Source organism: Pristiophorus japonicus, unplaced genomic scaffold (assembly GCF_044704955.1).
Source record: "Pristiophorus japonicus isolate sPriJap1 unplaced genomic scaffold, sPriJap1.hap1 HAP1_SCAFFOLD_452, whole genome shotgun sequence".
Taxonomy (NCBI): Eukaryota; Metazoa; Chordata; class Chondrichthyes; family Pristiophoridae; genus Pristiophorus; species Pristiophorus japonicus.
The window spans coordinates 94,904-216,680 of record NW_027254355.1 but is presented as its reverse complement, the minus strand read 5'-3'; the positions used below and the strand labels follow the sequence as shown (position 1 = coordinate 216,680).

Below are 121,777 nucleotides of genomic sequence, written 5' to 3'. Positions count from 1 at the left end.
GTTATTCACTTTGGTGGCAAAAACACGAAGGCAAAATATTATCTGAATGGTGACAGAGTAGGAAAAGGGGAGGTGCAACGAGACCTGGGTGTCATAGAAACATAGAAAATAGGTGCAAGAGTATGCCATTCGGCCCTTCTAGCCTGCACCACCATTCAATGAGTTCATGGCTGAACATGCAACTTCAGTACCCCATTCCTGCTTTCTCACCATACCCCTTGATCCCCTTAGTAGTAAGAACTACATCTAACTCTTTTTTGAATATATTTAGTGAATTGGCCTCAACAACAGGTTCACCAATCTCTGGGTGAAGAAGTTCCTCCTCATCTCGGTCATGGTCCATCAGTCATTGAAATTTGGCATGCAGGTACAGCAGGCGGTGTAGAGGCAAATGGCATGTTGGCCAGCATAGCGAGAGGAATTGAGTATAGGAGCAGGGAGGTCTTACTGCAGTTGTACAGGGCCTTGTTGAGGCCACACCTTGAATATTGAGTAGAGTTTTGGTCTCCTAATCTGAGAAAGGACATTCTTGCTATTGAGGAAGAGCAGCGAAGGTTCAATAGACTGATTCCCGGGATAGCAGGACTGACATATGAAGAAAGACTGGATCAACTAGGCTTATATTCACTGGAATTTAGAAGAATGAGAGGGGATCTCATAGAAACATATACAATTCTGACTGGATTGGACAGGTTAGATGCAGGGAGAATGTTCCCGATGTTGGGGAAGTCCAGAACCAGGGGTCACAGTCTAAGGATAAAGGGTAAGCCATTTGGGACCGAGATGAGGAGAAACTTCTTCACTCAGAGAATTGTGAACCTGCGGAATTTTCTACCACAGAAAGTTGTTGATGCCAGTTCGGTAGATATATTCAAAAGAGAGTTAATTGTGGCCCTTACGGCTAAAGGGATCAAGGGGTATGGAGAGAAAGCAGGAATGGGATACTGAAGTTGCATGATCAACCATGATCATATTTAATGTTGGTGCAGGCTCGAAGAGCTGAATGGCCTATACCTGCACATATTTTCTATGTTTCTATGTTTACCTGATCTGTTAAAAGGATAAATAGGGTGTGAAAACTGGACGTTAAACTAACAAATGTGGTGGGGGAGGGCTCAGTCATAAACAACAGAAAAATTATAATTATCGATAGAAACGGTAAAAGCAGATTTCAGGAGACGATACTGATACTCCAGGTGAAGGAAATACAAAAATAATTAAAGTAGTTACAGCAAGAGTGCCAAATAAGAAACGTGTTGAGTTAAGCAGTGTGGGAAATACAGCATCAGAACAGAAGGGCAGGTTAGGGCATCTTCCCCAAATAAGAGTTTTATATACTAACATTGGTATCAGTAATACATTGTGTCAGGCGTGACTCAGTCTCGCCTCTGAGTCAGACGGTTATGGGTTAAAGTCCCTCTCCAGAGACTTAAGCACACAAAATGTAAGCTGACACCTCAGTTCATTGCTGAGGCAGCGCTGCAGTGTCGAAGGTGCCGTCTTTCAGGTGAGAGGTTGAACAGGTTGACGTAAAAGCTCTACTTCGAAGAAGAACATTGTAGTTATTCCTTGGACAATATTTATCGCTCTATCAACTTAATAAAAAAAATATCTGGTCATTATCACATTGCTGATTGTGGGACCTTATTGTGTGCAATTGATTGCGAGCTTCCCACATTACAACAGTGACTACACTTCAAAGGTACTTCATTGGGTGTAAAACGCTCAGGAATGTCCCGAGTTCGTAAAATGCACTATATAAATGTAAGCCTTCCTTTTTAAGTTGAGTTAGTTAGAGAATCAAATACAGCAAAAGGTGTACAATGGTGACCATTACTGAGACATGCTGCAGCTGAACATGATTAGGAGTTAAATATTCCATGTTGTACCTTTTTGATAATTTGCGGCCATTTGATGTGTGGCTGATGAATGGTATACGAGGCTCGATAGACACTGTAGAATTATACGGAATTATGTTTGTGTAATCTGAGGAGAGTTCAAGGGTTGACTGCTCTTCTTTACACAGAGCACTCAAGTATTTCAGTCTTGCTCTTAATGTAATGTTTGGGTCCAAGACATATCTCGCTGGGAATTCTTATACAGGAACTTCTGCTCTTTGCTGGTCTTGCTTTTTTGACCAGCGCCCTATCTTCAATTGCTGTGCAATATTTTTCTTCTGGACTATCTCTAGTTCCTCACTAACCCACTGTGTTAGGACACAGGCATTAATGACGTCAAAAAAGCTTTGGGGTTGATCTGTTTTCTATGTCCAGTTGTTCACCATTTGTCCAATGAATGTCAGGAAAGCTAAACTCCCCAGTAATGCAGACATTTCCCAATCCAATGTCCCTCGAGTCTGTTAAAAACAGCAGGAAATCACCAATCAGACCACAGAGCCTGTTGCATAGGAACAGGAGGAATCCATGCAGCCAAATACTCCCCTCCAAGACACATAACCGATCATTCAGCCTCTCAAACCTGTTACATAGGAACAGATGTAGGCCATTCATCCCTTTGAATCTGTTCCATAGGAACTGGAGTAAGACACTAAGACACTCGAGTCAGTTACCAAGAAGTGGGATTAGGCCATTGAGCCTCTCGGTTCAGTGACATAGGAGAAGGCGTAGGCAGTTAAGCCACTCGAGACTCTTACAAAGGAACAGGAGAATGCCATTGAGACCCTCGTGTCTGTTACATAGAAACAAAGTCAGACAATGCAGTGTCTCTAGCCAGTTACATAAGAACAGCAACAAGCCATTCATCGTTTAGAGCCTGCTGCATATGAACGGGAGTGGGCCAGTCATCCCTCGAGTCTGTCACAAAGGAAGAGGAAAGAGGCATTCAGACACTCGAATCTGATATATAGGTACAACATTAGTCCATTTGGCCCCTCTAGCTCTGTCTCTCTGTTTTTACCACCAAAGTGGATAACCTCACATTTATCCACATTATACTTCATCTGCCATGCATTTGCCCACTCACCTAACCTATCCAAGTCGCTCTGCAGCCTCATAACATCCTCCTCGCAGCTCACACTGCCACCTAACTTAGTGTCATCCGCAAATTTGGAGATACTACATTTAATCCCCTCGTCTAAATCATTAATGTACAGTGTAAACAGCTGGGGCCCCAGCACAGAACTTTGCGGTACCCCACTAGTCACCGCCTGCCATTCTGAAAAGTACCCATTTACTCCTACTCTTTGCTTCCTGTCTGACAACCAGTTCTCAATCCATGTCAGCACACTACCCCCAATCCCATGTGCTTTAACTTTGCACATTAATCTCTTGTGTGGGACCTTGTCGAAAGCCTTCTGAAAGTCCAAATATACCACATCAACTGGTTCTCCCTTGTCCACTCTACTGGAAACATCCTCAAAAAATTCCAGAAGATTTGTCAAGCATGATTTGCCTTTCACAAATCCATGCTGACTTGGACCTATCATGTCACCTCTTTCCAAATGCGCTGCTATGACATCCTTAATAATTGATTCCATCATTTTACCCACTACTGAGGTCAGGCTGACCGGTCTATAATTCCCTCCACTCGATAGGAACTGATCCAGAGTCGATGGAATGTTGGAAAATGATTGTCAATGCATCCGCTATTTCCAAGGCCACCTCCTTAAGTACTCTGGGATGCAGTCCATCAGGCCCTGGGGATTTATCGGCCTTCAATCCCATCAATTTCCCCAACACAATATCCCAACTAATAAGGATTTCCCTCAGTTCCTCCTCCTTACTAGACCCTCTGACCCCTCTTATATCCGGAAGGTTGTTAGTGTCCTCCTTAGTGAATACCGAACCAAAGTACTTGTTCAATTGGTCTGCCATTTCTTTGTTCCCCGTTATGACTTCCCCTGATTCTGACTGCAGGGGACCTACATTTGTCTTTACTAACCTTTTTCTCTTTACATATCTATAGAAACTTTTGCAATCCGTCTTAATGTTCCCTGCAAGCTTCTTCTCATACTCCATTTTCGCTGCCCTAATCAAACCCTTTGTCCTCCTCTGCTGAGTTCTAAATTTCTCCCAATCTCCGGGTTCGCTGCTATTTCTGGCCAATTTGTATGCCACTTCCTTGGCTTTAATACTATCCCTGATTTCCCTTGATAGCCACAGTTGAGCCACCTTCGCTTTTGTATTTTTACGCCAGACAGGAATGTACAATTGTTGTAGTTCATCCATGCGGTCTCTAAATGTCTGCCATTGCCCATCCACAGTCAACCCCTTAAGTATCATTCGACGATCAATCCTAGCCAATTCACACCTCATACCTTCAAAGTTACCCTTCTTTAAGTTCTGGACCATGGTCTCTGAAGTAACTGTTTCATTCTTCATCCTAATGCAGAATTCCACCATATTATGGTCACTCTTCCCCAGGGGGCCTCGCACAACGAGATTGCTAATTAATCCTCTCTCAATACACAACACCCAGTCTAAGATGGCCTCCCCCCTAGTTGGTTCCTCGACATATTGGTCTAGAAAACCATCCCTTATGCACTCCAGGAAATCCTCCTCCACCGTATTGCTTCCAGTTTGGTTAGCCCAATCTATGTGCATATTAAAGTCACCCATTATAATTGCTGCACCCTTATTGCATGCACCCCTAATTTTCTGTTTGATGCCCTCCCCAACATCACTACTACTGTTTGGAGGTCTGTACACAATTCCCACTAACGTTTTTTGCCCTTTGGTGTTCTGCAGCTCTATCCATATAGATTCCACATCATCCAAGCTAATGTCCTTCCTAACTATTGCATTAATTTCCTCTTTAACCAGCAATGCTACCCCACCTCCTTTTCCTTTTATTCTATCCTTCCTGAATGTTGAATACCCCTGGATGTTGAGTTCCCAGCCCTGATCATCCTGGAGCCACGTCTCCATAATCCCAATCACATCATATTTGTTAACATCTATTTGCACAGTTAATTCATCCACCTTATTACGGATACTCCTTGCATTAAGACACAAAGCCTTCAGGCTTGTTTTTTTAACACCCTTTGTCCTTTTAGAATTTTGCTGTACAGTGGCCCTTTTTGTTCTTTGTCTTGGGTTTCTCTGCCCTCCACTTTTACTCATCTCCTTTCTGTCTTTTGCTTTTGTCTCCTTTTTGTTTCCCTCTGTCTCCCTGCATTGGTTCCCATCCCCTTGCCATATTAGTTTAACTCCTTCCCAACAGCACTCGCAAACACTCCCCCTAGGACATTGGTTCCGGTCCTGCCCAGGTGCAGACCGTCCGGTTTGTACTGGTCCCACCTCCCCCAGAACCGGTTCCAATGCCCCAGGAATTTGTATCCCTCCCTGTTGCACCACTGCTCAAGCCATGTATTCATCTGCGCTATCCTGCGATTCCTACTCTGACTAGCACATGGCACTGGTAGCAATTCCGAGATTACTACTTTTGAGGTCCTACTTTTTAATTTAGCTCCTAGCTCCTTAAATTCGTTTCGTAGCACCTCATCCCTTTTTTTACCTATGTCGTTGGTACCAATGTGCACCACGACAACTGGCTGTTCTCCCTCCCTTTTTAGAATGTCCTGCACCCGCTCTGAGACATCCTTGACCCTTATACCAGGGAGGCAACATACCATCCTGGAGTTTCGGTTGCAGCCGCAGAAACACCTATCTATTCCCCTTACAATTGAATCCCCTATTACTGTCGCTCTCCCACTCTTTTTCCTGCCCTCCTGTGCAGCAGAGCCAGCCACGGTGCCATGAACTTGGCTGCTGCTGCCCTCCCCTGATGAGTCATCCCCCCAGCAGTACTCAAAGCAGGGGGATGACCACAGGGCACCTCTGCACTACCTTCCTTGCACTGCTCTTCCTGCTGGTCTTCCATTCCCTAACTGGCTGTGGATCCTTCTCCTGCGGTACGACCAACTCACTACACATGCTACTCACGTCATTCTCAGCATCGTGGATGCTCCAGAGTGAATCCACCCTCAGCTCCAACTTCGCAACGCGGTCCGTCAGGAGCTGGAGGCGGATACACTTCCCGCACACGTAGTTGTCAGGGACACTGGAGTCATCCGAGTTCCCACATGGTACAGGAGGAGCATAACATGTGACCGAGCTGTCCTGCCATGATTTAACCCTTAGATAGGCAACAACAATGCTTAAGTTTACTCACTGTTATAGAAGAGAAAAAAGAAAAACTACTCACCAATCACCAGCCAATCACTTACCCCCTTGGCTGTGACGTCACCTTTTTGTTTCTTTCTCCTTCTTTTTTGCCTTCTCCCTGCAGCTGCACAAGTACGCCTTTTATAGGCCGCTCCGACACCATGCACTCCCGCCTCTCGGACTGCCGCCGCCTCACGCTGCCGCTGGGCCTTTTATAGGCCGCTCCGACACCACGCACTCCCGCCTCTCGGACTGCCGCCGCCTCTCGCTGCCGCTGGGCCTTTTATACGCCGTTCCGACACCACGCACTCCCGCCTCTCGGACTGCCGTCGCCTCTCGCTTCCGCTGGGCCTTTTATAGGCTGCTCCGACACCACGCACTCCCGCCTCTCGGACTGCCACCGCCTCTCGCTGTCGCTGGGCCTTTTATAGGCCGCTCCGACACCACGCACTCCTGCCTCTCGGACTGCCGCCGTCCCACTGCTGCCGCTGGGCCTTTTATAGGCTGCTCCGACACCATGCACTCCCGCCTCTCGGACTGCCACCACCTCTCGCTGTCGCTGGGCCTTTTATAGGCTGCTCCGACACCAAGCACTCCTGCCTCTTGGACTGCCGCCGCCTCTTGCTGCCGCTGGGCCTTTTATAGGCCGCTCCGACACCACGCACTCCCGCCTCTCGGACTGCCACCGCCTCTCGCTGTCGCTGGGCCTTTTATAGGCTGCTCCGACACCAAGCACTCCCACCTCTCGGACAGCCGAGTCTAGCAAAAAGGAGGAACTGAAGGAAATCCTTATTAGTCAGGAAATTGTGGTTGGGAAATTGATGGGATTGAAGGCCGATAAATCTCAAGGGGCTGATAGGCTGCATCCCAGAGTACTTAAGGCCCGAAAAATAGTGGATGCATTGGTGATCATTTCCCAACATTCTATTGTCTCTGGATCAGTTCCTATGGACTGGAGGGTAGCTAAGTAACACCACTTTTTAAAAAAGGAGGGAGAGAGAAAACAGGGAATTATAGACTGGTTAGCCTTACATCGGTGGTGGGGAAAATGTTGGAATCAATTATTAAAAATGAAATAGCAGCGCATTTGGAAAGCAGTGATAGGATCAGTCCAAGTCAGCATGGATTTATGAAAGAGAAATCATGCTTGACAAATCTTCTAGAATTTTTTGAGGATGTAACAAGTAAAGTGGACACAGTGGATGTGGTGTATTTGGACTTTCAAAAGGCTTTTGCCAAGGTCCCACACAAGAGATTAGTGTGCAAAATTAAAGCACATGGTATTGTGTTTAATGTATTGACGTGGATAGAGAACTCATTGGCAGACAGGAAGCAGAGAGTTGGAATAAACGGGTCCTTTTCAGAATGGCAGACAGTGCCTAGTGGAGTGCCGCAGGGCTCAGTGCTGGAACCCCAGCTATTTACAATATACATCAATGATTTAGATGAGGGAATTGTGTATAATATTGCCAAGTTTGCAGATGACACTAAGCTGGGTGGTGGTGTGAGCTGTGAGGAGGATGCTAAGAGACTGCAGGGTGACTTGGACAGGTTAGGTGAGTGGGCAAATGCATGGGAGATGCAGTATAATGTGGATAAATGTGAGGTTATCCACTTTGGTGGCAAAAACAGGAAGGCGGAATATTATTTGAATGGTGACAGATTAGGAAAAGGGGAGGTGCAATGAGAAATGGGTGTCATGGTACATCAGTCATTGAAGTTTGACATAGGTACATAGAAACATAGAAAATAGGTGCAGGAGCAGGCCATTCAGCCCTTCTAGCCTGCACCGCCATTCAATGAGTTCATGTCTGAACATGAAACTTCAGTACCCCCTTCCTGCTTTCTCGCCATAACCCTTGATCCCCCGAGTAGTAAGGATTTCATCTAACTCCCTTTTGAATATATTTAGTGAATTGGCCACAACCACTTTCTGTGGTAGAGAATTCCACAGGTTCACCACTCTCAGGGTGAAGAAGTTTCTCCTCATCTCGGTCCTAAATGGCTTACCCCTTATCCTCAGACTGTGACCCCTGGTTCTGGACTTCCCCAACATTGGGAACATTCTTTCTGCATCTAACCTGTCTAAACCCGTCAGAATTTTAAACGTTTCTATGAGGTCCCCTCTCATTCTTCTGAACTCCAGTGAATACAAGCCCAGTTGATCCAATCTTTCTTGATAGGTCAGTCCCGCCATCCCGGGAATCAGTCTGGTGAACCTTCGCTGCACTCCCTCAATAGCAAGAATGTCCTTCCTCAAGTTAGGAGACCAAAACTGTACACAATACTCCAGGTGTGGCCTCACCAAGGCCCTGTACAACTGTAGCAACACCTCCCTGCCCCTGTATTCAAATCCCCTCGCTATGAAGGCCAACATGCCATTTGCTTTCTTAACCGCCTGCTGTACCTGCATGCTAACCTTCAATGACTGATGTACCATGACACCCAGGTCTCGTTGCACCTTCCCTTTTCCTAATCTGTCACCATTCAGATAATAGTCTGTCTCTCTGTTTTTACCACCAAAGTGGATAACCTCACATTTATCCACATTATACTTCATCTGCCATGCATTTGCCCACTCACCTAACCAAGTCACTCTGCAGCCTAATAGCATCCTCCTCGCAGCTCACACTGCCACCCAACTTAGTATCATCCGCAAATTTGGAGATACTGCATTTAATCCCCTCGTCTAAATCATTAATGTACAATGTAAACAGCTGGGGCCCCAGCACAGAACCTTGCGGCACTCCACTAGTCACTGCCTGCCATTCTGAAAAGTACCCGTTTACTCCTACTCTTTGCTTCCTGTCTGACAATCAGTTCTCAATCCACGTCAGCACACTACCCCCAATCCCATGTGCTTTAACTTTGCACATTAATCTCTTGTGTGGGACCTTGTCGAAAGCCTTCTGAAAGTCCAAATATACCACATCAACTGGTTCTCCTTTGTCCACTTTACTGGAAACATCTTCAAAAAATTCCAGAAGATTTGTCAAGCATGATTTGCCTTTCACAAATCCATGCTGACTTGGACCTATCATGTCACCATTTTCCAGATGCACTGCTATGACATCCTTAATAATTGATTCCATAATTTTACCCACTACTGAGTTCAGGCTGACCGGTCTATAATTCCCTGTTTTCTCTCTCCCTCCTTTTTTAAAAAGTGGGGTTACATTGGCTACCCTCCACTCCATAGGAACTGATCCAGAGTCAATGGAATGTTGGAAAATGACTGTCAATGCATCCGCTATTTCCAAGGCCACCTCCTTAAGTACTCTAGGATGCAGTCCATCAGGCCCTGGGGATTTATCGGCCTTCAATCCCATCAATTTCCCCAACACAATTTCCCGACTAATAAAGATTTCCCTCAGTTCCCCCTCCTTACTAGACCCTCTGACCCCTTTTATATCTGGAAGGTTGTTTGTATCCTCCTTAGTGACTACCGAACCAAAGTACTTGTTCAATTGGTCTGCCATTTCTTTGTTCCCCGTTATGACTTCCCCTGATTCTGACTGCAGGGGACCTACGTTTGTCTTCACCAACCTTTTTCTCTTTACATACCTATAGAAACTTTTGCAATCCGCCTTAATGTTCCCTGCAAGCTTCTTTTCGTACTCCATTTTCCCTGCCCTAATCAAACCCTTTGTCCTCCTCTGCTGAGTTCTAAATTTCTCCCAGTCCCCAGGTTCGCTGCTATTTCTGGCCAATTTGTATGCCACTTCCTTGGCTTTAATACTATCCCTGATTTCCCTAGATAGCCACGGTTGAGCCACCTTCCCTTTTTTATTTTTACGCCAGACAGGAATGTACAATTGTTGTAATTCATCCATGCGGTCTCTAAATGTCTGCCATTGCCCATCCACAGTCAACCCCCTAAGTATCATTCGCCAATCTATCCTAGCCAATTCACGCCTCATACCTTCAAAGTTACCCTTCTTTAAGTTCTGGACCATGGTCTCTGAAATTACTGTTTCATTCTCCATCCTAATGCAGAATTCCACCATATTATGGTCACTCTTCCCCAAGGGGCCTCGCACAATGAGATTGCTAATTAATCCTCTCTCATTACACAACACCCAGTCTAAGATGGCCTCCCCCCTAGTTGGTTCCTCGACATATTGGTCGAGAAAACCATCCCTTATGCACTCCAGAAAATCCTCCTCCACCGTATTGCTTCCAGTTTGGCTAGCCCAATCTATGTGCATATTAAAGTCATCCATTATAACTGCTACACCTTTATTGCATGCACCCCTAATTTCCTGTTTGATGCCCTCCCCAACATCCCTATTACTGTTTGGAGGTCTGTACACAACTCCTACTAACGTTTTTTGCCCTTTGGTGTTCTGCAGCTCTACCCATATAGATTCCACATCATCCAAGCTAATGTCTTTCCTAACTATTGCATTAATCTCCTCTTTAACCAGCAATGCTACCCCACCTCCTTTTCCTTTTATTCTATCCTTCCTGAATGTTGAATACCCCTGAATGTTGAGTTCCCAGCCCTGATCATCCTGGAGCCACGTCTCCGTAATCCCAATCACATCATATTTGTTAACATCTATTTGCACAATTAATTCATCCACCGTTTTACAGCAGGCGGTGAAGGCGGCAAATGGCATGTTGGCCTTCATAGCTAGAGGATTTGAGTATCGGAGCAGGGAGGTCTTACTGCAGTTGTACAGGGCCTTGCTGAGGCCACACCTGGAATATTGTGTTAGTTTTAGTCTCCAAATCTGAGGAAGGACGTTCTTGCTATTGACGGAGTGCAGCGAAGGTTCACCATCACCAAGAGCAAGTCTGCAGGCTGTGTCATTTCCACCCCGGTGGTGGGCAATGGTAGCCAACTGAGAGCAATGGCGCATTTCTCTGCCTGGTCTGTGGTGGGTTACATAGTTGTATGCAGCCAGCGTGAGCGCCCATGTTTGGATGCGGGCAGAGGCATTGGTATTAATCCCTTTGCTCTCTGAGAATAGCGATATGAGCGGCTTATGGTCAGTTTGCAGCTCAAACCTGAGACCAAACATGAGATATTGATGCATTTTTTTCACCCCGTAAACGCATGCCAGAGCTTCTTTTTCAATCATGCTATAGGCCCTTTTGGCCTTGGACAAGCTCCTGGACGCATCGGCGACTGGTCACAATGTTTCCGATTTGTTAGCTTGTTGTAACACACACCCGATCCCGTATGAAGACACATCGCAAGCTAGCACTAAACGTTTACATGGGTTATACAAGACAAGCAGTTTGTTGGAAAATAACAAATTTCTGGCTTTCTCAAAAGCAGCCTCTTGTGATTTCCCCCATATCCAGTCGTCTCCCTTGCGTAGCACATGTAGGGGTTCTAGCAAGGTGCTTAAACCGGGTAGGAAATGACCAAAATAGTTGAGGAGTCCCCGGAACGACCTCAGCTCCATCACATTCTGTGGTCTCGGCGCGTTCTTGATGGTTTCTGTCTTGGTGTCGGTTGGTCTGATGCCGTCTGCCGCGGTTCTTCTCCCTAAGAACTCGACCTCTGGTGCCAGGAAAACACACTTTGCGCATTTCAACCTGAGTCCCTCGCGATCTAGTTGACTTAGAACCTCTTCCAGGTTCTGCAAGTGTTCGATGGTGTCCCGACCTGTGACCAGTATTTTGTCCTGAAAAACAACGGTGTGCAGAACCGACTGTGGCAGACTCTCCATGTTCCTTTGGAAAATTGTCTCGGCCGATCGAATCCCAAACGGGCACCTATTGTAGGTGAAGAGACCTTTGTGCGTGTTGATGCAGGTGAGGCCTTTTGAAGATTCCACCAGCTCCTGCATCATGTAAGCCAGGTTCAACTTGGTGAATGTCTTTCCTCCAGCCAGAGTCGCAAATAGGTCGTCTGCCTTAGGTAGTGGGTACTGGTCCTGTAGCGAAAAACAGTTAATCATTACTTTATAGTACCCACAAATTCTGACCGTGCTGTGGAACAATAGGACTGGCCCACTCATTGAACTCCATTGGCACGATGATGCCTTCTCACTGCAGCCTGTCCAGCTCAATTTCCACTTTCTCTCGCATCAAATATGGTACCGCACATGGCTTGTGTGTACCAGAAACCAAGTGGATCTGTACCTGTGACCCCGAGAAACTGCTGATGCCTGGCTGAAACAATGATGGGAACTTGCTCAGAACCTGGGCACGAGGTGTTGTCGATGGACGAGAATGCTCGGATACTGTCCCAATTCCAACAGATTTTTCCCAGCCAGCTTCTGCCGAACAGTGTGAGGCTATCTCCTGGTACAATCCATACTGGGAGTCCGTGCACTGCTCCATCATAGGAGACTTTTACTGCTGCGCTGTCAATTACAGGGAATGAGCTCTTTAGTGTAAGTTTTTACCTTGGTATGAACGGAGCTAAGCTTGGGCCTGTGTGCCTTGTTGCACCACAGCCTGTCGAAGGCCTTTTTGCTCTTGATAGACTGTCTCGCATCCTTGTCCAGTTCCATGGACACTGGAATTCGATCCAGTTAAACTTTTAGCATGATCGGTGGTGAAGGTGTGTACCCTTACACTTCTGCCTCCTCGGATCGAGTCTCTAGTTCAGTCTGATCGGCCATGGATCTGTTCTCCACTGCAACGTGGTGGTTTACAGGATTTACAGCTCATCTGCACATTCGCTGGAGGTGTCCCATTGTTCCACAGCACACATAGTGTTTGAAGCGGCATTGATGGGCTCGATGATTACCTCCACAGCACCAACAAGGTGTTAACTGCCTCGAATTAATGGTTGATGGTGGACTCTGGGTCATCTGAGGTCGTGCAGCTGCCGGCGTTTACGTTCTGTCATATGCATTTCTGCCTGAAAACGATGTTACTTTGTGTACAGTACTTGCCGAAACCTCTTCATGCTGTGAAATATGTTTGGTGTTATCGCTGGTGGACATAAATGCCTGGGCTATCATAGAAACATAGAAAATAGGTGCAGGAGTAGGCCATTCGGCCGTTCGAGCCTGCACCACCATTCAATAAGATCATGGCTGATCATTCCCTCGGTACCCCTTTCCTGCTTTCTCTCCATACCCCTTGATCCCTTTAGCCGTAGGGTCATATCTAACTCCCTCTTGAATATATCCAATGCACAGGCATCAACAACTCTCCGTAGTAGGGAATTCCACAGGTTAACAACTCTGAGTGAAGAAGTTTCTCCTCATCTCAGTCCTAAATGGCCTGCCCCTTATCCTTAGACTGTGTCCCCTGGTTCTGGACTTCCCCAACATCGGAGTGAGTGAGTGATGAGTGGGAGAGTGAGTGAGTGGGTGATTTGGTGAGTGTGAGTGAGTGAGTGAGTGGGTGGGTGAGTGTGTGGAGTGAGTGGGTGGGTGAGTGAGTGGGTCGGTGAGTGAGTGAGTGAGTGAGTGGGAGTGAGTAGGTGAGTGAGTGGCTTTGCTCAGATTCGGTGTTTCAACAGTCAACAGTTTGCGAAGGATAACCTCATGGCCAATGTCAAGCACAAAAAAGTCTCTTAGCATTTGCTCAAGGAATCCATCGAATTTGCAATGTCCTGCAAGGCGCCTTAGTTCGGTGACGTAGCTCGTCACTTCCTGGCCTTCAGACTGCTGACACGTGTAGAATCGATACCTTGCCATCAGAACGCTATCCTTCAGATTTAGGTGCTTTCGGACCAGTGTACATAGTTCTTCATAGGATTTGGTTGTTGGTTCCATCGGAGCGAGAAGATTCTTCATGAGGCCACATAGGTTGTTGCCCCACAGACGGTGAGGAGGATCGCCCTTCGTTTGGCAGTGTTCTTATCCCCTTCCAGCTCGTTGACTACAAAGCATTGGTCCATTCGCTCTACGAAGGCCTCCCAATCGTCCCCTTCTGAGAATTTCTCCAGGATACCAACAGTTCTCTTCATTTAAGCGTGGTTGTCCGTTATCTCATCGCCAATTGTTATGCTCATAATAAAGTAATGCAACTGAGTACTGTAGACAATGAGTAAGTGTGACCTTAGCTCCTTTATGCAGACTCCATCCAGAATGCTGGTACAGCGTGGAGGCCTGCTTATATACAGTGCTCCCAAGGGATGCTGGGATCCCTTGGGACTCCAACAGGTAAGCCCTCTGGTGGCAGAATTATACAGGTTGCCTGGGGTTGCATACATGACATAGAAAATAGGTGGAGTAGTAGGCCATTCGGCCCTTCGAGCCTGCACCGCCATTCAACGAGTTCATGGCTGAACATGCAACTTCAATACCCCATTCCTGCTATAGAAACATAGAAAATAGGTGCAGGAGTAGGCCATGACAAGTGGGCCAAGGCAGCAGCATGTTCTGCAACCAATCAAGGTGCTTGAGGGTTGGAGCCTGAGTCGGGCTGTCAGGTGAGTCAGTGTGAAGCCCTCTTAAAGAATTTATCTTTTAACAGTTAAATCGAGGTTTGTTTTCTCAACATAACAGTTTAACATTTGTCAATATCTTGTTTCCCTAGAGTTCCTATTATGAGTTCCAGACACTTCAGTGCCAAGTGGAATAGATGTTGAAAAGATCATTCATTTCCCTCTTACCATGTCACTGTTACTTAAAGGGACAGAGATTGATTTCCCCTCATTATGCAGTCGTAGTAGTTAAAGTAACATCCTTCCTATTAGTAATGAGTCACATTCTGTGCTGGAGGAATAGCTGGCGGCTTCAGCCTTTAAAATACTCCTCCACTTGTTGAAATCCCTCCAAAGTCTCATGCCTGCCTATCTCTGTAACCTCCTCCAGCCCAGCAACCTTCTTAATAGGTTGGGTTTGTTTTCTTAGGAACAGAGGAGGCTGAGGGGAGACCCTATTGAGGTGTATAAAATTGAGAAGGGCCTACATAGAGTGCATAGGAAGGATCTATTTCCGTTCGCAGAGGGGTCAACAACCAGGGGGCATAGATTTAAAGTAATTGTTAGGAGGATTAGAGGTGGTTTGAGGGGAAATTTCATCACCTAGAGGATGGTGTGTGGTCTGGTATTCACTGCCTGAAAGGTTGGTAGAGGCAGAAACCTTCACATTTAAAAAATACTTGGATGTGTACTTGAAGTACTATAACCTACATGGCTACGGACTAAGAGCTGGAAAGTGGGATAGGCTGGATAGCTCTCTGTCGGCCTGCGCAGACACGAGGGCCTAAATGATCTCCTTCCGTGCTGTAAATTTCTATGCTTCTATAATGAGAAACAATTTACAGTGTCAGGGGTCCATGTTGCTGTTAGTTAAAGGTACAGAGATTGATTTACCCTCATTATGCATCTTTAGTCGTTAAACAAAAATCTTTCCTGTTAGCAGTGAGTCACATTCTGCACTGGGAGAGACAGCTGGTGGCCTCAACCTTTAAAATACTTCTCTTGTCCAAATCCCACCAAGGCCTCGCCCCTCACTATCTCTGTAACCTCCTCCAGCCCACTAACTCTCTTAATAAGGAGAAACAATTTTCAGTGTCAGAAGGCTCGGTAACCAAAGGACACCCATTTAAGGTGATTGGCAAATGAACCAGATGCTACACGAGGGGGAAAAATTAAGCAGCCAGATGTTATGGCCTGGAATGCACTGCCTGTAAGGGTGATGGAAGCAGATTCACGTTACTTTCAAAAGAGATAAATATTTGAGTTGGAAAGATTTGCAGGGTTATGAGGCAAGAGCAGCGGAGTGGCTTGCATCCTCGTGTCTTAAGAGAAGTAGCGGCAGGGATAGTGGATGCACTGGTTGTAATTTACCAAAATTCCCTGGATTCTGGGTAGGTCCCAGCAGATTGGAAAACTGAAAATGTAACGCCCCTATTTAAAAAAGGAGGCAGACAAAAAGCGGGAAACTAGTTAGCCTAACATCTGTGGTTGGGAAAATGTTGGAGTCCATTATTAAAGAAGCAGTAGCAGGACATTTGGAAAAACAAAATTCGGTCAAGCAGTCAGCATCGATTTATGAAGGGGAAGTCATGTTTGACAAATTTGATGGAATTCTTTGAGGATGTAATGAATAGGGTGGATAAAAAGGAATCAGTGGATCAGGTTATTTCGACTTCCTGAAGGCATTTGACAAGGTGGCACATAAAAGGTTACTGTACAAGGTAAAAGTTCACAGGGTTGGGGGTAATCTATCAGCATGGATAGAGGATTGGCTAATTAACAGAGTCAGGATAAATGGGTCATTGGTTGGCAATCAGTAACTAGTGTGGTGCCGCAGGGATCAGTGCTGGGGCCTCAACTATTTACAATTTCTATTAGTTACTTGGATGAAGGGACCGAATGTAACGTAGCCAAATTTGCTGATGATACAAAGATAGGTGAGAAAGCAACTTGGAAGGAGGACACAAATAATCTACAAAGGGATATAGATAGGCTCAATGAGCTGGCAAACATCTGGTAGATGGACTATAATGTGGTAAAATGTCAGGTTATCCCCTTTGGTAGCAATAATAAAAAAGCAAATTATTATTTAAATGCGGACTATTACAAAATGCTGTGGTGCAGAGGGATCTGGGGGTTCTTGTACACGAAACTCAGTAAGTTTGCATGCAGGTACAGCAAGTAATCAGGAAGGCAAATGGAATGCTGCCCTTTATTGCAAGGGGGTTAGAGTATAAAAGTAGGGAAGTCCTGCTACAGCTGTACAGGGCGTTGGTAAGACCACACCTGGAGTACTGCACGCAGTTTTGGTCTGGATTGTCTCCATTCCCGTGCCGAGGGGATTGCTGCACCAGACGGGAGGGGCAACATTTAGGGACACAGATTCCCCACTAATTCCCATTTCCCTTCTTTCTGGTGGATAATGGAGGGGCCACTGTGTGTAATGTGCAAGTCAGTAAGAATTGTCAGCAAGCTCTTTCTATTTGGAGATTTTATTCAGTAGAAACTTTCACACACTATTGTAGATTTTGTACCAAAGATCAGTTTAGAATTAAAGTAAAAGTTCATAATTTTATTCCAAACTGAATTTCTGTTGAGAGTCGCTGAATTAAGGGGAAAGCTAACACACAGTGTCTCTTAACTGGAAACTGCAGCCCCGAGAACACAATCAGCAATATATCCAGAATACCAAAGTCCAGCCCAGTTATCGGGTTATTATCAGCAGAAACAAACCCCAACTGTCAGAATGAACATGGTTCAGTCAGGATGTGATTAACAACAGCAATAACAGCAGATTCCAACCCCTGCAGTCACTTATGAACTCGCTGGTGTCTCAGCAGGTTGGATGACTGACTGAATCTCTTCCCACACTCAAAGCAGGTGAACGGCTTCTCCCCAGTGTGAACTCGCTGGTGTTTCAGCAGGGTGGATGATGTAGTGAATCCCTTCCCACACTCAGAGCAGGTGAACGGCCTCTCCCCAGTGTGAACTCGTTGGTGTCTCAGCAGGTGGGATGAATGAGTGAATCCCTTCCCACACTCAGAGCAGGTGAACGGCCTCTCCCCGGTGTGAACTCGCTGGTGTCTCCGCAAGGTGGATGAATCAGTGAATCCCTTCCCACACTCAAAGCAGGTGAACGGCCTCTCCCCAGTCTGAACTCGCTGGTGTGACTGTAGGTGGGATAACTGAGTGAATCCCTTCCCACACTCAGAGCAGGTGAATGGCCTCTCCCCAGTGTGAACTCGCTGGTGTGTCAGCAGGGTGGATGATGTAGTGAATCCATTCCCACACTCTGAGCAGGTGAACGGCCTCTCCCCAGTGTGAACTCGCTGATGTATTAGCAGGTGGGATGAATCAGTGAAACCCTTCCCACACACTGAGCAGGTGAACGGCCTCTCCCCAGTGTGATCTCGCTGGTGAGCTACAAGGTTGGATGACCGAGTGAATCCCTTCCCACACACGGAGCAGGTGAATGGCCTCTCCCCGGTGTGAACTCGCTGGTGAACTACAAGGTTGGATGACTGAGTGAATCCCTTTCCACACACGGAGCAGGTGAATGGCCTCTCTCCGGTGTGAACTCGCTGGTGTGTCAGCAGGTCGGATGACCCAGTGAATCCCTTCCCACACACGGGGCAGGTGAACGGCCTCTCCCCAGTGTGATTGCGTCGATGAATTTCCAGCTCAGACGGTGATCTGAATACCTTCCCACAGTCACCACATTTCCACGGTTTCTCCATGGTGTGGGTGTCCTTGTGACTCTCCATGGTTGGATGATCAGTTGAAGCCTCGCCCACGCACACAACACGTTTACAGTTTCTCCGCGCTGTGAATGGTGCGATGTTTTTTTAGGTTGTGTAACTAGCTAAAGCTCTTTCCATAGGCAGTGGAACACTCACGCGGGTGTGTGTGTCTCGGTGCTTTTCCAGTCACACTGATGTTTGAAATCTTTTCCCACAAACAGAACAGGCAAACATTTCTCCTTCCACTTTCAAAGGCCGATGATATTCAGGTCCTGAAGAATCGATTGACTCCGTCAGATCTTGACGTGATGCTTGGTTTGTGCTTCCTATCTGAAAATCTCTCCTAATATTCTGTAAAAGGAGATAATAAAACTCATCACTGGCAGTACAAGACAGAAATTCAGAAGAGACACATCCAGGGGCCAAGTTTCGACATGAGTTGCTCCTATTTTTTTGGAACAACTAGTTTTTTTTTTAGCATTTTAGAAATCGCAATTCTCCCCATTTAGTTTGCTCCAGTTTCAGTCGGTTAGTTCAGTTTTTTTTTAGTTCAGTTTCTTTTTAGTTCAGTTTTTTTTTCCAAAAGGGGCGTTTCCAGCCACTTACGCCTGTTTTGGCCATTTAAGTAAGTTTAGACAGCGAAAAGTTACTCCAAACTAACTTAGGCCTGAGTCAATGTCCACTTTGATATGCTCAGAAAAACCTTGCGGACACTTTAGCAATCAGGCGCAGGTAGCCAGAGTTAAGGGGAGGGGGAAGTGAAGTTAGAGGATTTTCCAAAGCATTAAACACTTCACTTTTAAAAATAAAGAACCATCATCAATAATAAATGATCAATAAATCAATCAATAAATAAATCAATAAATTTAAAAAATCAATAAATCAATAAAAAAAAATTATAAGTTCCTACCTCACCTACTGCAGCACCTATGCGTTGGGGAGCACCGGGAGCCCTCCAGCAGCACATGGCCCACACTCAGCCCTGCCTGCCTGCCTGATTACATTTTCAAGGGGAAGAGCTCGGGTGTGCCCCGCCGCCAAGGAGGTGGTCCGGTGGGGCCCGCTGCCGAGGAGGTGGTCGGGCGGCCCCATCGCGGAGGAGGTGTTTAGGCGGGCCGGCGAGGAGGCCTTGAGGTAAGAGCAGTGGTGGCGAGGTGAGGCCCGAGGTTGGGCAGCGGCGAGAAGAGGGACAGTGAGGCGAGGTCCGAGGTTGGGCAGCAGCGAGGTGAGGGACGGTGAGGCAGGCAGGTCACTCGGCCAGGGATAGGGTCACCCGGAGCCACGATGCACTGGGAGGGCCAGGAACTACTGCACATGTGCACAGACTCCACTGAGCACGCGCGCAGCTGCCAGCACTTTTTTCGGCGAAGGGCTGTAGCTCCGCCCCCCACTGCTTCTGCTGTGCTGCACCCAGTCCCAAGCAGGCCTGATCATCGTGGAGAATCCCAAGGTAAGTATTAGGTGCGCTTTTCCTTCTAGAAAGTCGGCGGACCTCTCGGAGGTGCACCATTCTACGGGTCGGTCGAAACTTGGCCCCCGAGTTTCCATGGAATATACTTTCCTCTCTTGTTCTTCCAAAGCTGTAAATCCCTGTCCCACACATTGTCCCTCCTGCTGTGCTGAAATCCAAAACCATCGCACATTTCTCGACTGTTTCTCCTCCACTCCTAGTTTTCACCACCAATACTGGCTGGGTTCAGAAATACACTCACTGGTTCCCCTCCCTCTCCCTCCCCTGAAGGTGCTGACTCTGGCTGGATTCAGTTCGACACTCACTGGTTCCCCTCCCTCTCCTCCCCTGAAGGTGCTGACTCTGGCTGGGTTCAGTTCGACACTCACTGGTTCCCCTCCCTCTCCTCCCCTGAAGGTGCTGACTCTGGCTGGGTTCAGTTCTACACTCACCAGTTTCTCTCCGAGCCTGACATCGGTCGTGGCGAAGATGTTGGAATCAATTATTAAAGATGTAATAGCAGCGCATTTGGAAAGCAGTGACAGGATCGGTCCAAGTCAGCATGGGAAATCAAAGTCAAAGGGAAATCATGCTTGACAAAGCGAGAGTTTTTTGAGGATGCAACTGGTAAAGTGGACAAGGGAGAACCAGTGGATGTGGTGTATTTGGACTTTCAAGAGGTTTTTGACAAGGTCCCACAAAAGAAATTGGTGTACAAAATTAAAGCACGTGGTATTGGGGGTAATGCACTGACGTGGAGAGAACTGGTTGGCAGACAGGAAGCAGAGAGTCGGGATAAACGGGTCGTTTTCAGAATGGCAGGCAGTGAATAGTGGAGTGCTGCAGGGCTCAGTGCTGGGACCCCAGCTATTTACAATATACATTAATGATTTAGACGAAGGAATTGAATGTAATATCTCCAAGTCTGCAGATGACACTAAGCTGGGTGGCAGTGCGAGCTGCGAGGAGGATGCTAAGAAGCTGCTGGGTGACTTGGACAGGTTAGGTGAGTGGGCAAATGCAGTATAATGTGGATAAGTGTGAGGTTATCCACTTTGGTGGCAAAAACAGGAAGGCAGATTATCTGAATGGTGACAGATTAGTAAAAGGGGAGGTGCAACGAGACCTGGGTGTCATGGTACATCAGTCATTGAGGTAGGCATGCAGGTACAGCAGGCAGTAAAGAAAGCAAATGGCATGCTGGCCTTCATAGCGAGGGGATTTGAGTATAGGAGCAGGGAGGTCTTGCTGCAGTTATACAGGGCCTTGCTGAGACCACACCTTGAGTATTGTGTGCAGTTTTGGTCTCCTAATCTGAGGAAGAACATGCTTGCTATTGAGGGAGTGCAGCGAAGGTTCACCAGACTGATTCCCGGGATGGCAGGACTGACATATGAGGAAAGACTGAATCGGCTAGGCTTATACTCACTGGAATTTAGAAGAATGAGAGGGGATCTCATAGAAACGTATAAAATTCTGACGGGATTGGACAGGTTAGATGCAGGATAAATGTTCCCGATGTTGGGGAAGTCCAGAACCAGGGGTCACAGTCTCAGGATATAAGACCAAGATGAGGAGAAACCTTTTCACCCAGAGAGTTGTGAACCTGTGGAATTCTCTGCCACAGAAAGTTGTCGAGTCCAGTTCGTTGGACATATTCAAAAGGGAGTTCGATGTGGCCCTTACGGTTAAAGGGATCAGGGTGCATGGAGAGAAAGCAGGAATGGGGTACTGAAGTTGCATGATCAGCCATGATCATATTGAATGGTGGTGCAGGCTCGAAGGGCCAAATGGCCTGCTCCTGCACCTATTTTCTATGTTTCTATGAGTTCTCAGGTGACTGAAGAGTCCAATGCAGGAATTACAGTCTGTCACAGGTGAGGTAGAAGGTAGTTGAAGGAACGGGTGGATGGGGAGCCTGGGTTGTCGTGCGCTCCTTCCGCTGTCGGTGCTTGGCTTCGGTTTGCTCCCGGCGAAGAGACTCGAGCTGTTCAGCACCTTCCCGGATGCTTTCCTTCACTTAGGGTGGTCTTAAGCCAGGAATTCCCAGGTGTCGGTGGGGATGTTGCACTTTTTCAAGGCGGCTTTGAGGGTGTCACTGCCTGTTTAAAGGTGCAGTGTCTCTGTCCCTGTTTAAAGGTGCAGTGTCCCTATGCCTGTTTAAAGGTGCAGTGTCTCTGTCCCTGTTTAAAGGTGCAGTGTCCCTGTGCCTGTTTAAAGGTGCAGAGTCTCTGTGCCTGTTTAAATTTGCAGTGTCCCTGTGCCTGTTTAAAGGTGCAGTGACCCTGTGCCTGTTTAAAGGTGCAGTGTCCCTGTGCCTGTTTAAAGGTGCAGTGTCTCTGTGTATGTTTAAAGGGAGAGGGAGTGAAATTTTGCTACTTTACATCTCGCGTTCCTGCCCCCAGCTCACGAAATGGGGTGCAAGAGAGTTTGCGACTGGGCGCGGTGAGAACATTGCTTTCCGCTAAAGTTGGCGGGAGTTTTGCAGTGACTCTGCTGCACTCCGTGATGCTGAAGTAATAACCATGCACAGCGCCCCGGACCAAAAATTGTCCCTCGCCCCCTGGTCCTGTGCCTGGCACTGACAACCACAGCTTCAGCAGTCGGGTTTCAGTCGGATGTCGGCTGGTGGAGCGCTACTTACAGGCAACGTAGTAATTCCCGCCTCCTGTATGGCTCAGAGACGTGGACCATGTACAGTAGACACCTCAAGTCGCTGGAGAAATACCACCCACGATGTCTCGCAAGATCCTACAAATCCCCTGGGAGGACAGACTCACCAACATTAGCGTCCTCGTCCAGGCCAACATCCCCAGCATTGAAGCACTGACCACACTCAATCAGCTCCGCTGGGCAGGCCACATAGTTCACATGCCAGACAGGGGACTCCCAAAGCAAGCACTCTACTCGGAACTTGCCCACGGCAAACGAGCCAAAGGTGGACAGGAGAAACGTTACAAGGACACCCTCAAAGCCTCCCTGATAAAGTGTGACATCCCCACTGACACCTGGGAGTCCCTGGCCAAAGACCGCCCAAAGTGGAGGAAGAGCATGCGGAAGGGCGCTGAGCTCCTCAGTCTCGTCGCCGAAAGCATGCAGACATCAAGTGCAGGCAGCGGAAAGAGCGTGCAGCAAACCAGACTCCCCACCCACCCTTTCCTTCAACCACTGTCTGTCCCACCTGTGACAGAGACTGTGGTTCTCATATTCGACTGTACAGCCAACTAAAAACTCCTGCTCAGAGTGGAAGCAAGTCTTCCTCGATTCCTCGATGACTTAAGGCGCCAGCATCTGGTTTACTTTGTCGGCTAATAATGCTTCCTTCTTAGTTTCACATTGTCTCTGTGCCTGTTTAAAGGGAGAGTCTCTGTGCCCATTTAAAAGGACAGTTTCTTTGGATTCTCTGATTACTTCAAACAGGTATGCCCCACTTTGTGATTTGGAGAACACAACAGGCAGTGATGTTAGCAGCAGTGACACCGAACCTCAATGCTCATATCACCATCTTGGAAAAGATAAGAGGAAGGCTGCAAAGTCCAAAAGGACGATGTTTGAACAGCCAAGGAAGAGCAAGAGGCAATGGGAAATCCTCATAGGGGACTCCATCATCAGGCTCACAGACAGCACCCTATGTGGAGGTGAGGCTCTGTCAAGAGCAGACTTCTGTTTTCCAGGAGCCAAGGCAACTGATCTCCGGGATCGTGTGGATGAACTAATGAAAGGTGAGTGTCAGGATTCTGCAGTAGGTTTACATATTGGAACTAACGATATCATGGATAGAAGTCCATTTGTTTTGCAGGATTCCGACAAAAGCCTCATAGATGTCCTTCAGCAAAGGGGTGCAAGGTTAGTAGTCTCCGGGCTATTACCATCATGTCCAGATCGATGGAGAGGAACAGGCAAATCCGTGGGATTCAACATTGTCTTCAGGACCTCTGCAAGAAGAAGCTTCACTTCATCGATAATCGGGAGGTGTTCAGCAAGGGGATAGTGTAGATAAGTTCAAAGTTAGCCTTACTGCACGTGATAATTACATAGCCGCAAAGCATGAAGATAAATCAGTTAGGGAGCAAATAAGAATTAATAGATGTGAGACCTTTTAAATTGCTTTCATGTAAATGCAAAGGAATGTTAGAAGCAAATTGTTAGAATTGCAATCCTGTGCTGTGTTGAAGAATTTAGACATTGTGTATTTCTCAGACATGACTCGATGACAATGATGGCACAGACATTCACCGAAAGGGCTACAAGGGTTTCAGAAAGGTTAGTGTAGGCCAAAGGGAAGGTGGGGTTGCTATTTTTACCTGTGAGAATCTAACAGCTCGAGAGAGAGACTTGATATTGCCTCATTAGGCACAGCTGAAGCTGTCTGCGTTCAAGTGGACCAAGCTCACGGGCAGGGATTAATTATCGCTAATTGCCTGTATTTTTAATTGCTCACTGCACTCTGGAATGGTTCCTACAGATTGGAAGGAGTCCCCATTTTTAAAAAAGGTGACAATGCAGACCCAGGTAGCTATAGGCCCATCAGTTTGACATCAGTAATAGGTAAAACCACAGACACCATGAAGTCTCAAGGCTTCAGGTCAAGCATGGATAAGGAAACCTGCTGATTACCACCTACTGCCCTCCATCAGCTGATGAATCAGTACTCCCCCATGTTGAACACCACTTGGAAGAAGTACTGAGAGTAGCAAGGACACAGAATGTACTCTGGGTGGGGGACTTCAATGTCCATCATCAAGAGTGGCTCGGTAGCACCACAACTGACCGAGCTGGCCCAGTCCTGAAGGACATAGCTGCCAGACTGGGCCTGCAGCAGGTGGTGAAAGAACCAACATGAGGGAAAAACCTATTTGACCTCGTCCTCACCAATCTACCTGTCGCAGATGCATCTGTCCATGACAGCATTGGTAGCAGCGACCATCGCACAGTCATTCTGGAGATGAACTCCCGTCTTCACACGGAGGACACCCTCCATTGTGTTGTGTGGCACTACCACCGTGCTAAATGGGATATATTCAGAACAAATCTAGCAGCTCAAAACTAGGCATCCATGATGCACTGTGGGCCATCAGCAGCAGCAGAATTGTATTCCACCACAATCTGTAACCTCATGGCCCGGCATATCCCTCACTCTACCATAACCATCAAACCAGGGGACCAACCCTGGTTCAATGAAGAGTGTAGAAGAGTATGCCAGGAGCAGCACCAGGCGTACCTGAAAATGAGGTGCCAACCTGGGGAAGTTGCAACACAGGACGACACGCATGTTAAAAAGCGGAAGCAGCATGTCATAGACAGGGCTAAGCGATCCCACAACCAACGGATCAGATTAAAGCTCTAGTCCTGCCACATCCAGTGGTGAATGGTGGTGGACCAGGAAACAATTAACGGGAGGAGAAGGCTCCATGAATATCCCCATCCTCAATCATGGCAGAGCCCAGCACGTGACTGCAATAGAAAGGGCTGAAGTGTTTACAACCATCTTCAGCCAGAAGTGTCGAGTGGATGATCCATATCGGCCTCCTCCTGAGGTCCCCACCATCACAGAAGCCAGTCTTCAGCCAATTCGATTCACTCCACGTGATAGCAAGAAAGGGCTGAATGCACTGGATACAGCAAAGGCTATGGGCCCCGACAACATCCCGGCTGTTGTGCTGAAGACTTGTGCTCCAGAACAAGCCGCACCTCTAGCCAAGCTGTTCCAGTACAGCTACAGCACTGGCACCTACCCAACAATATAGAAAACTGCCCAGGTGTGCCCTGTCCACAAAAAGTAGGACAAATCCAATCCGGCCAATTACCGCTCCATCAGTCTACTCTCAATCATCAGCAAAGTGATGGAAGGTGTCGTCCACAGTGCTATCAAGCGGTACTTGCTCACCAATAACCTGCTCACCGATACCCAGTTTGGGTTCCCCCAGGACCACTCGGTTCCAGACCTCATTACAGCCTTGGTCCAAACATGGACAAAAGAGCTGTATTCCAGAGGTGAGGTGAGAATGACTGCCCTTGACATCAAGGCAGCATTTGACCGAGTGTAGCATCAAGGAGCCCTAGTAAAACTGAAGTCAATGGGAATCAGGGGGAAAACTCTCCACTGGCTGGAGTCATACCTAGCACAAAGGAAGATGGTTATGGTGGTTGGAGGTCAATCATCACATCCCCAGGAGTTCCTCAGGGCAGTGGCCTGGGCCCAACCATCTTCAGTTGTTTTATCAATGACCTTCCTTCCAGAAGTGGGGATGTTCGCTGATGACTGCACAGTGTTCAGTTCCATTTGCAACTCCTCAGATAATGGAGCAGTCCATACCCATATACAGCAAGACCTGGACAACATTCAGGCTTGGGCTGATAAGTGGCAAGTAACATTCATGACACAAAAGTGCCAGGCAATGACTATCTCCAACAAGCGAGACACCACTTCCCCATAACATTCAATGGCATTACCATCGCCGAATCCCCTACCATCAACATCCTCGGGGTTACCATTGACCAGAAACTTAACTGGACCAGCCACATAAATACTGTGGCAACAAGAGCAGGTCAGAGGCTGGGTATTCTACGGCCAGTGTCTCACCTCCTGACTCCCCAAAGCCTTTTCACCATCTACAAGGCACAAGTCAGGAGTGTAATGGAATACTCTCCACTTGTCTGGATGAGTGCAACTGCGACAACACAAGAAGCTCGATACCATCCAGGACAAAGCAGCCCACTTTATTGGCACCCCATCCAACACCTTAAACATTCACTCCCTCCATCATCGACGTACCGTGGCTGCAGTGTTTACCATGTTCAAGATGTACTGCAGCAACACGCCAAGGCTTCTTCGGCAGCACCACCTGAACCCACGACCTCTACCACCTTGAAGGACAAGGGCAGCAGGCGCATGGGAACACCACCACCTCCATATTCCCCTTCAAGTCACACACCATCCTGATTTGGAAGCATATCGCCATTCCTTCATTGCCGCTGAGTCAAAATCCTGGAACTCCTTCCCTAACAGTACTGTAGGAGTACCATCACCACACGGACTGCAGCGGTTCAAGAAGGTGGCTCCCCACCATCTTCTCAAGGGCAATTATGGATGGGCAATAAATACATAGAACCATAGAAAAAAGGTGCAGGAGAAGGCCATTCGGCCCTTCGAGCCTGCACCACCATTCAATATGATCATGGCTGATCATGCAACTTCAGTAACTCATTCCTGCTTTCTCTCCATACCCCTTGATCCCTTTAGCTGTAAGGGCCACATCTAACTCCCTTTTGAATATATCGAACGAACTGGCCTCAACAACTTTCTGTGGTAGAGAATTCCACAGGTTCACAATTCTCTGAGTGAAGAAGTTTCTTCTCATCTCGGTCCTAAATGGCTTACCCCTTATCCTTAGACTGTGACCCCTGGTTCTGGACTTCCCCAACATCGGGAACATTCTTCCTGCATTTAATCTGTCCAATCCTGTCAGAATTTTATGTTTCTATGAGATCCCCTCTCATTCTTCTAAATTCCAGTGAATATAAGCCGAGTCGATCCAGTCTTTCTTCATCTGTCAGTCCTACCATCCCGGAATCAGTCTGGTGAACCTTCGCTGCACTCCCTCAATAGCAAGGATGTCCTTCCTCAGATTAGGAAACCAAAACTGTACACAATATTCAAGGTGTTACCTCACCAAGGCTCTGTACAACTGCAGTAAGCCCTCCCTGCTCCTGTGCTCAAATCCTCTCGCTATGAAGGCCAACATGCCGTTTCCACTGCCTGCTGTACCTGCAGACCAACAGACTGATGTACCATGACATCCAGGTCTTGCTGCACCTCCCCTTTTCCCAATCTGTCACCATTCAGATAATATTCTGCCTTCCTGTTTTTGCCACCAAAGTGGATAACCTCACATTTATCTACATTATACTGCATCTGCCATGCATTTGCCCACTCACCCTGCAGCCTCTGAGCATCGTCCTCACAGCTCACACTGCCACCCAGCTTGGTGTCGTCTGCAAACTTGGCAATATTACATTCAATTCCTTCGTCTAAATCATTAATGTATATTGTTAATAGCTGGGATCCCAGCACTGAAACTTACGATACCCCACTAGTCACGGCCTGCCATTCTGAAAAAAAAAAGTTTATTTCTAATCTTTGCCTCCAGTCTGCCAACCAGTTCTCTATCCACGTCAATACATTACCCCCAATACCATGTGCTTTAATTTTGTACACTAATCTCGTGTGGGACCTTGTCAAAAGCCTTTTGAAAGTCCAAATACACCACATCCACTGGTTCTCCCTTGTCCACTCTGCTAGTTACATCTTCAACATTTTTGAGAAGATTTGTCAAGCATGATTTCCCTTTCATAAATCCATGCCGACTTGGACCGAGCCATTCACTGCTTTCCAAAGCTATTACATCTTTAATAATTGATTCCAACATTTTCCCCACTACCGATGTCAGGCTAACCGGTCTATCATTCCCTGTTTTCTCACTCCCTCATTTTTTGAAAAAGTGGTTTTACATTCACTACCTTCCAATCCATAGGAACTGATCCAGAGTCTATAGAATGTTGGAAAATGACCACCAATGCATCCACTATTTCTAGGGCCACTTCCTTAAGTATTCTGTGATGCAGACTATCAGGCCCTGGGGATTTATCGTCCTTCAATCCCATCAATTTCCCGAACACAATTTCCTGACTAATAAGGATTTTCTTCAGTTCCCCCTTCTCGCTAGACCCTCGGTCCCCTAGAATTTCCGGAAAGTTATTTGTGTCTTCCTTAGTTTAGACAGAACCAAAGTATTTGTTCAATTGGTCTGCCATTTATTTGTTCCCCATTATAAATTCACCTGATTCTGACTGCAAGGGACTATATTTGTCTTCGCTAATCTTTTTCTCTTCACATATCTATGGAAGCTTTTGCAGTCAGTTTTTATGTTCCCGGCAAGCTTCCTCTCATACTCTATTTTCTCCCTCCTAATTAAACGCTTTGTCCTCTGCTGAATTCTAAATTTCTCCCAGTCCTCAGGTTTGCTGCTTTTTCTGGCCAATTTATATGCCTCTTGCTTGGATTTAACACGATCCCCTAATTTCCCTCATTAGCCACGGTTGAGCCAACTTCCCCGTTTTATTTTTACGCAAGACAGGGATGTACAATTGTTGAAGTTCATCCATGTGACCTTTAAATGTCTACCATTGCCTATCCACCATCAACCCTTTAAGTATCATTCGCTAGTCTATCCTAGCCAATTCACGAGTTGGTTCCTTGACATAATGGTCTAGAAAACCATCCCTTAGACACTCCAGGCAATCCTCCTCCACCGTATTGCGACCAGTTTGGTTAACCCAATCTATATGTAGATTAAAGTCACCCATGATAACTGCTCTACCTTTATTGTACGCATCCCTAATTTCCTGTGTGATGCCAACCGCAACCTCACTACTACTGTTTGGTGGTCAGTGCACAACGCCCACTAGCGTTTTCTGCAGCTCTACCCATACAGATTCCACATCATCTTTCCTTACTATTGTGTTAATCTCCTCTATAACCAGCAACGCTGGACTTACCAGCGATGCCTCCATCCCTTGAACAAATAAAAAAACGAATCAGACCCATCTGACCTCTCAAGTGGGTGTAAAAGATTCCATGACGTTATTTTGAAGAAAAAATATCTCTCCGGTGTCCTGGTCAACATTTATCCCTCAACCAACATCACTAAAACAGAGGCTGTGAAAAGCATTTTATACATACAAGTCTTCCTTTAACAAAAGAGAAAAAGCTTAAAAATGGAACAGTCGATAACAGGACATCAATTAGCCTCCCCATGGAGAAATCAAGGAATCGATTCACTGTATGTAGGAAACAAAGCTAATTTATTTGACAGTTGTTTGACAGAGGGAGCAGAAAAGATTTACAAGAATGATTAAGAAACATAGAAAATGAGTGTAGGAGTAGGCCATTCCGCACTTCGAGCCTGCACCACCATCCAATAAGATCATGGCTGATCATTCCCTCAGTACCTCTTTCCTGCTCTCTCCATACCCCTTGATCCCTTTAGCCATAAGGGCCATATCTAACTCCCTCTTGAATATATCCAATGAACTGGCATCATCAACTCTCTGTGGTAGGGAATTCCATAGGTTAACAACTCTCTGAGTGAAGAAGTTTCTCCTCATCTCAGTACTAAAAGGCCTACCCCTTATCCAAAGACTGTGTTCCCTGGTTCTGGACTTTTCCATCATCGGGAACATTCTTCCCGCATCCAACCTGTCCAGTCCCGTCAGAATCTTGTAAGTTTCTGTGAGATTCCTTCTCATCCTTCTAAACTTCAGTGTATAAAGGCCCAGTTGATCCAGTCTCTCCTCATATGTCAGTCCCACCATCCTGTCTGGTGAACCTTCGCTGCACTCCCTCAATAGCAAGAACGTCCTTCCTCAGATTAGGAGACCAAAATTGAACACAATAATCCAGGTGAGGCCTCACCAAGGCCCTGTACAACTGCAGTAAGACCTCCCTGCTCCTATATTCAAATCCCCTAGCTATGAAGGCCAACATACCATTTGCTGCCTTCACCGCCTGCTGTACTTGCATGCCAACTTTCAATGACTGATGAACCATGACACCCAGGTCTCGTTGTACATCCCCCTTTCCTAATCTGCTGCCATTCAGATAATATTCTGCCTCTGTGTTTTTGCCCCCAAAGTGGATAAACTTACATGTATCCACATTATACTGCATCTGCCATGCATTTGCCCACTCACGTAACCTGTCTAAGTCACCCTACCGCCTCTTAGCATCCTCCTCACAGCTCACACCGCCACCCAGTTTAGTGTCATCTGCAAACTTGGAGATAGTACATTCAATTCCTTCATCCAAATCATTGATGTATATTGTAAATAGCTGGGGTCCCAGCACTGAACCCTGCGGCACCCCACTATTCACTGCCTACCATTCTGAAAAGGACACATTTATTTCCACTCTTTGCTTCCTGTCTGCCAACCAGTTCTCTATCCACGTCAGTACATTACCCCCAATACCATGTGCCTTAATTTTGCACACCAATCTCTTGTGTGGGACCTTGTCAAAAGCCTTTTGAAAGTCCAAATACACCACATCGACTGGTTCTTCCTTGTCCACTCCACTAGTTTTGTCCACATCCTCAAAAACTTCCAGAAGATTTGTCAAGCATGATTTCCATTTCATAAATCCATGCTGACTTGGAACGATCCTGTCACTGTTTTCCAAATGCGCTGCTATTTCATCTTTAATAATTGATTCCAACATTTTCCCCACTACTGATGTCAGGCTAACCGGTCTATAATTACCCGTTTTCTTTCTCCCTCCTTTTTTAAACAGTGGTGTTACATTAGCTACCCTCAAGTCCATAGGAACCGATCCAGAGTCGATAGACTGTTGGAAAATGACCACCAATGCATCCACTATTTCTATGGCCACTTCCTTAAGTACTCTGGGATGCAGACTATCAGGCCCTGGGGATTTATCGGCCTTCAATCCCATCAATTTCCCGAACACAATTTCCCGCTTTATAAGGATATCCTTCAGTTCCTCCTTCTTACTAGACCCTCGGTCCCCTTGTATTTCCGGAAGGTTATTTGTGTCTTCCTTCGTGAAAACAGAACCAAAGTATTTGTTTAACTGGTCTGCCATTTCTTGTTCCACATTATAAATTCACCCGAATCTGACTGCAAGGGACTTACGTTTGTTTTCACTAATCTTTGTCTCTTCACACATCTATAGAAGCTTTTGCAGTCAGTTTTTAATGTTCCGAGCAAGCTTCCTCGCATACTCTATTTTCCCCCTCCTAACTAAACCCTTTGTCCTCCTCTGCTGTATTGCAAAATTCTCCCACTCCTCAGGTTTGCTGCTTTTTCTGGCCAATTTATATGCCTCTTCCTTGGATTTAACACTATCCTTAATTTCCCTTGTTAGCCACGGTTGAGCCACCTTCCCCGTTTTATTTTTACTCCAGACAGGGATGTACAATTGTTGAAGTTCATCCACGTGATCTTTAAATGTTTGCCATTGCCTATCCACCGTCAACCTTTTCAGTATCACTCACCAGTCTATTCTAGCCAATTCACGTCTCATACCATCGAAGTTGCCTTTCCCCAAGTTCAGGATCCGAGTCTATGAATTAACTGTGTCACTCTCCATCTTAATAAAGAATTCTACCATATTATGGTCACTCTTTCCCAAGGGGCCTCGCACAACAAGATTTGCGGGATGAGGGACTTCAGTTACATGGATAGACTGGAAAACCTGGGGGTGGTCTTAGAACAGAGAAGGTTGAGAGGAGATTTGATAAAATCACGAGGGGTCTGGACAGAGTAGAGAGAAAATATTCCCATTGGCGGAAGGGTCGAGAACCAGAGGACACAGATTCAAGGTGATCGGCAAAAGAACCAAAGGCAACACGAGAAAAAACTTTTTTTTACGCAGCGAGTGGTTAGGATCTGGAATGCACGGCCTGAAAGGCTGGTGGAGGCAGATTCAATCTTGGCTTTCAAAAAGTGAATTGGATAAGTACCGGAAATAAAGCATTTGCAGGGCTACGGGGAAAGGGCAGGGAGTGGGACTAGCTGAAGTGCTCTTACAGAGAGCCGGTACGGGCTCGACGGTCCGAAAGGCCTCCTTCTGTGCTGTAACCATTCTATGATATCCAGAAAATTAAACTCCAGCCCAGTTGCAGGGATTAATTACACCAGCGGCAACAAACCCCAACTGTCCGAGTGAACATGGTTCAGTCCGGGATGTGATTAACGGCAACAATAACAGCAGAGTCCAACCCCTGCAGTCCCCTGTGAATTCGCTGGTGTGTCAGCAGGTCACATGTTCGAGTGAATCCCTTCCCACATTCAGAGCAGATGAACGGTCTCTCCCCAGTGTGAATGCGTTGGTGTGTCAGCAGGGTGGATGAATCAGTGAATCCCTTCCCACACTCGGAGCAGGTGAACGGCTTCTCCCCAGTGTGAACTTGCTGGTGTGCCAGCAGCTGGGATGATCGAACGAAACCCTTTCCACATTCAGAGCAGATGAACGGTCTCTCCCCAGTGTGAATGCGTTGGTGTGTCAGCAAGTTGGATAAACAAGTAAAGCCCTTCCCACACTCGGAGCAGGTGAATGGCCTCTCCCCAGTGTGAGTGCACAGGTGTGCCCGTAGGCTGGATGACTGAGTGAAGCCCTTCCCACACATGGGACAGGTAAATGGCCTCTCCCCAGTGTGAATACGTTGGTGTGCTAGCAGGTGGGATGAACGAGTGAATCTCATCTCACACACCGAGCAGGTGAACGGCCTCTCCCCAGTGTGAACTCGCTGGTGTGCTCGCAGGTGGGATGAACGAGTGAATCCCTTCCCGCACACAGGACAGATGAATGGCCTCTCCCCAGTGTGAACTCGCTGGTGTACCAACAGAGCGGATGACCGAGTGAATCCCTTCCCACACACGAGGCAGGTGAACGGCCTCTCTCCGGTGTGACTGCGTCGATGAGTTTCCAGCTCAGATGGGTAATTGAATCCCTTCCCACAATCTCCACATTTCCACGGTTTCTCCATGGTGCAGGTGTCCTTGTGTCTCTCCAGGTTGGACGATCAGTTGAAGCCTCGTCCACACACACAATACATGTACGGTTTCTCCCCGCTGTGAATAGTGCGATGTTTTTTCAGGCTGTGTAACTGGTTAAAGCTCTTTCCACAGTCAGTGCACTGGAACACTCTCACTCGGGTGTGTGTGTCTCGGTGCTTTTCCAGTCACACTAATGTTGAAAATCTTTTCCCACAGACAGAACAGACAAATGTTTCTCCTTCCACATTCAAAGGCCGATGATATACAGGTGAATCGAGTGACTCTGTCAGATCTCGATATGATTGGTTGGAGTTTCCCATCTGCAAATCCTCCTTTTCTAATATCCTGTAAAAGGAGTTTACAAAAGTCAGCACTGGAAGTGCAGGATAGAAATGGAGGACAGACAATCCTAGTTTCTACAGAACATTCTTTCCTCTCTTGTTCCCCCAAAGCTGTAAATTCCCGTCCCACACACTCTCCTTCCTCCTGCTGCTGAAATCCAAAGTCATCGCACCATCTCCATCATTTCTTTCTTCCATCTGCTGTTTTCTCACTCCCTCTTCTCTGGTTGAGTTCAGTTCTACATTCCTAGTGTGCAGACTGAGAATAAATGAGGAATGATTTTCTCTCCTGGTCACTGGGACTCTAAAGCCCCGCCCACCCTCTGCTCCTGTAGCAAGATAGCCGCGCAGGCACCCTGATCCTGTCCAAGAATTTGGCTAGTTACCCCAAGCAGTCGGGTCTATCACCGCGGGTCAAACATGGGGCCTGCGGGCTCGTATTCGGGGCCTGAGGCCTACACCAGGTATTTATGAAGCTGCCCAGCCCACCCAGGGGTCCAATTCCTCCGCTGAGCCCACAAGCTCCTACCGACTCGCAGAACGTCTCTTCCGCCTCTGACCACCTCCACCACTGGCACTGCACCTGCTCAGAGCACAGCCCGGTCCCGCGTCTGGGCTCCTGTTGTCATTGATAGAGCACTTTACCCCTGCGCGGGGGATTCTGGCTACAGAAGTAAACGTTGCAACATTTGGTAGTGAAATGGGTTGATTCAGGACAGACAGCAGAGATTATTGCAGGAAATAACACAGTGCAGTGAGAAAGGAAATGCAGGGGATGTTGTGTAGATGGATTGTCAAAAGGTGTTTGATAAGGTGCCGGACAGGAGGCTTATTGATCAAATTAAGGCTCACGGTATTAAAGGGAGTGGGGCCGTGTGGAGAGGAAGTTGGGTAAAGGCCAGAAAACAGAGAGTAGTGGTTAATGGATGTTCTTCAGACTGGAGGGATGTAAACAGTGGTGTCCCCAGGGTCAGTGTTGGGACCATTGCTCTTAATATAGAGAAATGATCTGGGCTAAGGTATAAACACATAAAAATTAGAAGCAGGAGTAGGCCATTTGTCTCCTCGACCCTGCTCTGCCATTCAAGACCATACTGATTCATCAATTGATCCACCGCTACGAAAATCAATAATAAGGATAAAATCGGACGGACCACCCGGCATCAACCTCCGCCCCGGTTACGGACATAACAACGGTGCACCCAGCCCAGTCTTTCCCACCAACATCTGGGGACCTGTGCCAAAATTGGGAGAGATGTCCCAGACTAGTCAAGCAACAGCCTGACATCGTCATACTCACAGAATCATACCTTTCAGCCAATGTCCCAGACTCCTCCATCACCATCCCTGGGTATGTCCTGTCCCACCGTCAGGACAGATCCACCAGGGGTGGCAGCACAGTAGTATACAGTTGGGAGGGTGTGGCCCTGGGAGTCCTCAACATTGACTCCGGACCCCATGAAGTCTCGTGGCTCGAGGTCAAGCATGGGCAAGGAAACCTCCTGCTGATTACCACCCACCGCCCTCCCTCAGCTGATGAATCAGTGCTCCTCCATGTTGAACACCACTTGGAAGAAGCACTGAGAGTAGCAAGGTGCACAGAATGTACTCTGGGTGGGGGACTTCAATGTCCATCAAGACTGGCTCGGCAGCACCACTACTGACCGAGTCCTGAAGGACATAGCTGCCAGACTGGGCCTGCAGCAGGTGGTGAGAGAACCAACACGAGGAGGAAAACCTACTTGCGTCCATCCCTTCGGAAAGGGCCCGAGAGTGGGAGCAGCGGTAAGCCTACAAAGGGCGTGAGTCAGCCGAGCAGCGGGACTTCGGAAAGGGCCCGAGAGTGGGAGCAGCAGTAAGCCTACAAAGGGCGTGAGTCAGCCGAGCAGTGGGACTTCGGAAAGGGCCCGAGAGTGGGAGCAGCAGTAAGCCTACAAAGGGCGTGAGTCAGCCGAGCAGTGGGACTTCGGAAAGGGCACAGAGTGGGAGCAGCGGTAATCCTACAAAGGGCGTGAGTCAGCCGAGCAGCGGGACTTCGGAAAGGGCACAGAGTGGGAGCAGCGGTAAGCCTACAAAGGGCGTGAGTCAGCCGAGCAGACAGCCGAAACAGCACCAAGTGACCTGGGAGGATAAGAAGTAAAAAGATTCAAAGTGTGATGTCACAGGAAAGCAGGGAAGTGATTGGTTGGTCAGTTTTTCTCTCTTTTCTTGGCCATTGGTTTAAATTAAGAGCTGGGATTAAAAATCTAAACTTTCAAAACGTGAAAACTTAATTAAATCCATTCCAGATGGCAGGGCAGGCGATGTGTTACTGCTGCTACATGTGGGAGCTGGTTGACCCCATTGAGGTCCACGGCGACCACATCTGCAGTAAGTGTTGGCTGCTCGAGGAACTTCGGCTCCGCGTTGATGAGCTGGAGTCCGAGTTGCAGACACTGCGACACATCAGGGAGGGGGAGACTTACCTGGACCCTGTGTTCCAGGAGGCAGTCACACCCCTTAGATTAATTCATTCAAATTTGGTCCGTGGTCAGGGACAGGAGGGTGTGACTATGAGCGAGGCAGCTGTGGGGACCCAGGAGGTAGTGATGGAGGAGCCTCAGCCCTTGCAATTGTCCAACAGGTACGAGATTCTTGTTCCCTGTTTGGACGAGGGCTGGGACTGCAGGGAGGATGAGCAAACCTGACCACAGCGCCGTGGTACAGGAGGCCATTCAATGGGGGGAGTAAAAATAAATGCTGTAGTGGTAGGAAAGAGTATAGTTCGGGGGATAGATACTGTTCTCTGCAGCCGAGAGCGGGAGTCCCGAAGGTTGTGTTGTCTGCCCGGTGCCAAGGTTAAGGACATCTCCTCCGGGCTGGAGAGTGGGAGGGGGGAGATCCAGTTGTCGTGGTCCACGTAGGGACCAATGACATAGACAGAACAAAGAAAGAGGTTCTGCTGAGGGATTTTGAGCAGCTAGGGGCTAAATTAAAAAGCAGAACCACAAAGGCAATAATCTCTGGATTACTACCCGTGCCACAAGCAAATTTGCATAGGGTAAATAAGATCAGAGAGATGGACACGTGGCTCAAAGACTGGTGTGGGAGAAATGGGTTTCGGTTCATGGGGCACTGGCACCAGTACTGGGGGGGGTGGGGGGGAAAGAGGGTTCAGGCTAGCAGAAATTTGAAAAGTCAAAGAGCAAGGAGAAGGCAATAGAGCAGGGTAGCAGTGGGGGAAATGATAACCAGACTGTGACAGGAAGGGACAGAATGTATAAAATAAGAGTGTAACAGAAAGTAGGGTCAAAGCAGGGGAAAATGGTAAAAAGACAAAATTAAAAGCTCTTTATCTGAATGCACGAAACATTTGTAACAAGATAGATGAGTTGACAAGACAAATAGATACAAGTGGGTATGATCTGACAGCCATTACAGAAACGTGGTTGCAAGGTGACCAAGGCTGGGAACTGAATATTCAGGGGTATTTAACAATTCAGAAGGATAGACAGAAAGGAAAAGGTGAGGTAGTTCTGTCAATAAAGGATGAGATCAGTGCAGTAGTGAGAAATGATATTGGCTCAGAAGATCAAGATGTAGAATCAGTTTGAGTGGAGATAAGAAATAATAAGGGGAAGAAGTCACTGGTGGGCGTAGTCCATAGGCCCCCTAACAGTAGCTACACTGTTGGACGGAGTATAAATCAAGAAATAATGGAGACTTGTAAGAAAGGTACGGCAATAATCATGAGTGACTTTAATCTTCATGTTGATTAGACAAATCAAGTTGGCCAAGGTCGACTTGAGGAAGAGTTTATAAGAGTGTATCCGGGATGGTTTCCTTGAAGAGTAAGTTGAAGAAACCAATCAGGGAGCAGGCTATCTTAGATCTGGTACCGTGTAATGAGACAAGATTAATAAATTATCTCATAGTAAAAGATCCTCTCAGAAAAAGTGAACATAACATGGTTGAATTTCAAATTCAGTTGGAGGGTGAGAAAGTCAGACCTCAAACCTGATTCTAAATAAAGGCGACTATAAGGTATGAAAGCAGAACTGGGGATGTTCGCTGATAACTGCACAGTATTCAGTTCCATTTGCAACTCCTCAGATAATGGAGCAGTCCATGCCCGCTTGCAGCAAGACCTGGACAACATTCAGACTTAGGCAAGTGACATTCGCGCCACTCAAGTGCCTGACAATGACTATATCCAACAAGTGAGAGTCTAACCACCGCCCCTTAACATTCAATGGCATTACCATCGCCGAATCCCCTACCATCAACATCCTGGGGTCACCATTGACCAGAAACTTAACTGGACCTGCCAAATAAATACTGTGGCAACACGAGCAGGTCAGAGGCTGGGTATTCTGCGGTGAGTGTGTCATCTCCTGACTCCCCAAAGCCTTTCCATCATCTACAAGGCACAAGCCAGGAGTGTGATGGGATACTCTCCACTTGCCTGGATGAGTGCAGCTCCAACAACACTCAAGAAGCTCGACACAATCCAGGACAAAGCAGCCCGCTTGATTGGCACCCCATCCACCACCTTAAACATCCACTCCCTCCACCACCGGCGTACCGTGGCTGCAGTGTGTACCATCTACAAGATGCACTGCAGCAACTCGCCAAGGCTTCTTCAGCATCACCTCCCAAACCCGCGACCTCCAACATCGAGAAGGACAAGGGCAGCAAGCGCATGGGAACACCACCACCTGCACATTCCCCACCATGTCATACACCATCCTGACTTGAAAGCATATCGCCATTCCTTCATCGTCGCGAGGTCAAATTCCTGGAACTCCCTCCCTAACAGCACTGTGGCACTACCATCACCACACGGACTGCAGCAGTTCATGAAGGTGGCTTACCACCATCTTCTCAAGGGCAATTAGGGATGGGCAATAAATGCTGGCCTTGCCAGCGACGCCCACATCCCATGAACGTATTAAAAAAAAAAAGTTGGCTTAAGTCAACTGGGAAAATAGATTAAAGTGTAAGACAGTTGAGAAGCAGTGACAGACAATAAAGGAGATATTTCATAACTCAACAAAAATATATTTCAGTGAGAAGGAAAGACTTTAAGCGAAGGGAGAATCACCCGTGGCTAACGAAGGAAGTAAAGGATGGTATCAATTTGAAAACAATGTCATACAAAGTGGCCAAGATCAGTGGGAGGCCGGAGCATTGGCAAATATTTTAAAAACAGCAAATGATGACTAAAGAAATAATAGAGAGGGAAGATAGATTATGAGAGTAAACCTGCAAGCAATATAAAAAAGATCGTATGAGCTTCTACAGGTATGTAAAAAGGATAGGGTAACTAAAGTAAACGTTGGTCCCTTGGAGAATGAGACTGGGGAATTAATAATGGAGAACAGGGAAATGGCAGAGACTTTGAACAAATAATTTGTGTCAGGCTTCACGGTAGAAGATACTACAAACATCCCAATAATAGATAATCAAGGGGCTATAGCGAGGGAGGAACTTAAAGCAATCACTATCACAAAAAAAGGGCTCAGTAAAATAATGGGACGAAAGATGGAAAAGTCCCCTGGACGTGATGGCTTGCAACCTTGGGTCTTAATGGCCCCACTTCACTGTCCCATCAAATACTCCAAGGGCCCACACAGCACGGGTTAGATACAAAGTAAAGCTCCCTCTATACTGTCCTATCAAACACTCCCAGGGGAGGTACAGTACGGGTTAGATACAAAGTAAAGCTCCCTCTATACTGTCCCATCAAACACTCCCAGGGGAGGTACAGTACAGGTTAGATACAGAGTAAAGTTTCCTCTATACTGTCCCATCAAACACTCCCAGGGGAGGTACAGCACAGGTTAGATACAGAGTAAACCTACCTCTACACTACCCCAAACACTCCCAGAGCAGGTACAGCATGGGTCAGATACAGAGTAAAGCCCTGTGTACACTATCCCACCAGGGCAGGTACAACACGGATTAGATAGCGTAAACCTCTCTCTACACTGTCCCATCAGACACTCCCAGGACAGGGACAGTACTGGTTAGATACAGAGTAAATCTCCTTCTACACTGTTCCATCAAACACTCCCAGGACAGGTACAGCCTGGATTAAATATAGAGGAAAGCTCCCTTTTCATTGTCCCATCAAACACTCCAAGGGTAGGTATAGAACATAAGAAATAGATGCAGGAGTTGGCCATTTGGCCCCTCGAGCCTGCTCCGACATTCAATAAGATCATGGTTGATCTGATCCTGGCCTCAACTCCACTTCCCCACCCGCTCCCATAACCCTGGACTCGCTTATCATTCAAAAATCTGTCTATCTCCACCTTAAATACATTCAATGACCCAGCCTCCACAGCTCTCTGAGGTAGAGAATTACAAAGATTCACGTCCCTCAGATAAGAAATTCCTCCATTTCAGTTTTAAATGAGCTACCTCTTATTCTGAAACTATGCTCCCTAGTTCTAGATTCCTCCACGAGGGGAAACATCCTCTCTGTATCAACCCTGTCAAGCCCCCTCAGAATCTTATATGTTTCAATAAGATCACCTCTAAGTCTTCTAAACTCCAAAGAGTACAGGCCCCACCTGCTTTACCTTTCTTCTTATGACAACTCCTTCATCTCAGTCATCAACCTCGGGAACCTTCTCTGAACTGCTTCCAGTGCAAGTATACCCCTCCTTAAATAAGGAGACCAAACTGTATGCAGTACTCCAGGTGTAGTCTCACCAATGCCCTGTACAGTTGCAGAAGGACTTTCTTACTTTTATACTCCATCCCCCTTGCAATAAAGGACAACATTCCATTTGTGTTCCTAATTAATTGCTGTAACTGCACACTAACTTTTTGTGTTTAATGTACAAGCACCCCCAGATCCCTCTGTACTATTGCATTTTGTAATCTCGCCCCATTTAAATAATAATTTGCTGTTTTATTTCTCCGACCAAAGTGGATAACCACACATTTTCCCACATTATACTCCATCTACCAAGATTTTGCCCACTCACTTAGCCTCTCTATATCCCTTTGTAGATTCTTTGCGTCCTCCTCACAACTTGTTAAGTTAGCACAGGTTAGATACAGAGTAAATCTCCATCTACATTATCCATCAAACACTCGCAGAGCAGGTACAACACGGGTTAGATACAAAGTAAAGCTCCCTCTACATTGTCCCATCAAATACTCTCAGGGCAGGTACAGCATGGGTTAGGTACCGATTAAAGCTCCCTCTAACTGTCCCCTCAAACACTGCTATAGCAGGTACAGCACGGGTCAGAAACAGAATAAAGCTCCGTCTACACTGTCCCATCAAACACTTGCAGGGCAGTTTCAGCATAGATTAGATAGAGTAAACCTCCCTCTACACTGTCCCATCAAACACTCCCAGGACAGGTACAGCTTGGATTAGATACAGAGTAAGCCTCCCTCTACACTGTCCCATCAGACACAACGAGGGCAGGTAGAGTATGGGTTAGATATAGAGGAAAGCTTCCCCTACACCAACCCATCAAAGCTCACAGGGCAGGTAGAGCATGGGTTAGATACAGAGCAAAGCTCCCTCTGAAGTGTCCCATCAATCACTCACAAGACAGGTACAGCACGGGTTATGTGGAGAGTAAAGCTCTCTCTACACTCTGGGGGGAGAGTTGAACAGCCAGAGGTTATGGTTCACATCGGTACCAATGCCATGGGTAGGAAGAGGGATCAGGTCCTGCAGGCAGAGTTTAGGGAGTGAGGAGAGAAATTAAAAAGCAGGACCTCAAAAGGTAGTAATCTCTGGATTACTCCCGGTGCCACGAGCTAGTGAGTACAGATGGCTGGAGAGATGGTGCAGGCGGGAGGGCTTTAGCTTCCTGAGGCATTGGGACTGCTTCTGGGGGAGGCGGGACCTGTACAAGCCGGACGGGTTGCACCTCAACATAGCAAGGACCAATATCCTTGCGGGTGGGTTTGCTAGTGCTGTTGGGGAGGATTTAAACTAGCTTGGCAGGGGGATGGGAACCTGAAAAAGATTCAATAGGGAGAGGAGTAAAGCTGGAATTAGAAAGCAAAAATAAAGAAAGTGAATTTGAAGGAGAGAGGATACAAGCAGGAAAAAAAGGTAAAAAAAAACAAACTTAAAGGCACTGTGTCTAAATGCACGTAGCATTTGTAACAAAATAGATAAGTTGACGGCACAAATTGAGACAAATGGATATGATCTGACAGCCATTAGAGAGATGTGGTTGCAAGGTGACCAGGACTGGGAATTAAATATTCAGGGGTACTTGACAATCCGGAAGGACAGACAGAAAGGAAAAGGAGGTGGGGTAGCTCTATTGATAAAGAATGGAATCACTGCAAAAGTGAGAGATGATATTGGCTCAAATGATAAGGGTGTGGAGACAGTTTGGGTGGAGATAAGGAATAATAAGGGGAAAAAGTCACTGGTGTGCATAGTCTATAGGCCCCCGAACAGTAGAAGCTCTGTTGGCCGGAGTATAAACCAGGAAATAGTGGGGGCTTGTAAAAAGAGAACAGCAATAATCATAGGTGATATTAACTTCCATATTGATTGGACAAATCAAATTGGTCAGGGCAGCCTTGAGGAGTTGTTCATGGAGTGCATAAGGGACGGGTTCCTCGAGCAGTATGTAACAGAACCAACCAGGAGGCAGGCTATCTTAGATCTGATCCTGTGTAATGAGACAGGATTAATAAACAGTCTCCTAGTAAAGGATCACCTCGGAATGAGTGATCATAACATGATTGAATTTCAAATTCAGATGGAGGGTGAGCAAGTTGGATCTCAAACCAGCGTAGTAAGCTTAAATAAAGGAGACTATGAAGGTATGAGGGCAGAGTTGGATAAAGTGGACTGGGAAAATAGATTAAAGTGTAAGACGGTTGATGAACTGTGGTGTACATTGAAGGAGATATTTCACAACTCTCAAGAAAAATATATTCCAGTGATGAGGAAAGGGTGCAAGAGAAAAGATAGCCATCGATGGCTAACTAAAGAAATAAAGGACGGTATCTAACTAAAAACAAGGGCATACAAAGTGACCAAAACTAGTGGGAGGACAGAAGACTTGGAAGCTTTTAAAAGTCAGCAAAGAATGACTGAAAAAAATGATGAAGGGAAGATAGACTATGAAAGTAAACTAGCACAAAATATAAAAACAGATAGCAAGAGTTTCTATAGGTATATAAAAAGGAAAAGAGTGGCTAAAGAAAATGTTGGTCCCTTGGATAACGAGACCAGGGAATTAGTAATGGGGAACATGGAGATGGCAGAAACTCTGAACAAATATTTTGTATCAGTCTTTACGTTAGAGGACACTAACAATATTCCAACAGTGGATAGACAAGGGGCTATGGGGGGGGGGGGGGGGGGGGGGAGGAACTTAACACAATCATAATCACTAAGGAGGTGGTACTCAGTAAGATAATGGGACTAAAGGCAGATATATCCCCTGAACCTGATGGCTTGCATCCTAGGGTCTTAAGAGAAGTAGCGGCAGGGATTGTATATGCATTGGTTGTAATTTACCAAAATTCCCTGGATTCTGGAGAGGTCCCAGCAGATTGGAAAACTGCAAATGTAACGTCCCTATTTAAAAAAGGAGGCAGACAAAAAACAGGAAACTACAGACCAGTTAGCCTAACATCTGTGGTTGGGAAAATGTTGCCAGAGTCCATTATTAAAGAAGCAGTAGCAGGACATTTGGATAAGCAAAATTCGGTCAGGAGAGTCAGCATGGATTTATGAAGGGGAAGTCATGTTTGACAAACTTACTGGAGTTCTTTGAGGATGTAACGAACAGGGTGGATAAAGTGGAACCAGTGGATATGGTGTATTTGGACTTCCAGAATGCATTTGACAAGGTGCCACATAAAAGGTTGCTGCACAAGATAAAAGTTCACAGAGTTGGGGGTAATATATTTAGCATGGATAGAGGATTGGCTAACTAATAGAGAACAGAGAGTCGGGATAAATGGTTCATTCTCTGGTTGGCAACCAGTAACTAGTAGGGTGCCGCAGAGATCAGTGTTGGGTCCCCAACTATTTACAATCTATATTAACGACTTGGAAGAAGGGACTGAATGTAACGTAGCCAAGTTTGCTGACAATACAAAGATGGGAGGAAAAGCAATGTGTGAGCAGGACACAACAAATCTGCAGAAGGACATAGACAGGCTCAGTGAGTGGGCAAAAATTTGGCAGTTGGAGTATAATGTTGGAAAGTGTGAGGTCATGCACTTTGGCAGAAAAAAAATCAAAGAGCAAGTTATTATTTAAATGGAGAAAGATTGCAAAGCGCCACAGTACAGCGGGACCTGGGGGTACTTGTGCATGAAACACAAAAGGATAGTATACAGATACAGCAAGTGATCAGGAAGGCTAATGGTATCTTGGCCTTTATTGCAAAGGGGTTGGAGTATAAAAGCAGGGAAGTCTTGCTGCAGCTATACATAGTGTTGGTGAGGCCACACCTGGAATACTGCGTGCAGTTTTGGTTTCCATATTTGCGAAAGGATATAGTTGCTTTGGAGGCAGTTCAGAGAAGGTTCACTCGGTTGATTCTGGGGATGAGAGGGTTGACTTATGAGGAAAGGTTGAGTAGGTTGGGCCTCTACTCACTGGAGTTCAGAAGAATGAGAGGCGATCTTATCGAAACATCTAAATTTATGAGGGGGCTCGACAAGGTGGATACAGAGAGGATGTTTCCACTGATGGGGGAGACTAGAACTCGAGGGCATGATCTTAGAATAAGGGGCCGCCCATTTAAAACAGAGATGAGGAGAAATTTCTTCTCTCACAGGGTTCGAAATCTATGGAATTCGCTGCCTCAGAAAGCTGTAGAAGCTGTGACATTGAATAAATTTAAGACAGAAATAGACAGTTTCTTAAACAATAAGGGGATAAGGGTTATGTCCTCTTCACAACTTGCTAGGTTAGCACAGGTTTGGCACACAGTAAATCTCCATCTACACTGTCCCATCAAACACTCCCAGGGCAGGTACAGTATGGGTTAGATTCAGAGAAAAGCTCCCACCACACTGTCCCATCAAATACTCCCAAGGCAGTTACAGTATGGGTTAGATAGAGAGAAAAGCTTCCTCTAAACTGTCCCGTCAAACTCTGCCAGATCAGGTACAACATGGGTTAGATACAGCGCAAAGCTCCCTTTACATTATCCTGTCAAAAACTCCCAGGGCAGGTACAGCACAGGGTTTGATTCAGAGTAAAACTCTCTCTATACTATCCCATCAAACAGTCCCGGGACATGTACAACATGGGTTAGATACAGAGTAAAGCTCCCTCTACACTGTCCCAGCAAACAATCCCAGGGCAGGTACAGCACGGGTTAGATACAGGGTAACTCTCCCTTACTACAACAGTGACTACAATCCAAAAGTACTTCATTGGCTGTAAAGTGCTTTGAGGGGTCCTTTGGTCGTGAAAGGCGCCAAATAAATCCAAGTCTTTCTCCCTCTTCACTGTCCCATCAGAAACTGCTAGCCCATAATGAGCAGGGCTCAGAGAGGTTGGTTGCTAGGCACTGCAGTGTTATCATAAAGCAGGGCCATTCAGCCCAGTGGGTCCTCTCCATGTCCCTTCAAAGGTGGAGAGCTGGGACAGCCTGTCTCAACACACATCCCCCTGTTCATACTGAGAATCCCGGGGGAAGGCCCAAGGCCCAGAGTGTGGAACACAACCAAGGGGGAAAGTGGAGGAGAGACGGTGCAGTGTGGGAGAGGAGGGAGGAGTCTGCTCATTCCCAGGGGCAGATCAGACAAAGTGCTTTGAGTGGTGGGTCCAGCAGTGAAGCTGAAAACAAACCAAAGGGAATAAATAAAGATCCAATCCAAGGGAACAAGCAACGGGTCATTGGGCAGACATCACAACCGGCCCAGAATTATTCAATGGGCGAGCATCGATTGCTTATTGTGGGAAGTTCCACACTTCAACCATCCATTGAGTGAAGAAGTGTATCCTAACATCTCTCCTGAATGGCCTGGCTCGGATTTTAAGTTTATGTCCCCTCGTCCTAGACACCCCAAGCAGCAGAATAAATTTCTCTCTATCTACCCTAGCAGTTGCTTTCAAATTCACACTAAATTCCCACAGACTAGGGGGCGTATGGGTTAGATACAGAGTAAAATTCCCCCTACCCTGCCGCAGGGCACACTTCGGTGTCCGTCCCGACCGCACTGCTGGCAGCTTATCAATTAAAATTCAGCAGCAGTACGATCTGCCACTGCACTGAAAACTTTCCACCCGCAGCTCCTGATCAGTTTCAGGTTAAAGCTCCCTCTAAACTGTCCCATCATGCACTCTCAGGGAAGGGACAGCACAAATTAGGTACACAGTAAATCTGTGTCAGAGGAAACTGTACCCCAGAGAGAGTCAGTGCCAGAGGAAACTGTACCCCAGTGAGAGTCAGGGCCAGAGGAAACTGCACCCCAGTGAGAGTCCGTTCCAGGGGAAACTGTACCCCAGTGAGAGGCCGTGCCAGAGGAAACTGTACCCCAGTGAGAGTTCGTGCCAGAGGAAACTGTACCCCAGTGAGTCAGTGCCAGAGGAAACTGTACCCCAGTGAGAGTCAGTGTCAGAGGAAACTGTACCCCAGTGAGTGTCAGTGCCAGAGGAAACTGTACCCCAGTGAGAGTCAGTGCTACAGGAAACTGTATCCCAGTGAGAGTCAGTGACACAGGAAACTGTATCCCAGTGAGAGTCAGTGCCAGAGGAAACTGTATTCCAGTGAGAATCAGTGCTACAGGAAACTGTATTCCAGAGAGAATCGGTGACACAGGAAATTGTACTCCAGTGAGAGTCAGTGCCAGAGGAAACTGTACCCCAGTGAGAGACTGTGCCAGAGGAAACTGTATCCTAGTAAGAGTCAGTGCCAGAGGAAACTGTATCCCAGTGAGAGTCAGTGCCAGAGGAAACATGCAGCAGAGCCTGGTCTCCAGTCATCTTCGATCCCTTGCCATTGGACTAAGACCTTGCTCTGCCAAGCCCGTGTGGTAGCTAATATGCAAGGGCCACCTCACATTAAAAGAATGCACGCTATTAGCAATACATAAAAATCCTCTTCCTCTGCAGTTATCAATCTATTGCAATTCCCCATGCATGTAATTTCGTTATATTACAATTCGAAATATCTTCAGTTATCAGCAACAAATTGCATTTATATCGTGCCTTAAATGCAGTAAAATGTTCCAAGGCACTTCACAGGACTGTTAGCAAACAAAATTTGACACCCAGTCACGTAAGGAAATATTAGCACAGGTGACTGAAAGCTGGTCCAAAAGGCTAGGTATTAAGGAGCATTTTAAAGGTGGAGAGGTTTAGGGAGGAATTCCAGAGCTTTTGGCCTCAGCAGCTGAAGGTACGGCCACCAATATTGCTGAAAATTGGGGCTGCTCAAGAGGCCAGAATTGGAGGAATGCAAAGATCTGAGGATTGTCACGCTGGAGGAGGTCACAGCAATAGGGAGGGGCAAGGTCCTGGACGGATTTCAAAACAAGGATGAGAATTTTGAAAGTGAGGCACTGATGGACCAGGAGCCAATGTAGTTCAGCGAGCACAGGGGTGATGGGTGAACGGAAATTGGTACAAGTTGGGATGAGAGGGCTGAGGACAGATTGAGTAGAATAGGCCTATATTCTCTGGAGTTCAGAAGAACAGAAGGTGATATCATTGAAACATATAAAATTCTGAGAGGAATTGACAAGGGCTTGATCGTCTAGAGTTAGGGTTCCTATGTATTAGGATAAGAGATCGGTCATTTAAGACTATGTGGAGGAGCTATTTCTTCACTCAGAGTTGTGAATCTTTAAAATTCTCTATCGAATAGAGATCTTACTGAATGGCGGAGTAGATGGGAGGGGCCGTATGGCCAACACCTGCTGCTACTTCTTGTGTTCTTGAGTAAGGATACGGGCAGAAGTGTTGAAGAAACATAGAAATTTACAGCACAGAAGGAGGCCATTTCAGACCATCGTGTCCGCGCCGGCCGACAAAGAGCCGCACGGCCCTCGGTCAACAGCCCTGAAGGTTACAGATAAACCTATGAAGAATGAACAATGGTGGAAAGGTAAATAGCACCCAGCCCAACCAGCCCGCCTCATAGAACTGCGACACCCCTTGCACCGAAACATTCTACACTCCACCCCAACCAGAACCATGTGATGTCCTGGGAGAGGCAAAAAAACAGGTAAAAACCCAGGCCAATTTAGGGAAAGAAAATGTGGGAAAATTTCTCTCCCACCCATCCAGGTGATCGAAACTAGTCCAGATCACCCTGGCCATATTCGATTCCCTGCAGCACTTACCATTATATCTGTGCCAGCCAACAAGAAGTGATCTAGTCTAATCCCAATTACCAGCTCTCGGTCTGTAACCCTGCAGGTTACGGCACTTTAAGTGCCCATCCAACCATCTCTTAAAAGTGGTGAGGGTTTCTGTATCCACCACTCTTCCAGGCAGTGAGTTCCAGATCCCCAAAACCCTCTGCATAAAGAAGCCCACCCCCACTCAAATCCCCTCTAAGCCTTCCAAGAACCACCTTAAAACTATGCCCCCAAAGTTTAAGCTTAAGTTTACGGAGAGTGTGAGGTATGAGGCCAATCAGAGGCATGGATGAGGGTTTGAGCAGATGAACTGAGGAAGGGGCAGAGACCGGCGATGTTATGGAGGTGGAAGTAAGCGGACTTGGTGATTGAGAGAATATGGGTTCGGAAGTTCATCTCGGGGTCAAGTACGATGCCAATCAATAAATTGCAACTCCCCATATCTTTGTTTCAGTATATTAGAATACTATGTATCTCCAGTGATCAATGCTTCAATATTAGTAATTATCAATATAAAGTCATTATCAATATATTTTCTTATCATTCTAAATGTTCATGAATGAATAATTGATTCTGTGGGCGATAGGCCGTGCTGGTCTTTCAGATGGGTCTGTGCACCGTGATCAGTGAATTGACGATGTGCTTCCGGTTCAATCTTTCCATTGGCTTTCTCACCAGATGGGAAATATTTGAACATTGAGATCTGATGGTGTCGGTGAGAGTTCAGCCGCACCTAATGTACAGAGACCGGTCCATCTGCTGGGCTCTGCCTCAAACTGGAGTCACCTCTTAGATCAAAGCCCTTTACTCTAAAACACACACAAGATTCACTGTGACTGTGTTTAGAGACAGAAACTGATCTCACTGCACATCCCATTGCACGGCCTCATGCTGGATAATTGTACTCGGTGGTTAGTCTCCCCCGGTCTCATTTCCTGTCTTACCTTGTAACCTGTGTGTACTGTCTACAGGACCGGTGTGTATCTGAGTAAATGGCACTTTCTCTTACCTTTCTCCCCAGTCGATCTATTGAAGCGCTTTCAATCGGAAGGGGCTCACTGGTTGGTGCTCTCACAATCCTGTGCTGGTTCACCTGCTGTTGTTCCTCAGTCCACAATCCCTGTTTCCTTCCAGCTGTGGAACTTTCTCAATCACTCCGTGATTCACCGGGATCTAATTATCACAGGGCATAAAATTAGAAGATTAATGTTGTGAAGTGGAATGTAATGTAAAGTGTTTTTCCAAAGTTTCAGAAAAGTATATGTCCAGTATTTCTGTTTGATTTTATCCTTTTCCTCAGATCTCTGTCCCGCCCGTCTGGACTTAGAGAAAATCACCAGAATTCTCCCCGGGTTACACACTGTCTGATCTCACTGGGCCCCCGGGTTACACACTGTCTGATCTCACTGGGCCCCCGGGTTACACACTGTCTGATCTCACTGGGCTCCCGGGTTACACACTGTCTGATCTCACTGGGCCCCCGGGTTACACACTGTCTGATCTCACTGGGCCCCCGGGTTACACACTGTCTGATCTCACTGGGCCCCCGGGTTACACACTGTCTGATCTCACTGGGCCCCCGGGTTACACACTGTCTGATCTCACTGGGCCCCCGGGTTACACACTGTCTGATCTCACTGGGCCCCCGGGTTACACACTGTCTGATCTCACTGGGCCCCCGGGTTACACACTGTCTGATCTCACTGGGCCCCCGGGTTAAACACCGTCTGATCTCACTGGGCCCCCGGGTTACACGCTGTCTGATCTCACTGGGCCCCCGGGTTAAACACCGTCTGATCTCACTGGGCCCCCGGGTTAAACACCGTCTGATCTCACTGGGTCCCCGGGTTACACACTATCTGATCTCACTGGGTCCCCGGGTTACACTCTGTCTGATCTCACTGGGCCCCCGGGTTACACTCTGTCTGATCTCACTGGGCCCCGGTGACGAGAAGCCGAGGGGAGGGGGAGGAAAGGGGATGGGAGAGGGAGAGGAGTGGGGGACAATTACAGGAGTCCGTCAGCTTTCCCAGGAACCCCCACCACTCTCACACCCGGTCTGTCTCCTCCCTCCCCAGTCATTCTGGGGGTGTGCCTCCTGTGTCAGTCTGTGCGCCCGTGTCTCTTTTGCCCTCCTCCCCTCCCCACCCCACCCGCCTGGTACACTCTCCCTCCCCCCCGGGACACTCTCCCTCGGCCCCCCCCCCGGTTCCGCTCAGCTCCGCTCACTTTCAGCCATTTTGTTTACCTTCACCAAAGGCCAGCCTGCGGGGATCCCGCACATGCGCAGTGCAGCCTCACAGCGCGCTCAGGGAGGCGTTGTCCGCCCCTGCAATTGGCTGATTGACCTGATTGACAGGCCGCCCACCAATCGCGACCCTGTTTCTGCCATTTACCCCGCCCACTCCCACAGTCGGAGGCGGCTTGCTGCGTGGCTGCGATTCGAACCCGCGCCGCCACTCACTCAGCGCCAATGACGTCACCAATTCGGTAGCATGAGCTGCGTGACATCACAACTTGGCAAGAAGGGGTGTGTGACGTCAAACCCCAGCAACGCGAGCTGTGTGACACAGTAACCTGGCAACGCAGTCTCTATGATGTCATGTCGGGGAGGGCACCCACCCCACAGGATGGGCGTACACCGAGCCTGACACCACGGGAGGGCACCGACCCCACAGGATGGTGTATACCGAGCCTGGCACCAGGGGAGGGCACCCACCCCACAGGATGGCATATACCGAGCCTGGAACCAAGGGAGGGCACCGACCCCACAGGATGGGTGTATACCGCGGTAGCCTGGCACTAGGGGAGGGCACAAACCCTACAAGATGGCCATATACCGAGCCTAGCACAAGGGGAGGGCACCGACCCCACAGGATGGGCGTATACCGAGCCTGGCACCAGGGGAGGGCACCGACCCCACAGGATGGCCGTGTATCTAGCCTGGCACCAGGGGAGGGCACAAATCCCACAGAATGGCCGAGTATTGAGCCTGGCACCAGGGGAGGGCACACACCCCACAGGATGGCCGAGTATTGAGCCTGGCAACAGTGGTGGGGGGTGGCGGACGCGGGGAGTGCACCAACACCACAGAATGGCCATGTATTGAGCCTGGCACCAGGTGCGTGGAGGGCAGCAGGAAAACCATTGGCCCATTGGTTGTCACGTGTGTGTCCAGCGGGGCGGGAGCTGCGGGTTTTACCATCAGTGACAGGCCCAGATTACCCAGGTGTATCGGCGCTGCATGACCCACGGGACAGGAACAAGAAGGAGAGAATGTTCTGAAGTTCTATCCTGTACTTACAGTGATGACTTTTGTAAACTCCTTTTACAGGGTATTAGAAGGAGAAGATTAGCACACGGGAAGCTCAAACCCAAAGATCACATCCCGATCTGCCACAGTCAGTCGATTCATCAAGGGCTGATTATCATCGGCCTTTTACATAAGAACATAAGAAATAGGAGCAGGAGTAGGCCATAAGGCCGCTGGAGCCTGCTCCGCCATTTAATACAATCATGGCTGATCTGATTATAGACTCAGGTCCACTTTCCTGCCCGCTCCCCATAACCCCTTAATCCCTCATCGGTTAAGAAACTGTCTACCGCTGTCTTAAATTTATTTAATGTCCCAGCTTCCACAGCTCTCTGAGGCAGCGAATTCCACAGATTTACACCCCTCTGAAAGAAGAAATTTATCCTCATCTCAGTTTTAAATGGGCGGCCCCTTATTCTAAGGTTATGCCCCCTAGTTCCAGTCTCCCCTATCAGTGGAAACATCCTCTCTGCATCCACCTTGTCAAGCCCCCTCATAATCTTATACGTTTCGATAAGATCACCTCTCATTCTTCTGAATTCCAATGAGTAGAGGCCCATTCTACTCAACCTTTCCTTGTAAGTCAATCCCCTCATCTCCGGAATCAACCTAGTGAACCTTCTCTGAACTGCCTCCAAAGCAAGTACATCCTTTCGTAAATATGGAAACCAAGGCAGTATTCCAGGTGTGGCCTCACCAATACCCTGTAATTGTAGGAAGACTTCCCTGCTTTTATACTCCATCCCCTTTGCAGTAAAGGCCAAGATACCATTGGCCTTCCTGATCACTTGCTGTACCTGAATACTAACCTTTTGTGTTTCATGCACAAATATCCCCAGGTCCCATTGAACTGCAGCACTTTGCAATTTTTCTCCATTTAAATAATAACTTGCTCTTTGATTTTTTTTTTGCCAAAGTGCATGACCTCACACTTTCCAACATTATGCCAAATTTTTGCCCACTCACTTAGCCTGTCTATGTCGTTTTGCAGGTATTTTGTGTCCTCCTCACACATTGCTTTTTATCCCATCTTTGCATCGTCAGCAAACTTGGCTACGTTACACTCGGTCCTTTCTTCCAAGTTGTTAATATAGATTGTAAATAGTTGGGGTCCCAGCGGCACCCCACTAGTTACTGATTGCCAATCCGAGAATGAACCATTTATCCCGACTCTCTGTTTTCTGTTAGCCAATCCTCTATCCATGCTAATCTATTACCCCCAACCCCGTGAACTTTTATCTTGCGCAGTAACCTTTTATGTGGCACCTTGTCAAATGCCTTCTGGAGGTCCAAATATACATCCACTGGTTCCCCTTTATCCACCATGTTTGTTACATCCTCAAAGAATTCCAGCAAATTTGTCAAACATGACTTCCCCTTCATAAATCCACGCTGACTCTGCCTGACCGAATTATGCTTTTCCAAATATCCTGCGACTGTTTCTTTAATAATGTACTCCAACATTTTCCCAACCACAGATGTTAGGCTAACTGGCCTAGTTTCCTGCTTTTTGTCTGCCTCCTTTTTTAAATAGGGGCGTTACATTTGTAGTTTTCCAATCTGCTGAGACCTCCCAGAGTCCAGGGAATTTTGGTAAATTGTAACCAATGCATCCACTATCCCTGCCGTTACTTCTCTTAAGACCGTAGGATGCAAGTCATCAGGTCCAGGGAATGTATCCGCCTTTAGTCCCATTATCTTACTTTTTAGTGATTATGATAAGTTCTTTCCCCCACCCCCCCGAAAACCCCTTGACTATCCACTGTTGGAATATTGCTTGTGTCCTTTACCTTAAAGACTGATACAAAATATTTGTTTAGAGTTTCTGCTATCTCTTTGTTCCCCATCACTAATTCCCGTTCTCGTCCTCTGAGGGACCAACATTTACTTTAGCCACTGTTTTCCTTTTTATATACCTATAGAAACTCTTGCTGTCTGTTTTTATATTTTGTGCTAGTTTACTTTCATAGTCTATCTTCCCTTTCTTAATGATTTTTTTAGTCATTCTTTGCTGACTTTTAAAAGCTTCCCAATCTTCTGTTCACTCACTAGTTTTGGCCACTTTGTATGCCTTTGTTTTTAATTGGATACCGTCCTTTATTTCTTTAGTTAGCCACGGATGGCTATCTTTTCTTTTACACCCTCAATGGAACTGGAACTGGATTGCAGTGGGACTTTCAGGAGAATATTAAAGTTGGGCACCAGAGAAATAATTACAATCTGAGCGTCAATATCAGGGCAACTTATTCCCGGGGCATTCATTCATCGCGGGCCACCCCGACCTGCGAGAGGACACCACCGCAGGTCGGGAGGATAAAAGAGCAGCATGGGTCCTGGGACATCGTGGGTCACCATGACCTGCGAGAGGACATATTCTCATCCGTTCCGTGTACTGCTTTCATCTGCATAGTGCTACATGTAACGTGATTCGTGATCGGTATTGAAATGTATCCCGGAATGTAATGTAAACCTGTTATTATCTTCTCCATGTAATACCCTTATTTGCACAGTAGTACATGTAACGTGATTTACGGATTGTACTAAACTGTACCTTGAAATGAAATGCACGCTGGTGCATCGTATGGAACTGCTGTCAGCATCCAAACGAATTGTATGGAATTGCTGACCGCAAGGTACTGAACTATTTTCCAATGTACTGTGAAAATTTTATATAAATAAAGTATATTTTTGAAGGAAAAAAAAGACTATCGTGGGTCAGGAGGATAAAAGAGCATACCACTGCAGCTTCCAGAGTGAGCTGCTACAAGTGTGCGACGGCTTCGAGGTGGGCGACTGGATGACATCATCAAAATCCAGGTCACAGTTTGGAGCGTGGGCAGGAACATCGGCGGGGTCCAGGTACAGCGGAGGAGCGGGAAGGTCGGGGCGGATGAGCGGCGAGAGATCGTGGCGGAGGAGCGGTGAGAGATCGTGGCGGAGGAACGGTGAGAGATCGTGGCGGAGGAACGGTGCGAGATCGGGACAGAGGAGCGGTGAGAGATCGGGACGGAGGAGCGGCGAGGGATCGTGGCGGATGAGCGGCGAGAGATCGTGGCGGAGGAGCGGTGAGAGATCGTGGCAGAGGAACGGTGAGAGATCGTGGCGGAGGAACGATGAGAGATCGTGGCGGAGGTACGGTGAGAGATCGTGGCGGAGGAATGGTGAGAGATCGTGGCGGAGGAATGGTGAGAGATCGTGGCGGAGGAGCGGGAAGGTCGGGGCGGAGGAACGGTGAGAGATCGTGGCGGAGGTACGGTGAGAGATCGTGGCGGAGGTACGGTGAGAGATCGTGGCGGAGGAATGGTGAGAGATCGTGGCGGAGGAGCGGTGAGAGATCGTGGCGGAGGAATGGTGAGAGATCGTGGCGGAGGAATGGTGAGAGATCGTGGCGGAGGAATGGTGAGAGATCGTGGCGGAGGAACGGTGAGAGATCGTGGCGGAGGTACGGTGAGAGATCGTGGCGGAGGAGCGGGAAGGTCGGGGCGGAGGAACGGTGAGAGATCGTGGCGGAGGAGCGGTGAGAGATCGTGGCGGACGAGCGGGAAGGTCGGGGCGGAGGAACGGTGAGAGATCGTGGCGGAGGAACGGTGAGAGATCGTGGCGGAGGAGCGGGAAGGTCAGGGCGGAGGAACGGTGAGAGATCGTGGCGGAGGAACGGTGAGAGATCGTGGCGGAGGAGCGGGAAGGTCGGGGCGGAGGAACGGTGAGAGATCGTGGCGGAGGAACGGTGGGAGATCGTGGCGGAGGAGCGGGAAGGTCGGGGCGGAGGAACGGTGAGAGATCGTGGCAGAGGTACGGTGAGAGATCGTGGCGGAGGAACGGCGAGAGATCGTGGCGGAGGTACGGTGAGAGATCGTGGCGGAGGTACGGTGAGAGATCGTGGCGGAGGAATGGTGAGAGATCGTGGCGGAGGAGCGGTGAGAGATCGTGGCGGAGGAGCGGGAAGGTCGGGGCGGAGGAACGGTGAGAGATCGTGGCGGAGGAACGGTGAGAGATCGTGGCGGAGGAACGGTGCGAGATCGGGACAGAGGAGCGGCGAGAGATCGTGGCGGAGGAGCGGGAAGGTCGGGGCGGAGGAACGGTGAGAGATCGTGGCGGAGGAACGGTGAGAGATCGTGGCGGAGGTACGGTGAGAGATCGTGGCGGAGGAGCGGGAAGGTCGGGGTGGAGGTACGGTGAGAGATCGTGGCGGAGGTACGGTGAGAGATCGTGGCGGAGGAGCGGGAAGGTCGGGGCGGAGGAACGGTGAGAGATCATGGCGGAGGAACGGTGAGAGATCGTGGCGGAGGAACGGTGAGAGATCGTGGCGGAGGAACGGTGAGAGATCGTGGCGGAGGTACGGTGAGAGATCGTGGCGGAGGTACGGTGAGAGATCGTGGCGGAGGTACGGTGAGAGATCGTGGCGGAGGAACGGTGAGAGATCGTGGCGGAGGAGCGGGAAGGTCGGGGCGGAGGAACGGTGAGAGATCGTGGCGGAGGAACGGTGAGAGATCGTGGCGGAGGTACGGTGAGAGATCGTGGCGTAGGAACGGTGAGAGATTGTGGCGGAGGAACGGTGAGAGATCGTGGCGGAGGTACGGTGAGAGACCGTGGCGGAGGTGCGGTGAGAGATCGTGGTGGAGGAACGGTGAGAGATCGTGGCGGTGGAACGGTGAGAGATCGTGGCGGAGGTGCGGTGAGAGATCGTGGTGGAGGAACGGTGAGAGATCGTGGCGGAGGAACAGTGAGAGATCATGGCGGAGGAACGGTGAAAAATCGTGGCGCAGGTGTGATGAATGAGGGTACGGGGTCCAGAAGAGCCGAGAGCCCAGGGGCAGCACGGACCTGCCCACACTGCGATATGTGTGCGCACTAGGTCCTTGCAGCAAAGCAGATCTCCTGCCGTCCTGGTTAACCCTTGCCACTGGATAAAGGCCGAGCTCTGTCAATCCTGTGTGGTGGCTGGTGTGAGACGGTCACCACACGTTAAAACAATCCAGGCACAGGCATCTTCCACCCTTCAATTGGAGTTCAGGACTGGAATATCGGCTCCTTCATTGAAACATCTGCGAACCCATGTGGAAGCAAGTCATCCTGGTTCCAGGGACCGCCGATGATGATGAAGACTATTCTCGGGGAGGTTGCGGGTATTCCCGGGATTCTGTAGATATTGTGGGAGGCAGATTAGTTCGGTGACAATCGCAGATCTGCCCCGGAATAGACAAAACAATCTGTGACCCTCCTGTGAAGCGCCAGAGGACGTTTTACTGCGTTAAAGGCGCTATATAAAGGCAAGTTGTTGTTGTTGTTGTCCCGCCAATCCCTCTTTTTTTTCATAGGCAGTCCCTCGGAATCGAGGAAGGCTTGCTTCCACTCCTAAAATATGAGATCTTTGGTGGTTGAACAGTCCAATATGAGAGCCACAGACCCTGTCACATGTGGAACAGATATTCGTCGGAGGAAGTGGTGGGTGGCACTGAATTATCACACATTCCTTCCGCTGCCTGTGCCTGACCACTTCACGCTCGCGGTGTTGAGATTCGTAGAGCTCAACAACCTCCCGATGCACTTCCTCCACTTAGGGCGGTCTTTGGCCAGGGTCACCCAGGTGTCAGTGGGGATGTTGCACTTCATCAGGGAGGCTTTGAGGGTGTCCTTGTAACGTTTCCTCTGCCCACCTTTGGCTCGTTTGCCGTGACGGAGCTCCGCGTAGAGCGCTTGCTTTGGGAGTCCCGTGTCTGGCATGCGGACAATGTGGCCTGCCCAGCGGAGCTGGTCGAGTGTGGTCAGTGCTTCAATGCTGGAGATGTTGGTCTGGTCGAGGACGCTAACGTTGGTGCGTCTGTCCTCCCAGGGGATTTGCAGGATCTTGCGGAGACATCGTTGGTGGTATTTCTCCAGCGACTTGAGCTGTCTGCTGTACATGGTCCATGTCTCTGAGCCATACAGGAGGGCGGCTATTACTACAGCCCTGTAGACCATGAGCTCGGTGGTAGGTTTGAGGGCCTGGTCTTCAAACACTCTTTTCCTCAGGCGGCCAAAGGCTGCACTGGTGCACTGGAGGCGGTGTTGGATCTGGTGGTCAATGCCTGCCCTTGTTGATAAGAGACTCCCGAGGTTTGGGGAATGGTCCCCGGTGTCCAGGGCCGCGCCGTGGACCTTGCTGACTGGGGGGCAGTGCTGTGCGGCGGGGACAGGCTGCTGGAGGACCTTTGTCTGACGGATGTTTAGTGTCAGGCCCGAGCTCTCGGCCGCCTCAGTAAATACGTCACAATGTCCTGGAGTGGAACACAGGGGCAAAGGTCACCGCCCGTTAAACATTCAAATATTTCAACCCAACCGCCAAGCTCCGAGCGCGAGCCTCGCTCAACCCAAATCATGGCCGCAAACCCCGCCTCCCGGCGGCGCTGATTGGCCAGGGGCGGCCCGGTGAGGATCTCCAGGGGGAAGCGGATTGGCCGGAGCGCCTGCCACTCAGAGTGAGGGAGGCGGGTTCCCGGGGCGGGGATGTCCTCGGGGAAGCGGATTGGCCGGAGCGCCTGTCACTCAGAGTGAGGGAGGCGGGCCTGGGCTTCAGTGGGACTCGGAGCTCGGGCAGTGTGTTTGGGCCGGGCGCCAGTGACGCGGCGCTGGGTCCTTGTGTCGGTGAGTTGGAGCCGGTGGGAGCGGCTGCCTGGTTTTATACCCGGGGGGTGAGGGCTGGGATGAGGGGAGGGGGGATTGAGGAGGAGGGGGATGTGTTTGCTCCAGTCTGTACTATATATAATGTGTTGAATGTTGTTGTGGATTGTTACAGAGGGGAAACACATTGAAATAGTGTTTGCAATGACAGGGTCTGCTGCCCAGTGAGTGAGCCACAGGCCTGGCTGCTGGGTACAGGATGTGCTGCAGAGGGCACAGATCAAATGTTTCATCTATTGGAAGGTAATGCACCTAATTCCGGACCTGCCAAGTCTGTTATTTGGAGTGGGCACCATATAGCGGATCATTTTTAAATTCACAAACCGCAGCCGTGCCTTCAGCTGCCTGGGCCCTGAGCTCTGGATTCTCTCCCTAAACCTCTCCGCCTCTCTACCCCTCTCCTTTAAAGTGCTCCTTAAAACCTCCCTCTTTTACCAGCTTTTGGTCACCTGTCTTAATATCTCCTCACGTGGCTCAGTGTTGACACCGATTTAAGAAGCGGGGCGAAATGAAACTTTGTTTTTTAAACACAGCGAGTTGTTGTGATCTGGAACTACTTTTGAAGTGTACTTGTGGTTGTAATGTCGGAAACGTGGCCGTCAATCTGCACACGGCAAGCTCCCACCAGCAGCAATGTGTTAGCGACCAAATAATATGTTTTTGTTGATGTTGGTTGAGGGATAAATATCGGCCAGGGACATTGTGGATAACTTCCCCTGCTCTTCAAAATAGTGCCGTGAGATCTTTTACATCCACCTGAGGGGGTAGACGGGGGGCTCGGTTTAAGATTTCATCCGAAAGACGGCACCTCCGACAGTGCAGCGCTCCCTCAGCACTGCATTGGTGTGTCAGCCTAGATTTTGTGCTCAAGGTTCTGGAGCAGGACTTAAATCCATAACCTTCTGAGTCTAAAAAAAACCAAATTGGTAATACAGAAAAATAGACAGGAGGAGTTGGGGTCAGGTCTTGATTCAATTATCTCCCTCCTGTCACTATATGAAGGCACAGTTTTAAGAGGATGACTTCTTTACCCAGAGAGTGTTGAGAATGTGGGATTCGCTGCTGCATGGAGTTGTTGAGGAGAATAGCATAGATGCAATTAAGGGGAAACTAGGTTCTTTATTATTCTTTATTGTCATCCTTTATTATCAGGGTCCCCCCCCCCCTTTACCATTCGAGCCTGCTCCCCCATTCAATAAGATCTTGGTTAATCTTCGACCTTAACTCTACTTTCCTGCCCAATCCCCATATCTGTTGATTCCCCAAGAGTCCAAAAATCTATCGGTCTCAGCCTTAAATATACTCAGAGACTCAGCATCCACAGCCCTTTGGGTTAGAGAATTCCAAAGATTCACATCCCTCTCAGTGAAGAAATTCCTCCTCATCTCGGTCTTATATGGCCGACCCCTTATCCTGAGACGATGTCCCCTAGTTCTAGACTCTCCAGACAGGGGAAACAACCTCTCATCATCTATCCTGTCAGTCCCCCTCAGAATCTTGTGTTTCAATGAGAACACCTCTCTTTCTTCTTAACTCGAGAGATTATGGGCCCAATGTGCATTGGGGAGGGGGGGATAGGATGAGGATGGGGGAGAGGAAGGGGGATGGGATGAGGATGGGGATGGGGAGGGGGATGGGATGAGGAGTGGGAATGGTGAGGCAGAGGAAGGATGCAAATAATCCCTATAATATAATGGTGGGTAATCTTAGTCATGGGTTAAAGACGATCTGTGCATGGGATCTTCTGTTTTTTTGAGGGGGCTGTCCTCTATTGTAAGGTGTGTATGTGTGTGTAAATTAGACTTGTAGTGTGAAGAATCTGCTCATAACTGGAGTATGGGTAAGAAATGATTGAATCAGCAACGACAGGAAATGATGCTGTATCAGGACTATCTCAGTCACACACTGTCGCTGACTTGTGTCTGACAGTTTCTAGCAGAGGACATGTCATGCTGCAATAATGGTGTGTGTTAATCCCGTAGAAAGAAAGACTATATCGTGTTTTTCACAAGCTCAGGACATCCCAAAGTGCTTTACAGCCAATGGAGTACTTTTGAAGCGTAGTCAGTGTTGCAAAGTAGGAAACGCAGCAGCCAATTTGCGCACAGCAAGATCCCACGAACAGCAATGTGACAATGACCAGCTCATCTGTTTTAGTGATGTTGGTTGAAGGATAAATATTGACCCAGGACACTGAGGTGAACTCCCCTGCTCTTCTTCCCAATAGGAAACATGGTGTTGCCTGACTTTACATTTTATTTACATTTCAGGATATCTTGTGAGCTGGAGGAGGGCAGGAATCTTACTGTGAATCTAATGTTGTTGAAGTTTCAAAAGCTCAGTACTTCTGTTCATAGTTCAGCTGATTCTGCATGTCTTAACTCAGTATGTCCCGGCTCAGTGTGATTGGGACAGTCATGCCGCATACTCTGTGTTGATGCAAAGCAGTTTGAGATTGATGGCGAGGGGAGATGTGCAGAGTAACTCTGAAGACCAATAGTTTCCATTGACCATAGGCCAGGAGAGAGTTTGACTCCACTTCAGCTTTGCACCAGCTGCAACCATTATGAAGTGAAGTTAAAACAGTTGGTCCAGCTAAGAATTTATTTTAAAATTCACATTTAATCTTTCTAATTTTAACAGAGCCCCGACTCTAGAATCATAGAAACACACAGCACGGGAGGAGGCCATTCGGCCCATCGTGCCTGTGTTGGCTCTTTGAAAGAGCTGTCCCATTAGTCTCACTCCCTTGCTCTTACCCCAGAGCCCTGTGAATGTCTCCTAGTCAACTATTTATCCAATTCTCTATTGAATCTGCTTCCACCACCCTTTCAGGCAGGGCACTCCAGATCACCATAACTCACTGTGTAAAAATGTATCCGCTCATTTATCCCCTGGATTTTTTTTTTGCCATTTGCCAATTATCTCGAGATCTCTGAGTTTCAATCTCAGGAAAAAATGAAGACAATCCTACATTCTCTGAGGAAGAAGAAAACCTTTTTAAGATTTTAAGTTTAAGCTCGAAGAGAGCATCTCCGAAATGAAGGTGAATTCTCAGTGGGCCGATATGGGCTGTGCCTGTACGGGTAGCGTGTTATGCACCCCATGCCCGGCTAACAGAACTCTATCCCTGTGCATTTTCGGCAGCTTGGCTTGGTGTTTATTAAGCATTACGGCTAAAGAGATCAAGGGGTATGGAGAGAAACCAGGAATGGGATACTGAAGTTGCATGATCAGCCATGATCATATTGAATGGTGGTGCAGGCTCAAAGGGCCGAATGGCCTACTCTTGCATCTACGTTTCTATGTGCTGGTGACCTGCGATAGTTTTGCTTCCTTTTTTAACAAACTCTTTTTGTCTTCACAGGAACAGTCGAATCAGTCGCAGAACCTCATCGACTCTGAATTTTCGACATTGCGCAATATTTTGGATGAAAAGGAACAGAATTTGATCGAAGAACTGAATGAGGAAAAGATGATATTTTATTCGGAATGGAGATAAATCTGCGAGAAATCCGAGACCATTCACGATAAGCTTTCCTTGTTGTATATAAATAACCTGAACTTGGGGATAGAAAGTACAATTTTGAAGTTTGCAGGTGATACAAAACTTGGCAACGTAGTGAATAGTGAGCAGGATAGTAGCAGACTTCAGGAGGACATAGACAGACTGGAGAAATGGGCAGATACAGTTTAATGCGGATGAGTGTGAAGTGATGCACTTTGGGGCAAACAACATGGAGAGGCATTGTAATCTAAATAGTGCTATTTTGTGGGTTGTGAAAGAACAGAAGGAACTGGGGTAAATGTTCACAAACCTTTGAAGGTGGCAGGGCAAGTTGATAAGACAGTGAAGAAAGCTTGTGGGATACTTGGCTTTGTAAACGGGGGCATTGAATTCAATACAAGGAAGTCATGCTGAACCTTTACACATCACTGGTTAGGCCTCAGGGCAGTGGAAGCAGATTCCATCGGGACGTTCAAAGGGCAATTGGACATGTAGTTGGAGAGAACTAATTTTCAGGGTTATGGGGAAAGGATTGGGTGTGGGAATAAATTGGACAGCTCTTTCACAGGATCAACAGCTTTAATCTCCTCGGTGTCTTTGACATCCAGGTCCACATCACATTCCTGCTGTCTACTCTGCTGTGCCTGAATATATGTTTTTCCTTTAATTTACTTTTTTTTTTAAATTCATTTCACTGAGTTGTGGAAATCTGGAAGTCCCTCCCTTAAAAGACTGAATGCGAGGATCAAACCATTCACCATTTTCCAGACTGAGATGGGTAGATTGTTGTTGGTGAAGGGCATCAAGGGATTATGGAGCAGAAGTGGGTAAATGCAGTTGAGGTACAGATCGAACTGAATGGTGGAACAGGCTCCTCCTGTCCCTGTGCACCATCCTCTGCAGTCAGCCATGTTTATAATATTCCCACAACACTGGAGTTCCTGAGTGCTGCAGTAACCTCGTGTTTTGGAATTGCTGATTCCGAATGCATTCAGCATTCACGTCTATACAGCTTACTGTAGATGTTCCATCTTTTGGCCCCTAGTTTACCCTTGTTAATGTTACCTGGTTCTTGTATATCACCCACCTGCTGTCTAGATTCCACTCTGTAATCAATGTCATGTGGATCACCTTTCCTCCTGGCCTTCTCCCTCCTCCAATGTAAATGCTTCTTGCAGCTACTTCAACGTTCCTGACCAGTTCCATTGTTTTTATTTGGTTATATCTCTCCCATTTTTTCTCAGAAGAACACCACCATTTACTTTTCGAAGTCCCAGTATTATTTTAGCCGCAGGTTGACAGTTATTCATATTTGAAATATTCTTTGCAAACATCTTTTTCACCAAAAACTGTTAGTATAACAAAGGAAATTGCCTTGATTTTTCGAAGCCATTCTTGCATGGGAAGCTTGAGTCCTTACAGGATTTCTTACACTGTCATTTAGCCCTTCCTGCTGTTCCTCCAGTACCTTTTGTCATATATCTTCAATATGCACAGACCTATCTCTCGGTAACCAATTCATCATCATTACCACACTCATCACCCACCTCCCTACAGCCAGAATCTCCCTGCACCTCACCAACTGCATCTTTGTCCTAACAATGTTCTCTGGCTTCTGAACTACTTCCTCCATGACTTGGTCTTCTGCATTAGCAGTTAGTGCTTGATCTATTTGAACGGAGAGCCTTTCCTGTTTTCTTACATAACCCGTAAAATGTAGAAATTGTGTTTTTGATTCCAAAGTCTAAATGGTTAATGTGAACAGCAGTGGTCCCAGCCCTAATCCTTGTGGAAGACCATTATTCATTATTATACTTTTTGTTTCTAGACATTCTATTTTCTCCTTTAGTAGGGATTCCATTATTTTTCCTGCCACCGATGTGAAGCTAACTAGTCTGTAATTACCTAGACATGTTCTATTCTCCTCCTTAAATATAGGTACTCCGTTAGCTGTTCGCCAGTCCTCTGGCAATACACCTTTTTCTGAAGAATTTTTAAATATGTGCAGTAATGCCTCTGATATCTCTTAGATTCTTTTAAAATATGTGGATGCAGAGGTTTTATCCTGAGTTTGATTAGTTTATTTAATGTATCCCCTTTCTTTATTTTAAATGCACTTCTCATTACTCATGTCATGTCCACCTGTTCTATCTAAATACCGAAGCGAAATAATGATTTAATATTTCTGCCATCTCGCTATCGTTACTCGTGGCATTGCCTGTCTATCCTTTAATGGCCCTATTCCCATCCCAACCTTCCTTTTCCTATTATCTTCCTGTAAAATATTTAATTTTGTTTTATGTTCCTTGATAATTTCATTTCATATTTCCTCTTTGCCTTCCTAATTTTTTTTTTTTACTTCTCTCCTGATCCCTTTGTATTCTCCCTTATCATGCCCTACCCTGTTGTTTATCTACTTAATGTATGCCTCTTTCCTTACCCTCAATTGGTCAAATCACTTTCAATCACCTGACACCCCAAATCCTTTCCACCATCCACAAGGTACAAGTCAGGAATGTGATGGAATACTCTCCACATGCCTGGATGAGTGCAGCTCCAGCACCACTCAAGATGCTCGACACCATTCAGGACAAAGCAGCCGCTTGATTGGTACCCCACCCACCACCTTCATCATTCACTCCCTTCACCACTTTCGCACTGTGGCTGCTATAGGGAGGGAGGAACTATCACTAAAGTAGTAGTACTCGGTAAAATAATGGGACTAAAGGCGGACAAGTCTCTTGGACCTGATGGCTTGCAGTGTGGGGTCCTAAAAGAAGTGGCTACAGAGATAGTGCATGCATTGGTTGTAATCTACCAAAATTGCCTGGATTCTGGGGAGGTCCCAACGGATTGGAAAACCACAAATCTAACATCCTTATTTAAAAAAGGAGACAGACAAAAAGCAGGAAATATAGACCAGTTAGCCTAACATCTGTCGTTGGGAAAATGTTGGAGTCCATTATTAAGCAAGCAGTAGCAGGACATTTGGAAAAGCATAAATTCAATCAAGCAGAGTCAGCATGGGTTTATGAAAGGGAAATCATGTTTGACAAATTTGCTGGTGTTCTTTGAGGATGTAACGAGCAGGGTGGATAAGGGGGAACCAGTGGATGTGGTGTATTTGGATTTCCAGAAAGCATTTGATAACGTGTCACATAAAAGGTTACTGCACAAGATAGAAGTTCCCGGGGTTATCATGGATTGAGGATTGGCTAACGAACAGAAAACAGAGAGTCGGAATAAACGGGTCATTTTCCGGTTGGCAAACGGTAATTAGTGGGGTGCTGCAGGGATCGGTGCTGGGGCCTCAACTATTTATAATCTATATTAATGACTTGGATGAAGGGACCGAATGCAATGTGGCCAATTTGCTGATGATACAAAGAAGGATGGGAGAGCAAATTGTGAAGAGGACACAAGAAATCTACAAAGGGATATAGACAGGCTGAGTGAGTGGGCAAAAATTTTGCAGATGGAATACAATGTGGCACAATGTGAGGTTGTCCAATGTGAGGCAGAAAAAATAGAAAAGCAATTACAATTTAAATGGAGAAAAATTGCAGAGTGCTGCAGTACAGAGGGACCTGGGGGTCCTTGTGCATGAAACACAAAGTTACTATGCAGGTACAGCAAGTAATCAGGAAGGCAAATGAAATGTTGGTCTTTATTGCCATGGGGACAGAGTATAAAAGCAGAGAAGTCCTGCTACAACTGTACAGGGTATTGATGAGGCCACACCTGGAGTACTGCATACAGTTTTGGTCTCTGTATTTAAGGATATACTTGCATTGGAGGCTGTTCAGAGAAGGTTCACTAGGTTGATTCTGGAGATGGCGGGGTTGACTTATGAAGGTAGGTTGGGCCTATACCCATTGGAGTTTAGAAGAATGAGAGGTGATCTTATCGAAACATATGATATGAAGGGGGCTCGACAAGGTGGATGCAGAGAGGATATTTCCACTCATAGGGGAAACTAAAACTAGGGGACATAGTCTTAGAATAAGGGGCCGCCCATTTAAAACTGAGATGAGGAAGAATTTCTTCTGAGGGTTGTAAATCTGTGGAATTCTACGTCCCAGAGAGCTGTAGAGACTGGGTCATTGAATATATTTAAGGCCCTGAACAAGGGACTGCACAAAGTCGCGTGCTGCGGCTCAGACAATCAATGGTGCAAGTCCCGCCCCTCGGGCTCCCTGATTGTTGGTTGGAGGACCCGCCGGATCACTGCTCCAGGCCGCCCCACTCACTCCCCATTGGTCGGAAGCTCCCGTCAATGAGGCCATGGGCCCGTGTCACGTGTCCTGCGAGCGCGTTCCGCCAAACTGGTGGAAACTGGTCTCGGGACCCGGATGTGCGTACTCTCAGGTTTGGATTTCCCTTTATTCTCTCCCTATCTCCCTCCTCCCTCCTCCCTCCTCCCCCCCCCCCGCGCAATTCTCTACCCAATCGGAGCGGAGAAAACTCCGATTGCGGCTCTTAAACGGACACAAATGCCTTTCCCCGGAAGGCCCCATGCCGACTCCGTGCCACAGGATCCGAGTGCGCAGGCGCAGCTCCGAGTGTGGGGGGAGGGGGCGGTTGGTGTCCTCTGGGCATGCGCAGTTATTACCATTGCGACCGAGAGGGAGGCGCTGTGCCGGACACGTTTCCCGGGGCGCAGGCATGGACTCTGGGCTGTCAATCACCCATCAGGCAGTGCGACTGCTGGTGAGACCTGTGACGACATAGAATCCCAGACATTTACAGCACAGGAGGAGGCCATTCGGCCCATCGTGTCCCTGCCAGCCGGCACAGAGCTCTCTGGCCTAATCCCACTTTACAGCTCTTGGTCTGTAGCCCTGTAGGTAACGGCACAAAAAAGAAAGACTTACATTTATACAGCGCCTTTCACGACGATTGGCATCTCAAAGTTCTTTACAGAGAACGAAGTACTGTTGGAGCATAGTCACTGTTGCAATGTGGGAAACGCGGTGGCTAATTTGAGCACAGCAAGCTGCCACAAACAGCAATGTGATAATGACCAGATAAACTATTTTTGTTATGTTGATTGAGGGATAAATATTGGCCAGGACACCAGGGATAACTCCCCTGCTCTTCTTTGAAATAGTGCCAATGGATCTTTTACGTCCACCAGAGAGAGAGCAGACGGGGCCTCGGTTTAATGTCTCATCCGAAAGTCGGCTCCTCTCCCTCAGCACGACACTGGTGTGTCAGCCTAGATTTTTTTTTTGTGCTCAAGTCTCTGGAGTGGGACTTGAACTCACAACCTTCTGTCTCAGATGAGAGTGCTACCCACTGAGCCACAGCTGATCCCTCTGCTAAGGGACATAGGTTCTTGCTATCCACTCTATCCAGGCCCTCATAATTTTATACACCTCATTTAGGTCTCCCCTCTAATCCTTCTACCAATTACTTTAATTCTCTGCCCCCTGAGTTATTGACCATTCTGCTAAAGCAAACAGGTCCTTCCTATCCACTCTATCTTGGCCCCTCAAGTGCACATCCAGGTACTTTTAAATGCTATGAGGGTTTCTGCCTCTACCACCCTTTCAGGCAGTGAGTTCCAGACTCCCACCATCCTCTGGGTGAAAAAAACTTCTCAAATCCCATCTACACCTTCGACCAATTACTTTAAATCTATGCCCCCCAGTTATTGACCCTGCTACTAAGAGAAATAGGTCCTTCCTATCCACTCTATCTTGGCCCCTCATAATTTTATGCACCTCAATGAGGTCTCCCCTCTGTTCCAAAGAAAACAACCCCAGCCTATCCAATCTGTCCTCATAGATAAAATTCTCCAGTCCAGGCAACATCCAAGTAAATCTTTGTACCCTCTCTGGTGCAATCACATCTTTCCTGTAATGTGGTGACCAGAACTGCACACAGTACTCTAGCTGTGGCCTAACTAGAACCCAGCCAGTCAGCACCTTCAGGGGAGGAGAGGGAGGGGAACCAGTGAGTGCAGAACTGAACCCAGCCAGAGTCAGCACCTTCAGGGTCAGAGAGGGAGGGGAACCAGTGAGTGTAGAACTGAACCCAGCCAGAGTCAGCACCTTCAGCAAGAAGGAAAAAATGTTGGAGATGATGTAATGGGTTTGGATTTCAGCATGGGGAGTAGGGATAGTGTGTGTGACGGGGATTTACAGCTGTGGAGACACCAGAGAGGAATGTGTGTACCATAGAAACTAGAATTGACTGTTCTGAATTTCTATCCTGTCCTTAGTGATGACTCTTGTAAACTCCTTTTACAGGGGATTAGAAAGGGAAGATTTGTAGATGGGAAACTCACACCAAACATCACCATGATCTGACAGTCACTCGATCCACCGCAACATGAATATCATCGGCCTCTGAATGTGGAAAGAGAAATGTTTGTCTGTTCTGTCTGCGGGAAAAGATTTCAAACATCAGTGTGATTGGAAAAGTACCGAGACACACACACCTGAGTGAGTGTTCCTGTGCAGACTGTGGAAAGAGCTTTAACCAGTTACAGCCTGAAAAAACATCGCACCATTCACAGCGGGGAGAAACTGTACATGTATTCTGTGGGGACCAGGCTTCAACTGATCGTTCAATCTGGAGAGACACAAGGACACCCGCACCATGGAGAATCCGTGGAAATGTAGGGACTGTGGAAAGGGATTCCGTTCCCCGACCCTGCTGGAAATTCATCGACGCAGTCACACTGGGGAGAGGTCGTACACCTGCTGTGTGTGTGGGAAGGGATTTACTATTTCATCCAACCTCATTGAACACCAGCGAGTTCACACCGGGGAGAGGCCATTCACCTGCTCAGAGTGTGGGAAGAAATTCACTTGTTCATCTCACCTCACTCATCACAAGCGAATTCACACTGGAGAGAGACCGTTCGTCTGCTGTGTGTGTGGGAAAGGATTCATGAAATCATCTCACCACCTGAGACACCTGCGTTTTCACACTGACGAGAGACCGTTTACCTGCTCCCTGTGTGGGAAGGGATTCACAAATTCATCCAACCTTCTGGCTCACCAGCGTATCCACACTGGGGAGAGGCCGTTTACCTGCTCTGAGTGTGGGAAGGGATTCAGTCAGTCATCCAGTCTGCTGAGACACCAGCGAGTTCACACTGGGGAGAGGCCGTTTACCTGCTGTGTGTGTGGGAAGGGATTCACTCAGTCATGCAATCTCACTGCACACCAAGTTGTTCACACCAATAGGAGACCATTTAAATGTTATGACTGTGAGAAGAGCTTTAAAAGCAGAAGTGATCTGAGGAAACACCAACATATCCACACTGGGGAGAGGCCGTTCACCTGCTCTGAGTGTGGGAAGGGATTCACTGCCCCATCCCACCTGCTGAAACACCAGCGAGTTCACAAGTGACTGCAGGGATTGGATTCTGCTGTGAATCACATCGGGACTGAACAGTGTTCATTCTGACAGTTGGGCTGTGTTTCTCCTGTAACTGGGCTGGAATTTTATTTTCTGGATATCTGACACATAAATCAGCTTTGGTTCCAACACAGTGTGTCGATTCCTTGATTTCTCCAATATAAGAGGAGACTAATTGATATCCTGTTACCCACTGTTCCTTTTTTGGAACTTTTCTCCATTTAACAAAGACCTGTCCTTATGTAGCACCTTACCTGACCTCAGGGTGTCCCAAAGTGCCAATGAGGTACAACAACATCAAAGTACATTTGAAGTGCATTCACTGTTGCAATGTAGGAAATGCGGCAGACAATTTGCACACAGCAAGCTCCCACGAACAGCAATGTGATACTGGTCAGATAATCTGTTTTAGTGATATTGATTGAAGGCTGATGGGGCCTCGGTTCAGCGATTCATCCGAAAGATGGGAACACTGACAGGGCAGCACTCCCTCAGTACTGCATTGGAATGTCAGCCTAGATTTTGTGCTCAAGTCTCTACAGGTGGACTTGAACCCACAACCTACTGACTCAGAGACAAAACTGCTACCGCTGAGCCACGACTGAACCCGATCATTACTCGATTATTTTAATTCTCATACCTTCAGTTACTCTCATGGACAAACCGCAGCTCGCCATACCTTCCAGAGTGCCTCTCCTAGCCTTGGTATCCAGAGAAGGTATTGGTAACATGTCCATGTACCTGCCTGGAAGTGTTTGATGGGACAATGTAGAGGGAGCTTTATCTAACCCGTGCTGTACCTGACTGGAGAGTGTTTATGGCGGACACTAGGTGCTCAGAATACCCCATTCCCTCCACAGACATCCATCACCTCGATGAGAACATCAGTTAACCCAAAGATAAGAGAAACCCATCAGTTCCTTCCCCGGACACAGATCCGGAGGGACAGTGAGTGTCCCGAACATTGTTGTACAGTGTGCTCGATAGTTCCTCCCGTGGTCTGAGCCTTTTGGTGATGATTTGAATTTGATACCCTCGAATTACTGACTCATCGACTGGTGGAAATAGTTTATCCTCATTTACCTGATCAAACTTTGAACACCTCCCTCAGATCTCCAATTACCCTTTGTTCTAATGAAAAGAGCCCCAGTTTCTCCAATCTCCCCTGATAACTAAAGCCTCTCTTCCCTGGTATCATCTCAGTGAATCTCTCTGCACTCTCTCCATGGCCTCGACATCCTTCCTGGTGTAAGATCCCCAAAACCTGACACAATATTCAAACTGCAGCCTAACCAATGATTTGTGCAGGTTTACATGCCCTCTGCCCTTTTGTACTCCACACCCCTATTTATAAAATCTAGGACCCCATGTGCTGTTTAACCACTTTATCAACATAAAATGGCTAAAATACATTGACTTTAACTTAAATGTGCATCATGGGAAAGAAAAGTTTAGTCTGAGTTAGAAACTCAAACAATCGATTCACTGCAGACAGGTCACCATGGCAACACTGATCAGACATTCCATTCACTGAACCCACTGTTGCAATCTGTAATCAGATCAGGGGAAAGAAGAGAGTTTGTCTGTCAGTAACCACAATGTAAGCTCAAACCAGAGTGAGTAACACAATAGATTCAATTATAATGTGTGATGTTGATACCTATAATTGTGGAACTATAAGAAATAACAACTAACAGCAGGCAGGGGAGTTTAGGGATATTGAGAAAATTACTGAAGAAAAGTAACTGCTGGGAACCAGGGAAAGTGACCTTGTAAATCACAAATGAGAGAAGTTCCAGCTGTCTTTTCCTCGCTTCCTGCCAAAACCCAGCTGGGAAGGCAAAGAAGAGTCCGGTGCCAGAGGTGGATCAGTGCAGGGTATGAGTGAGGGGAGACTGATGTAAGGGGGCAGTCGGGACTGGAGACACCGGAGATCAAGCTCAGGGCATCCAGCGGGCTGACCTGGTGTCAGTTACTGTGGACACGCAGGACTTGCATCTTTACTCTGATGTGGTAGAGCACAGAGGATCTGCTCAAATTATATTTCTTATGTTAAAGTTGCTAATAATAATTGAATATATTTAAGGTGGAGATAGACAGAGTTTTGAAAGATAAGGGAGTGAAGGGTTATGGGGAGCAGGCAGGGAAGTGGAGTTGAGGCCAGGATCAGATCAGCCATGATCTTATTGAATGGCAGAGCGGACTCGAGGGGCCAGATGGCCTACTCCTGCTCCTATTTCTTGTGTTCTAACACTAGACTCTCGATCCTTAATAAGACAAGGAATTAGCTAGAATCTTACAACCCTAAATCTCTCTGCTCCTCTACTCCATTGAAAGTTTTACCATTTAATGTACATTTCCTCTCTTTTTTTCTTCCTCCCAAAATCTATCGCAGCACATTTCTCTGCATTAAATTTCATTTCACATTTACCCGCTCCAATTACTAACCTGTGTATTGACAATGAAGGCACTTAAAGTCCGCTTCAGTTGGCCATGGGTCCTTTTTGGCATTAACTGGAGATTTTGATCATATGCCCCATATACCTAAGCCCAGATCATTTCTCTACATCGAGCAGAGCAATGGTCCCAACACTGACCCTGGGAGACTCCACTGTTTACGCCCTCCAATTCTGACGGGATTGGACAGGTTCGATGCAGGAAGAATGTTCCCGATGTTGGGGAAGTCCAGAACCAGGGTTCACAGTCTAAGGATAAGGGGTAAGCCATTTAGCACCGAGATGAGGAGAAACTTCTTCACTGAGAATTGTGAACCTGTGGAATTCTCTACCACAGAAAGTTGTTGAGACCAATTCGTTAGATACATTAAAAAGGCAGTTAGATGTGGCCCTTACAGCTAAAGGGATGGAGGGATATGGAGAGAAAGCAGGAATGGGGTACTGAAGTTGCATCATCAGCCATGATCATATTGAATGGTGGTGCAGGCTCAAAGGGCTGAATGGCCTACTCCTGCACCTACTTTCTATGAAGAACCTCCATTAACCGCTACTCTGTTTTCTGCCCTAAATCCAACTTCCTATCCAGCTGTCCCACTCCCTTTAATACTCTGAGCCTTAATTTGATCAACAAGCCTCCTGTCCGGCACCTTATCAAACACCTTTTGACAATCCATCTACACAACATCCCCTGCATTTCCTGAAACCCTGCTGTCTGTCCTGAATGAATACATTTCACAAACAAATGTTGGAATGTTTGCTCCGCACCACAGCATTTCATCTGTTTAAAGCCACAACAGAAAGATCCCGTTTTCTCAAGATAAATCAACTTTAAAAATGATGCAGTGTTTCAGCCAATGAGGGAGATCCGGGCTCAGCCCCGCCCACTGAGTGGCACAAGCCCTGCCCCTCACACTGATTGGTTGGAGGACCATCTGACGACTAGCTCCGGCCCCGCCCCGCTCTTCCTAACCCCTGGGGGGGGTTTCCACACACCGAGTGCGGGCCCAGGCCCGAGAGACAAACTCCGCATTATCCGCCTCCCCACAACTACCCGCCAGTTTCAGACACAAACCCCGAGACAACCAGCAAATGCCGGGAAATCCCCATCGAGTCAGGGAGCGTCTGTAAATGGAGGAGAAATGGGGACTGGTCAGGGAGCGTCTGTAAATGGAGGAGAAATGGGGAGTGGTCAGGGAGTGTCTGTAAATGGAGGAGAAATTACTATTTTTAGTTAACAAATGTATCAGTGATTTTAATGGGACTCTTCCCGTGTCCCAGCTCCTGTAAATACTGGCTGTAAAGGGACCGGATTCTCAGGAGTCTCCACACTACTGGCTGCTTGTGTGTCAGTGATCTCCCATCACATTAATGTGCTTCTGCTGTGTGTGTTTAATAAAGTGCCAGGTGCACTTCACAAAAAGTGGGGAATCAGTGAGTGTGGGACTGAACCCAGCCAGAGTCAGCACCTTCAGGGGAGGGGAACCAGTGAGTGTAGAACTGAACCCAGCCAGAGTCAGCACCTTCAGGGGAGGGGAACCAGTGAGTGTCGAACTGAACCCAGCCAGAGTCAGCACCTTCAGGGGAGGGGAACCAGTGAGTGTCGAACTGAACCCAGCCAGAGTCAGCACCTTCAGGGGAGGGGAACCAGTGAGTGTAGAACTGAACCCAGCCAGAGTCAGCACCTTCAGGGGAGGAAAGGGAGGGGAACCAAAAATTGAGGAGCACGCCCTTCAGGTAACTATACAAGGACTGCAACCTCTCACATTGAATATATACATGGGCCATGGACTCTTCTAGGCTGCAAAAAACAAACCCAGCCTTGGAATCTGGAAGGGTGTTAAGAACGGCTCTCTTGTTGCTGAAACCCTCATTCTTGCCTTTGTTACTTCTAGACTTGACTACTCCAACTCACTCTTGGCTGGCCTCCCACATTCTACACTACGTAAACTTGAGGTCAGCCAAAACTCAGCAGCCCATGTCCTAACTCGCACCAAGTCACGATCACCCACCACCCCTGTGCTTTCTGACCTACACTGGCTCCCGGTTAAACAAGGCCTTGATTTCAAAATTCTCATCCTTGTTTACAAATCGCTCCATGGCCTTGCCCCTCCCTGTCTTTTTCAGCCTCACAACCCCACAAGACCTCTGCACTCCTCAAATTCTGCCCTCTTGAACATCCCTCATTGTAACTGCTCAACCATTGGTGGCCGTGCCTTCAGCTGTTTGGGCCCTAAGCTCTGGAACTCCCTCCCTAAACCTCTCCGCCTCTCTGCCTTTCTTTCCTTCTTTAAGATGCTCCTTAAGACCTATCTCTTTAACAAAGCTTTTGGTCATCTGCCTTAATTTCTTTTATGGCTCAGTGTCAAATGTATCTGTTGTGTCTTGTTACACTGCTGTGAAGCTCCTTGGGCTGTTTTACTATGTTAGAGCCGCCCTATAAATAAAAGTTATTAATAATAATAAAAACTGTTGTACACGACTGCTCCGTGCAACACTCTCCACCCCAGATCCCCAATGGTGCAGGGAATGACCCCTGCATAGAGAGCCCTCCATTGGGGACCCCAGCCTCCGCTGGACAGTAAGATGACCCACCATTGCGACTGAGACTGAGCAATGAACAAAATTCATCAATCAATGTCACAGAAACCCGAGTGCCCGGGGCCAAGTACGCTGGCCGCCACTTTTCCATCACTAACTCACACCTTAGACCCGGCCCAGTCTGGCTCAGTCACTAAATGCTTTCTAACTGGGATTCTAACTCTGATGGAAAGCTATGAGGCCTCATTGTATTGTGACCCCTATCAGAGAGGCTTTTAATGGCTTTAATAAACTGGCAATAAGATTTTTATTTTAAAAATTGGAACGTGGTGAAAAACGCCACGAGCGCTGCCACAAAACTGACTGAGAAATCAGCGCCCCTGCCACAGGACTCAATATCCACCCCCTCCACCTCTGGTGCACTGTGTCTGCAGTATGTACCCTCTTACAAAATGACCATGGTCAGGTCGTGTGGAGTCAAAGGTCAGGTAACAGAATGGATGGAAATATGGCAACAAACTGCCCTCAACTTCAACAAATGATTTCTGTTTTGCAGCCATCTTTCCATCCATTCTGCTGCCTGGCCCTTCACTCCACACGGCCTGACTTGGTCATCTTGTAGATCTCACATACTGTTGTGGATAGCAAGCTGGTTACAAAACAGGAAACAGAGTAGGGATTAAGAGTAGCTACTCGGAGACTGGCAATAGGCGGGAGATGGTGTTCCACAGGGATCGGTGCTGGGACCACTGTTCTGGCAATAGGTGGGAGGTGGTGTTCCACAGGGATCGGTGCTGGGACCACTGTTCTGGCAATAGGTGGGAGATGGTGTTCCACAGGGATCGGTGCTGGGACCACTGTTCTGGCAATAGGTGGGAGGTAGTGTTCCACAGGGATCGGTGCTGGGACCACTGTTCTGGCAATAGGTGGGAGGTGGTGTTCCACAGGGATCGGTGCTGAGAGCACAGTTCTGGCAATAGGTGGGCACTGGCGTTCCACAGAGATCGGTGCTGGGAACATTGTTGTTCACCATTTACATAAAGGATTTGGACTCGGGAATCAGAAGTACAATTTCCACATTTTTAGATGACACAAATTGGAAAGTAGATTTAATACTGAGGAAGACTGTGACAAAATGCAAGACATTAATAAGTTTCAGAATGCGTGTGTAATTGGGAAATGAATTTCAGTACAGATCAGTGAGAGGTGGTGTGTTTTGGTAGGAAGAATAAGGAGGCCACATTCTATTTGGAAAATAGGAGTCGAAATGGGGCAGAGGAGCAAAGGGATCGAGGGGTACAGATACACAAATCACTGAAAGTAGCGACGCGGGTTAATACGGCCATTTAAAACAGCAAACAAGTACTGGGGTTCATTTCTAAAGGAGCCTTCTGTTCCGTGCCCAGGAGCTCTGAACCATGGAAGAGAGCGGCTGTGACTCATTTCTTACACACCTCAAGATTAACCCGCACGGTGACTTTGTGGTCAGTGCAGAGAGACGAGGAAAACCAAAGTGCCGTTTTCCCCTCTTAGTGTGGCCCTGAAGAATTGTGTCCAGGCTGAGGTTCTGTTCCCGCTGTACGATCCTCTGTCAGAATGAACATGGTTCAGTCCTGCTTGTAATTAAGAGCAGCAAAAACAGCAGAATCCATCCCCTGCAGTCACTTGTGAATTCGCTGTTGTGCCAGCAGGCTGGATGAACGAGTAAATCCCTTCCCACACTCAGAGCAGGTGAACGGCCTCTCCCCAGTGTGAACTCGCTGGTGTGTCAGCAGGTTGCATGACTGAGTGAATCCCTTCCCACACACGGAGCAGGTGAATGGCCTCTCCCCAGTGTGAACTCGTTGGTGTCTCAGAAAGTCGGATGACTGAGTGAATCTTTTCCCACACACTGAGCAGGTGAACGGTCTCTCCCCACTGTGAACATGTTGATGGCAGCTCAGTTCCCCGGAACTTTTATAGCATTTCCTGCAGTCCGGGCATTTAAAAGGTCTCTCCCCAGTGTGAACTCGTTGGTGTATCAGAAGGTTGCTTGACTGAGTGAATCTTTTCCCACACACGGAGCAGGTGAACGGCCTCTCCCCAGTGTGAGTACGCTGGTGTACAGTGAGTTCAGATGATCGACTGAACCCAGTCCCGCAGTGAGAGCACCTGAACGGTCTCTCCCCACTGTGAACACGTTGATGGCAGCTCAGTTCCCCAGAACTTTTATAGCTCTTCCCACAGTCCGGGCATTTAAAAGGTCTCTCATCAGAGTGAACTCGCTGATGATTCAGCAGGCTAGATGACGAAGTGAATCCCTTCCCACACACGGAGCAGGTGAACGGTCTCTCCCCAGTGTGAACTCGCTGGTGATTCAGAAGGTCGGATGACTGAGTAAATCCCTTCCCACACTCGGAGCAGGTGAACGGCCTCTCCCCAGTGTGATTGCGCTTGTGCCTTGATACGCCAGAGATTCGGCTGAAGCCACGTCCACACACACAACACGTGTACACTTTCTCCCCACCGTCTACGGTGCTTTTTGCTTCCATATTGAGAGGCCGATGATATTCAGGTCCCGATGAATCGAGTGACTGTCAGATCTTGATGCAGTGTGCGATCTGAGCTTCCCGTCTGCAAATCCGCCCCTTCTAATACCCTGTAAAATTAATTTAAAACAGGAAAAAGGGAGTGAGAGAGAGAACCCACAAAGAGGCAGGTTAGAAAATTGAACAATGAATCTGCTAATTTGTTGGGCCGGCACTCGAACAAAGTGACCATGAAAACGGCCGGATTGTCGTAAAAACCCAACTGGTTCACTAATGTCTGACTCTGGCTGGGTTCAGTTCTACACTCCCTGGTTCCCCTCTCTCTCCTTCTCCATCCTACAGCCCAGTCATTGATAATCCCCTTCCCCACCCTGCAGCCCAATCATTGATAATCCCCTTCCCCACCCTACAGCCCAGTCATTGATAATCCCCTTCCCCACCCTACAGCCCAATCATTGATAATCCCCTTCCCCACCCTACAGCCCAATCATTGATAATCCCCTTCCCCACCCTGCAGCCCAGTCATTGATAATCCCCTTCCCCACCCTACAGCCCAATCATTGATAATCCCCTTCGCCACCTTACAGCCCAATCATTGATAATCCCCTTCCCCACCCGACAGCCCAATCATTGATAATCACCTTCCCCACCCTACAGCCCAATCATTGATAATCCCCTTCCCCACCCTACAGCCCAATCATTGATAATCCCCTTCCCCACCCTACAGCCCAATCATTGATAATCCCCTTCCCCATCCTACAGCCCAATCATTGATAATCCCCTTCCCCATCCTACAGCCCAATCATTGATAATCCCCTTCCTCACCCTACAGCCCAATCATTGATAATCCCCTTCCCCACCCTACAGCCCAATCATTGATAATCCCCTTCCCCACCCTGCAGCCCAGTCATTGATAATCCCCTTCCCCACCCTACAGCCCAATCATTGATAATCCCCTTCCCCACCCTACAGCCCAATCATTGATAATTCCCTTCCCCATCCTACAGCCCAATCATTGATAATCCCCTTACCCACCCCACTACCCAAAACACGGTAACAACATCCCCCCCAGTGCCCAAAACACAGTAACACACACACACACCCCCCATGTGCCCAATGTCCGTGTGTGAACCTCGACAGTGAGTGTCGACAGCTATTATTAGGAGCATAGGAACAGGAATAGGCCATTCAGCCCTTTGAGCCTGTTCCGCCATTCAATTAGATCAGTATTTTAACTCCGTCTACCTGCCTTGGTTCCATCGCCATTAATACCCTTGCCTAAGGAAATCTATCTATCTCAGTTTTGGAATTTTCAATTGGCCCCCAGCCTCCATTTTATGGGGAACAGAGTTCCGGATTTCCACTAGGCTTTAAGAGCATAAGAAATAGGAGCAGGAGTGGGTTAAACAGCCCCTCGAGCCTGCTCCACCATTCAATAAGATCATGGCTGACGGGATGGCAGGACTGACATATGAAGAAAGACTGGATTGACTGGGCTTATATTCACTGGAATTTCGAAGAATGAGGGGGGATCTCATAGAAACATATAAAATTCTGACGGGACTGGACAGGTCAAATGCAGGAAGAATGTTCCCGATGTTGGGGAAGTCCAGAACCAGGGTTCACAGTCTAAGGATAAGGGGTAAGCCTATAGGACCGAGATGAGGAGAAACTTCTTCACTGAGAATTGTGAACCTGTGGAATTCTCCACCACAGAAAGTTGTTGAGGCCAGTTCGTTAGATATATTCAAAAGGGAGTTAGATGTGGCTCTTACAGCTAAAGGGATTGAGGGTTATGGAGAGAAAGCAGGAATGGGATACTGAAGTTGCATGATCAGCCATGATCATATTGAATGGTGGTGCAGACTCAAAGGGCCGAATGGCGACTCCTGCACCTACTTTCTATGTTTCTACCTCAGCTCCACTTTCCCGCACTATCCGCGTATCCCTTGATTTCTTTACTGTACAAACATCTATCGATCTCAGCCCTGAATATACTCAACGACTGAGCATCCACAGCTCTTTGGGGCAGAGAATTCCAAAGATTTACAACCCTTTGAGTGAAGACATTTCTCCTCATCTCAGTCCTAAATGGCCGTCCGTTATCCTGAGACTGTGACCCCTAGTTCCAGACTCTCCAACAAAGAGAAACAGCCAATCACCATTTGTGTAAGGAAGTGCTTCCTGACATCACCCTGAACGGCCTGGCTCTGATTTTAAAGTTGTGACCCTTGTTGTAGACTCCCTCACCAGAGGAAATCGTTTCTCTCCATCCACCCTATCTTTAATCTTAAACACCTCAATTAGATCATCCTTTAATCTTCTATATTTCTCATAATTTACAAACGTCATCACTAAGTACAGGACCATGGAATCACTGAAGTTTACAGTAGTGAAGGAGGCCATTCAGCCCATCGTGTCTGTGCCGGCTGACAAAGAGCTATCCAGCCTAATCCCACTTTTCAGCTCTTGGTCCATGGCCTTGTCGGTCACGGCACTTCAAGTGCATAGCCAAGTTTGTTTTAAATGCTATGAGGGTTTCTGCCTCTACCACCCTTTCAGGCAGCGAGTTCCAGACCCCCACCACCCTCTGGGTGAAGAGATTTCCCCTCTAAACCTCCTACCACTTTAAATCTATGCCCCCTGTTTGTTGACCCTCTGCTAAGGGGAATAGGTCCTTCCTATCCACTCTATCCAGGCCCCTCATAATTTAATACACCTCAATTAGGTCTCCCCTCTCAACCTCCTCCCTTTCAAAAAAAAACCCAGCCTATCCAATCTTTCCTCATAGCTAAAATTCTCCAGTCCAGGCAACATCCTCCGAAGCACTTATCGTTTTGAAAATTATTGCGTGGAGAGGCCTATAAAAAGGCCCAGCGTCCGTGAGTCGTCGGGAGTTCGTGGTGCGTCAGCCAGAGGCTCAGGAGGTGCAAGGAGAAGCCTATAAAAAGGCCCAGCCTCCGTGAGTCGTCGGGAGTTCGTGGTGCGTCAGCCAGAGGCTCAGGAGGTGCAAGGAGAGGCCTATAAAAAGGCCCAGCATCCGTGAGTCGTCGGGAGTTCGTGGTGCGTCAGCCAGAGGCTCAGGAGGTGCAAGGAGAAGCCTATAAAAAGGCCCAGCCTCCGTGAGTCGTCGGGAGTTCGTGGTGCGTCAGCCAGAGGCTCGGGAGGTGCGTGGGGAGGCGGAGCTTGTGCAGCTACAGGGAGGCAAAAAAGTAGAAAGAAATCGAAAGGTGATGTCACAGCCAAGGGGGTAAGTGATTGGCTGGTGATTGGCAAGAAGTTTTTCTTTTTCTTTCTTTATCAGTAAGTAACCTTTTAACATTGTTGTTGCTCAATTAAGTTAATCTAAGGGTTAAATCATGGCAGGAGAGCTCGGACACGTGTTATGCTCCTCCTGTACTATGTGGGAACTCGGACACTTCCGGTGTCCCTGACGACTACTCGTGCGGGAAGTGCATCTGCCTGCAGCTCCTGATGGACCGCATTGCGGCACTGGAGCTGCGGGTGGATGAACTCTGGAGCATCCACGATGCTGAGAATGACGTGAATAGCACGTTTAGCGAGTTGGTCACACCGCAGGTAAAGGGTATACAGCCAGCTCGCGAACGGGTGACCAACAGAAAGAGCAGTGCAAGGAAGGTAGTGCAGGGGTACCATGCGGTCATCCCCCTGCAAAACAGATACACCACTTTGGGTGCTGTTGAGGGGGATGACTCATCAAGGGAAGGCAAGTTCACGGCACTGTGGCTGGCTCTGTTGCACAGGAGCGCAGGAAAAAGAGTGGGAGAGCGATAGTGATAGGGGATTCAATTGTAAGGGGAATAGATAGGCGTTTCTGCAGCCGCAACCGAGACTCCAGGATGGTATGTTGCCTCCCTGGTGCAAGGGTCAAGGATGTCTCGGAGCGGGTGCAGGACATTCTGAAAAGGGAGGGTGAACAGCCAGTTGTCGTGGTGCATATAGGTACCAACGATATAGGTAAAAAACGGGATGAGGTCCTACGAGACAAATTTAGGGAGCTAGGAGCTAAATTAAAAAGTAGGACCTCAAAAGTAGTAATCTCAGGATTGCTACCAGTGCCACGTGCTAGTCAGAGTAGAAATTGCAGGATAGCTTAGATGAATACATGGCTTGATGAGTGAAGGGAGGGATTCAAATTTCTGGGACATTGGAACCAGTTCTGGGGGGAGGTGGGACCAGTACAAACCGGACAGTCTGTACCTGGCAGGACCGGAACCAATGTCCTAGGGGGAGTGTTTGCTAGTGCTGTTGGGAAGGAGTTAAACTAATATGGCAGGGGGATGGGAACCTATGCAGGGAGTCAGAGGAAAATAAAAGGGAGACAGAGGCAAAAGATAGAAAGGAGAATAGTAAGAATAGTAAAAGTGGAGGGCAGAGAAATCCAAGGCAAAAAACAAAAGGGTCACATTCAGCAAAATTCTAAAGGGGCAATGTGTGTTAAAAAGACAAGCCTGAAGGCTCTGTGCCTCAATGCGAGGAGTATTCGAAATAAGGTGGACGAATTAACTGTGCAGATAGCAGTTAATGGATATGATGTAATTGGCTTCACAGAGACATGGCTCCAGGGTGACCAAGGCTGGGAACTCAACATCCAGGATTATTCAACATTTAGGAAGGATAGACAGAAAGGAAAAGGAGGCAGGGTGGCGTTGTTGGTTAAAGAGGAAATTAATGCAATAGTAAGGAAGGACATTAGCTTGGATGATGTGGAATCGGTATGGGTGGAGCTACGGAATACCAAAGGGCACAAAACGCTGGTGGGAGTTGTGTACAGGCCACGAACTATAAGTAGTGAGGTTGGCGACAGCATCAAACAAGAAATAAGGGATGTGTGCAATTAAGATACAGCAGTTATCATGGGCGACTTTAATTTAGATATAGATTGGGCTAACCAAACTGGTAGCAATGTGGTGGAGGAGGATTTCCTGGAGTGTACTAGGGATAGTTTTCTTGACCAATATGTCAAGGAACCAACTCGAGAGCTGGCCATCCTAGACTGGGTGATTTGTAATGAGAAGGGACTAATTAGCAATCTTGTTGTGCGAGGCCTCTTGGGGAAGAGTGACCATAATATGGTAAAATTCTTTATTAAGATGGAGAGTGACACAGTTAATTCAGAAACTAGGGTCCTGAACTTAAGGAAAGCTAACTTCGACGGCATGAGGCGTGAATTGGCTAGAATAGACTGGCAAATGATACTTAAAGGGTTGACGGTGGATAGGCAATGGCAAACAGTTATAGATACATGGATGAACTTCAACAGTTGTACATCCCTGTCTGGAGTAAAAATAAAACAGGGAAGGAGGCTCAACCTTGGCTAACAAGGGAAATTATGGATAGTATTAGATCCAAGGAAGAGACATATAAATTGGCCAGAAAAAGCAGCAAACCTGAGGACTGGGAGAAATTTAGAATTCAGCAGAGGAGGACAAAGGGTTTAATTAGGAGTGGGACAATAGAGTACGAGAGGAAGCTTGCCGGGAACATAAAAATTGACTGCAAAAGCTTCTATAGATATGTGAAGAGAAAAAGATTAGTGAAGACAAACGTAGGTCCCTTGCAGTCGGACTCAGGTGAATTTATAATGGGGAACAAAGAAATGGCAGACCAACTGAACAAATACTTTGGTTCTGTCTTCACAAAGGAAGACAAAAATAACCTTCCGGATGTACTAGGGGACCAAGGGTCTAGTGAGAAGGAGGAACTGAAGGATATCCTTATTAGGCGGGAAATTGTGTTGGGGAAATTGATGGGATTGAAGGCCGATAAATCCCCGGGGTCTGATTGTCTGCATCCCAGAGTACTTAAGGAAGTGGCCCTAGAAATAGTGGACGTATTGGTAATTATTTTCCAACAGTCTATCGACTCTGGATCAGTTCCTATGGACTGGAGGGTAGCTAATGTAACACCACTTTTTAAAAAAGGAGAGAGAAAACAGGTAATTATAGACTGGTTGACTGACATCAGTAGTGGGGAAAATGTTGGAATCAATTGTTAAAGATGAAATGGCAGCGCATTTGGAAAGCAGTGACAGGTTCGGTCCAAGTCAGCATGGATTTATGAAAGGGAAATCATGCTTGACAAATCTTCTGTAATTTTTTGAGGATGTAACGAGTAGAGTGGACAAGAGAGAACCAGTGGATGTGATGTATTTGGACTTTTAAAAGGCCTTTGACAAGGTCCCACATAAGAGATTGATGTGCAAAATCAAAGCACATGGTATTGGGGGTAATGTACTGACGGGGATAGAGAATTGGTTGGCAGACAGGAAGCAGAGAGTCGGGATAAACGGGTCCTTTTCGGAATGGGAGCCAGTGACTAGTGGAGTGCCGCAGGGCTCAGTGCTGGGACCCCAGCTCTTTACAATATACATACATTTTTTGGATGAAGGAATTGAGTGTAATATCTCCATGTTTTCAGATGACACTAAACTGGGTGGTGGTGTGAGCTGTGAGGAGGATGCCAAGAGGCTGCAGGGTGATTTGGACCGGTTAGGTGAGTGGGCAAATGCATGGCAGATGCAGTATAATGTGGATAAATGTGAGGGTATTCACTTTGGTGGCAAAAACACAAAGGCAGAATATTATCTGAATTGCGGCAGATTAGGAAAAGGGGAAGTGCAACAAGACCTGGGTGTCATGGTTCATCAGTCATTGAAAGTTGGCATGCAGCTACAGCAGGCGGTAAAGAAGGCAAATGGCATGTTGGCATGTTGGCCTTCATAGCTTGGGGATTTGAGTATAGGAGCAGGGAAGCCTTACTGCAATTGTACAGGGCCTTGGTGAGGTCTCACCTGGAATATTGTGTACAGTTTTGGTCTCCTAATCTGAGTAAGGACATTCTTGATATTGAGGGAGTACAGCGAAGGTCCACCAGACTGATTCCAGGGATGGCTGGATTGACACATGAGGAGAGACTGGATCAACTCGGACTTTATACACTGGAGTTTAGAAGGATGCGAGGGGTTCTCATAGAAATATATAAGATTCTGACGGGACGCGACAGGTTAGATGCGGGATGTATGTTCCCGATGTTGGGGAAGTCCAGAACCAGGGGACACAGTCTCAGGCTACAGGATAGGCCATTTAGGGCTGAGATGAGGAGAAACTTCTTAACTGAGAGAGTTGTTAACCTGTGGAATTCCCTGTCGCAGAGAGTTGTTGATGCCAGTTCATTAGATATATTCAAGAGGGAGATAGATGTGGCCCTTACGGCTAAAGGGATCAAGGGGTATGGAGAGAAAGCAGAAAAGGGGTACTGAGGTGAATGATTAGCCCTGATCTTATTGAATGGCGGTGCAGGCTCGAAGGGCCGAATGGCCGACTCCTGCACCTATTTTCTATGTTTCTATGTTATTATTGATGTCCTTTTCAAAGTGTGGTGCCCAGAATTGAGCCCAACCCTCAATATCTGAGGTCTAACTAGTGACTGATAAAGGTTGACCATAATGAGCTTGTTGTTGTGCTCTATACTGCTATTAATGCTTTAACAGATTGATCAGCTGATCCTGCCCCTCACAGATTTGTGGTCACCTTTAAATTGGACCATTTGGTTTAGAATGCCTCCCATTTCTCTCCTGCTTCCAGAATGCATTTAGTGAGGTGTCCCTGGGAGCCTGAGGCCCTGTCCCCGCGGCCGGGCGGGACAACCCCGGGCTCAGCCTCTGGCCTGTTATTGGGCCCTGGGCCCTACACCAGGGGTTTATGTCACTCACCAGCCCCACTCGCGGCTCCAATTCCTGCCCCGCGCCGACAACCCACCGTCTCGTGTCCCACATCATCCGGGCTCCACCAACTGTCGCCACCGCCGCCCGCGCATGCTCAGTGCGGGAGATCCGGGCTCAGCCCCGCCCACTGGGGGGAGGGGGGAATGGTGGTCTAAGCCCCGCCGCTCGCACACTCCGATTGCTTGGAGGACCAATCATCCGCTCGGTCCTCCAGCCCCGCCCCATCTCATCCAATTGGCCCGGAGCCGCCGTCAATCACCCGGGCAGCGTGAGCTGAGCATGCGCGGTGGGCCGGCAGCGGCTGAGAGATAGGCGGAGGGAGGAGCGGGTTAATAGACACCGGGGGGCCGCGGGCTTCACACACACCGAGTGCGGGCCCAAGCCCCCCCGTCCCGCCCGAGAGACAACACTCCGCATTATCCGCCTCACACACACCCGCTGTGGGCCTCCGGCCTTTCCCCGAGCGGGGGGCAGCTGCGGGGCTTTCTCCCGGTGACAGGCCCCCCCCCCCCCGGGGGGACAGAATGTTGTGTCGGATCTAGAATTGTCTGTTCTGTATCTCTATCCTGTATTTAAAGTAACAATGTTTGTAAGCACCATTTATTTGCCGGGTATTAGAAGGGGAGGATCTGCAGCTGGGAAACTCAATCCAAACATCGCCTCAAGATTTGACAGATTCCCGGATTGATCAGGATCACCTTCTCATCAGCCTTTGTAAAAACACCAATCACAGCGGGGAGAAACAGGACACATGTTGTGTGTGTGGATACACCTTCAACCAATCGTTCAGCCTGTGAGACCCGTACATCCACCTGACTCAACACTGTAAATGTGGGGACAGTGGGAATGGATGGTGTTGTACATGGAAAGTGATTCAGTCGCTCATCTCACCAACTGATATTCGAGGAGTTAGATAACAGACTTTCTCCTGTGAATATAGAGCTGGTTTATTGGCCCGTGATGTGTTTACTTATTCATCCTGTTGACTCTAAATCTTTGCCAATTATTTGATGTGATAGGTTTACATGTACGTATTTTTAAAAATATGTTTGCTGAGTGGATTCAAATACAAATTGAAACCAGGTTTGCAGGCGTGATGCTCCATTCACACATCGAACACCTTCCCTGGAGACCAAGGCGAGGAGATCAACTCTGGAAGGTATGGGAAATTGGGACTTGCCCCTGAGAGTAACCGAAGGTATAAGAACTAAAATAATCCAGAGTTAGAAAAGAGAAAAGGCCCAAAATGGAGCAGTCGGTAACAGGATGTCAATTAGTCTCATCTTATTTTGGAGTCATCAAATATTGACACACTCTGTTAATTGAAATTGCAAAATATTAAACTCCAGCCCAGTTATAGGGGTTATTAACATCAGCAGAAACAATCCCCAACTGATAAAATGAACACAATTGAGTTAGGATGTGATTAACAGCAGCAATAACAGAAGAATCCAACCCCTGCAGTCACTTGAGAACTCGCTGGTGTCTCAGCAGGTCGGATGAATGAGTGAATCCCTTCCCACACTCAGAGCAGGTGAACAGCATCTCCCCAGTGTGACTGCGACGATGCATTTCCAGCTTACAAGTTGGGTTCAGTTCTGCACCTGCTGTGCGCAGAGTGAGAATAAATTCAATGAGCTGCTAATTTTCTCTACTGGGTCTTCTGTGCTGGCCCAATAGGCTGAACCCAGGCTGGCGTAATAGGCTGAGTCCATGCTGGCCCAATAGGATGAGCCCGGGCTGGCCCAATAGGTTGAGCCCGGGCTGACCCAATAGGATGAGCCTGTGCTGGCCCAATAGGGTGAGCCTGGGCTGGCACAACAGGATGATGCAAAGACCAGAACTGTGTGAGTACTCCAGCTGTGTCCGAACTAGTGTCTTACACAGTTCGAGCATAACCTCCAGAGGGAGGTGGGGTGTCTTACACAGTTCGAGCATAACCTCCAGAGGGAGGTGGGAATCTGGAACTTACTGCCTGAAAGAATAGTAGGGGCAGAAACCCTCATCGCATTTACAAAAGTACTTGGATGTGCACTGGAAGTGCATTAACCTACAGGGCTACGGACCAAGAGCTGGAAAGTGTGATTAGGCTGGATAGCTCTTTTTCGGCCACACAGACATGATAGGTCTAATGGCCTCGTTCTGTGTTGTAAACTGCTATGATTCCATGTCACTAATCCTCTCCTGTCTGATATAAACCAACCCCACAGTCACTGACACCAATCCCCTCCTGTCTGATATAATGTTGTGAAGGACAATGGAAGGCCAGAAGATTGGGAATTTTTTAGAAACCAGCAAAGGACGACAAAAAAATGATAAAGACAGAAAAGATAGCATGAGAACAAACTAGCAAGAAATATAAAAACAGACAGTAAGAGCATCTGCAGGTATATAAAAAGGAAATGAGTAGCTAAAGTAAACGTTGGTCCCTTAGAGGATGAGACTGAAGAATTAATAACGGGAAACACAGAAATGGCAGAGATTTTGAACAAATATTTTGTCTTGTTCTTCACGGTAGAGGACACTAAAAAATCCCAACAGTTGATAATCAAGGAGCTATTGTGGTGGTGAGGGTGGGGTGAGGGGGGACTTAAAACAGTCACTATCACTAGAGATAACGTACTCAGCAAACAAATGAGACTAAAGGTGGACAAATCCCCCGGACCTGATGGCATGCATCCTAAGGTCTTCAAAGAAGTGGCTGCAGAGATAGTGGATGTACTGGTTGTAAGCTGCCAAAATTCCATGAATTCTGGAGAGGTCCCAGCAGACTGGAAAACTGAAAATGTAACACCCCTATTCAAGTAAGGAGGGAGGCAGAGAGCAGGAAACCACAGACCAGTTAGCCTACCATCGGTTATTGGGAAAATACTGGAATGCATCATTAAGGAATTAGTATAAGGACATTTAGAAAATCATGTTGCAGTCCAGCAGAGTCAGCATGGTTTTATGAAAGGGAAATCATGGTTGATAAATTTGCTGGAGTTGCTTGGCGATGTAATGAGCAGAGTGCATAAAGGAATACCAGTTGAAGTTGTATATTTGCATTTCCAGAAAGCATTCGATAAGGTGCCACACAAAAGGTTACTGCACAAGCTAAGAGCTGACGGGATTGGGGGTAATATATCAGAATGGATAGAGGATTGGCTAAGTTACAGAAAACAGAGAGTCGGTATAAATGGGTCATTTTCTGGTTGGCAAACTGTAACTAGTGGGGTGCTGCAGGGATCAGTGCTGGGACCTCAACTATTTACAATTTATATTAATGACTTGGATGAAGGGACCAAGTGTAACACAGTCAAATTTGCTGATGATACAAAGGTAGGTGGGAAACCAAGTTGTGAGGAAGATGCAAATAATCTCGAAAGGGATATGAATAGGATAATGAGGTACCAACGATATAGGTAAAAAATGAGATGAGGTCCAACAAGCTGAATTTAGGGAGCTAGGAGTTAAATAAAAAGTAGGACCTCAAAGGTAGTAATCTCAGGATTGTTACCAGTGCCACATGATAGTCAGAGTAGAAATAGCAGGATAGTTAAGATGAATAGGTTTCTTGAGGAATGGTGCCAGAGGGAGGGATTCAAATTCCTGGGACATTGGAACCGGTTCTGGGGGGGTGGGACCAATACAACCGGTCTGCACCTGGGCAGGACCGGAACTGTCCTAGGGGGAGTGTTTGCTCGTGCTGTTGGGGAGGGTTTAAACTAATACAGCAGGGGGATGGGAATCTATGTAGAGAGACAAAAGGAAGTAAAATGGGGGCAGAAGCAAAAGGTGGAAAGGAGATAAGGAAAATTGGAGGGCAGAGAAATCAAAGGCAAAAATCAAAACGGGCCACATTACAACATAATTTGAAAAGAATAAAGAGTATTAAAAAAAACAAGCCTGAAGACTGTGTCTCAATGTGAGGAGCATTCATACTAAGGTGCAGATAGCTGTTAACGGATATGATGCAATTGGGATTATGGAGACATGGCTCCAGGGTGACCAAAGCTGGTAACTCAACATCCAGGGGTATTCAATATTCAGGAAGGATAGATAGAAAGGAAAAGGAGGTGGGGTAGTGTTGCTGGTTAAAGAGGAGATTAACGCAATAGTAAGAAGGACATTAGCTTGGATGATGTGGAATCTGTATGGGTAGAGCTGCAGAACATCAAAGGGCAGAAAATGCTAGTGGGACTTGTGTACAGACCACCAAACAGTAGTAGGGAGGTTGGGTATGGCATCAAACAGGAAATTAGAGATGCGTGCAATAAAGGTACAGCAGTTATCATGGGTGACTTTAATCTACATATAGATTGGGCTAACCAAACTGGTAGCAATACAGTGGAGGAGGATTGCCTGGAGTGTATAAGGGATGGTTTTCTCGACCAATATGCCAAGGAACCAACTCGAGAGCTGGCCATCCTCGACTGGGTGTTGTGTAATGAGAGAGGATTAATTAGCAATCTTGTTGTGCGAGGCCCCTTGGGGAAGAGTGACATTAATATGGCAGAATTCTTCATTAAGATGGAGAGTGACACAGTTAATTCAAAGACTAGGGTCCTGAACTTAAAGAAAGGTACCTTCGATGGTATGAGACATGAATTGTCCAGGATAGACTGCCGAATGATATTTAAAGGGTTGATGGTGGATAGGCAATGGCAGACATTTAAAGATCACATGGATGAACTTAAACAATTGTACATCCTTGTCGTGGGTAAAAATAAAATGGGAAAGGTGGCTCAACCGTGGCGAACAGCAGAAATTAGGGATAGTGTTAAATCCAAAGAAGAGCCATATAAATTAGCCAGAAAAAGCAGCACACCTGAGGACTGGGATAAATTTAGAATTTAGCAGAGGACAAAGGTTTTAATTAGGAGGGGGAAATCATCATCATAGGCAGTCCCTCAAAACTAGGATGACTTGCTTCCACGCCAAAATAGGATGAGTTCACAGGTGTTTCAATAAAGGACCTAATATTCCAGGTCCTGAACTACATCCTGAAGGGAGGAAGATGTCTGTGCATGGATTTTTTTTAAGGTGGTGGCCGTTGCACAGAAGCCACCACACGGGCTTGACAGAGCTAGGTCTTGGTCCAATGGCGAGGATTAACCAGGTCGACTGGAGACCAGCTCTGCTGCATGGATCTAGTGCACACACATATCACAGTGTGGGCTGGCCCGTGCTGAATCTGGGCCCCTGGTCCCGAACTCGCACCTCTTCTGGGCCCCAATCATGTCCCTCCACAGTCTCTCGCCGTTCCTTTGCCCCGACCTCACTGCTCCTGCTGCACCGACCCATGGTCCAATCATCAACCTGGACCTTGATGACGTCACTCTTTGCTGCCTTCACAGCTTGCGCTGCTCCCTGAAGCTGCATGCCTCCACGCTGCTCCCTGGGCTGCACACTGCTCCTTTTATGGCCCCGACCTGCTATAACATACCCCGATCTTCCAATATAACACGGACAGGGTATCTGGACATTTATCACATTGCTGTTTATGGGAGCTTGCTGTGTTCAAATTGGCTGCTGCGTTTCCCACATTACAACAGTGACTACACTCCAAAAGTACTTCATTGGCTGTAAAGCGTTTGAGACATTTGGTGGACATGAAAGGCACTACATCAATGCAAGTTTTTCTTTCTTAATACAAAAGCAAAATACTGCAGATGCTGAAATCTGAAATAATAACAAACTGCTGGAAATCTCAGCAGGTCAGGCAACATCTGAGAGAAAGAATAGAGTATGAGAGGAAGCTTGCAGGAAACATAAAAACTGACTGCAAAAGCTTCTATAGATATGTGAAGAGAAAAAGATTAGTGAAAACAAACGTAGGTCCCTTGCAGTCAGATTCAGGTGAATTTATAATGGGGAACAAAGAAATGGCGGGCCAGTTAAACAACTACTTTGGTTCTGTCTTCACGAAGGAAGACGCAAATAATCTTCCGGAAATATTAGGGGACCGAGGGTCAAGTGTGAAGGAGGAACTGAAGGAAATCCTTATTAGATGGGAAATGGTGTTCGGGAAAATGATGGGATTGAAGGCTGATAAATTCCCGGGGCCTGATCGACTGCATCCCAGAGTACTTAAGGAAGTAGCCCGAGAAATAGTGGATGCATTGGTGATCATTTTCCAACAGTCTATCGATTCTGGATCAGTTCCTGTGGACTGGAGGTAGCCAATGTAACACCACTTTTTAAGAAAGGAGGGAGAGAGAAAACGAGTAATTATAGACCGGTTAGCCTGACATCAGTAGTGGGGAAAATGTTGGATTCAATTATTAAAGATGAAATAGCAGCACATTTGGAAAGCAGTGATGGGATCGGCCCAAATCAGCATGGATTTATGAAAGGGAAATCCTGCTTGATCGATCTTCGAGAACTTTTTGAGGATGTAACTGGTAGAATGGACAAGGGAGAACCAGTGGATGTGGTGTATTTGGACTTTCAAAAGGCTTTTGAGAAGGTGCCACACAAGAGATTGGTGTGCAAAATTAAAGCACATGGAATTGGGGGTAATGTACTGATGTGGATAGAGAACTGGTTGGCAGACAGGAAGCAGAGAGTCGGGATAAACGGGTCCTTTTCAGAATGGCAGGCAGTGACTAGTGGGGTATCGCAGAGCTCAGTGCTGGGACCCCAGCTATTTACAATATACATTAATGATTTGAATGAGGAAATTGAGTGTAATATCTCCAAGTTTGCAGATGACACTAAACTGGGTGGCAGTGTGAGCTGTGAGGAGGATGCTAAAAGGCTGCGGGGTGACTTGGACAGGTTAGGTGAGTGGGCAAACGCCTGGCAGATGCAGTATAATGTGCATAAATGTGAGGTTATCCATTTTGGTGGCAAAAACACGAAGGCAGAATATTATCTGAATGGCGGCAGATTAGGAAAAGAGGAGGTGCAGCGAGACCTTGGTGTCATGGTTCATCAATCATTGAAAGTTGGCATTCAGGATTATCAGGCGGTGAACAAGGCAAATGGTATGTTGGCCTTCATAGCAAGGGGATTTGAGTATAGGAGCAGGAAGGTCTTACTGCAGTTGTACAGGGCCTTCGTGAGGCCACACCTGGAATATTGTGTTCAGTTCTGATCTCCTAATCTAAGGAAAGACGTTCTTGCTATTGAGGGAGTGCAGCGGAGGTTCTCCAGACTGATTCCTGACATCACAAGACTGACATATGAGGAGAGACTGGATCAACTGGGCCTGTATTCACTGGAGTTTAGAAGGATGAGAGGGGATCTCACAGAAACATATAAAATTCTGACAGGACTGGACAGGTTAGATGCAGAAAGAATGTTCCCGATATTGGGGAAGTCCAGAGCCAGGGGACATTGTCTAAGGATAAACGCTGAGCCATTTAGGACTGAGATGAGGATAAAGTTCACTCAGAGAGTTGTTAACCTGTGGAATTCCCTATCGCAGAGAGTTGTTGATGCCAGTTCATTGGATATATTCAAGGGGGAGTCAGATAAGGCCCTTACGGCTAAAGGGATCAAGGGGTCGGGAGAGAAAGCGGGAAAGGGGTACTGAAGTGAATGATCAGCCATGATCTTATTGAATGGTGGTGCAGGCTCGAAGGGCCGAATCCTGCACCTATTTTCTATGTTTCTATGCACAGATGGATCTGGGGGTTCTTGTACATGAAACACAAAAAGTTAGCATGCAAGTACAGCAGGTAATCAGGAAGGCAAATGGAATGCTGGCCTTTATTGCAAGGCGGGTGGAGTATAAAAGTAGGGAAGTCCTGCTGCAACTGTACAGGGCGTTGGTAAGACCACACCTGGAGTACTGCGCACAGTTTTGGTCTGGAGTGGTCTTTATTCCCGTGCCGAGGGGATTGCTGCACCAGACGGGAGGGGCAACATTTGGGGACACGGATTCCCCACCAATTCCCATTCCGCTTCTTTCTGGTGGATAATGGAGGGGCCACTGTGTGTAATGTGTAAGTCAGTAAGAATTGTCAGCAAGCTCTTTCTAATTGGACATTTTATTCAGTAGAAACTTTCACACACTATTGTAGATTTTGTACCAAAGATCAATTTAGGATTAAAGTAAAAGTTCATAATTTTATTGCAAACTAACTTTTTGTGAGTCGCTGAATTAAGGGGAAAGATTACACACAGCGTTTCTTAAATGGACACTGCAGCCCCGAGAACACCATCAGCAATATATGCAGAATATTAAAGTCCAGCCAAGTTATAGGGTTATTATCAGCAGAAACAAACCCCAACTGTCAGAATGAACATGGTTCAATTGGGATGTGATTAACAGCAGCAATAACAGCAGATTCCAACCCCTGCAGTCACTTGTGAACTCGCTGGTGTGTCAGCAGGTGGGATGACCGAGTGAATCGCTTCCCACACTCAGAGCAGGTGAATGGCCTCTCCCCAGTGTGAACTCGCTGGTGTGTCAGCAGGTGGGATATCTGAGTGAATCGCTTCCCACACTCAGAGCAGGTGAACGGCCTCTCCCCAGTGTGAACTCGCTGGTGTGTCAGCAGGGTGGATGACGTAGTGAATCCCTTCCCACACTCTGAGCAGGCGAACGGTCTCTCCCCAGTGTGAACTCGCCGGTGTATCAGCAGGTCGGATGAACATGTGAATCCCTTCCCACATTCAGAGCAGGTGAATGGCCTCTCCCCAGTGTGAACTCGCTGGTGTGTCAGCAGGTGGGATATCTGAGTGAATCGCTTCCCACACTCAGAGCAGGTGAAAGGTTTCTCCCCAGTGTGAACTCGCTGGTGCGCCAGCAGGTTGGATGAAAAAGTGAATCCCTTCCCACACTCAGAGCAGGTGAATGGCCTCTCCCCAGTGTGAACGCGCCGGTGTATCAGCAGGTCGGATGACCGAGTAAATCCCTTCCCACACTCAGAGCAGGTGAACGGTCTCTCCCCGGTGTGAACTCGCCGGTGAGCTACAAGTTGGGATGACCCAGTGAATCCCTTCCCACATTCGGAGCAGGTGAACGGCCTCTCCCCAGTGTGACTGCGTCGATGAATTTCTAGCTCAGACGGTGATCTGAATACCTTCCCACAGTCACCACATTTCCACGGTTTCTCCATGATGCGGGTATCCTTGTGACTCTCCATGGTTGGACGATGGGTTGAAGCCTTGCCCACGCACACAACACGTTTACAGTTTCTTCGCGCTGTGAATGGTGCGATGTTTATTCAGGCTGTTTAATTGGTTAAAGCTTTTTCCACAGGCAGTGCACTGGAACACTCGGGTGTGTGTGTGTCTCGGTGCTTTTCCAGTCACACTGATGTTTGAAATCTTTCCCACAGGCAGAACAGACAAACATTTCTCCTTCCACTTTCAAAGGCCGATGATATTCAGGTCCTGATGAATCGATTGAGTCCGTCAGATCTTGACGTGATGTTTGGTTTGTGCTTCCTGTCTGAAAATCTCCCCTTCCAATATTCTGTAAAAGGAGATAATAAAACTCATCACTGTCAGTACAAGACAGAAATTCAGGATAGACACATCTAGTTTCCATGGAACATTCTTTCCTCTCTTGTTCTTCCAAAGCTGTAAATCCCTATCCCACACATTGTCCCCCCTGCTGTGCTGAAATCCAAACCCATCGCACATTTCTAGACTGTTTCTCCTCCACTCCCAGTTTTCACCACCAATTCTGGCTGGGTTCAGTTCCACACTCACTGGTTCTCCTCCCTCTCCACCCCTGAAGGTGCTGACTATGGCTGGGTTCAGTTCCACATTCACTGGTTTCCCTCCCTCTCTTCCCCTAAAAGTGCTGACTCTGGCTTTGAGGAACAGGGTGGATGAAGGGGAACCAGTGGATGTGGTGTATTTGGACTTCCAGAAGGTATTTGACAAGGTGCCACATAAAAGGTTATCGCACAAGATAAAAGTTCACGGGGTTGGGGGTAATATTTTCGCATGGATAGAGGATTGCTTAATTAACAGAAAACAGAGAGTCGGGATAAATTCTCGGTTTGGCAATCAATAACTATTGGGGTGCTACAGGAATCAGTGTTGGGCACCCAACTATTTACAATCTAGATTAATGAATTGGATGGAGGGACCGAGTGTAATGTAGCCAAGATGGGAGGAAATGCAATGTGTGAGGACACAAAAAACCTTCAAAATGACATATACAGGCTAAGTGAGTGGGCAAAAATTTGGCAGTTGGAGGAAAATGTTGGAAAGTGTGAGGTTATGCAGTTTGCCAGAAAAAAATTCGAAGAGCATGTTATTATTTAAATGGAGAAAAATTTGCAGTACAGCGGGACCTGGGGAGTCCTGCTGCATGAAACACAAAAGGTAAGTATGCAGGTACAGCAAGTGAACAGGAAGGCCAATGGAATCTTGGCCTTTATTGCAAAGGAGATGGAGTATAAAAGCAGGGATGTCTTGCTACAGTTATACAGGTTATTGGTGAGGCCACACCTAGAATACTGCGTACAGTTTTGGTTTCCATATCTAAGAAAGGGGATACTTGCTTTGGAGGCAGTTCAGAGAAGGTTCACAAGGTTGATTCCGGAGATGAGGGGGTTGACTTATGAGGAAAGGTTGAGAAGGTTGGGCCTCTACTCATTGGAATTCAGACAAATGAGAGGTGATTTTATCGAAACGTATAAGATTATGAGGGAGATTGACAAGGTGGATGCAGAGAGGGTGTTTCCACTGATAGGGGAGACTAGAAGTAGAGGGCATAATCTTAGAATAAGGGGCCGCCCATTTAAAACAGATGAGGAGGAATGTCTTCCCTCAAAGGGTTGTAAATCTGTGCAATTCGCTGCCTCAGAGAGCTGTGGAAGCTGGCTCATTGAATAAATTTAAGACAGAGATAGACAAGTTCTTAATCGATAAGGGAATAAGGGGTTATGGGGAACAGACAGAGAAGCGGACCTGAGTCCATGATCGGCTCAACCATGATGATATTAAATGGTGGAGCAAACTCGAGGGGCCGTATGGCCTACTTCTTCTTATGCTGACTCTGGCTGGGTTCAGTTCCACACTCACTGGTTCCCCTCCCCTGATGGTGCTGACTCTGGCTGGGTTCAGTTCTTCAATCACACGTTCTCCACTCTCTGCTCCCCTGATGGTGCTGACTCTGGCTGGGTTCAGTTCTTCAATCACATGTTCCTTTCTCCGCCCCTGAAGCTTCTGACTCTGGCTGGGTTCAGTACTACACTCACTGGTTCCCCTCTCTCTCTCTCCTCCCCTGATGCTGCTGACTCTGGCTGGGTTCAGTTCTGCACTCACTGGTTCCTCTCCCTCTCCTCTCCTGAATGAGCTGGATCTGGACGAGTTCAGTTCTACACTCACTTATTCCCCTCCCTCTCCCTCCCCTGATGGTGCTGACTCTGACTAGGTTCAGTTCTACAATAACTGGTTTCCTCTCTCTCTCTCCTCCTCTGAAGTGCTGGCTATCTTAGATCTGGTCCTGTGTAATGAGATAGGATTAATAAACAATCTCCGAATAAAGGAGCCCCTTGGAATGAGTGATCATAGCGTGGTTGAATTTCAAATTCAGATGGAGAGTGAGAAATTTGGATCTCAAACCAGCGTTCTAAGCTTAAATGACGGAGACTACATAGGTATGATGGCAGATTGGGCAAAAGTGGACTGGGAAAATAGATTGAAGTGTAGGACGGTTAAAGTGTAGGGCCAAATTACAGCAAAATTCTAAAGGGGCAAAGTGTGTTAAAAACACAAGCCTGAAGGCTCTGTGCCTCAATGCGAGGAGTATTCGGAATAAGGTGGACGAATTAACTGCATAGATAGCTGTTAACCAATATGATGTAATTGGCATCACGGAGACATGGCTCCAGGGTGACCAAGGCTGGGAACTCAACATTCAGGGGTATTCAACATTCAGGATGGATAGACAGAATGGAAAAGAAGGTGGGGTGGCGTTGCTGGTTAAAGAGGAAATTAACGCAACAGTAAGGAAGGACATTAGCTTGGATGATGTGGAATCAGTATGGATGATGCTACGGAATACCAAAGGGCAGAAAACGCTAGTGGGAATTATGTACACACCACCAAACAGTAGTAGTGAGGTTGGGGGCAGCATCAAATAAGAAATTAGGGATGCGTGCAATAAAGGTACAGCAGTTATCATGGGCTATTTTAATCTACATATTGATTGGGCTAACCAAACTGGTAGCAATGTGGTGGAGGAGGATTTCCTGGTGTGTATTAGAGATTGTTTTCGAGACCAATATGTCGAGGAACCAACTAGAGGGCTGGCCATCCTAGACTGGGTGATGTGTAATGAGAGAGGACTAATTAGCAATCTTGTTGTGCGAGGCCCCTTGGGAAAGAGTAGAATTCTTTATTAAGATGGAGAGTGACACATCATTAAGGTGAAGATAGGCACATTTTTGAGCGATAAGGGAGTAAAGGGTTATGGGGAGCGGACAGGGAATTCGAACCTAATCCATGATCGGATCAGCCATGATCTTATTGAATGGGGAGCAGGCTCAAGGGGCCAAATGGCCTACACCTGCTCCTATTTCTTATGTTCTAGAGAATTTCCCCTCCACTCCCAGTTTTCACCACCGGTTCTGGCTGGGTTCAGTTCTACACTCACTGGTTCCCCTCCCCTGAAGGAACTGACTCTGGCTGGGTTCAGTTCTACACTCACTGGTTCCCCTCCCCTGTAGGTGCTGACTCTGGCTGGGTTCAGTTCTACACTCACTGGTTCCCCTCCCCTGTAGGTGCTGACTCTGGCTGGGTTCAGTTCCAGACACTGACATAATTCACTTTGTTCCTGCAGTAACATGGCCGCGCATGCGCTTTGCTACTCACTGATTACAGATGGCAGACCGTTGAACCAGCCTTCCTACACCAAAATGTCCGCCGTTAGCCTGGTCCTGTGACCGGGAGAAAGCCCCGAAGCTGCAACCGCTGATATTCCGGTTATTATTCCGGGCTTGCGGCGGGCACCGGTTGTTTATGAAGCCTCCCCGGCTCCCCGTTGGTTCATTACTCCGCTCTGTACCGATGAAAAGGACACTTCTGAGGAGCCTACGCAAAACTTGTGCTCTCCGCCATTACCCGCACTGCACATTCACCAAAGCACCTCTTCTCCAGGATCCGCGCCTGCGCACTCAGCTCCTGTAGTCTGGGTGCGGCACATTCTTCCCCGCGGGGCATGCTGGGTACATAAGACCATGAGAAATATAAACAGGAGTGGGCCACCCGGACCCCCGGGCCTGCTCCCCATTCAATAAGATCATGGCTGATCTGATCATAGAGTCAGCTCTACTTCCCTGCCCGCTCCCCAGAGCCCTTTACTCCCTTATCGCTCAAAAATCTGTCCATCTCCGCCTTAAATATATTCAATGAACCAGCCCTCACGGCTCTCTGGGGCAGAGAATTCCACAGATTTACAACCCTCTGAGAAAAGAAATTCCTCCTCATCTCAGTTTTAAATGGGCTGAGGAGAAAGGCTGCATTTGTGAATAGAACAGGATTTACTGTGATTGCATTGGACACTGAAACATGTTCATTCTGGCAGCTCTTGTTCGTTTCTGATGATCTTAATAGCCCCTATACGTGAGCTGGAAATTGATACCCTGTATAAATGTTGAATAAATTATCTGTGTTTCAAACACAGTGTTTCGAATACTTGATTGTTCCGTGATCACAGGAGACCAATTGATGTTCCATTTTAGTGCTTTTTCTTAATCTAACTTATATCACTTCTCACCAATTTGTCTTCTTTCATATCAAACCCCAAACTTGTTCTGTTTGAGGTCCTACAAGATGGATTTATGGAGATAGGAGCTAAATTAAAAAGTAGGACCTCAAAGGTAGTAATCTCAGGATTGCTACCAATGCCACGTGCTGGTCAGAGTAGGAATCGCAGGATAGCTCAGAGGAATACGTGGCTTGAGGAGTGGTGCAGAAAAGAGGGATTCAAATTCGTGGAATATTGCAACTGGTTCTGGGGGAGGTGGGGCCAGTACAATTGATCTGCACCTGGGAAGGACCGGAACCAATGTCCTAGGGGGAGTGTTTGCTAGTTCTGTTGGGGAGGGATTAGAGTAATATGGTAGGGGGATGGGAACCTATGCAGGGAGACAGAGGGAAGTAGAATGGGGGCAGAAGCAAACCCATTGTACATGTCAACAATTCTATTTAAGTGCTGTTCAAAAGGCAGTGTCATTAATTTAGAATTTTTTTTACATCAACAACAATACCAGGAATCAGTGAGTGTAGATGAATGGAGTAGGATTCAGGTGTAGAAAGAAGAAAAGTAAAAGTGGAGGGCAGAGAAACCCAACACAAAAAGCAAAAAGGGCCACATTACAGCAAAATTCTAAAGGGGCAAAGTGTGTTAGAAAGACAAGCCTGATGGCTCTGTGCCTCAATGCGAGGAGTATTAGTAATAAGGTGGATGAATTAACTGCACAGATAGCTGTTAACAGATATGATGTAATTGGCATCACGGAGACATGGCTCCAGGGTGACCAAGGCTGGGAACTCAACATTCAGGGGTATTCAACATTCAGGAAGGATAGACAGAATGGAAAAGGAGGTGGGGTGGCGTTGCTGGTTAAAGAGGAAATTAACGCAATAGTAAGGAAGGACATTAGATTGGATAATGTGGTATCAGTATGGGTGGAGCTACGGAATACCAAAGGGCAGAAAACGCTAGTGGGAGTTATTTACACACCACCAAACAGTAGTAGTGAGGTTGGGGACAGCATCAAATAAGAAATTAGGGATGCGTGCAATAAAGGTACTGCAGTTATCATGGGCGACTTTAATCTGCATATCGATTGGGCTAACCAACCTGGTAGCAATGCGGTGGAAGCGGATTTCCTGGAGTCATTTACGGATGGTTTTCTAGACCAATATGCCGAGGAACCAACTAGAGGGCTGGCCATCCTAGGCTGGGTGATGTGTAATGAGAAATGATTAATGAGCACTCTTGTTTGCGAGGTCCATTGGGGAAGAGTGACCATAATATGGTAGAATGTTTTGGTAGAAAATGGAGAGTGACACAGTTAATTCAGAGACTAGGGTCCTGAACTGAAGGAAAGGTAACTTCGATGGTATGAGACATGAATTGGCTAGAATAGACTGGTGAATGATATTTAAGCGGTTGATGGTGGCTTGGTAATGGCAAACATTTAAAGATCACATTGATGAACTTCAACAATTGTACATCTCTGTCTGGAGTAAAAATAAAACGGGGAAGGTGGCTCAATCGTGGCTAACAAGGGAAATTAAGTATAATGTTCAATCCAAGGAGGAGGCATATCAACTGGTCAGATAAAGCAGCAAATCTGAGGACTGGGAGAATTTTATAATTCAGCAGAGGAGGACAAAGGGTTTAATTAGGAAGCGGAAAATAGAGTTTGAGAGGAAGCTTGCTGGGAACATAAAAACTGGCTGCAAAAGCTTCTATAGATATGTGAAAAGGAAAATATTAGTGAAGACAAACGTAGGTCCCTTGCAGTCAGATTGAGGTGAATTTGTAATGGGGAACAAATGGGTTCTGTCTTCATGAAGAAAGACACCAATAACCTTCCGGAAATACTAGCAGACCGAGGGTCTGGTGAGAAGGAGGAGCTGAAGGAAATCCTTATTAGATGGGAAATTGTGTGAGGGAAATTTATGGGATTGAAGGCCGATAAATCCACAAGGCATGATAGTCTGCATCCCAGAGTATTTAAGGAAGTGGCCCTAGAAATAGTGGATGCAATGGTGATCATTTTCCAACACTCTATCGACTCTGGATCAGTTCCTATGGGCTGGAGGGTTGCTAAATGTAACACCACTTTTTTTAAAATGGCGGGAGAGAGAAAATGGGTAATTATAGATCAGTTAGCCTGACATCAGGAGTGGGAAAAATGTTGGAATTAATTATTAAAGATGAAATAACAGCGCATTTGGAAAGCAGTGAAAGGGTCAGTTCAAGTCAGCATGGATTTATGAAAGGGAAATCATGCTTGACAAATCTTCTAGAATTTTTTGGGGATGTAACTAGTAAAGTGGACAAAGGAGAACCAATGGATGTGGTATATTTGGACTTTCAAAAGGCTTTTGACAAGGTCAAATAGCGGATGCATTGACAGTCATTTTCCAACATTCCATTGACTCTGGATCAGATCCTATCGAGTGGAGGGTAGCCAATGTAACCCCACTTTTTAAAAAAGGAGGGAGAGAGAAAACAAGGAATTATAGACCGGTCAGCCTGACCTCAGTAGTGGGTAAAATGATGGAATCAATTATTAAGGATGTCATCGCAGCGCATTTGGAAAAAGGTGACATGATAGGTCCAAGTCACCATGGATTTGTGAAAGGGAAATCCTGCTTGACAAATCTTCTGGAATTTTTTGAGGATGTTTCCAGTAAAGTGGACAAGGGAGAACCAGTTGATGTGGTATATTTGGACTTTCAGAAGGCTTTCGACAAGGTCCCACACAAGAGATTAATGTGCAAAGTTAAAGCACATGGGATTGGGGGGTAGTGTGCTGACGTGGATTGAGAACTGGTTGGCAGACAGGAAGCAAAGAGTAGGAGTAAATGGGTATTTTTCAGAATGGCAGGCAGTGACTAGTGGGGTACCGCAAGGTTCTGTGCTGGGGCCCCAGCTGTTTACATTATACATTAATGATTTAGACGAGGGGATTAAATGTAGTATCTCCAAATTTGCGGATGACATTAAGTTGAGTGGCAGTGTGAGCTGCGATGAGGATGCTATGAGGCTGCAGAGTGACTTGGATAGGTTAGGTGAGTAGGCAAATGCATGGCAGATGAAGTATAATGTGGATAAATGTGAGGTTAACACAGATAGACAGACTATTATCTGAATTCAGACAGATTTGGAAAAGGACAGGTGCAAAGAGACCTGGGTGTCATGGTACATCAGTCATTGAAGGTTGGCATGCAGGTACAGCAGGCGGTTAAGAAAGCAAATGGCATGTTGGCCTTCATAGCGAGGGGATTTGAGTACAGGGGCAGGGAGGTGTTGCTACAGTTGTACAGGGCCTTGGTGAGGCCACACCTGGAGTATTGTGTACAGTTTTGGTCTCCTAACTTGAGGAAGGACATTCTTGCTATTGAGGGAGTGCAGCGAAGATTCACCAGACTGATTCCCGGGATGGTGGGACTGACCTATCAAGAAAGACTGGATCAACTGGGCTTGTATTCACTGGAGTTCAGAAGAATGAGAGGGGTCCTCACAGAAACGTTTAAAATTCTGACGGGTTTAGACAGGTTAGATGCAGGAAGAATGTTCCCGATGTCGGGGAAGTCCGGAACCAGGGGACCTTATCTAAGGATAAGGGGTAAGCCATTTAGTACTGAGATGAGGAGAAACTGCTTCACTCAGAGAGTTGTTAACCTGTCGAATTCCCTACCGCAGTGAGTTGTTGATGCCAGTTCATCGGACATATTCAAGAGGGAGCTAGATATGGCCCTTATGGCTGAAGGGATCAAGCGGTATGGAGAGAAAGCAGGAAAGGGGTACTGAGGGAATGATCAGCCATGATCTTATTGAATGCTGGTGCAGTCAGAATCAAGGGAAGTCATAACGGGGAACAAAGAAATGGCAGACCAATTGAACAAGTACTTTGGTTCGGTATTCACTAAGGAGGACAAAAACAACCTTCTGGATGTAAAAGAGGAGGTGCAACGAGACCTGGGTGTCATGGTACATCAGTCATTGAAGGTTGGCATGCAGGTACAGCAGGCAGTTAAGAAAGCAAATTACATGTTGGCCTTCATAGCGAGGGGATTTGAGTACAGGGGCAGGGAGGTGTTACTAGAGTTCTACAGGGCCTTCGTGAGGTCACACCTGGAGTATTGTGTACAGTTTTGGTCTCCTAACTTGAGGAAGGACATTCTTGCTATTGAGGGAGTGCAGCGAAGGTTCACCAGACTGATTCCCGGGATGGCAGGACTGACATATCAAGAAAGACTGGAACAAGTGGGCTTGTATTCACTGGAGTTCAGAAGAATGAGAGGGGATTTCATAGAAATGTTTAACATTCTGATCGGTTTAGACAGGTTAGATGCAGGAAGAATGTTCCCAATGTTGGGGAGGTCCAGAACCAGGGGTCACAGTCTCAGGATAAGGGGTAAGCCAATTAGGACCGAGATGAGGAGAAACTTCTTCACCCAGAGAGTGGTGAACCTGTGGAATTCTCCACCACAGAAAGTTGTTGAGGTCAATTCACTAAATATATTCAAAAAGGAGTTAGGTGAAGTCCTGACTACTAGGGGGATCAAGGGGTATGACGAGAAAGCAGGAATGGGGTACTGAAGTTGCATGTTCAGCCATGAACTCATTGAATGGCGGTGCAGGCTAGAAGGGCCGAATGGCCTACTCCTGCACCTATTTTCTATGTTTCTATGGGTCAGACGGTCTCATGAGAAGGAGGAACTGAAGGAAATCCTTATTAGTCGGGAAATTGTGTTGGGCAAATTGATGGGATTGAAGGCCGATAAATCCCCAGGGCTTGATGGACTGCTTCCCAGAATGCTTAAGGAGGTGACCTTGGAAATAGCGGATGCATTGATAGTCATTTTCCAACATTCCATATACTCTGGATCGGTTCCTATGGAGTGGAGGGTAGCTAATGTAACACCACTTTTTAAAAAAGGAGGTAGAGAAAAACCAGGTAATTGTAGACCGGTCAGCCTGACATCGGTAGTGGGTAAAATGATGGAATCAATTATTTAGGATGTCATAGCTGCGCATTTGGAAAGAGGTGACATGATAGGTCCAAGTCACCATGGATTTGTGAAAGGGAAATCCTGCTTGACAAATCTTCTGGAATTTTCTGATGATGTTTCTAGTAGACTGGACAAGGGAGAACCAGTTGATGTGGTGTATTTGGACTTTCAGAAGGCTTTCGACAAGGTCCCACACAAGAGATTAATGTGCAAAGTTAAAGCGCATGGGATTGTGGGTAGTGTGCTGACGTGGATTGAGAACTGGTTGGCAGACAGGAAGCAAAGAGTAGGAGTAAATGGGTACTTTTCAGAATGGCAGGCAGTGACTAGTGGGGTACCGCAAGGTTCTGTGCTGGAGATCCAGCTGTTTACATTGCACATTAATGATTTAGACGAGGGGATTAAATGTAGTATCTCCAAATTTGCGGATGACACTAAGTTGGGTGGCAGTGTGAGCTGCGAGGAGGATGCTATGAGGCTGCAGAGTGACTTGGATAGGTTAGGTGAGTGGGCAAATGCATGGCAGATGAAGTATAATGTGGATAAATGTGAGGTTATCCATTTTGGTGGTAAAAACAGAGAGACAGACCATTATCTGAATGGTGACAGATTAGGAAAAGGGGAGGTGCAACGAGACCTGGGTGTCATGCTACATCAGTCATTGAAGGTTGGCATGCAGTTACAGCAGGCGGTTAAGAAAGCAAATGGCATGTTGGCCTTCATAGCGAGGGGATTTGAGTACAGGGGCAAGGAAGTGTTACTACAGTTGTACTTGGTGAGGCCACATCTGGAGTATTGTGTACAGTTTTGGTCTCCTAACTTGAGGAAGGACATTCTTGCTATTGAGCGAGTGCAGCGAAGGTTCACCAGACTGATTCCTGGGATGGCAGGACTGACATATCAAGAAAGACTGGATCAACTGGGCTTATATTCATTGGAGTTCAGAAGAATGAGAGGGGATCTCATAGAAACGTTTAAAATTCTGACGGGTTTAGACAGGTCAGATGCAGGAAGAATCTTCCCAATGTTGGGAAAGTCCAGAACCAGGGGTCACAGTCTAAGGATAAGGGGTAAGCTATTTAGCACCGAGGTGAGGAAAAACTTCTTCACCCAGAGAGTGGTGAACCTGTGGAATTCTCTACCACAGAAAGTAGTTGAGGCCAATTCACTAAATATATTCAAAAAGGAGTTAGATGTAGTCCTTACTACTAGGGGGATCAAGGGGTATGGCGAGAAAGCAGGAATGGGGTACTGAAGTTGCATGTTCAGCCATGAACTCATTGAATGGCGGTGCAGGCTCGAAGGGCCGAATGGCCTACTCCTGCACCTATTTTCTATGATTTCTATGTATGATTTGAAATCCGTTACTTTCTGTATCAGTTAACCCGGTTTTGGAACAGATTAAATTTAACAAACTCATCCACACATTTTACACGTGATAGCCTGTGAAATATCGTGATATTTGTAATTGTTATTGCCACAAACTCCGTTCCCTAGTCACTGATTCCATTCCTCTCCCCAACTTCTGTCTGACACTGAACCAGTCTGTTCGTAACCTTGGTGTCATACTTAACCCTGAAATACGTTTTTGACCACATATCCACAGCATAACTAAGATTGTCTAGTTCCACCTCTGTAACATTGCCCATCTCTGCTCTTGCCTCAGCTCATCCACTGCTGAAGCCCTCATCCATGTCTTTGTTACTTCTGGTCTTGACAATTCCAACGCACTCCTCCCACATTCTACCCTACATAAACCAGAGTTGATCCGAAACTCAGCTGCCCGTGTCCGAACTCACACCAAGTCCTGCTCACCTATCACCCCTCTGCTCGCTGACCTACACTGGCTTTTGTTAAGCAACGCTTTGAGTTCAAAATTCTAATACTTATTTTCAAATCCCTCCATGGCCTCGCCCCTCCCTAGCTCTGTAATCTCCTCCAGCCCCACATCTGCTCCCCTCACCCCCCGGCCAAAAAGATATCTGCCTTCCTGAGCATCCCTGATTATCATTGTTCAACCACTGGTGGCTTTGTTGGCTGTGCCTTCTGTTGTCCAGGCCCCAAGTTCTGGAATGCCCAGCTTAAACCTTCCTGTCTAACCCGTGCTGTACCTGCCCTGGCAGTTTTTGATGGGATAGTGTATCTAGGGGATATAGTCTCAGAAAAAGTGGCCGCCCATTTAAAACTGAGATGTGGAGGAATTTCTCCTCTCAGAGAGTTGTAAATCGGTGAATTCTCTGTCCCAGAGAGCTGTGGAGGCTGGGTCATTGAATATATTTAAGGCGGAGATAGACAGATTTTTGACCGACAAGTGAGTAAAGGGCTCTGGGGAGTGTGCAGGAAAGTGGAGCTGACTCTATGATCAGAGCAGCCATGATCTTATTGAATGGGGAGCAGGCTTGGGGTCCGGGTGGCCCACTCCCGCTCCTATTTCTCATGGTCTTCACCCACCGAGCATGTTTTTTTCCCTTGTCTCTAGTGCCCACTGATCATTATCCCAACATTCACACCCTATCCTGACTAATGTTGTTCTAACTCCTGTCAGTACTATCTGAATTCGGCCCATCCCCCCTGTTGTCTCTCTAATCTCTCCTGCCTTCCCCCCTATCACAGGCCTTCCCTGTTGTCCTTTCTCCCCCTCCCCCTTTCAGTGCTCCTTCAGGATCTGTTCTTTCCCAGCACTCTCCAGTTGTGACGGAATGCCGCGGCCCCGCCCCCTCTGACGCTGCCCACAGATGCTGCCTGGGCCGCGGACACTTCCAGCATCTTCTGTTTGTGTCGCCAGAGACACTTTCCCTTCAGCACCGCGCGCCTTGGCTTGTTCGCCGATTGATTGATTGGTGCCTCGGCCCCGCCCCCGCCGCGGAGCAGCGCGCGCTGGGTGGGCTGGTGTCCCGCGCCGCCTCGCCATTGGCTGCGGGCTGACGGGCGGTTGGCGGGCTCCGCTCGCGGCCTTTGAACTCGGGTGCCCGGGTGAGGCGGGGCGGAGTTGTGCGCAGGCGCGGGCCAGCCTATTGGCCGCGGACGGATGGACGACGTTTCACCGCCGTCGCGGAGGATGGAGCAGCGGCCCGAGCAGCGCGCCCGGTCTCCCTGCGGACTCACATACTCACGGACACGCGCGGGTAGCGAGATTTGGCCGCCGAGTCTGCGGGTGGCGGCTGCGGGGCACCTTCCGGCGGGGACGGGCCTTGGATACTGTCGGGGATTGCGCGCAGTTCGGCCGCCATCTTTGGGCAGCACGGGACCGGCCTCCACAGGGAGCGACAGGGGCGGGGCTTCCTGACGTCACAATGCTTTCCATTGTCCCTCTGCAGGGCAGGGAGCATGCGCGGCGGCCATCTTACTGCAGGGAGGCCATCAGGTGCAGGATGGGGACCAGTGACATGAATACATGAGAACATCAGAAATAGGAGATGAGTCGGCATTTGGTCCCTCGAGCTTGCCGCCATTCAATAAAATGATAGCTGCAGCATCTGGGGTGGTTCTCCTTGGAGCAGTGAAGGTGCAGGGCAGGTTTAACAGAGGTGCTCACAATCAGGAAGCTTTAGATTGAGTCAGGGAACAGAGTGGTTCTCCTCACACAATCAGAGAATGGTTACAGCACGGAAGGCCATTCGGCCCGTCGAGACCCTGCTGGCTCCCAGCTCGTCCCACTGCCCCGCCCTTCCCTCACACCGGCCCTGCAAATGTTTTTTTTCAGAAACTTAACCAACTCTCTTTTGAAAGCTGTTGTTGATTCTTCCTCCACTACCCTTTCAGGCCGTGCATTCCAGATCCTAACCATGTGGTGTATTTAGATTTCCAAAAAACATTCAATAAGATGCCACACAAAAGGTTACTGCAGAAGATAGAGGTATGCAGAGTCAGAGGAAATATATTAGCATGGATAGAGAATTGGCTGGCTAACAGAAAGCAGAGAGTCGGGATAAATGGGTCCTTTTCGGGTTGGAAATCGGTGGTTAGTGGTGTGGCACAGGGATCAGTGCTGGGACCATAATTGTTTACAATATACATAGATGACCTGGAAGAGGGGACAGAGTGTAGTGTAACAAAATTTGCAGATGACACAAAGATTAGTGGGAAAGCGAGTTGTGTAGAGGACACAGAGAGGCTGCAAAGAGATTTGGATAGGTTAAGCGAATGGGCTAAGGTTTGGCAGATGGAATACAATGTCGGAAAATGTGAGGTCATCCACCTTGGGGAAAAAAAACAGTAAAAGGGAATATTATTTGAATGGGGAGAAATTACAACATGCTGCGGTGCAGAGGGACCTGGGGGTCCTTGCGCATGAAACTCTTTTTGGAGCTTATCTGAAAAACATAAAACATTAATCCATGGCACCCGACCTGGATGACACACCAGACATTTACAAGGCCCTTTTTTTCCTTTTTTTGTGTTTTTCTTTTTTTCTTTTTTTTTTTTGGGCACTAAAATCACATTTTTTTTCCAGTGCCCCCTATAAAAGGGGAGGGGGACACTAAAAGCACCGGCAATTAAAACAAATTAAACTTTAAAACGTAAAATCAAATTAAAATTTGGTTGCCGGACGTGATGATGCACTCCAGTCCCTACGGATGTTTCGCCTTCCTCCGCGCCTTCCTTCCGATCAGACGCTCTCCCTCCCCCCCGCCGGAGGTCGTGAAAACAAAGGCCTCCGACGATGCCCGTGCACCTACGGCTCCCGGCACACGGACGCTACTAGGGGGAGGGGTGGCGGCGGCGCCAGCCTTGGCCGCCTTCGGTGGTTTGACGGCCTTGGAGGTGGGGCAGTTCTTGCGAACGTGCCCCACCTCCCTGCAGACATGGCACCGCACGCCGTCCGACGTCCAGAAGATGCGGTAGGCAGTCCCCTCATGCACCACATTAAAATTGCCTTCCGTCGTCTCCTCCCACGCCAGCTGGACAAAGAGCTGGCGGCGGAAGGAGAACACATGGCGCAGGCTGTTCTCCCTGAGGCCGAGCGGTATGGGGTTGATCCCCGACATTACCTCCCCCAGTTGGTGTAGGTGAGGGAGGAGGAGCTCAGCGGGAACAAAGGGTGGGACGTTTGAAATGATGACCCTCTGCGCGGTGGCCTCGAGAGGGTCCACCGGCAGGAATGTCCCGCCCACCGTGAGCCCCTTTTCGAGGGCCAGGGACACCGCCCGCTCCGACCCCAGGAAGAACACAGCCTTCCCAGACATCTTGGAGGCTGCGACAATGGCCGAGGGGCCGACTACCCCAGCCATCGCCCGCACGCACTCCTCAATGCTCATTGTGGGGTGAGTGTAGCTCTTGACCCCGTGTTTCTTGGTGATAAGTCTGAAAGGTGGCAGGGCAGCAGGTGGCGCAGGAGGTGCTGTGGATGTGGACGCCACCTGCGCATATGTCCTTGCTGGCCCTGCCACCGGCGTGGATGGGGTCGCCATCACGGGGTCCCTTTAAGGGCTACACCCACCCCAAAGTCACAGGCCTTAATGGTCTTAATTGGCCTCGTTCAATAAGACTGAGCAGAGGAGCTCTTAACGAGGCACACCTCTGCCCTAGTTGACAATTGGGGAGGGGCCTTGCTCCCTCTGCTCAGTTGTCTTAATTGTTTTTTAAAATTTAGGAGGATAGGGCTCTCAGAGAGAGAGGGGAGAGACAGAGAGAGAGAGATAGAGTGAGGGGGTGTGGGAAAGAGGGAGGCTGCGAGGGCAGGTCTCCCCTCACATCGATGGTTGGGTGCACTCCCCAGATGGCAAACAAAACACAATCTTTGGGGTGGTCTTCGGGTGGGGGGAGATGATGTCTTCACCTGAGGCAGCTTGAGCCACACAGGCACACACAATGTTAATTAGGGTAAATATATAGTTATCAGCCTGGTAGCTCCAGCTATCCCAGGCTAGGCAATGGGGGAGGGTTGCTTCAGTGGTGTGTGGGGCCTAGTTGAAAGCAAGACCCCCACACACACTTCCACACACACACACACACCCCCCGCGATGTTCCGGCCCTCGAAAGGTCTTCTTTTCTCCCCCCACCAATACAACAATGTCTTTCGGGGAATGCACCAACACCCACCTGTAGAATGATGCAGAATCTCCCTCCTTCCACACAGGTTGTTGTTTTTTTCCCCCTCTCTCCAACTCTCTGTAGCAGTAATAAAGGTGATAAATGTTTCTGTACTCCACCTCTCCCTCCGGATGTTGAATGGGTAGCAAGCCAGCCCTTCCCTCCTATTCCTGGGCTGGTCTCAGGGCTCACTCCAGGCCTTCCACACGGGAGCAAAGCAGGTAGCTCCTTCCCTCACAGCAGCAGGGCTCCAATGGAATAGGCCACGCCTCCACTGCTCCACCATTGGTCCTTGTGCATGAAACTCTTTTTGGAGTTTATCTGAAAAATATAAAACATTAATCCGTGCCACCCGACCTGGATGACACACCAGACATTTACAAGGCCCTTTTTTTTCCTTTTTTGTGTTTTTTTTTGGGGGTACTAAAATCACATTTTTTTTCCAGTGCCCCCTATAAAATGGGAGGGGGACACTAAAAGCACCAGCAATTAAAACAAATTAAACTTTAAAACATAAAATCAATTTAAAATTTGGTTGCCGGGCGTGATGATGCACTCCAGTCCCTCCGGTGCACACCTCTCGCGGAAGGCCGCGAGCGTACCGGTGGACACTGCGTGCTCCATCTCCAAGGACACCCTGGACCAGATGTAAGAGCAGAAGAGAGGCAGGCAGTCAGGTTGAACGACCCCTTCGACTGCCCGCTGCCTGGACCGGCTGATGGCAACCTTGGCCGTGCCCAGGAGCAGTCCTACGAGGAGGCCCTCGGACCTACCCGCTCCCCTCCGCACAGGGTGCCCAACGATCAGGAGAGTGGGACTGAAGTGCAGCCAGAATTTCAGGAGCAGCCCCTTTAAATAATAAAACAGGGGCTGCAACCTCGTGCACTCATTAAAAACATGGAACACGGACTCCTCCAGACCGCAGAAATTGCAGGCGGCCTGGGAGTCTGTGAACCGGCTTAAAAATTTGTTGCACAGCACTGCTCCGTGCACCACCCTCCAGGCCAAGTCCCCGATGAATAGTGGGAGGACTCCCGTGTAGAGTGCCCTCCATCGGGGGCCCCCGCCTCCTCCGGACGGCAAGATGGTACGCCATGGCGTGTCCGGACAGCCGGCGAGGATGGCAAAGTTGAGAGTGTGCAGGAGCAGCCCGTACAGGAAACCCCTCCGCGCGGAACTGAAAGGCAAGGAGGGGATTTCCCCAAGGCGGCTCAAGTTGTGAGGCGCCGGCCACCAAGGGAGGTTCCGGGGTTTGGCGCCGATGAGGAATTCCGTCCGGACGGGGGTCAGTTCGGACGGGATCTCCCCATGTGCTTGAGCCTCCTCGATGCACCTAACAGAGTCAGGGCCCAAAGCTGTTTTTAGAGACTCGATGGCTTCGGCCGCGCGGCTGACGTCGGCTGAATTTAGGCGCCGCGCCAGCGTGTCTGGCGCCATCCAGCCCGCTCCTCCGCCATCGAGCAGGTCCATGACCCTGGTCACCTCACCAGCCACAGCCCTCTCTTCCGACCGCCACATAAAACCTCGGTCGTGGAGGAACGGATTCCCGAGCAGCGGCTCCTGCAGGACAGCTGCCACTCCAGCCGGCGGAGAGCTGCGCTTGGTGGAGACTTTGTTCCAGAACCTGATGAGTTCCTTGTAAAAGACAGGCAGCTCCCGGAGGGCGGTCCTGACACCCCCCAAGTTCACAAACAGGAGCTGCGTGTCGTAATTGAGGTTGCGCTGCTGGCGGAAGAAATACATCGCCAGAGCACACCACCTAGGAGGGGGCTCGATGTAAAGGTATCTCTGCAGGGTCTGAAGACGGAAAGTCGCGAGCTGGGTGCTGATGCACACCAACGACTGACCGCCCTCCTCAAGTGGGGGACTCTAGACCGCGGAAGAGACCCAGTGCTTCCTGTTGTTCCAGAAGAAGTCCACCAGCTTCTTCTGTATCTTGGCGACAAACGCAGGGGGAGGGGTCAAAGTGACCAGCTGGTACCACAACATTGCGGCCACCAGCTGGTTTATGACTAGCGCTCGACCCCTGTAGGACAGCACTCGGAGCAGTCCTGTCCAGCGCCCTAGGCGAGCGGCGACCTTGGCCTCCAGCTCCTGCCAGTTCGCCGGCCAGGCTTCCTCGTCGTGGCTAAGGTAGACTCCCAGATAGAGGAGATGGGTCATGCTCCAGGCAAAAGGCCTGAGCTCCTCCGGCAGGGAGTCCACCCACCACTGACCCACCAGGAGTCTGGAACATTTCTCCCAGTTGATCCTGGCGGAGGACGCGGCCGAGTAAATCTCCTGGCACTCACGCATCCTCCGCAGGTCAGCGGGATCCTCTACCGCGAGGAGCACGTCATCAGCGTAAGCCGAGAGGACGACTTCCACGCCCGGCCCTTGCAGAGCCAGTCCCGTCAACCTCGTCCGCAGGAGGCGCAGGAAAGGCTCCACGCAGATGGCATATAACTGGCCGGACATGGGGCATCCCTGGCGCAGCCCTCTCCTAAAGCGAAGGGGCGCCATCAAGGACCCGTTAACCTTAATCAGACACTCCGCGGCGGCATACAGAAGTCGGATCCGGGTGACGAAATGCGTCCCGAACCCGAAAGCGCGCAGAGTTCCGAGCAGATAGTCGTGATCCACCCTGTCGAACGCCTTCTCTTGGTCGAGAGATAGGAAGGCGACCGACAGACCAGCCTCCTGGGAATGATAGAGGAGGTTCGGACCAGATGGATGTTGTCGTAGATTGTCCGGCCCGAGACCGTGTAGGACTGGTCGGGGTGGATCATGTGGTCCAGCACGGCAGCAAGGCAAGCAGACATCGCCCTGGTGAAGATTTTGTAGTCCGTGCTGAGGAGGGAGACCGGGCGCCAGTTCTTAAGGAGGCGGAGATCGCTCTTCTTAGGCAGCAGGACGATGACTGCCCTGCGCCAAGAGAGGGGCATCTCCCCGGTCGCCAGACTTTCCCCCAGGACCCGCGCGTAGGCGCTCCCCAGGACGTCCCAGAATGCCCTGTGGAACTCCACGGTCAGCCCGTCCAGCCCCGGAGTTTTTCCCCTCGAGAGCCGGTCGAGGGCACCGATCAGCTCCGCCAGGCTTAGCGGAGCTTCCAAATTTTCACCGCCCTCCGGGCTGACTTTCGGCAGGTCCTCCCACAAAACTCTACGCGCTTCCTCGCTGGACGGATCCGGAGAGAACAGAGTCCCGTAATATTCACGGGCCTTGTTGTTGATGCCCTCCAGATCCGAGACGAGAGAGCCGTCGTCAGCCAGCAGCGTCAAGAGCTGCTTACGGACACTCTGCCTTTTTTCCAGCGAGTCGAAGAAGGGGGAGCCGTGGTCCAGATCCCGCAGGAACCGGATCCACGACCTCACGAACGCGCCTCGGGACCCGATGAGCTGCAGGTCCTTCAGCGCGGCCTTCTTAGCTTCGTACACCGTCCGCAGGGCCGGGTCCTCGACGACTTGACCGAGACGGGATTCCAGGTTGAGCACCTCTTTTTCTAGGCGCCCGACCCTGGCCGCCCGCCTCTTGGTCGACCCCCTCGCGTACTCTTGACAGAAGACGCAGACGTGAGCCTTGCCCACGTCCCACCATAGCCTCAAGGAGGGGAAGCCCCCCTGCTTCCTTCTCCAGTCGGCCCAGAATCGACGGAACGAGTCCTGGAACCGCACGTCCTCCAGCAGCCGGTTGTTAAAGTGCCAGTACGCGGACCCCGTCCTCGCGTGGAGCGAAGCGAGCTCTGCCCACACCAGGTGGTGGTCCGAACACGGCACCGGCCGCATGGAGGCCGCCAGGATGCAGGAAACGTACGCCCGAGACAAATAAAGGCAGTCGACTCTGGACCATCCTACTCCAGGCCTCACCCAAGTAAAGGCGCTGGAGTCGGGGTGGAGATTTCGCCAGATGTCCACCAAGTCAAAGGACCCGACCAGGTCCCTCAACTTCTCGATCGCCGTCATGCTCTGTGGGGCACCGGAGCGGTCCCTCGCCTCGAGGGTGCAGTTAAAATCCCCCCCGAGGACAATGCAGTCGCCGACGTCAACAGAGCCAAGAAGAGCGGACACTTCTTCGAAGAAGCGCGCTTGATGCGGGCCGGGCTGAGGGGAGTACACGTTCACGAGATGGAGCGGCACGTCCCCCAGGCGAACCGTTACGTGCAGCAAGCGGCCTGGCACGGGCTCCTTGACCCCCAAGATCTCCGGCTGAAAATATGGGCCCAGCAAGATGGCCACCCCACTAGAAGTGGCGGTGAGGTGGCTCATGCGGACCTCTCCTTGCCATTCCAGGAGCCACGTGGCTTCATCTCCTGGAACGGTGTGGGATTCTTGCAGGAAGCACACCGCATATTTCCCCTCCTGCAGGAGCGAAAAATTGTCAAATCTACGGCGTGCCCCTCTGCCACCGTTGATGTTGAGGCTGGCTATGGTTATCTTCGTGGCAAAAGCATAGTGCAACCTCTACCTTAACCTATTGTGGGGAGGGAGCGGAGTCTTTTGTTCACCTCCACTCCCTCCGCAGCCCAGCGAGGAGTCCCTCGAGCTCGCGCTGCTCAAGGTATTGCGCCTTTGTCAAGGGCCCGCCCGCGGCCAAGATTTTAGCGGCGGCACGGACGGACCCCTTGATCAGCTCTGGCTCGGACCATTTTTCCAGGGCCAGTTGGGCTTGGTTGCAGCGACCCCGGCTCTGGGCCAAAAAGTCCCGGAGTTCCTTTGCAGGAATGAGGAGGGTCTCAGCGGCGGTCACGAGCAGATCCACCGCCTCACTGGCGGTGGTCTCTAGATCTTCTCCCGCGTCCCCCACCAAGTCTCCATCCTCTTCCAGGAGGTGGCCGCCAGCAGCCGGCCCATCGACCGCACAAGGTACGGCAAATGACCCGGCCACTCCAACCGGCCCTGGCTCTGCCCCGATCCCACCCCCAGGATCGTCGGCAGAGGAATCCCCACTGGGCTCTTTTAAAAATGGTGCTGTGTCGGGAAACGACAGCGGAAGGGGTTCCCCCTCCGCCCCAGGAACCGGGGAACAAGGAGAGACCCGGCCATAGGAAATCCCCAGGCCCTCCAAGTGCTCCAGCTCTAAAGTAGGGGGCGAGGGTGGGTGTTCCTCCCCCTCCCCGCTGCCACTCTCTGGCCCAGCATGTACAGTGTCATTAAAATTATTCTTAATTTCAGTTTCTGCCGGGTCGAGCGAGTCGCGGGGGAAGTTGATTAATAGCTGGGCGGGCTCAGGTTCGGCCTTTTCGGCCCTGCCCGCCTCAGTCCCCGGGATGCCCGGCCTGGCGGCAATGCATTCCTCCGCTGGCCCCATGCCCCCCATGACAGGCAGATCTTCCTCGCCATCCCCGGGAGGCAGAGGCTGGGCAGCCTCGACTGTCTCACCCTCCCCGGGGACAGATTCCTCTTGCCTACGGCGCAGTTTGGGGGCGCTGGTGGGGGACGCGGGACACGGGGCGGGCACCGACTCCTCCACGGAGGGATGTTGTTCCCCCTCCGCCTCATTGGAGCGGCACCTCCTTTTGTTCCTGGGGGTGCGCGGAGGCAGGGAGACCTCCATGTCTGCCGAGGCCTCCAGCTCCACCCCCCCCTTTTTCTTTTCTTGCCCGCGCCCGAGCCCCTCTGTGATACTGGTCAAGGGCTCGGGCACGGGCTCAGGGCACCCCGCGCTCGCCGATGTCAGGGTTGGGCTGAGCGCGGTGTTCAAGCTGTCTGGCGCACCGAGGGGACCTGCCTCGAGATGTTTCGCCTTCCTCCGCGCCTTCCTTCCGATCGGACGCTCTCCCTCCCCCCCACCGGAGGCCGTGAAAACAAAGGCCTCCGACGATGCCCTCGCACCTACGGCTCCCGGCACGCGGACGCTACTGGGGGAGGGGTGGCGGTGGCGCCAGCCTTGGCCGCCTTCGGTGGTTTGGCGGCCTTGGAGGTGGGGCAGTTCTTGCAAACGTGCCCCACCTCCCTGCAGACATGGCACCGCACGCCGTCCGATGTCCAGAAGACGCGGTAGGCAGTCCCCTCGTGCACCACATTAAAATTGCCTTCCGTCGTCTCCTCCCGCGCCAGCCGGACAAAGAGCTGGCGGCGGAAGGAGAACACGTGGCGCAGGCTGTTCTCCCTGAGGCCGAGCGGTATGGGGTTGATCCCCGACCTTACCTCCCCCAGTTGGTGTAGGTGAGGGAGGAGGAGCTCAGCGGGTACAAAGGGCGGGACGTTTGAAATGATGACCCTCTGCACGGTGGCCTCGAGAGGGTCCACCGGCAGGAACGTCCCGCCCACCGTGAGCCCCTTTACAAGGGCCAGGGACACCGCCCGCTCTGACCCCAGGAAGAACACAGCCTTCCCAGACATCTTGAAGGCTGCGACAATGGCCGAGGGGCCGACTACCCCAGCCATCGCCCGCACGCACTCCTCAATGCTCATTGTGGGGTGAGTGTAGCTCTTGACCCCGTGTTTCTTGGTGATAAGTCTGAAAGGTGGCAGGGCAGCAGGTGGCGCAGGAGGTGCCGTGGATGTGGACGCCACCTGCGCATATGTCCTTGCTGGCTCTGTCACTGGCGTGGATGGGGTCACCATCACGGGGTCCCTTTAAGGGCTACACCCACCCCAAAGTCACAGGCCTTAATGGTCTTAAGTGGCCTCGTTTGAATGTATGAACAGAGGGAGCTCTGAAAGAGGCACATCTCTCCCCTAGTTGGCAATTGGGGAAGGGCCTTGCTCCCTCTGCTCAGTTGTTTTAATTGTTTTTTTATTAACAAATTAGGAGGAAGGGCTCTCAGAGAGAGAGGGGAGAGACAGAGAGAGAGAGATTGAGCGAGGGGGTGTGGGAAAGAGGGAGGCTGCGAGGGCAGGTCTCCCCTCACAGCAATGGTTGGGTGCACTCCCCAGATGGCAAAACAAAACACAGTCTTTGGGGTGGTCTTCGGGTGGGGGGAGAAGATGTCTTCACCTGGGGCAGCTGGAGCCACACAGGCACACACTCCCAACGATGTTAATTAGGGTAATTAATAGTTATCAGCCTGGTAGCTCCAGCTATCCCAGGCTAGGCAATGGGGGAGGGGCGCTTCAGTGGTGTGTGGGGCCTAGTTGTAAGCAAGACCCCCACATACACTTCCACACACACCCCCCCCCCCCCGCGATGTTCCGGCCCTCGAAAGGTCTTCTTTTCTCCCCCCACCAATACAACAATTTCTTTCGGGGAATGCACCAACACCCACCTGTAGAATGATGAAGAATCTCCCTCCTTTCACATAGGTTGTTGTTTTTTCCCCCTCTCTCCAACTCTCTGTAGTTGTAATAAAGATGGTAATTTTTCTGCGCTCCTCCTCTCCCTCCGGATGTTGAATGGGTAGCAAGCCAGCCCTTCCCTCCTCTTCCTGGGCTGGTCTCAGGGCTCACTCCAGGCCTTCCACACAGGAGCAAAGTAGGTAGCTCCTTCCCTCACAGCAGCAGGACTCCAATGGAATAGGCCACGCCTCCACTGCTCCACCATTGTTCCTTGTGCATGAAACTCTTTTTGGAGTTTATCTGAAAAACATAATCATTAATCCGTGCCACCCGACCTGGGTGACACACCAGACATTTACAAGGCCCTCTTTTTTTTTTCCTTTTTTGTGTTTTTTTTTGTGTTTTTCTTTTTTATTTTTGGGCACTAAAATCACTTTTTTTTTTCCAGTGCCTCCTATAAAAGGGGAGGGGGACACTAAAAGCACCGGCAATTAAAACAAATTAAACTTTAAAACATAAAATCAAATTAAAATTTGGTTGCCGGGCGTGATGATGCACTCCAGTCCCTCCGGTGCCCACCTCTCGTGGAAGGCCGCGAGCGTACCGGTGGACACCGCGTGCTCCATCTCCAAGGACACCCTGGACCGGATGCAAGAGCGGAAGAGAGCCAGGCAGTCAGGTTGAACGACCCCCTCGACCGCCCGCTGCCTGGACCGGCTGATGGCACCCTTGGCCGTGCCCAGGAGCGGTCCTACAAGGAGGCCCTCGGACCTACCCGCTCCCCTCCGCACAGGGTGCCTAAAGATCTGGAGAGTGGGACTGAAGTGCAGCCAGAATTTCAGGAGCAGCCCCTTTAAATAATAAAACAGGGGCTGTAACCTCGTGCACTCAATAAAAACATGGAACACGGACTCCTCCAGACCGCAGAAATTGCAGGCGGCCTGGGAGTCCGTGAATCGGCTTAAAAATTTGTTGCACGGCACTGCTCCATGCACCACCCTCCAGGCCAAGTCCCCGATGAATAGTGGGAGGACTCCTGCGTAGAGTGCCCTCCATCGGGGACCCCTGCCTCCTCCGGATGGCAAGATGGTATGCCATGGCATGTCCGGACGGCCGGCGAGAATGGCAAAGTTGAGAGTGTTCAGGAGCATCCCGTACATGAAACCCCTCCGCGCGGAACTGAAAGGCACGGAGGGGATTTCCCCGAGGCGGCTCAAGTTGTGAGGCGCCGGCCCCCGAGGGAGGTTCCGGGGTTTGGCGCCGATGAGGAATTCCGTCCGGACGGGGGTCAGTTCGGATGGGATCTCCCCACGTGCTTGAGCCTCCTCGATGCACCTAACAGAGTCAGGGCCCAAAGCTGTTTTTAGCGACTCGATGGCTTCGGCCGCATGGCGGACGTTGGCTGAATTTAGGCGCCATGCCAGCATGTCTGGCGCCATCCAGCCCGCGCCTCCGCCATCGAGCAGGTCCCTGACCCTGGTGACATCACCAGCCACAGCCCTCTCTTCCGACCGCCACATAAAACCTCGGTCGTGGACGTACGGATTCCTGAGCAGCGGCTCCTGCAGGACAGCCGCCACTCCAGCCGGCGAAGAGCTGCACTTGGTGGAGACTTTGTTCCAGACCCTGATGAGTTCCCTGTAAAAGACAGGCAGCTCCCGGAGAGCGGCCCTGACACCCCCCAAGTTCACAAACAGGAGCTGCGTGTCGTAATTGAGGTTGCGCTGCTGGCGGAAGAAATATGTCACCAGAGCACACCACCTAGGAGGGGGCTCGACGTAAAGGTATCTCTGCAGGGTCTGAAGATGGAAAGTCGCGAGCTGGGCGCTGACGCACACCAACGACTGACCGCCCTCCTCAAGCGGGAGACTCAAGACCGCGGCAGAGACCCAGTGCTTCCTGTTGTTCCAGAATAAGTCCACCAGCTTCTTCTGTATCTTGGCGACAAACGCAGGGAGAGGGGTCAAAGTGACCAGCCGGTACCACAACATTGCGGCCACCAGCTGGTTTATGACTAGTGCTCGACCCCTGTAGGACAGCACTCGGAGCAGTCCTGTCCAGCGCCCTAGGCGAGCGGCGACCTTGGCCTCCAGCTCCTGCCAGTTCGCCGGCCAGGCTTCCTCGTCGGGGCTAAGGTAGACTCCCAGATAGAGGAGATGGGTCGTGCTCCAGGCAAAAGGCCTGAGCTCCTCCGGCAGGGAGTCCACCCGCCACTGACCCACCAGGAGTCCGGAACATTTCTCCCAGTTGATCCTGGCGGAGGACGCGACCGAGTAAATCTCCTGGCACTCACGCATCCTCCGCAGGTCAGCGGGATCCTCTACCGCGAGGAGCACGTCATCAGCATAAGCCGAGAGGACGACCTCCACGCCCGGCCCTTGCAGAGCCAGTCCCGTCAACCTCGGCCGCAGGAGGCGCAGGAAAGGCTCCACGCAGATGGCATATAACTGGCCAGACATGGGGCATCCCTGGCGCACCCCTCTCCTAAAGCGAAGGGGCGCCGTCAAGGACCCGTTAACCTTAATCAGACACTCCGCGGCGGTGTACAGAAGTCGGATCCGGGCGACGAAATGCGTCCCGAACCCGAAAGCGCGCAGAGTTCTGAGCAGATAGTCGTGATCCACCCTGTCGAACGCCTTCTCTTGGTCGAGAGATAGGAAGGCGACCGACAGATCAGCCTCCTGGGAATGATGGATGAGGTCCCGGACCAGATGGATGTTGTCGTGGATTGTCCGGCCCGGGACCGTGTAGGACTGATCGGGGTGGATCATGTGGTCCAGCACGGCACCGAGGCGAGCAGACATCGCCCTGGCGAAGATTTTGTAGTCCGTGCTGAGGAGGGAGACCGGGCGCCAGTTCTTAAGAAGGCGGAGATCGCCCTTCTTAGGCAGCAGGACGATGACTGCCCTGCTCCAAGAGAGGGGCATCTCCCCGGTCGCCAGACTTTCCCCCAGGACCCGCGCGTAGTCGCCCCCCAGGACGTCCCAGAACGCCCTGTGGAACTCCACGGTCAGCCCGTCCAGCCCCGGGGTTTTTCCCCTCGAGAGCCGGGCGAGGGCACCGGTCAGTTCCGCCAGGCTTAGCGGAGCTTCCAAATTTTCACCGCCCTCCGGGCTGACTTTCGGCAGGTCCTCCCACAAAACTCTATGCGCTTCCTCGCTGGATGGATCCGGAGAGAACAGAGGCCCGTAATATTCACGGACCCTGTTGTTGATGCCCTCTGGATCCGAGACGAGAGAGCCGTCGTCAGCCAGCAGCATCAAGAGCTGCTTACGGACACTCTGCCTTTTTTCCAGCGAGTAGAAGAAGGGGGAGCCGTGATCCAGATCCCGCAGGAACCGGATCCGCGACCTCACGAACGCGCCTCGGGACCCGATGAGCTGCAGGTCCTTCAGCGCGGCCTTCTTAGCTTCGTACACCGTCCGCAGGGCCGGGTCCTCGACGACTTGACCGAGACGGGATTCCAGGTCGAGCACCTTTTTTTCTAGGCGCCCGACTCTGGCCGCCCGCCTCTTGGTCGACCCTCTCGCGTACTCTTGACAGAAGACGCGGACGTGAGCCTTGCCCACGTCCCACCATAGCCTCAAGGAGGGGAAGCCCCCCTGCTTCCTTCTCCAGTCGGACCAGAATCGACGGAACGAGTCCTGGAACCGCACATCGTCCAGCAGCCGGTTGTTAAAGTGCCAGGACGCGGACCCCGTCCTCGCGCGGAGAGAATCGAACTCCGCCCACACCAGGTGGTGGTCCGAACAAGGCACCGGCCGCACGGAGGCCGCCGGGATGCAGGAAACGTACGCCCGAGACACGTAAAGGCGGTCGACTCTAGACCATCCAACTCCAGGCCTCACCCAAGTAAAGGCGCTGGATTTGGGGTGGAGATTTCGCCAGACGTCCACCAAGTCAAAGGACCCGACCAGGTCCCTCAACTTCTCGATCGCCGTCATGCACTGCGGGGCACCGGAGCGGTCCCTCGCCTCGAGGGTGCAGTTAAAATCCCCCCCGAGGACAATGCAGTCGCCGACATCGACGGAGCCAAGAAGAGCGGGCACTTCTTCGAAGAAGCGCGCTTGCTGCGAGCCGGGATGAGGGGCGTACACGTTCACGAGATGGAGCGGCACGTCCCCCAGGCAAACCGTTACGTGCAGCAAGCGGCCTGGCACGGGCTCCTCGACCCCCAAGATCTCCGGCTGAAAATGCGGGCCCAGCAAGATGGCCACCCCACTAGAAGTGGCGGTGAGGTGGCTCATGCGGACCTCTCCTTGCCATTCCAGGAGCCACGTGGCTTCGTCTCCCGGAACGGTGTGGGTTTCTTGCAGGAAGCACACCGCATATATCCCTTCCCGCAGGAGCGAAAAATTGTCAAATCTACGGCGTGCCCCTCTGCCGCCGTTGATGTTGAGGCTGGCTATGGTTATCTTCATGGCAAAAGCATAGTGCAACCTCTACCTTAACCTAATGTGGGGGAGGGAGCGGAGTCTTTTGTTGACCTCCACTCCCTCCGCAGCCCAGTGAGAAGTCCCTCGAGCTCGCGCTGCTCAAGGTGTTGCTCCTTTGTCAAGGGCCCGCCCGCGGCCAAGATTTTAGCGGCGGCGCGGACGGACCCCTTGATCAGCTCTGGCTCGGACCATTTTTCCAGGGCCAGATGGGTTTGGTTGCAGCGACCCCGGCTCTGGGCCAAAAAGTCCCGGAGTTCCTTTGCAGGAATGAGGAGGGTCTCAGCGGCGGTCGCGAGCAGATCCACTGCCTCACTGGCGGTGGTCTCTAGATCTTCTCCCGCGTCCCCCACCGAGTCTTCGTCCTCCTCCAGGAGATGGCCGCCAGCAGCCGGCCCATCGACCGCACAAGGTACGGCAAATGACCCGGCCACTCCAACCGGCCCTGGCTCTGCCCCGATCCCACCCCCAGGATCGTCGGCAGAGGAGTCCCCACTGGGCTCTTTTAAAAATGGTGCTGGGTCGGGAAACGACAGCGGAAGGGGTTCCCCCTCTGCCCCAGGAACCGGGGAACAAGGAGAGACCCGGCCATAGGAAATCCCCAGGCCCTCCAAGTGCTCCAGCTGCAAAGTAGGGGGCGAGGGTGGGTGTTCCTCCCCCTCCCCGCTGCCACCCTCCGGCCCAGCATTTACAGTGTCATTAAAATTATTGTTAATTTCCGTTTCTGCCGGGTCGAGCGACTCCCGGGGAAAGTTGATTAATAGCTGGGCGGGCTCAGGTTCGGCCTTTTCGGCCCCGCCCCCCTCAGTCCCCGGGATGCTCGGCCCGGTGGCAATGCATTCTTCCGCTGGCCCCACGCCCCCCACGACAGGCAGATCTTCCACACCATCCCCGGGAGGCAGAGGCTGGGCAGCCTCGACTGTCTCACCCTCCCTGGGGACAGACTACTCGCGCCTACAGCGCAGCTTGGGGGCGCCGGTGGGGGACGCGGGACACGCGGCGGGCACCGACTCCTCCACGGAGGGATGTTGTTCCCCCTCCGCCTCATTGGAGCGGCGCCTCCTTTTGTTCCTGGGGGTGCGCGAAGGCAGGGAGACCTCCAAGTCTGCCGAGGCTTCCCGCTCCACCCCCCCCTTTTTCTTTTCTTGCCCGCGCCCGAGCCCCTCTGTGATACTGGTCAAGGGCTCGGGCACGGGCTCAGGGCACCCCGCACTCGCCGATGTCAGGGTTGCGCTGAGCGCGGTGTTCAAGCTATCTGGCGCACCGAGGGGACCTACCTCGAGATGTTTCGCCTTCCTCCGCGCCTTCCTTCCGATCGGACGCTCTCCCTCCCCCCCACCGGAGGCCGTGAAAACAAAGGCCTCCGATGATGCCCGCGCACCTACGGCTCCCGGCACGCGGACGCAACTAGGGGGAGGCGTGGCGGCGGCGCCAGCCTTGGCCACC

At 48.9% G+C, this 121,777-nt stretch overlaps 3 protein-coding genes across 5 annotated transcripts; 1 reads left to right on the top strand and 2 right to left on the bottom strand.

Moving 5' to 3' along the window:
* Nucleotides 1–16,958: 16,958 nt before the first annotated feature.
* On the bottom strand, nt 16,959–97,079 carry LOC139252298 (zinc finger protein 850-like). The gene is made up of 5 exons (XM_070873332.1): nt 96,784–97,079; nt 92,319–93,424; nt 75,403–76,313; nt 24,540–24,665; nt 16,959–18,312 (listed from the first exon to the last, which is right to left on the bottom strand). Exons 2-5 carry the CDS (start codon nt 93,090–93,092, stop codon nt 17,280–17,282), a joined length of 2,844 nt encoding a protein of 947 aa, XP_070729433.1. The 5' UTR covers nt 93,093–93,424; nt 96,784–97,079; the 3' UTR covers nt 16,959–17,279.
* Nucleotides 29,505–49,321, bottom strand: LOC139252295 (zinc finger protein 239-like). The gene is made up of 2 exons (XM_070873328.1): nt 48,898–49,321; nt 29,505–33,579 (listed from the first exon to the last, which is right to left on the bottom strand). Exon 2 carries the CDS (start codon nt 33,222–33,224, stop codon nt 32,412–32,414), a length of 813 nt encoding a protein of 270 aa, XP_070729429.1. The 5' UTR covers nt 33,225–33,579; nt 48,898–49,321; the 3' UTR covers nt 29,505–32,411.
* LOC139252296 (zinc finger protein 383-like) lies at nt 57,741–68,882 on the top strand. Of its 3 annotated transcripts, none has more exons than XM_070873330.1 (3): nt 57,741–57,825; nt 61,229–61,460; nt 67,624–68,882. In XM_070873330.1, exon 3 carries the CDS (start codon nt 67,976–67,978, stop codon nt 68,732–68,734), a length of 759 nt encoding a protein of 252 aa, XP_070729431.1. In that variant the 5' UTR covers nt 57,741–57,825; nt 61,229–61,460; nt 67,624–67,975; the 3' UTR covers nt 68,735–68,882. The 3 variants fall into 3 exon arrangements, with proteins under 3 accessions (XP_070729431.1, XP_070729430.1, XP_070729432.1); XM_070873329.1 differs by having other exon boundaries at nt 61,229–65,737; XM_070873331.1 differs by lacking the exon at nt 57,741–57,825 and adding an exon at nt 57,931–58,104 and having other exon boundaries at nt 61,229–65,737.
* Nucleotides 97,080–121,777: the final 24,698 nt, after the last annotated feature.

What these genes read in the sequence shown, in the direction of transcription:
- LOC139252296 (XM_070873330.1), top strand. Translation starts at nt 67,976, where the DNA reads ATGGAGAATCCGTGGAAATGTAGGGACTGTGGAAAGGGATTCCGTTCC.
- LOC139252295 (XM_070873328.1), bottom strand. Translation starts at nt 33,224, where the DNA reads ATGGAGAAACCGTGGAAATGTGGAGATTGTGGGAAGGGATTCAATTAC.
- LOC139252298 (XM_070873332.1), bottom strand. Translation starts at nt 93,092, where the DNA reads ATGGAGAGTCACAAGGATACCCGCATCATGGAGAAACCGTGGAAATGT. An exon ending in ACCTGCTGACACACCAGCGA is followed by an intron (nt 76,314 to 92,318) that starts GTTCACAAGTGA and finishes ATCAAGATCTGA; the next exon opens with CAGTCACTCGATTCATCGGG. An exon ending in GACAGATGCATCTGCGACAG is followed by an intron (nt 18,313 to 24,539) that starts GTAGATTGGTGA and finishes CACAACCTAAAA; the next exon opens with AAACATCGCACCATTCACAG.